The sequence below is a fragment of the Athene noctua genome, chromosome 1, assembly GCF_965140245.1.
Source record: "Athene noctua chromosome 1, bAthNoc1.hap1.1, whole genome shotgun sequence".
Classification (NCBI taxonomy): domain Eukaryota; kingdom Metazoa; phylum Chordata; class Aves; order Strigiformes; family Strigidae; genus Athene; species Athene noctua.
Genome location: NC_134037.1, coordinates 253,214,960 through 253,342,237, shown reverse-complemented (window position 1 = coordinate 253,342,237; position 127,278 = coordinate 253,214,960). Strand labels below are relative to the sequence as shown.

At 42.5% G+C, this 127,278-nt stretch overlaps 6 protein-coding genes across 10 annotated transcripts; 4 read left to right on the top strand and 2 right to left on the bottom strand.

The window, feature by feature from the left end:
• Positions 1–3,093: 3,093 nt before the first annotated feature.
• PANX1 (pannexin 1) lies at positions 3,094–31,133 on the top strand. The gene is made up of 5 exons (XM_074932464.1): positions 3,094–3,332; positions 13,910–14,049; positions 24,883–25,106; positions 26,118–26,788; positions 28,785–31,133. Exons 1-5 carry the CDS (start codon positions 3,152–3,154, stop codon positions 28,868–28,870), a joined length of 1,302 nt encoding a protein of 433 aa, XP_074788565.1. The 5' UTR covers positions 3,094–3,151; the 3' UTR covers positions 28,871–31,133.
• A 22,880-nt stretch (positions 31,134–54,013) lies between these two features.
• GPR83 (G protein-coupled receptor 83) lies at positions 54,014–57,850 on the bottom strand. Its single transcript, XM_074932451.1, has 4 exons — positions 57,464–57,850; positions 56,596–56,721; positions 55,440–55,573; positions 54,014–54,638 (listed from the first exon to the last, which is right to left on the bottom strand). The coding sequence occupies exons 1-4, from the start codon at positions 57,848–57,850 to the stop codon at positions 54,014–54,016; spliced, it is 1,272 nt and encodes a 423-aa protein (XP_074788552.1).
• A 3,808-nt stretch (positions 57,851–61,658) lies between these two features.
• Positions 61,659–88,187, bottom strand: MRE11 (MRE11 homolog, double strand break repair nuclease). 4 transcript variants are annotated; one of them, XM_074917123.1, is made up of 20 exons: positions 88,127–88,187; positions 87,480–87,594; positions 86,840–86,972; positions 84,435–84,595; positions 83,712–83,799; positions 82,650–82,791; positions 80,259–80,373; positions 79,054–79,239; positions 78,435–78,606; positions 77,621–77,701; positions 76,933–77,059; positions 74,941–75,044; positions 72,183–72,356; positions 70,903–70,965; positions 68,383–68,599; positions 67,376–67,459; positions 66,239–66,294; positions 65,698–65,762; positions 65,225–65,303; positions 61,659–64,123 (listed from the first exon to the last, which is right to left on the bottom strand). In XM_074917123.1, the coding sequence occupies exons 2-20, from the start codon at positions 87,497–87,499 to the stop codon at positions 64,073–64,075; spliced, it is 2,118 nt and encodes a 705-aa protein (XP_074773224.1). In that variant the 5' UTR covers positions 87,500–87,594; positions 88,127–88,187; the 3' UTR covers positions 61,659–64,072. The 4 variants fall into 4 exon arrangements, with proteins under 4 accessions (XP_074773224.1, XP_074773234.1, XP_074773243.1 ...); XM_074917133.1 differs by having other exon boundaries at positions 88,033–88,159; XM_074917142.1 differs by lacking the exon at positions 88,127–88,187 and adding an exon at positions 87,694–87,806.
• A 189-nt stretch (positions 88,188–88,376) lies between these two features.
• ANKRD49 (ankyrin repeat domain 49) lies at positions 88,377–91,092 on the top strand. 2 transcript variants are annotated; one of them, XM_074917163.1, is made up of 3 exons: positions 88,377–88,474; positions 89,067–89,337; positions 90,145–91,092. In XM_074917163.1, the coding sequence occupies exons 2-3, from the start codon at positions 89,080–89,082 to the stop codon at positions 90,601–90,603; spliced, it is 717 nt and encodes a 238-aa protein (XP_074773264.1). In that variant the 5' UTR covers positions 88,377–88,474; positions 89,067–89,079; the 3' UTR covers positions 90,604–91,092. The 2 variants fall into 2 exon arrangements, with proteins under 2 accessions (XP_074773264.1, XP_074773273.1); XM_074917172.1 differs by lacking the exon at positions 88,377–88,474 and adding an exon at positions 88,496–88,609.
• Positions 91,093–93,722: 2,630 nt separating this feature from the next.
• C1H11orf97 (chromosome 1 C11orf97 homolog) lies at positions 93,723–98,593 on the top strand. The gene is made up of 4 exons (XM_074901521.1): positions 93,723–93,818; positions 94,797–94,901; positions 97,809–97,934; positions 98,547–98,593. The coding sequence occupies exons 1-4, from the start codon at positions 93,728–93,730 to the stop codon at positions 98,591–98,593; spliced, it is 369 nt and encodes a 122-aa protein (XP_074757622.1). The 5' UTR covers positions 93,723–93,727.
• A 10,995-nt stretch (positions 98,594–109,588) lies between these two features.
• Positions 109,589–114,008, top strand: FUT4 (fucosyltransferase 4). Its single transcript, XM_074932436.1, has 2 exons — positions 109,589–111,142; positions 113,070–114,008. Exon 1 carries the CDS (start codon positions 109,604–109,606, stop codon positions 110,696–110,698), a length of 1,095 nt encoding a protein of 364 aa, XP_074788537.1. The 5' UTR covers positions 109,589–109,603; the 3' UTR covers positions 110,699–111,142; positions 113,070–114,008.
• The last annotated feature ends 13,270 nt before the right edge of the window (positions 114,009–127,278 follow it).

The window sequence follows — 127,278 nt, the reverse complement described above, 5'->3', positions numbered from 1 at the left end:
CTACCAATATATTTTAACACCTGAAGGAGTTCAGCAGTGCTCCTGCTGTTAGTTTCTAACAGCTTTTGTTAATCCCTTTAAAAATCTAGCCCTGAGCAACCTCCAAGAAAGTGAGTTGACTTCGTAATTGCTGCTCACTGTGGTCCTGATTCTGTACCTCTTCCTTGCACTGAGTAGCACCTCACTGCCTACCTGTAATGAAGCCATCAGGTGGCTGATCTTCGTGCTCTGCAAGGAAGACAGGCAGAATCAGGCCTTGTTTAATGATACTTGAATGTTTATAACTAATTTTTAATTAGATAGTGCTTATTCTTGCCTGCTTATGTCAGCTACAGCTCTTGCAGAGGAACTCCAGAATAAACATGTCTGTGAAACTGCTTATCCAAATTTGATTTTGAATGTAAATTCAAGTTTCTGGAGGGTTTTTTGTTGGGGTTTTTTTCCACTTCTGTATTTTGAAGTATGTTCAAATGTAAGAAACTTTACTGCCCATCACTCTTGTTTGTAGCTTGATGGTGTCCTGGATTGATCTCTAGTTAACCAATATGTTGAAGTTTCTTGGATGTTTCTCAGTTATTTCTTGATTCTTTGTTTTCTTCAGTCATTTTAGGAGCACACACATGAGGCAGAACTGCAGGTCTGAGCCCAAATAGGAGTTACACCATAGCAATAAACACTTCCAGACTCCTTCTCTAAATCTTCCCTTTGAGCTGGCAAAAACAGATACTCTAAGCCTTTCATCTTTTTGTTTTGTAAACAATAAAATTGAGGTCTCCTGTTCTGTGCAAATCACTGTCTGTGAAGAACATTTGCTCTCTTTATACCTAAAAAATTAAAGCCTTTCAATTAAACATACACTTAACAAAGGAAATTATTTGTACTTTCCTTTTAGAGTAGCTAATGCATTTGACTTTTAGAAACAGAATCATAAATACCTTTTGATGATGGAAACTAGCCAAAGGGATTACAATGATAATAAAAATCCAGGTATGAACCTTCTGGCACAGTTCATTCCATCTGGGACTCTTCTCAGCTGGATGATGGCTGTGAAACAACAACAAAGCCTCTGAAGGTCTCCAGGGCCTTGGGACATCACTGCTGCTTGCTCAGGCGACACAGCCTGCCACAGAGAGCATAAAGCATTGAGCATACCACTGCCTGCCTGGCGCAGCCAGCCCCATGGCCAGCCATGCCCCAACACCCATGTTGATGGACAGCAAGGTGTTGGGCTGAAGCACTGGCATAAAGCAACGAAACGGACAAGAGAACAAAATGAACAAGTAAGCAGGGCAGGTATGTTCTCCACAGAGTACTACAGGCCCTCAAGTATGAAAAATCTGGATTATGAACTTGGGTAGCAGTTAGAAATTGTTCTAGCACCAAAAGCTTGAAAGGTGACAAATGCGAAATAAACCTTTAAATATTTTCCAGAGGAATAAGCAGCTCCAACACCCACACAAAGTAAGTTGTCTGACACTGTTCTAAAACAACCCAGAAAAATGGCCAAAGGAGCAAAATATCATGGTAGAATAGATATTTTCTTTTCCTGAAAAAAAATTGTGCTTCAGCGAGGTTTCTAATAGATTCAATGTATAGATGAGAGACCTGATGAATATAGCCTGCTTACATTTCCATAAGACATTTGAGAAGGTTCTTAGTTAAAGCTTCTTAAGGAAATGAAATCACCATGGGATGAGAGGATGGATCCATGGAGGTTAAGTAACTGGTTAAAGACAGGAAAAAGTGGCCAGATTTCACGTTGAAAGTCACTCATGGGGTGCTGGAAGGACCCTTGCTCTTCACTATCTTCTGTAATTGGTATAAAGAAGGGTGACCAAGATGAGTGACGATCATAAGTATGTGTAGCATGCAAATGAGTGATAAAAAGATAAAATTTTGTAGTCATTCATGGTAGTACTTGTGGAAAAAAACAGTCCTAGCCGTATGTGCATCATACTGCTTAAGCATCTCAGAAATGGGATCTTATTTGTGATAGTTTAATGACAACATTAGCTCCAGTGCTCTTTAGTGGGCAAAAAGGCAACTGAATATCAGGAATCAGTAGGAATGAGAAACAGAGCAAACCAGAAAATAACTTAGGACCATTATATAAATGTTTGGGGCACCTGCATCTTGAATGCAGCATGAGTCACATCCCCAGGGCCCATCTAGGACAAGATGCACAAGAACAGCACAGAAAAAAACAAGAAAGGGAATCAGTGTTGTGGAACAGTTTCCATATGAGGAATGATTTCCTTGGATTATGGCTTGGAAAAATAGAAAGGACAATTGAAAGCAGATAGGATAGTGCTTTATAGAGGGAGAGTTGAGTGAAGAAGGGAACAGTTTGTCCTTTTGGGGCAGAAGTAGTATGAGCTAGGGGAGCGCTACATGCCAAGCACAGCCCAGGAGTGGCTCTTTCGGGGGGGGGGGGGGGGGGGGGGGGGGCAGCCACCTCTGTAACTCCTGGTCTGAGGGGCTGAGGATGCCCCGAGTTTACAGAGGTTCAGAAAGCAACTGGAAAAATGTAAGGGGGGAAGTGCATTAAGCGTGAATTAAGGGGGTAAATGAATTAACCCCACTGACTTCCACAAGAAGCAACTTGAGATGTGGTGGTGGTGACCAGACGCTTTGGGTGGGGAAAATGCCACAGCACATGGTGCTGGGTAGATTAAAGGCTTGGAGGATTTGGACGGGGGTGGGGGGGCTGTGCTGAGAGCTGGGACTGCTCAGCCGGGAGAAGGGGTGCCTCGGGGGGATCCCAACACCCTGCGCGAACGGCAGTGTCGAGCAGAGCGAGCCGGGCTCTCCCCAGCGGTGCCCCGGAGCGGACCGCAGGCGGCGGGCGCCAACCGCACTACAAGAAGTTTCCATCCTCGGGGCACGCCGCGGCGCCCGGCACGGCCCGGAGCCGCCTGCTCCGAGCGGGGGGGCTGCACGACCGCTCCTCCTGCCGCCCCCCGCCCCGCAGGCCGCTCCCGGGCACTCCCCAACGCCGGGCGGGGCGGGGCCGAGCCGCGCCGGGCGGAGCCCAGCCGAGCCCGGCCCAGCCGAGCCCAGCCCAGCCCAGCCGAGCCCAGCCCAGCCCAGCCGCGGCGGGCCGGGCCGTGCATGGCCGGGTCGCGCCGGGCCGAGCCGTGCCGAGCCCGCCATGGCCATCGCGCACATCGCCACCGAGTACGTCTTCTCCGACTTCTTGCTGAAGGAGCCGCCGGAGACGCGCTACAAGGGGCTGCGCCTGGAGCTGGCGCTGGACAAAATCGTCACCTGCATCGCCGTGGGGCTGCCGCTGCTCCTCATCTCCCTCGCCTTTGCCCAGGAGGTCTCCATCGGTAACCGGCCTCCCCGACCGGCCCCCCACGGCCCCCGGCGCCTCCCGCGGCGGACAAAGGGCTCGGCGGGGCGGGGGGCGGCGGAGCGGTGCGGAGCTCCGGGCCGGGGGGGTGCGGGGGGTGCGGGCGGGACGCGCTCCGTGGGGCTCAGTGCCAGCTGCCGTGGGGTTTCCGCTGGGGGTAGGGCAGAAGGCGCCTTGGGCCGCGGGGAGGGAGAGCGGCTCTCCCGGAGAGCATCCCTAGCAGCGGGCGGTGCCGCCGCGCAACCTTGTCCGGGAATGCCGGGCATCCCGGGTGGCCTTTCCCGCCCTTCCCCGCGCCCTCCTCCTCCTTGGGGCATTCCCTAACCGCTGCCGTTCTCTAACAGCTCCTGAGCCAGAGCCCTGTCAGCTCAGCTGCGGCATCTCCTCCTGTGGGTGTGATGTACGGAGAGCCGTGGTGCCAGGCTGCTCTTTGTTTCCCAACGCTGCGGCCGAGCTGTGCCTTCAGAACCGCCCGTGTGCCGCGGCCCCCGGTCCTTGGAGTATCTTGCAGTGAGCTCTCGCTGTCGTTGAGCAGCTGTCGGGGATAGGTGCCAAGGGAAAGGGGTCTCGAAGCCCTGCGTTGGCACTGCGGGTGGCGCAGTTGGCTATTGAGGCCGCTCACCTGCTCCTCGGAGGTGAGGCAGGATGGGCAGTGGAAGCGCTCTCCAAAGCTGTCCCCTGCTCTGCTGCGCTTCTGCAAGTGTTCCAGCTGAATTTCTGGTGTGACTCGGTAGCTAAAGCTATGCTTTACAAAAAGGCCCGTTTCCCTAGTTATGCCACCTTTTGTTTTTACCATCCCCAAGTTGCTGCTTGTGCAGCAGCCTAGTAGCCAGCCCTTTTCAGAGTCTGAAATGAGGAGGAGACTTTTAAATCCAAATGACAAGGGCTTGTAACTTGGGGGATCACTTACAAAATCTATTTGCTTATAAGAATTGCTCTGCATTTAAATAGCACTATATGAATGAAGATTTCAAAGGTGAATAAGCAGTACTGTCCATTATAAGACAGGGATGAATCACAGGACTTCCACCCTTTCAGAAATGGTTTGATTTACTGTATGTACCTGTTTATTGGCATACAGTGTTGTGTACCTGAGATACATCATGTATAGTTTTGAGACAAGTGCATGTCAAGAGAGTGGAAGCTGGAATGGAACTGTGAATTAGTGGTGAACCCGTGCAAAACCATCATGAATAGCATTAATCAAATAGCAGATTGCTTAAGAGAGAAGATGCGCCAGACTGCTGTATTTACACCTAGCTACATACCTATTGCCATAGGTGTGGTTTGACCCAAAGCATCCCGGCCTACAATAACTGTGCAGAGAAGTCAAGGACAACCAGGCTGGGAATGCCAAGACCATATTCAAGCCCTGTGGCATCTCTGGTCATTCAGAGACTGGATGGATACAGCAGGATTTCTGTAATCTAACCAGCTGCTTTTAGTTTTAGATCTGCTACTGACGTGCACATTTCTTCTTAAAGCAATGAAAAAGTGGGCTTGCGTTCCTATATACTAGCTCGTATTTGGGCCCCTTAGTTATTCTTCCTTCTGCTTCTGTAAAAGCGCTGGATCCATTTTGAAACAATGCCTGTGTATCAAGGTCTCTTTTATGAGCTCTACAGCAGTATTTCTTTCATTTTCCTTCCTTATGTAAAGCTCCAACATGCAGTTGAATTGCAGAGCTTGGTAAAGTGTGCCTTTTGGGTTAGTCGAGTCCTCATCTTCACTAATGAAACATTTGGGCCTCAGTGCATGCTATATATAACATATTTCCGTATTAAACTAATTCACATTGAATCTGTGACTGCAGTAGATTCATAAAGCAAGAATTAAAGTGCATGCTACATCTTGTATGTGCTTTATTTTGCTTATAATCCTGAGAACCTGTTAGAAGAAAACATGGGGTTTAAAACTGAGCTCTTCTATTTGAAAAATAAATATGAAAATAAAAATGAGAAATATGCAAGGCCTCCGGCACGAATGAAACTACACCACGTGGTTTCCATACAGAAAGTGATACTGTAGAGCCATGCTGCTATTACAGCTGTTGCCGGTTTCCTTCATGGTCCTTGTGCCTTAGCAGGCTGGCTGCTTAGGGGAGGTGCCTAAGCTGTTTCCATTAAGTCTTTTTGGCTCAGAGAGAGGCTTTGGGGCTGGATATGCCTGGTTCTGCGCGCACTAGTGTTCAGCCAGTGATAAAATAGAAAGCAAAGATTGGTTTCAAACACTTCCTGGTGTAACTGTGCTTTGACAAAGCTCAGGAGTGCTAAACCGAGGGAAAATGGTAGGGTTCATTTTAGGTCTGAAGGAGAGCAAGTCAGAATCAGAAACAATTATGAAAGCGGTATGTGAGTCACAGCATGGAAATATCTCTGATTCTGGGTACAAAAATTGAACACCCTTTCCAAAAATGAGTTCTCAGCTCCTATTTCTGTTGGGATAATTACATTCTTCCCATCTAAGATTCTCTTGGCACCTTGAGCTGCCGCCTTCCCTTCCTGCTCTGCTTTCCTCTTTTGTTGCAGTGCAGTGTCAGACAAATTTTCTTCCTACATGCAGTTGCTGTTAATTGTGCAAAATTATTAAAATGTTTACAAAGGCTGCAGAGGTTTTCTGAACCCACCAAGTAACTTTTAGTTTTGATGCAAGTTTTAGGAAATAAATGAGATTCCAGTTGGGCATCACAGAGGATTTCTCTGCCAGAGGCACGGAAAACCCAGCAGCCATGGTCAGCCAGTGAGCACTGCCTAAACTCCTGGGGTGTTTTGCCACTTGACAGCGTCAACAGAAAGGACACAAACACCGAGTTAAAAAGATAAGCTTATTTTACTTTAAAGCAGAAAAAATGATAAACAAGGTAATGCGCGTGATCATTACTACATAAAGCTAGCTATAGTGGTTAAGAAAGATACATCACCAATTTCTCTAACACTTTACCATCATCCTGATCCGTGCTTCAGCTGGGGAGCCCCGTCACAGCGAAGGATCGGAGAACCGCTCCCGGCAATGGGGAAATCCCACGCAGTGCATTCTCTCGTAGGAGAAGTCTCCATCTTTGCTGTGAGAGGGTCCTGCTTTTATACAGTTTAGCAAACAAATCATATAAAAAAAGGGCATGAAAACATCTGGTAGATTGGCTTCACTTCACTTGGGTGCATGTCTGAGGAGTTCCTGTCTTCTAGGAAACAGCTGGCTTAGGGTCCAAAAATATATATTCTTTTCTGTATTTTTCAGAGGATGTTACCATGGTCATATTTCATGCTGATACGATGCTGGTCGGGAGGTTCACTCAGAAGTCTGTTCCTAGGTTCACTCGGAAGTCAGCTCTGGTTCAAGGCCTATGGTTTAGGCCTTTTTATGTCATGGGTTTAGTGACTGCACCACGTTTTGGTGTCCTTCAGGGCAGGAGGAGAACTAATCTAAGTTTAGTCTTGGTTATATTTTAGAACTCCATGGTCACCTGCAGGTTTTTGATGATTTTGATCTGGTTCTGGTAGTGCTTAGCTGTGATTGAGCTGTTTTCTTCCAGCCCTGGGAAGCTTTGCTGCTTGAAATCCTGCACTAGTTATCTCTTTACAGCTAGACTTTGTTTTATACAATTGTATATAATTTTATGAAGTTTATATAGTTTTATACTGGGAACTCAGAAATGGAAATAACAATAGGATTGTGAGGATAGTGTTGTGTATGTTTATATTTCTTATATTATGGACTGATATTATTTCCTTATATTATTTGACAGTTCTTAGGGTAAACATACTACAAGTGATCAGGTAGTATGGTGACAGAAACCATAGAAATATAGCTAAATTGCCCATCCCTCTTATAAAGAAAAAAAAAAGATAGGAGCACCCTCAGCAATATATGACCCACAAATTAATAGAATTTTATCTGTGTCATTTTTCCATGACCGTGGTTTTGATAAGAATAGCTTTGAGCCAGGATTGAGATTTCAGTTTTTAAACTGTGTGTGTATATGATGAGATATGCTTTCTTACTGTAAACAATTTAGCTGAAACCATGCATATTTATTACCAAGCCACTGCTTGTAGCAGGATACCGCAGCCCTAAGCAGGTACAGTGAGCTGAGCAGAGAGGAAATCGAAACAAAGCTGCTTAATTTTGGCTGAGGCTTGTTTCCAAGTTAGTTCTGGGAAAGCTGTCAATGGCTGGCTTGGGTTGAAGCTGAGAGAAAAGCAGACTGAGAGCTGTCCACTCGACATCAAATATTTGCATCTTTTCCCATAGGAAAGGAATTGGGGATTGCTCATACGTGCTTAAGCCCAGTGGCTTGTCAAATGATGTCGTTTGACCTTGTGTATACAGCAGCTTTCGGGCACCTCTGTGCAGCAGGCGGTGTGTGCTGGCTGCGTTTGCCGTGGCTTCACGTGAGGGGTGATGGCTGGGAAGGGAGATGAGGAGAGAGGGAGAGAGCTGGAGAGGGGAGAAGGAAATCTTGTGGTGGCCACCAGCAGTCCTTATGACATGTTCACTTTGGGTGTTGGCTGTGCGTGGCTCATACATAGCCAGTATGTATTAATCCTCTTGTTTTAGCAGCTCTGTTTGTTTTATAATATAAGAAAACACCTTGGAAACCTTCCCAGCACAGAGAAACTGTCACATTGTTGAAACTTGGGTATAATCAGCATGAAGGCCTGGGGAGCACTACTGGCTTGTCAGTTGTAGTATGATGCTGGGTTAGGAAGTGCCTGGCCATGAACCACCCCACAGCATCTGCTTAAACCTGACAAAATGAAGATTTGCTGTGCTAAAAAAGTCTTAGTTCCCTCTGATGCTTTCTGATGCTGGAGGGTGCTCAGAGGTGCAAAAATGGAGCCTTGCCCTATGCTCTACGCACCATGGGGTAGTGTCCCTATTGACCACTTTGGGCTTTCCCAGTGGTGACAATTCTTGCTTGCCCTGCTCAATTTCCAACTAATTTCTGGGAAGGTTTTTCTTCCCAATTTGTTCGTTTTAGTTCCCATCCCCCCACTTGGCTGCCTGTGGGATTTGAGGTGTTTTGGCCAGCAGAAAGCACAGGGTGAAGGGTGTTAGTGGGGAACTCTGGGTGCGACATCCCAACAATTTTTGTGGTTGCCTCGGGCTCAGCCATGCCCATCCTTTACGGGATGCATAATAATAATAATAATGCATGCCTTATTTCATGTTCAGCTGAGTTTGTATCTCTCTATACAGGTTAATCATGTTTCTCGAACAGTCATGAGTATCAAATGTATAGAAAGGAAAAAAGAAATTGTGAGACTAAATCACAACAAATATACCAAAAAAATAGTCTTAATTCTTGAATTATGCTCCTTTCCTCTCCTGCTACTCCCTTGCTGGCCCTCCCTGCTGATGTCTTTCTCTCTTCATATTCACAAGTTGCTGGGGAGGCTTTTAGGAAATAATCCTATCTTGTGACTTCCGTAAGAACTGGAGGGCTAAAGTTAAGTTGGGTGTAACTAGAACAAAGACTATTACTAGGCAGCTGTTGGCCGAGAGCTTGAAAAACATCTCTTAAGTGCTGCCGAAGCAGGCTGTATGCTAATAGTTGATGTTTGCATACCTTGCATTTAGTTTAGCAGGATGCTCTGAAACCCAGGGCATTAATGACAGGACTGAGTCAACAAGTGTTTGGAGCAGCCAAACTGTGAACTTCAAAGCATCTTTCGTTAGAGGTGCAGACCCCAGAAAACAGCAGCATATGCTGTGCTGCTCTTTGGCATATAAGGAGTGCTCAGTAAAGAGCAGAAGTTACCAGCATCAGGAACAGGCCTGCCTGGGGAGCCAGGACAAAATTGTAAAAACATTTACTTTAATATGGTCTAAATTGTCTTTGGGTGAACATCTTCAGCTCTTGGCGAGGAGATTTTTTTCTACAGAGCCAGGTTTATATTTCCTACAAAAATGATGATAAGGTGCCAGAATTTATTTTAAAAGCATCACGGTCTTCTGGTGTTGCCTGAGGTTTGAGGTACCACCAGTGTTGGCAGTGGAGCCAGATGGTCATTGCCACTGTTTTGAGATGCTTCTCCTTCAGATGAAGGGAAACTTTTTTGTTCCTTAAATCTCACTGGTGGAAATATCATTCACAAGTTTTTTCCTGTGAATCAAATAAACTATCATTCTGAAGGCAATGCTTGATAAATACCCAGCTCTTTTCTCACTGCATGATTTTGAGACTTTCCTGGGGGCTAACTGGCAGCCCCATGGAGAGGGAAAGGTACTTGCTGTCTCCTCTGACCCACTCCACTTAAACATTGCATCACCTGAGCTTTACATTCTGCTACTATGCCATTGCCAAAGTAAACCTCAGGGAACAGGTTCTTTTCTCCAGTGCCCCCATTTGTGCCTCTCCATACTTCCTTCTTAAACATAGTGTTTATTCTGTTTCACCCAACCTACCACTTTGGTCCAGGAGAAGCATCTATAAATCTAACAAAATAATTCCTTCTGGTCCACTCTTAATGCATGTGTGTGCACCCACACATACAGTTGCTGCTTCTTTGGCATGCATTGGGACATATTTTTTTCATGTTTTAAGATATTTTTTAATGTCGAGGTGAAGGATGTGCATGGCATGGTGCCTGGCAGTCTGTACATTGTTTATGTGTGCCCTGATCTTCTTGTTTGTGGGTTTTCCTTTAGTGGCTGCTGATGTGGATGATTCTTGCTAGATAAAATGTTTGGGTATCATGGCTAGTTCATTTTGCCTGGTGGAAAATTATAATAGTAATTAATGGCTAGGTTTTCATCCAAGCTTATGCAAATCTTTTTCCAGCGATTGCAGTGCATTAGAAACCAAATAATTACTTACTGAAGGTTTAATCCTGTCAGCTACTGTATCACCTGATCCTGGTTCAGGAAAATAGTTCAGCATATGATTAACATTGGTTCTTGGAAGTACTCTCTGTTAGTTATAGTTTCTTAATTAGATGTTTAGAGTCAGAGAGGTGTGTTGCTCCAGTGGGAAGAAAACCAGTGCAGTTTGCTGGGTTAATCTCTCTCTAGTAAAGGATGCAGCCAGAGGATGCTGAGTCCTCTGCTTGTCTCTCCTTGCACCCCAGCAGAGCAGCTCAGTGCTGAATAGGGACTCTGTCCTTCAGATTTGGGATTTTCCTTGGGATTCTTGGAGTTTCTTTTTGTAGGTAGGTTTCTTTTTTGGAAAACATCTACAGGGGCATTAAGATGGGAAACAGAGAAGTGACTTGTATCCTACTCATTTAGCATCAATGCCAAAATTTCCACTTCTGTTTGGGCAAAAGGAGCCATAGTAGGCCCACTGCTTGTATCTCAACTTGGAGAAGTCCCAGCTAGGATTTTTTCAACACCTAATAACGGGTCCTTTCCAAATTAGGTTGCAAGACTTAGGTAAAGTGGATGAAAAGCTGTTACCAGGGCACAGGCTCTCCACCTGTAGGCAGTCCCCAAGCCAGTTTTTACAGTGCTGTATAGGAGCTGCAGAGGAACCAGTTGCAGAGGAAAAGGATTCTCCTTGTACAGAAATGAAGGAGATAGCTGAGGCTTGTTGGCAGAGCACACATGAAGACATGCTGCAGCTGGGTGGGGTGACAGCTCAGCCTTGCAGCTCGCTGGCTGCAGTGACTCAGACTTGTACTCTGCACTCAGTTGCATGACTGCAAGTAATTCCTGCCATCAGCAACCAGCTCCATCTGATAATCTTAGTGCACTTGTAAAAGTGAGTGTTTATCATACGTGGCTGCACAGCTGTTGCTGCCCTGAGTTTATGCAGCACTTTTGGGTGGTCTTTGTTCAGGGCAACCATAGTAAGTCGCATTTTTTTATCCTTATCTGTTTGCAGAAGTGTAAGTGAAATCCCCATCACTCACTCTCCAAAGTTGATTTTATACCAGGGAATGATTAAAAAAAAAAAAACAAACCCCACGTTGCCAAGTGTAATGATAACTTGGCCAAAGACTGTTGTGACAACTGCTTAATGAATGCAGTCACTTATTGTTCCTCATCCTTTCACTGTGTATTTTATCTCCCTGTTGTTATGGGCTTGGCTGCTGCTTTTCTTTCTCCCTTTCTGTTACTTGTGGAGGAAAGGACGGGGAACAGCTTCATGTCACCAAGCCAGGCTGTTCCTTTGATAGCAGAGGACTGTTAACCTTTCAGAAAATAGCTCCGTGCATGCATGTGTGCACAGAGGGTCTGTGGAAGGCGTTTGGCCCTTTGCCTAATTTCTCCTCTAATAAAAACTACAGATTTTCACTTCATTCAGAATAAACGAACATAAAATAAATTATCTGTACATATTTATGATATTACTCCTTTGGAGGGGAGAAGAAAGGATAAAAAGATGGGAAATTGTGACCGTTTTTAGATGCATTTAATAATCTGTGTTCTGTGTAGGTAATGTACAAAACCAGCCTCTCTGTTTAAGCCTGAACATTTCCACGGTTAATGCGAAGTTACAAGTGCTACAACCAAGACTGCAATAAGTTAATTAAAAAACAGTGCAATAACTGGAGTGTCCCCAGCTGCTTCTTGTTGTCGAGCTCTATCTGCTTGGCTCCCAAGTTACCAAAGGTTTGCAATGTCCCTGCTGAAACCCCAGGGAGTAGAAGAGTGAGGTTCACTGCTCTGCTGCACCACTGGCATTGCTGTAGCTCTTCCGGTGTGAAGTTGTGCACATAACTCTTTGGATAAGGAGGCTAGCTGCCTTTTTTCTCACCAATTTAAACACTCCCATCACTTTCAGTGGTTTCCCAATCATTAATGAGAATGAACACATGGAATGTGTTACTTGTTGCAGATACACAGATATGAATAGAACAAAGCATCTTTCTGAACAATCCTATTGCTCACCCCTTGAAAGGGTCACTTGTCTGCTGCTTCACACAGGGCACCGACAGCATCTGGAGGTTTGTTAAGTGATGAAAGCAGAGCATAAATGGTCTCTATCCAGCAGAAAGCAGACATTCTGATTGCCTGCTATTTTATTTTATTTTTTTTTTCCCCTGCAGTGTATTATTTCTTGAGCTTCCACAGCTAATGGAAATTGTCTGGAAAGCAGAAACTCCCAAAGCTTTGGGAGAGTGCAAGTGCTTGTCTGGTGCCAACTTTGCTAAATCACATGAGCTCTGGTCTGATAAACAGTAATTTGTTTTCCATAAGGGAGGCTTGTGACAGATCAAACCATGTCCTTATTATACTACAGCCTTAGAAATAATTATAATAGTGACTCATAAGGAAGGGCTTTTATTTGTAATGCTCCTTGACTATGCTACATTGTAAAAAGGGTATACAAGTTACAAGGCAAACATGGTTGGCTTCTGTTACAAAAGAAGTTCTTATTCTCTAAAAGCTAAACCAGAAAGAAGGCAAGAATGATACAATCTTACACAAAATACTTTTCCCTTATAAAGCACACAGTGATGCCATTAGCACTAATTTTGATTAATATATAAAGGGAAAAAAAGTAGCACTATTTCCCCCTTCTTGCACTTTTGATATTAGTGTTGCGTTGGAGGAAGCCTTGAGGTTGCTCATGGAAAAGCCATCTCCGCTTTGTGTAATTGTTCAGTGAAAGAGCTATCCTGTTTCAACATTTAGGAAAGCCTGCTGAAAACACATCTTTTATTTTGCTTTCACTGCCAAAGTCTCAGAAAGAAAATCAAAACTCCTCATCCTCTCTCATCTGAGGAGCCACTGATACTCCACATCCAATAGCCACTCTTCCTTGTGAGGTATGTGCAATAAGACTCAACTGCTGCCTGTAGCTAGCCAGAATAGAATTTGACCCTAAGGCTGAGGCTGGCTAAATAGCTGCTCTTGCTGTTAATTAGTGCCCTGGTCTTATTTTGAAGCTCCTGAGCTTCTGGAGAGGTGCTGGAAGTGAGTGGTGATGATAGTGGTACACCTGATCCTGGGCACAGCATGTCACTGTGCTGGTGAGGAGAGGTCTGGCACCCTTTAGAGGTATCTGTGGGCCACGATTGCTCTGCCAGAAGTTGTATGAGGAAATCCTTGTTTTCATGTGTGTGACTTGAACCCCTCAAAACTCATGTGCAGTCTCAGGGGCAGAAGAAGTGGCAGCACCCTGGGCCAGACTTGCCCTTGCATCACTGCAAGGGCTGATGAGCCACGGGAGTGTTATCTGAGGTTTGTTTCAATAACTGTGTAAGCAGTAGGTTGCGCATTTGGGAAACGCAGTGGCATGATGGTATGTGGTGGTATCTGCTGGTTCCTCAGTGGCCAACCTAAGTCAAGTGCAAGTGAGAGAGAAGGTCTTGGAGGTCCTGTTCCCCCTAAAACTTAAGAAAATAGGCCTAAAAGACAGGTACTTCTAACAGATTGTCTCAACCCTTAGAAGTCATCAGAGAGTCCCCCGTGGGAGTTTAACCCTTTGAGTGCAGTGGGAATTCTGTGACTCTCCTCCCTTCAGAGCTGCTGTGTTTCATTCGGTCACTTAACCTAATAGCTTTGGATGCCAAGTGTGAGTTTTTCTTCCTAAACTTGATTTCTTTTTTTTTTTTTTTTTTTAAATCTTCTGAGGACATGATAACTTTTGCTTTGTTTTCCCAGGTGCTCAGATAAGCTGTTTTGCACCCAGCTCCTTCTCCTGGCGACAGGCTGCTTATGTAGACTCTTACTGCTGGGCAGCTGTGCAGCAGAAGCAACCATCCCAGAACAACTTGGAAAACATTCCCCTGTGGCTGCATAAAGTATGTACAGATCATCTTCTCGAAAAATTGTCCCCACTTAGAATCCTGCCTTTATCTCACTTTTCTTGCTCCTCTTCTCTGTTATAGTCCTTGGGTTTGAGTTAACTCTCTATTTTTAGAGAACATGTTTTCTTTCCCTTATTTCCAAAGAGGGTAGTGCTAGAGAAGGTATTTTCTGCTTTTAAATAAAGAGTCTGTCATGCTATAATAACAAATATCACCACTTATCTGACACAAGAGTAATGTAAATGTTTCTGTGTTGCCCTGGAGCTGAGTGCCTCACCTGGCTTTAGCCAGGAGCTATTTTAAAATCAGGATACAAGACAACAACTGCCCCAATGCTTGTAACAAAAGCTTACTTTAGGAAAACAGCATAGTAAAAACATTTTGTATTTTTATTGTGTTACACTTGGCCAGTTTTGCATGGAGTTTTGCATGGCAGATAGGCATTTTGGGAGAGATGAAATTCATCACTGGTACCAACAGGTTTAAACCCTGTCTTCAGTGTGCTTTTCCGAGCTTTCACAGGCTGTTCCTTTGCAAACTGTGAGCTGGCTTTTACTGCTCCAGGTAAAGCATCATCATACTGAATTCACAGCGAGAAACTTTATGGGTAAAAAGTGCAGTAGGCACTCAGATACTTGAGCTGGCTCAAAGTGGTTAGCTGAACTTTGGCAGGAGTTACAAACTCTGAGTAAATGCCATGCCAATGCCTGGAGCTGACTCAGCTCAAGAGGCAGTATTGCCCTGCTTGGGCAGTGCTTGTGCCAAGGTGAGAAATGGTGTTGGAGCTCTGCAAATTTGGGGCGTTTTGTGCTGCCTTCCCCAGCCCTCTTATTGCTTGCCCCAGCAAATTACCCTTCTGGCACCTGGAAATGGAGGAGAATGTGTTGTTAGGGAGCTCGGGTCTGGGACCTGTAGCACCTGTATTTCTGGGTTTTGTTTATGTATCTGGTACCTCAGCTTTTATTGTCCAGTCAGCTGGTGGTATCTCCTCTGAAAGACTATTCAGGCTCTCTCTGATTTGTTTGCTGACTCAGATCACTAACTATAAGGATTTACTACTGCCTTATCCAGTTTGTTCCACTCATAACCTTGACCCAATGGTCTTGCATTTCATCAATATTAAAGACAGACTTGGTGATTTCTAGCCTGAACTATTCCTTACTCAGTTAGTGCTCCACTTCACTTCAGCCAGACCTACAGAGGCCAGACAAAGTTGCTGGGACATTTTGCAATGCAGGCAATGTGTGGGTGGAAACTCCACCTGAAAACCTGGGTATGTTGCTGTCTCTTCTCTTGAGGGAATGAGTTCTTGTTACCCCATTTCTTTATGTTGAGTTTTATACCAGTCATCTACTCATAGCTGTAAGCCTCCTAGTTTGCCAGCCATGACTAATAGTTAAGTAGTCATACTTTTATGATGCAATCCATGTTAATTTGCTGACTGGTGCTGTCGTCTCAGGAATTGATGCAGGGCCCTTCTTCCCACAGTTCCTCCATGAGAGCTTAATGGTATGTGATGTTTCCTTGCAAATACCCTGCAGACTGGCTGCAAGAAGTACATCTGAATGGCTGAGTCAGGGCTTCTAGTAGAGGCTGCGTGCCTCATCTGAACCTCCTAAATCCATGCTTAGTCACCTGTCCTTCCACTGAGCCAGGCACTGGCAGCTGCAGATGCTGTTTGGAGGCCAGTATTAATTAATATCTTTATACTGGTTGTTCATCAACTTCCATGCTTAACAAGTTTCCAAGGAAGGAGTGGTGTTGCAGCTATTAACACTGACCTTTGGTTCCCATTGTGGTGGGAACACTTGAAGGTGTTTAGCTGTTGTTTGCATCCAGGGCCAGCACCTGCTGGCTGCACTGCAGGGTGGCTTGCCATGGGGGCTGATCACTTCTGCAGGAAAGCAGGGCTTGGGTTGTCTCCTGCTGCAGGCTGTGCACTGCAAGGTATGTACAGCCTCATTGCTCTGCAGATTTTGGCTAGATAACCATGTTTAAAATGGGGAGAGCAAAGCCTTTGGGAGCACAGTGATGTTAATGAGACAAGGGAGCCTTCCTAAGCTCAGGTGAGAGATTTGACTCTGCAGTGGAAGGGCAGAAGTGCGTGTAGAGGGACATCAGAGATAGGCCCAATTTTTCCTAAGACAACACTTGAGACTTTTTTTTTTTCTGCTTTCTGGGCAGCAGTGCATTTATTTGAAAGGATTTGAGGTTCTTTCTAATATTCTGACTCACTTAGCATTTCACTATATTGGTGTGCTAGGAGGCTCCATAAGAAACGCTTAAGGAGGCACTAGGTTACGGTTTTGGAGGATTGAAGTTGTAGGCCCTAATTCTTGATTGAAATGGATGGATTTCCTTATGGCATGCTCCCTGTGCTCTGTCAGAAATGTTGTCAGAGGTTTGCATCCTAGGACACTGCTCATCAAGGTATGGAGTGGAAGTAGAACTGTGTAGCTCTTGATGAAGAAACCAGATTTCAGTGACTTGCTCTGCATTTGTTATATGCATCTGGTTGCTCTGAAGGATTATCAAAACCAGGTTGCATTGCAGAAAAACTGAAACCTTCCCATTTCCCTCCTATTTCAGAGTACAGGTTTGCACTGGGATTTTTGATCAGTAAAATGTATGTTTCAATTTTGAGCAATCCCCGAAGCTTGGGCACCTTTAACTGCTGTCCTTTCTGCTCGGGGAGATAGCTCCCAACACTTGAATTTATCAGTCTGGAAACTTGTTTTGGAGTGGAGAGGAGGAGGGTGCTGCAACTTTCTGGGTTCCCTGCCTCTCTAGTGATCTGTGCACTCTCAGAGGGTGCCCAGGGCCTCTTTCCTTGGAGAACAGGATTTTTAAAATTTCCAGTGATCTGGAATAACTCTTCTCACTGGATAACCTTAGTGGAATGCTGTATTGGGTCTGGCTGAACTGGAATTGGTTTTCCCCTATCGCAGCCCTCACGGTGCTGTGTTTATGTCGGGAGCTGGCAGGGTGTTGGCAGCACCCTGGGGCTGTGGCTGCTGCTGAGCAGCACTTACACAGCACCAAGGCTCTTCCCGACATTTCCCCCAGTGGGACGGGGTGGGCAAGATCTTGGGAGGGGACACAGCCAGGACAGCTGACCCGAACCGACCCACGGGGTATTCCGTACCACATGGCGTCTGCTCACTATAAAGCCGGGGAAAGGAGGAAGGGGCTGGGGTCACCCTTGGTCCTCCGAGGCAACCACTGCGGTATGGGAGCCCCGCTCCTGAGAAGGCCCCACAGCGCCTCTTCATGGCAAGGAGAGAATAAATCTCTTTGCTTTTGCTTCCGTGCGCGGACCTTTGCTTCATTTTGCTTATATTAAAATTGCTTTTGTTTTACCCACAAGGGTTGGTTTATCTTCTTTCCCTTCTTTGCCCTGTTGAGAAAACAAGGGGAAAAAGGCGGCGGGGGGGGGGAGTGATAGAGCGACTTGGTGGATACCTGGCATTTAGCCAAAGTCAAACCATCACAGTAAGTGTGTACTCAAATGCACAATTCAAGAAACAAATTATCTGCAGGTAGATGAATGGAAAGAAGAGACTGCAGTATGTCCTGCCTGTATACTTAGCTTAATGCTAAGATTTCCTTCTCCTTATCAGTGAAAAAGCTGACAAAATGACAACATGGTTGAGTGGTCTGACAAGACTCATCTTCAGGTTTGTCATTGATGAATCTTAGTCTGGTCGGGCTTCGCTCTTCTGTTGTCTCTCTTTTCTTCTGGGGTTTTCCATTCAGACTTCATTTTCTCAGGAGGTTTCTTGTGTACATCTGAAGTGTCAGAGCAGAGATACTGGTTTCTAAAGATGAGTGTTAAAGAGAGACAGTGGTGATATGGGATGGAAAAGTTATGTATTTGCTCTCTCTGTGCAGATAGTTTGTTTTTTGCCTGTAAAAGATGAATGCTCCACCTGACAATTTATTTTGATAAAACTTAGCTTGATCCTTAACTGAAATAAAAACAAGCTTTGGCCATTGTGAGTGGGCAGTCCTTGCAGTCTAGCAGAGGAGGAGACTGTACTGCAAACCCTATTTAATTCTTAGTGCACAGAGAAATTTATACAAACACATTCAGGAGAACAGTGAGCATCATCTTACTGGCTCTTCATAGCCACCAGACATGATAGCCTCCAAGCAAGCTGAGGAGCAGTTGGACATGGAGTGATGACCTCTCTCTAGCCCTGAAATCTGGATTGCTAGGATGGAGGTGGCTATGATCAAGGGACTTCTAGGGATTTTTTAAATTATTGTATTTTCTAGTCTATTATTAATTGGAGAGAATCAAGGAGGAAGATAAAGGTAAATATAAAGATAAGCAAAGCAGAGGTAAAGGGAGTAGATGGTTCTTCAGAAGGAGGGAATTCAACCAGTGTGAAATGCAGGCAAACAGCTAATCTAATTGACAGCGGAAAGAAGAGGTCTTCACACATGGCACAGACAGAAGAGGTCGGTTGTGAGGCGCGGATCTTTGTAAAAGTGCAGGGCGAGTGCTCTGGGACCTGCTCAAAGCATTGCATACAAAGAGTGGGTCTGAAGTCTTTGTATGAAGTGAAACTTACCTTGTTGAAAATACTCACTTTTCCTAACAGAAGTAAAATTTACCGTGGACCTGTGGATTGTTCTTTGAATTGCTTGTCTGTAAATACACCAAAAAATCCTCTGAGGTTCTTCATTATGTTGTTGGTATGATTATAATCATGATTGTTATCTGGTTCGTGTTACTCACTGTTTCTACAAGTTCTTAGTTGACTGAGGACTCCTCATGTTTCACCTATAAAGCCCCACCCAGAGGGATTAAGGGCTGTCAGAGCAAGGAAACCTGGACATAGATGCATTTATAAACCATTCTTTGAGAGTGTAGTGTTAGAGCTACTTCAGTCACATTCGTCTTACTAACTGAAACTGGAAAAATACAATTTTTAAGCTGTATCAAAACAGAAAATAAGTAACAGGTTGGGTAATAAAGGTCATGTATGGTTTGAGATTCACTTTCAAGTCTGGAGGCAAGACAGTATCTCAGCTAGAATGATGAGTCACTTGTAGATCATGTTTCTGCCTTGAACACCAGTGAAACATCTCCCATCGACTCAAACAGGAATAAGGTCGTATCCAGAGAGAGCTTAATACCTTTGCTTCTGGAAACATGTCATTGCTGTCATTAGCCTGCTTGGGGACCGGTGCCTTTGCTTAGCGTCTTCCCAGTGGCAAATGGAAATTTGGAACTGAAGAAGCAGACACTTCACCATGATCTTATATTTTAATGAGAAATATTTTCGTCTCGGGTGAGTGAAGACACTTTAGTGCTTCCTTCTTTGTTGAGTACTGTATGCTAATGTATTTTCTCAAGGCTGTAGTTCAGACCTGTGCAGCCTAACAGTTCTGTGTTCTTAAAGTTACTATGTGACCACTATTAGATATGGTAGCAGTCAGAATGCTTGCAGTCTAATCTAATGACTTTATTTTCTAGTCTATTATTAGTTGGGGAGAATCAAGGAGGAAAATAAAGGTAAGCCAAGTAGAGGTAAAGGGAGTATATGGTTCTTCTCTATTTGTAGTATCTAGTATTGATTTAAAATTGCTCAACCTGTTTATGGTCAGTGATGTAAGAGAACAGCACACATCTATAAAGTGCAGGCATTTTGATGTGCATAAAATTTGCTTTGATGATAACCTTTATAGCTGCTTTTGCAAGAGTTGAACACAAGACTGGAAACAATGTGTTGTGCAGAGATGGGGGCTCGGGGCTCTGCATCATAACACTATCGGACATCCTATTTCTTAAGCTCTTGCTGTCCAGAAGGATCATGCTTTCTATATTGCAGGGCTTGGTCGAGTATTGTGCCACAGGCTACCAAACAGCCAGTGTCAGATCTGATCCTGTTTTCATCTTTGACTGACCTGTAGGATGTGTTACTCTCAGAGTACAGCTGTGAGATAGAGAGGCACGAATTCTGCAGTTCCCATTTCAGTTACTTGTTGCAGAACAGTGATGCTGAGCATACACATCTTTAGCCTGGAGGGAGGAATCCTTCTCTGCACAGATTTCTGCTCAGATAAGGTTTGTATTTCAGTGCCTCATCAGTACCTGTTAACATAGGCTTCGGCAGTTTCTGATGTTGAGTTGTCAGACATAGCCTGCTCAGGTATTAGGTACTCTTGGCTTTCAGAAGGAGTGAGGGTATAGCCTGTAATGTATGCAGAGCTCAGAGGTTTGTCAAGTGAAATGTACAGCAGTGGTACAGCATGAGGGGCAGCTGACCTCTTGGCTTTCTAGTGCTCAGCTTCCTCGAGAGCTCGCTGTCCCACCCAGCGTGCCATCAGACGAAGGGACAAGCAAGGCAGGTGAACCTGCTTCCATCAGCTTTAGCTTTAAGGAGCTCAGCAACACTTAGTAGAAAACGGGGGACTCTAGTTTGAGTCCCTGGTGCATGCGCTAATAGGTTTGTCTGTCTCATGCTGAATATTAATCACACAGTACCTATGCTGAGTACCTTCCAGAAACTTGGATTAGCCTAGCTGAAGCTCTGCTATGGTATTTTTGAGTGCCAAACTCGATGGGCTTTTGCCTGTTCTTTTCTCCTTGCAGCTGGATGGAAGTGAAGACTCAGGGCATCCAGGTTGAAGCACTGTGTGGTAGCCCTCAGTGCACTTTCACCAAGGAAGTTCAGAAAGGAGCATTTTGAATGATAGGCTATTGTATCTACTCCAATGTATCTGTTCTAATCTGCTTTTAGAGGACCTTTCTTTAATCACGCAGTCTCATACCATCTTACATCCAGCATTGTGAACTTGCCATTGGAAAGGGCATTAATAACTAGACAACAAAGGAAAAACTGAGTTTTACTTTTAGGCCGATATCTTTCTCTGGCATATCTTTGACCATACAGTTCTTGAGGTCCATGACACTTCCCATTCAACTTAAATACCTTGAACTGTCCAAGACTGAAGTAGCATTTCTACCTTGTGTATTTGGTGCCTTGGAAGTAAATATATAAACGATAAAAGAATGGTGTATGGCACATGATCATCTATATATGAATATCACAGAATCCTCTTCTTAAAATGGGAAGTCACTATGTGTGACTGTAAAATGTAGTCAGATGAGCTGGATAATCTGAGTCTGTTGCTCTGAAACCTAGGACTCGTGCCAGATGACTTTGCATTTTCACTTCTGCCTGTGGGTTCAAGGCCTTAAATTTTAATGATTCAAAACAATTTGCTGGTTATCTAAGCCTACTGGTAACAAATAGAACAAGCGTATCTTTCATTTTTAAAAAAGCCAGAATCCGAGAAGGATGGAGTCGTGCATCAAGTGCTGTGGAAGGGCTGACAAATACAGGCTTTTGTTTCCAAACAAAAAGAGCTGGTCTAATGGTCACGCTGCTGCTCTGGTTTTGAGACCATTCAGAAAAGAGCTGCATAGTGTTTTCTCATGCTGCCATAAGCTACAGCTTTGGGAGTGATGAGAGCCTGGTGAGAGGAAGCCCAGTAACCATGTGGCAAATGTGCCTTTGCCCCACTGGTGTGATACTTCTAGGTGAAGAGGCAGTGGTGAAGGAGTTGGGGAGAGGAGGAGGTGCAAGGGAAGGTGGCAGAAGCTGGTTTTCTTAAGACAACAGTCTGTAATGAGGCAGGGGAGATGGGAGGGATTGGAGGAGGTCTGGGACAGAGCAGTAGGGCTGATGCCAAGGTGCTACTCAAGTGCAGAATGTGCCCACAGAGTCTTTTTCTAGGTATAAAGGAAGAGATGGGGACTGGGATAATGGAGGTTTTGGGTGATGACTTCAGGGTGTCAACTGTCATGCCTCTTGCTGCATGTCTTGTAGGCCTCAGGATAAAGTGATCTCAAGGATTAATTGGATACTGCTGGTGGCATTTGCGGTTTTGGGGGTCAGACAGGGAATTCATAAATCCTCTGACGCCTGTAAAATTTCAAATGAGTGAGTAGTAAAGCCAAGCGGTATAAACCAGTATAAGCGGCTTTGGTTACTCCTTACTAAATCGGATTTTTCTTTGTTGTTTCTTTCTCTGCCTGGCACCAATAGAAGGGTGCTAAGAGGTGTATGACAGTAAGTGAAGGCAAACAGGCTTTGCAGCAGTCCTTTGTTAAGGCTATGGAAAGGGTGTTGCAGCAGTTTAGAGGAGTTTAGATATGTTTAAGCTGTGTTCATAGATAGATCATTTCTATTTCGACATAATACAGAATTCAGAGGACTGAAAGAGCCTGGACATGAAACCATAAAGCTCTGGGTAGACCAAGGCATCCAGGACTTAGACCTGTGAGACCTGGCGGCACTGTGATAAATATGTGATAAGTACGAAGGGCAGATTCTTGAGCTGGTGGGTTTGAGTTGAAGAGATGTCTACAAAACCACGCTGAGCATGCCAGCGCTTTACATCTCAGTTGGAAAGGATAGACTGGAAAAAAGCAGATGATCTGAGGTTATCTGCTGTCTGCAAAGAGGAAAGAGAGGCAGTAGTGAGGGCAGGGCTCTATGCAGTCTCTAGGGGGCTGCTGGGGATAGGGGAAGGATCTTGTCAAGGGTATAGCAGAGTTGAGAGGTGACAGCCAGTAAGGATGTGATTTTGAAAGAATGAGCTTGCTCAGTTTGGGCAAAAGCAGTTAGCAGTTCAAAAAGAAGAGCAGCACCCACACCCAAGGGCTGTCCTGGCTGCTGGTGTAGGTCAGAGCTTTGAAGGGAAGAAATTCCTGGTGGTGACTACAGACAATCCATTCAGTGAGCGTGGTTTAGCGGTGCAGAAGGTAGTATGGATTCAGTGGGAGTACTGGTAGGATTAGTAGTCCCCAGCAATTCCAGGATGTCAGAAGGAATCCCCTAGGTCCCTCTGGCCTGTGAGGTCAATCCCCTGCGGTGGAGAGGGGACAGACCACAGCTCTGGTATAGCAGTACAGGGTTGATGCTTGTTCCTTACTGGTGAGGAAGAGCTACCTCTAGTGGGATGTGCGGTATAATTACAGTCAACTCTGCCTTGCTATCTTAACTAGGTTTTTGAAACAATCTTGTTACTTGGTTAGCCCATCCCTGCAGGATTTCCATTTCAGTTTTAAAGGTGAGCCTTTCTTGAAGTTTGCTTTCTCAAGAGATTACCTAGAGAATGAAGTAGCAATTTTGGCCAAGTTCAATTATGTTGCTACTGAGCAGAAACAGTTAAAAGTATGAATTTATAAGAAGGGTTGCAAGAGAAAGCTGACCTTTAAATATAGCATCCTCAGTTTTCCGGGGCTATTTCCTGCTTTTCCTGGCTTTGTCTTACAGTGTTTCACAAATTTCCAATCTGACTACTATGTAGAGAACAAGCACATCCAGAATGATGGTTTGTATTATGGTCTCCAGTTGCTGATACAGTTCCTTTAAGAAGTCAGTTTTTATTTATGTGCTAATATGTCGTATGCATTGCTAGTATTAATAATAACATGGGATTTTGCTTTAATGGTAGGTGATATTAAAAGTAGCTTTCCTGGGTAAAATGTTGAATAACATCAAATTATTTATTTTGTGCATAGAAAAGTTTAATCTCTCTTAATGCAAACACAAGTTAACAGATTAATATTAGGTCCAGATTATCATTTTGTTACGTATCTACAAATGTAAATAGAGCTGTTCCACTTGCACCGATTAATTACTTCAGTCCAATTTCTCTCTAAAACTCTCTATTGGCTTTTCCAATGAGTGTGTATGTGTGCATGGTTGTAACATTTAAGATACCTCAAATCTGTTTCAAATTTTCTCACCACAACTAATTTAAAATTCCTTAGGAACTGACACTAGATTTAAGTGTGCTTGCTGTCAAAAGTTGAATGTAACGAATTAGAGATTAATCAAGTTTGCAGTACATTTTGTTAACTCACTGCTTGTCTGACTAGATCTTTCATTGTGTCTCTGTAAGGGTAATGTTATGTATGAATGTACGCCTTGAATGTCACAGTAGATAGAAAATACCATCTTTTCAGCAGCTGGAAGGAATTAGAGATTAAATCTCATGGTGAAAAATTCCTGCTTGTCAGTGACTGGAAGAAAGATGAAAAGACTCAAGCTCTTATATTTTATACCTGCTTCAGCCCTTTCCCTAAGCAGTGGGGACTGTGTAAGGGCTGACTTTTCAGTGCTATATTAACACCAGACCATTCTGATGCCTTGTGTTGGTTTTCATTTAGGAGTTATCTAAAAATATTTAAATACCCATAAATATTACAACCACACATCCTTTAGAGTCACTGTATGTCATGCACTCTGAACAGACGTGTGTGTTTGCAGGCGGTTACAGCATTATAAAGGGTCTATTCATTAACCTCCTGACAGCTAATAGAGAGCAGAAGAGATTTTGCTGGTGTTTGAAGCATTTTAGTTGCTATGAACGGTGGTGACACATCTGGGAAGGAGAGTTATGTGACATAATCATCTTCTTCCAGTCAGCGTCTCTGATAGCTGCTTTGCTTGCCTTTGCTATCTGTTGTTCTCAAGGTTAATGCTGCCTCTCTCCATTTCAGCTCCAGCAGTGCAGTTCTGAATATGCAATGAAAATGTTATTGGGATCATGCTAACTTTATTCTGGCTTTTTTTTTTTTTCTTTTGGCAAAGCTTTAAGCAGCAGCAAGGTTACTGGACCTGTCTGAAAAGAGATTTTGCTTCCCTGCATATCCCAAATAACAACAAAAATTGGTTTTACTAGAAGCATTTAAATAAAATTATAGGGAATTTAATAGACTTATAGGGAATGATGGTGACTGGATGACTTACTCATTTTATATACAGGTGGAACCTAATCTGACTTTTTTTCTCCCTTCAGTTCTTTCCATACATCCTTCTCCTCGTTGCTATCCTGCTGTATCTACCATGTTTGTTCTGGCGCTTCACTGCAGCACCTCACCTTTCTTCAGACCTGAAATTTATTATGGAAGAACTTGACAAAGCCTATAACAGGGCAATCAAAGCTGCTAATAGCATCCGCAGTGGAGACCCCAGGGACCCTACTGATTTGGTTCCAGCTGTTAATGAGAACTTGACACAGAGGTAAGATGCTGGGGCTTGGCTTTCTTTGCTGTTTTCCTTAAGCTCCTAACAGATGACACCTGTGCTCTCTTAGAAATTTATTGCAAAAGTGAATGGTGGCCTGACACACTTGAAAAGTTGTTTTAAAAAGAAGAAGAAATCTGAAATCATTACTGTGAGCACTTGAAGCTGGAATTTATAACTTTCTTTTTTCAAAGAAAACATTTGATGAACTCTTCAAATTACTAATTACCTGAGATATCCTGAGTTCTTTAGTTGTAGTAGGTGTTAATTAGTTTTACCCACTACAGCATAAGAAAATAGGGATGGCTGAAGTCTTCAGTTCTCAATGTTCTTGACAGTTGCTTGCATGCTGTGAGCAAAGTCTTGTCATCTCCTGTCCTTTCAGATCTAGGTCTTCAAAGCTTCTGTTTAAAGAAGAAAAAAAAAAGCCAAGCAAAGACTAAACACCAAAACCAACAAAAGCAAACACCCCCTCTCTGATCAAACCGGTGCACTATTCTACCCAGATCCAGTTTCTGCCTCATCCTAGATGAGGGTAGTTGTTTCTCTTTGCGCGTGGGGGTACAAGCAATGCAGTGGGGGTGTAGGTTTGCTCCTTAGAGTGTGGAGTTACATCTTGACAAGTAAAAAGCTTTCCAGTGTGCTATTATTGAACAAGTGATTGGGAAGTCTGCTTTTCCTCAAGGGTTTGTTGAATATACCTGTTTTGTATTGGAAAAGAACAAAAGCACTTTTTTGCTGTGAGGTCAATGCTTTTTTTCCTTTTTCCAGTGTCTGAGCTCTTCTGTCTCTTAATTGGCTTTTCTGTATTAGAATGTCAATATTCTTTATTTATCTGCTATTCCGTTGTTTTTCTATTGACTTCACTAAAACTACCATTGATTTACCTCAGTAAGAGGGATTCCAATCTTGTGTCTGTTTTAGAGTACTAGGTTTCTTTGAAATTTGAGGGAGGTGAATGCTGCAGCATCTGATCTATGTGATCTGTTTTTTTTCTCTCTCTTTCAGTTTGTGGGAAATATCTGAAAGCCACTTTAAATACCCAATTGTGGAGCAGTACCTGAAGACAAAGAAGAATTCCAAATGCTTAATAATTAAGTACATTATCTGCCGTTTACTCATGCTAGTAATTATTTTCATTGCATGCCTCTACCTGGGCTACTACATTAGCCTCTCCTCTTTGAGTGATGAGTTTCTCTGCACTATCAAAACTGGGATCTTAAAGAATGACACAACTGTTCCAGAAGTGGTTCAGTGCAAGCTTATTGCTGTTGGTGTCTTCAAGGTCCTCAGCTATATTAACCTGCTAGTCTATCTTCTGGTGATGCCGCTGGTAGTGTATGCAATGTTTGTTCCATGGAGGTGGAATTCGGGTATTCTCAAAGTGTATGAAATCTTGCCAACTTTTGACGTTCTAAAACTTAAGTCAAAGTGTTTTGATGACTTAAGCCTTTACCTCCTCTTTCTTGAGGAAAATGTGAGTGAACTTAAATCATTTAAATGCCTCAAAGTGCTGGAGAACATTGCAGTTTCTGAGAAGTTTGATGTCATGCAACTTTTGGTAAACCTTGGTACTATTAAGACAGATACCGTAGATGGGAAGCCAGGAACAACTGCGTTGGAAAAGCCTGAGGAAACAATTACGGAAGAGCTGGAAAAAAATGCAACAGAGCTACAAGGTAAGGTGATCTGCTCTTTCCTTAAAAAGAAAGATCAAGTAAATTAAAACCACAAAAAAAACACATCCAAGCCATAGAGAGATAAGGAATTCATTAAACCAGAAATTCATTCATGCAAAACAAAGCAGTTGTCATAGAGATGTATATTCCTACAAAACCCAATATATTTTACAAGAAAATGGACCTGCTTAGACTTTGCTATGTTGTCTGCAGTATAACGGCTCTAACTTCACGTGTGTGCCAGACGATTGTGGTGTTGCAAGTCAGTGGCACAGGCTAAACACTGAAGTGTCTGTTAAGTTGGTGGTCCCTGCTGACATCTCTGCTCTAGCAGTAAGAGGCTTCAGCTGTCTGAACTTGAACTCCTTAAGACACCTGCACAGTAGAAGAGAACTAGACTGTCTAGAGTAGGCTGCTCTTGAAAGGAGAAGGCTGGTAGTTTCAGGACGTTTATTTTTCGGAGATTAGCTCAAAAGAATAGTAACTGCTGCTTCTGCTTTTCATTCAGGCTTTGACAGAAGTCTTAGATGAATGTAAAAATAAGTCTGTGCTCAGAAATGCCTCTGGCAGAGGAACAGAAAATGACAAAAGAAGGGAAGTGGGACTGGGAGCAGTGAACATGCTCCTGCTCCTCTTACGCAGGAAGAAAGGAAGATTGAGTGTAAAGTGATTTTTTTTGATGGTCTGAGTCAATCTGGATTGATGCAGCTGTTCTCTGAATATTCCCACCAGTTCCCAGACATGATCAGCCCTGAGTAATCACTCTTATATGTAGACTTAACGATTCTGTGCTAAAACATGTGACATATTTTAAGTGTGATTCCAGTTCCCTCCTCAAATGCTGAATTAGAGAAGCCACATATCCAGGGAGAGGCATAAAGGAATGGAAGAGCTTTCTTCCCATTTGATGTGAGCATGACCTCTGTTGTAGCTGTCCCCACAGCAGCAGGATGACACCAGTGCCTACTTCCCTGAAAGAAGTAGTTCAGAATCTGTGGGCTGACTCTTCAGTGTCAGAAGGGAAGATACTTTAAAATGTTTAGCAGCTGACCTGAGTAGGCAAGCACAATGCTGAGGGCAAGTTAAAGAACTGTTTCAAAGGTGAGAAAAGATTAGATCTATTTTCTCTTCAGAGAGCTATGCCCTGTGCTTAATAAAAAAGAAGCAGCAGCACCCAGAGGGTAACTGTTCCTCTGTACTTTCGTCAAGAAGTTCTGGTAGGCTGAGGTTTGGAGGAGTCAATTTATACAACAGAGGAATTCAGAACAAACAAGCAGAATTATTTTCAAACTAGTAGGACCTGTGGCAGCCAGCTCTAGTACAGCAGTTTGGAGGAATTCTGACAGAAAATAGTTTTCCTCTTAAATATGTCCCTTTTTGAAATGACAGGTGGGTGGGTTTTGGTAGGAGAATTTAAGAGCCCAAGGTGGAGATCTACTCAAGGAGCTGAAAAAGCTAATAGAAAATATGACTCATTTTTATCTGAAAGCAGAATTTTTGAGACTGTTTTCATCTCACAAAAACAGTTCAAAGACTTGTTTTCTTCCAGAGTGGAACAAAGTCATGCTTGAAGCTCTGTTAAAATGCACTGCAGAAAGAAGCTGCCATTTCATGACCAGCTCTGGCTGGTGCAGCCTCTCCTTCTGCCTGGGTGCAGCTGCAGACTCCACCACCCATCAGCAAAGCTTTTCCAGTGGCTCATCATCTTTCCTTCTGCCACTAGTGGCATCAACATGTCTTAATCAGTAACCGTGTTAACAAACCAGTAGTAGGTGCTGCCTCTGGACTGTAAGGGTGGGAGAGGCTGCAGGGCATCCTGCTGCTAGGTGCCACATCTGGACTGCACAGGGGCAGCTGGAGGCTGCTCAGCAGCTCCAGCACAGCACAGGGCAGCAGGCAGCCTTGCAGCGCTTCTTGGTGGCAGTTCCTTTGTAAACAAGAATGTGTCAAGTGGTTTGATGGCCCTTCCCCTTCTAAAGGTTTACTTTCTCTTTAGTTTTGACAGACCATGATGCAAGTGGCAACATGAGTCCGAGAGAAGATAAAAAACTTCGCCAAAGGCTTATAGACTCTTCATGCTGATGCTTCTCTGCCACAGCAGGAAGGAGCTTCATACTGCAGGAGGGCTTCTCCTCTGCCTTCACTGTGCTCAACACAAGGTGCTGCTCTTTGAATGCAACCATCTTGATAGCCTGACAATTCCTCAGTGGTCAAGCTGGTTTACAGACTACATGTTGTATAATAATCAGCAATCATGTACCTGAAAATGCATGTTGTAGCCTTTCATTATTTATTAAAAAAACAAACACACAAGGAACAACAAGGACAAAAAATCTCTATCATGAGTAGCAAGTGACACGCCTTGAATGCAACTGAAGCTGGCAGCAGGAAAGAACTAGCACTATGCTGTACAGGGATAGGAAACATAATCCTGTAGGTAAAAAGAGATGGCCAGGTTGCATTCTGAAGTGTTGCTCTGCTGAGAGCAACCATCTCAGTTCTGGGATTTAAGTGAGGCGTCTTGGGGCTCTCAGCCCTGGAATTTTTTTTTTTGTAGTTGTTTTTTAAATGAGTCTGGTTACTCTGTACCAGATGGTGGCTGGCCACTGATATTGGCTGTGTATTCACAGGAAAAATAGAGGTTGCTCTGTTCAGCCTGAGATGTTTTGATTAGCCATCTCAACACTGATGTCTCAGATTAATTACTTGGCACTGATGGAAAAGAAACTACAAACAGGCTTATTATAAAGGGGTACTGTAAATGTTAGGGATTTTGAATTTTCTATGTATTAATAAATTAATAATGTCTTAAAACTTTTTTTTACCAAATGTAATGATACGTAAGCTAAATGTTAGTTTAATTTCTATTTCTCAGTTGTTTTGGTCTTAGTAACTAACAAATCCGCCTTGGAGTTTGGACTGAAGATCAGTGAAGTTGGATCCATTTTTATAATGGCTTGTAGAAGCTGTTTTGTAATGTTTGTATGTGTGGAATTTGTTTTGACATGTTTGTAGTATCAAACACAGTATTAATTGTGCTGGTTTTCAAACCCCACTTGAGAATAGTGTTATTTCTATTACAGTAGCATCTGAGTGCCTCAGCAGAGCCAAGCACCTGATAGCCAAAGTGAGGTAGATGTAAATGCAATGAAAGGTTGCTCTCCCCACACACCCTGTGACTTAAATTTTAATTAACAATAAGATACTGAAGTGTATTGGAGCAGACAAAAGGGGGAGTGTTTGTAAATTGGGAAACTGTCCTGGTTTGTTACTGGACTGTTTTGGGAGAGTAGCATTCAGCTTTAATGTCATCCCCTCTGCCCAGGACCTCTACCTTCAATAAACATTAAAATTGCCTTTGTCTTGAATTTTAGATATAAGGTGAGGTGGGTGGGGGTTTAAGCACCAGTGTGCTTATGGCAGTGTGTATCTTTCACAAATGTTATATTTGTTTTTCTATATTGTCCATGTAACTGAAATATTTTGCCAGTCACCTCTTCCAGGTTGTCTTTTTAGACAAAGTAGGACCTGTTTTATAGCTAGGCAGGACTTCCATTTTCCAGTTCACGAGTGTTACCTGCTGTTGTATTCTTGACTGTCAGCATTCTCCATATGGCTGAGGATGAGGGGGAAAAAGAAGTAATTGGTGTTACCACCTTTGCCCAGAACCATTTATGATGTGCTGCAGCAGATTTCAAAGAGATAGTGCACCTACTTGGATTTGGCAGCTGTTATTAAACAAATGAATCCCAAAGTGCTGCCATACTATACTTTGGGCTAGTATTATAAGAACTCTTCAGTTGTTATATGGCTTTCAGCTCAGACAAGCCTTATTTAAAAGAAAGTCTTTAAAGCCATAGTATTATGCTACCTCTGCATAGGACAGTAGCACAGCTGCAGTCCTAATGTCTGTTGCATTGCCAGCGAGAAACAGGGCTTGTGTTGGATACTGGTCCTCCAAACGCCTCAGTTTTACTGCCCTACTTCTACAGCCTACAACCCCTCTGACCTTTTCTAGATTGTTTCTGTCTGACTGTGCTGATGGTCCTTTATATGTGGATAATGCAGATGCACATTGTGCGTTTTGAACAAGGAGCTATAGTGCAATAGAAAGATTTTGTGATACAGATGTGTTTGAACCCTTTGATGTAAGTAGAGTTCTCAGTCTTTAAAACTCGAAGCTCCTGAAAGCAAAATGTTTGTGTTTCATGTTGGACATGAACCTAACTTTTTGCTGATTTCCCTTTTGTATTTTAAAGTATGACTTGCAGCAGTGAATCTCTCATTGTCTTCTAAAGTACTCGATAAAATATGTATCAATTCTTGGTTAATTAAATAAAATCAGTTTTGTGAACTACAGCGGCATTAGTGACTGAATGTTTCAGGAACAGTTGCATGTCACCATCTGAAAACCCTTAGTGCAATAGATGTGGTCTGATGCTAAACCCTCAGCAAACTTTTTGGAGAGTAGTTATGATTGTATTATTTTAATTTTTGTTCTCGTAAAATTGTCAGAGCAACATGAATTGGTTCAAGATCTATTTAACCTTTAAAAACTGTTGAGAAAACATCAGCACATGATAAATAGCCTATCTATTATGTGAGTTACTATCTAAAAATTGGCCACAGTCTCAGCACGTTTGAGCTTTTCAGCTGTATCTTGCTGTTTAAAGATGTGTTTCTGCAACCGCCCAGCTCAGTTCTACTTGTTTTAGTGGCACTGCTCCTGCTGTATTCTGCTGTTTTCAAAAGGTGGGTTAAATTCCAATTTCCGTCTTAAGGAAAAGAGACCATCTTCAGCCTCTTCATCACTGCACTCTAGAAACAGCTCCATCCATCTGTCTTTTTTTAAATACTCCAGAAAGTAAAATGGCAAAGTGGAGATTCAGGTTTGGTCCATACCATCTTTTGTCTGGCCCATCTCTTTCCATCACTAGGATATTGATAGTCCTCCCTGTGCAGGAGAGTTGCAGCTAGCTCCTCTGCATGCTTTTTGCCTTGTAACACCATTCAGTAGCTCTTAGCCACGTTGTGAGATTTAAAACTTGTGAGACAAACTGCATTACACAGGGAGTAAAAATGTTTATTCCAGTAGAAGATGATGTGCCTCTAAAAGCAGCTGTACCCTGCTGCTTTTCTTCCTCTCTGTGTTGTCAATAACTTTCAGAATAAAGAGAATATTTTAGGTCCATGTTTTGCTTCTCTTATTAGGAGCACTGGGTGGTTTTTTAGTAGGAGTTTTGATGACAAGTTTAGGGCCCAAGCCTAGAGCCTCATTTAATAATCCTATGAGCAAAGCATATGCTGGATGCCCTTTGTGAACATGAAGATAGCAATCAGGGCATGAGGGAAGATGGGGATGGTAAGAGGGATTCAACTCCCACATCCACCACCACCACCACTCTGCTGTCTGTGGTGGCTTCTGTCTGTCTGAGTTAAGATTTTCTAAGAAGGAAGCCACCTGGTGTAAATCTTTATTTTTCAATAATGAGTATCATGTTGCTGATACGAATAATTAAAATTTTGCTGTTGTGCCCTATGGACTAATTAGTTATCTAACCGTACCATATCTGTATCAACCAGATTTCCTCAACAGTGCCCAAGCCACAGGAAGCTCATTGTTCATTATTCTTCTCCAATGAGTTCCCATTAAGAAATATAAGCTGATTTTATAATGCTGGGTACTGGCTTGATTTTTAGAGCACCTGAATGGAAAATGTTATCGAACCATCGAACAGCTAACCGCTCCAGAAGGGACAGCTGTAAAGCCAGGAGTGGTGTAGCTCAGCACCACCACCTTGGTGCTGGGTGTGGACGGGGGCACCAGCAGAAGCATGGAGATGTGTGTAGTGTGCAGGTAGGCTGTGCTGTGTGGGCACGGGTGGATACTGAGCTGGATCACCAGTCTCTATTGAGCTTCGTGCCTCCATCCCAAGAAAGTGAATGCACCATGTTAATACCTCCTCAGAAATGTGGAACTGGCCTTTTAGGTGACTATGTAAGCTGGCTGTGTGGCTCAAAATTGTGGGAGGGGACTAAGGAAAGACCTGGAGAAAACTTGTGCAGATGCTTTATCCCATGCTGACTGCTCTCAACTCACATTGTGTACAACTCTTGAACTTTCAAAGTGATATGATTGCTTCCCTGCCCAACTTACATCAAACTCCTCAGGCATCAAAATCTGAATTGTCTACATTGTTGTAAAGGATTTTATTAATTATAAGTTACCTTGATCTTAAAGGAGCTGTATATCATATATTCCTCTAATAATGATGTTAAAGAAATCTCTATGCACTGTGCATAAAAAGAGATGTCTCCACTGAATGGCTTCTGCTGTCATGGAAATGCATTACATTCTAATGTACTGAAGGAAATTAGAAATAGTTTGGACATTACATACACTGAAAGGATTTTGTCTACCCGCCTTTCGGGGTTTTTTCTGCTCCTAGTCTTGTACTGTAGACTTGCTTTCAAAGCTCACAGGAACAGTCTTGTTTCTAATCTGTAGATCAAAGCAATTATTGTATTTTAAAAAGTAGGTGAAGTATTATGTTTGTCATATGGAAGTTCAGACTATATTCACCTCAGTAAATGGCTGTCATCACTACACAGTTTTTTTTCATGCTGCTGTGACATTGCTGTTGCAAACAGAGCAAGAGTAGATGAAACAACTCAACAGTAAGCACTCCCAATGTCTGTGTTGTGTTTAAGACTATCTTGGCCCACTAAGGCTCTTATCGAGTTTACTCCTGGAATAAGAGTTAAACAACATGCTAGGAGAAGCACAAGATAACACTCACACTTTATGAAATGAGCCAAAGAATTAGATTCTTGTTCAGGAATACTATTTATACTTGTAGGTTTGAAAAAGTCTAGGGTTTGGGTTTTTTTTCTGGTGGTAACAAGAAGATGAGGAAACAAGACTGCATAGCTTCCTGCTAAGTACCAAGAAACATTACGGAAGGGATGTGCTAGATGAACCCACCATAACCACTTCATGGCTTGTGAAAGAATTTTAGAAAATGATCTGTCTGAAGATTTTACGTAGCCTGTTCAGTCAGTGGCCAGCTCAGAAGACTTCTTGCCTCAGGGGGTGATGGGGTAGGGTCATCTAAGTGATGAAGAAGGCAAAATCATGGTGGAAATCAGAAGGGTGACAGCTGGGGCAACAGAAGGAAGGACAACACTGGGGGAAGAGAAGACAGAGCTTTTGTGGTGGCAGTATGTCCTAGAAGTGCACAATTAGCAAAAGCCCTGGTCTATCAAATAGCCTAATACAGAATAAAAAGTGAAGATGCTCTTATTCAGAAGTGCAATCAGCAGGAAGCAAATATCTGCATTAAAATCAAGGCCAACAACACTCCCATGGCGCCTCTCATTCACCACTGAAGACCCTTTCTACCGTGGGCCCAGCACAGTATTGCAGAGCCACATGCCCATTTCCAGATGCAATGGGACCCTCAGCCAGAAACTACTTCCAGAGGAGTCTCACATAAGCACTTTTACCAATCACTTTTCTTACAGTCCATGTTCCAGCAAACAGGCCTTACAGAAGACATCATCGTAAGGACAGTCAGGATGAAAATCCATCTATTATCTGTCCTGGTATCCTGCCTTTCAGAGTGGTCAACAGTACCTACCTAGGGGACAATAGTAGGTGTAGGTCAAGCAGTAGTAGCTAATGGCCAAACATACAGCTGTGCTTTCCCAGAACAGTGTCACCACTAAGGGCTTCCTGAATTGGAGGCTGGTATTAAACCTTATTTATGGTAATTGCTGGTAGATTTTACTTCTAGAAATTTCTCCAGCTGCTTTTGGAACCCACTTAAACTTTCAACACCCATAATTTCTCGGAGCTCCATAGCTTGATTAAATGTCACGTGAAGAATTATCTCATTTGGTGTTTTCAGACTATCAGTTAACACCTTGGTGGCCTGAACAAAAAGTATTCAACTCCAATTTCTACCAATTTAAATCACCAAGATTTAAACACCAAGAAAATCAGCTGAGGTAACCTTTCCTCATGCATTAGTGTCCCAGAACATGCTACTCAAATACCTGCAGATACTTTCCACAAACAAGAGTCTTTTACCCCCTTACTAAGCCCAACCAAGACTGATACACTAGTTCAGATGTTCCCAGCTGAAAAATGGACCAGGTTATTTCTTTTTGGAGGTGTAATGTTAACTCACTGGTAGAACTCCCTCAGTAGAAATTTCTAAGAATTCAAAGTCAGTATTCCTGCAGTAGGGTTACTAAACATTTTAACCTAATTCTATGGAAAATTTGCCTGTTCCCAAAGACTGTTAAATTAAAAAAACAAGGATTTGTAGATCATTCTAGCCAGCAGGAAAATACAGTCAGAAGTCAGAGCCTTTCAGTGACTTTAAGCTTGTAAGCTTGAAGTCCTGTGAATGCTCATTTTGTAACATCAGCCTTCTGTGAAAACAGACAGTGTGCATTTCATTATTAATTGGAAAGGGACTTTGTTTCACTAGCAGTTTTTTCGTCATTTGTTAACTCTTTAGGGCTCCTCAAAGGACACACTGTTTGTGTACAAACATACCAGATACCAAAGAGCACAGCCATACATGTTTAAAGTTGAATGTGAACCAACAGAAATTTAGGATTTAGACACAGAAAAGCATTTAAACGTTTAGCATTTTTAGGGTTTTTTTCCAAACCTTTGCAGTCCTCAGATCTCACAGAAAAAAAAATTCTTATGGAAAAAGCAGTTCATTACAGAGAATACAGGTTACTTGGTGTCAGCAACAGTACTGGGGAAGTAGCAGCTTGTGTCCAAGTGTGGTGGGGTTTGAAGGCAGTTCAGACTATTTGACTGGCTGAGTCACGAGCTTGTACTAACCACTAAATACCCAAATCACAGGCTTGTTAAACCTAAATCTTTTATTTTTGTTTCATTACTAGTATTTTGTGGGGATGATTCTGTAGTCAAATTTGCTGCCACACTTTTGAAGAGAGAGAACTGTGGGTAGCAATAATTCCTGTGTGTTAGAGAGTTTAAAAAGGAGGGAAATTAAGGAATTGTGTGACTTTTCAGATTTAACAGACAGTGTTTCGTTAGTATGCAGCAGTCACAGGCAGAGGACTAAAGGAAGAACTCACCTCTTTAGAAAATGATCTAATCTAAATAAAATCAGTGGGCAGAGAGACACAGAAACATATGCAGCACGTATTGCCAAACACAGCCGTCGAAAGTGCTTCCCACAAGTGTTAAGTCTTTTCAGATCAGATTACTTCTTTTTATGTGTATCTGTTAAGCTCTTGTCTGCCTCTCACAGCAGTTATGCAATGCTTGTTCTTTCAGGATTTTAAGGTACTTTCCAAATGCTACCCAAGCAACATGATCCTCTGTTTTCTTGATGGAGGAAGAAGAGTTGAAGTGACTGGCCTATAGGAGTGAATTTATCTAAGAGAAAAGTCGGGTCTCTGCGTGTCTATTCCTGGGTTCTGCAATGTTTTTATTACAGTACTCTGATTAACTAAGGAAATACAGTCAAAGCTAAAGAAAGCTCCTGTGTTTTATTTCAGGGGAGGGGAAAATGCCATTACTCCTGCTTACTTGATCTTTCTGTATGCTAAAAGAAAGGCCACATTTTTAAGACACTTTTCGGTGATTCTTTGATCAATTGATCCTCGCTGCTGCTTATGAATCTGGCTCATCTTGAGGACTGGACCATTCAAAAGTTCACGGTGCACTGATGTACCCTTGCAACGCTTATGTGAATCCAGACAATTTCCACCTTTCAGAAGACACTAGGTGAGGAAATTACAAGTTCCACAGGAAAATTGTCATGGGATTTGATTAATACGCTGATGTAATCAGTCCTTTATCACCCTTTTGCAACACGTGCATAACGCGTCCAACAGCTCATGGAGCAGCACAGCACATAGCCTGGCACACTGGTTTTCTGCATACCTACACTTGCAAACCAGTCCCTGATCCACAGAAAGAAGTGGAGCTACTGGCTGAATAAAATAATGCTCAAAGGCAAATGACAGATTCTGTCCTAGTGGCCAAGTCATTGGGCCAGTTCAGTAAAGGCAGAGATGAGCCTGTGTCATGGAAAGGAGGGCAGAATCAGAGCTGTCTATGGAGTAAACTTTTCGAGAAATCTTTTGTTTGGGCACCACTTTGTACAGCTCAGCTTAAAGTGGCACAAAAGAAAATCTAGCTGTCTGTTAGGGACAATTTGCATTTTGTGGGTTTTGTCCTGTGGGCTGCAAGGCTGGAAGCTCTGGAAGAGCGTTGCAAAAGAACAGAGACCTCCTATCTTACACTTCAAGGTGTTCCCAAAAGTTGAATTCAATTTCTTTGGACTGCCCATTCTGACCCTGCCCTTTTATGAGGATTGACACACAGCAGGATTTGCCAGTTCAAAAAACCAGCCCTTGTAGTACTTGGCGAGTAATGACAAGTAGCCTGCTGAATAGAGACTTGGATGATGAAAGTGCATAGCTCCAAACTAATGTATCCTGTTCCTGGCTCACTCCCAGGTCCAATGCCTCTAAGCCCTTCCCAGGTCCTATATCTGTCCCCTCAGACTCATACCATGCTCTCTATGTGGATGGGGATGCTCAAGGAGGAGCATCTAAGAGACAATGGTCATTCCAGTAAGTCTTTCCTTCAGCATGGCTGGGGCTCCTTGTCCTCATATCTCCAGGCTGGGCAAGGGAGCAGGTTTTAGACAGTACAGAGCAGGACTCCCATTCAAACACCTCTCAATTGTTTTATAATAAAAAGAGCAGGGACTTCTTTCCCTCCACATTTCTTTCTCAGGCTTTTCTTAGTCAAGCCCCACTCTGAAGCTTGGACAGGATAAAAAACATAGCCAGAGCACCAGAAGCGGCCTGAGGCTAGCGTTGCAGACTTCAGAAAGCTAATCTTTTTTTTTGCCAGAAAACAAAATTCACAGACTGAAGTTCCTTTTTCAGCATCCTCTAGACAAGTTCCTGAAGAGAGAGACTTCCCTCCTTCCTCTGGAGGAAAGGTCTTTCTCTAGGGGCGACAGAATATCTCCTTGCTTTCATAGTCTGAGACTGAGCTGCATCTCAGCATGAATTTCCTGGGCCTCGCTTGGGCTCATGAGAGGGATGAAAAACTGGAATCCAGGAACAATCTCTACCAACCCACAGGATTTTGATACTCCCATGGCATCAGCAACAGTTTTCCAGCTTTAGATACTTCCTTAGATAAACTGCTTCCTACTAAAGTATGTCTCCTCACATTTCATTACTACATACAAAGACAGATGAGCTCGGACACTTCAGAGCTGCTGCCAAAGGCCCACAACATCAGCAGTTCTCACCTCTTCCTCTTCACAGATCCAACAAAAACAAAACTTGGCACCCCTCATTCGAGGCAAGGAACATTGTTCCCACAGTCTGAATGAAATATTTATGTGTTTGGAACTGCATCAAAACATGGAGGGGGGGGGGGGGCAGTAATGTAAATTGTATATGCCAGGGAGGCAATCTGGCATTAACAAATGTAGTTGTCCTGAGCTACAGCACTATGCTCCTAAGGGTTTAATCATGGATCAGTTTTGAATTCAAGGATAAGGTATGAAAAGCCCTGAAATACCTTTGTTGAAATACCAAGCTGTTTCTTTCCTCCTCCTCTTTCTCCCCACTACACCTTCTCCCCCTCCAAGACTTGTCGCAGGAGGCTGAGTGGCAGATGGCCACTATGTTCTTCCAGATCACGGCAGCCTCCCAAGGTTCAGACATTGTCTCTATGTTGTCAAGACTGTTCAGAGCGTTGAATGATGTCATAGCCCTTTGATTCAGCACCGAGCACCTCAGGGGGAAGGGAAGAGTACCTTCTCCTGGGTCTCAGAGTGTAACAGCAAAGCAAGAGGTGGAGGTTGCTGGACCATTGCTGATTGCAAGTTTTCTGAGAGTAATAAAGACAAACTCCTCAGAGATTTCCTCTGGGGGTTTCATATGACCTTGCAGCTCAGAAATAGCATATTGGAAGTGACAGTGGGCCAGAGACACTAGGATGTCACTACAAGCTCATTTATTTTTTTCACTACAACCTGAAAAGAACCATGAAAGAAAACAATAAACAGGAGGAAGCCTGACGCATCGGGTCAGGTTGAACTAGCCATCAGTGACTGCTTGATATCAGCTTTTCATCTCCATCTCTGAGTAACAGTGAGACAAGTCTCATCTCTCCTGAGAGACCTACTAGTTACAAATATTCCCTGAGCTGTTTAGCTGTCACAGTTTTGAACCTTCAATGAAGGTAAACAGTTCAGTAGTCATTAAATTGCCAGTTAATTTGCCCCATTTGTGGTTCTGTGATATTCTCTTCCAAAAATGTGTCAACCAACAAGCCTTCTCTAGAGGAGAGGTCCACTGGGACATTTGGTGCAGCAGGGAAGGGACTGATAGTTTACAGGCAGGTAAAAAAAAAAAAAAAGGAATGTAATGAAATTGTCCAACATTTAGGAACAACTAAAATTCCTTCCCCCTGCATGGGCCTTGAGTTCCCTTCAAGAAGGACTTGTTCATTGCAGGAAACATTGAGCCTGCTTGTCCCTGTTGCAGTAGAAGTCTTAGGCACATTCTCCACATGCTCAAGCACAGTGTAGGATACAGCCTGTTCTTTAAGGATGACTCTTCCACTGAGGAATAGTTACAGAAGGATCTGGGAGCCACTATCAGCTAGAGAGAAACCTCTGAAGACATTTTGTACTTTGCAAAAAAATCTCACCCCGATTCAAAGGTCACCTGGGCTGTTCTCATGCCCCCTGGGGTTAATGTTATTAAACTACTGATATAAGCAAACTCTGCAGGAACATGACAACCATTTGGAGAGCAATAAAGGAGGCCTGGGAGATATTCTGGCGCATTTATGTTTGAAAAGCTCAAATTGCTGTCCCCATTACTTTGAAGATGAAATTCGGTATAGACTCAGGAATGGGCTTTGTGCAAGGGCTGTGTTTTTAAGCCTTTTAAAAAGATTTTACTTTTCTTCTGTACAGGAAAGTCGGGGAAGCAGACAAAGAAATTCTATGGGGTAAAAATAGACTTTGCTGCTTTAGGGTGAAATGACTGCAATAAAGTCAGAGGAATGGAGAGCCAAAACCTGGGAGAAGACAACGCTTGCAAGTGAAGAATATGGAAAAGCTGTGACCCCTTCCAAGTACTGGGAGAGTCCTAAGTCTCGTTATTTCTCTACTACCAGACATTCAAATCCATAGGCAAAACATCCCATTGTTGACCTGTTTGTTAACTACATATGAAGGACCTCATCCTTCTACTGTTGTCAGACACGTGTATTAGAAGAGATGATTGTAACCAATCCAGACTTTCTGAGAATATGTCCAATAAAATGACATACAAAAGAATTTTTACTTGTTTCTGTGCATGTTTTTGAACCACATTGTTCTCAGGCTCTTAGTTCCAGGCATCCTGAATACAAGAGGCATTTGCTCTTCTCTCTCCTGTCTCAGTTCTTGTTTTATAAAATAGGGGTGATAACACCACTTCATCAAATGGAGGCTTTCTAAAAAAATGTTAAATGTCAGAAAATGTGAATATTTCTTCAGTGTCATTGAGTGCTACAAAGAGCACTGTGAAGAAATTAATTCCCTATTCAGAGCAAGGTTTGACAAGGATACCTACCCATAGTCAATAGAGAGCAGAAAGAAAATATTAAATAACTGCTTTTGAACACTGTCCTCCTGCAAACAAGATAAAGCAGGGCATCATGAAAAGCTAACATGTAATCCTGAAACTGAAAGTTGCATCATTCATGTACACACAGGAATCAAAAGTGAGAGTAAAATGGTAGTTTCACTTTGTAATATTACTGTTCTTTTAAAAGCTGTTTTATTATAATATTAGACAACACTGACTTTTCATCAGTATCGGAGAAATGTTGACTCCAGAGAAACATAATGAGAGAAATTTTTTCTAACCTTGTGTTAAAGTAATGGGGAACTGTAAGAGAGCATGAGGTTTCAAGCAGGCTACAGTTGCCCAAAACATATTTGAATTTTTAGCTGAGATATAAATCCCTGTATGGAAATTTACCAAAAGTTTTAATCCATCAGCGAAATACATCAGCACTGTTATAAACCCAGCCAGTTTTGGTATATGTTTCATAAATGAATTTTTAAACCCCTCGGTTTTAAAAGTCCACATATTTAAGTAGCTAAGACATTTTTTCAACCAGATAAAAAAACAAAAGGTGAAAGGTGAATTTTTCTTTATATGATATTCTTCTGAAACAAGTCCAGAGAGCTCTAAGGCCAACTAGTCTGGAGGAACATGATCATTTTTTGAGGAATATCCTATTTCCTTATTTTACTCTGTAGGTAACAGAAGATCAACCAGGCAGCATGGGCTATGACATGCTGCAGACACAGGCACAGATGCACAGAAAAGCAGATAAACCAGTTATGAATTCAGTAAGACTAACATTTTACTGATTTTATTTCCACTATTTTTTGTGCTACCCACATCTCCTTTCTCCAGCTTGTCAATTTGGGGAATAATCAACATATTGTGAAGAGTTAAGACATTCCTACCATCTGCACAACACAAGGCTGTGGGTCCAGAGGAGGCAGGGCACTGGGGATGTGCTAGGGGTGGTGAGTGGGTCCCTTCCCACACTGCCTGGCTCTCCTGCAGGACAGCGGCCCTGGAGGTCATGGTGCTGAGGCCCCGAAGGGGAGAAACTCTGGAAGGAAAGAAGAGGGCTGAGTGCAGACCATTCAAAAGAATACCTCAGCCCTTCAGATTTGCTTTTCTTTCTGCAGCTGAATGCTTCTGAGGACCATCGGTCTGCTCTAAGGGCGAATGTTGCTTAATGTGGTGAAACCTGAAATTTGATCTCTGGTTCCTTCAGGAACATCTGCATCATCACGGTTTTCACATGGCAGGTAAAATCCTGGCATGTTTATTATTTCCTAAGGGATTTCTTGAAGTGGTTTTGAGGATTGTTACCCTTGTGCACAAGTTGTTTCCTTGTTGTTTTATCACTGCCCTGTGAAGTGACTAACAATCACCTCTCAGGAGGTTAACTGGTTTGGCAAGTGTGCAGCCCATAGAGTTATTTCATCTTGCTAGCACCACAATGAGATACCATCTCATAACACCTGGAAATGCAATTGCTAGTGGTAAAGCTTCCCAAAAGTTATTTCTTTCAGATTTCCTCAGAGGGAGATGCTTTTCGAGAAAGAACTGAGTTTAAGGGTGAGGAAGAATTGGGGAAAAAAAGCATGCTCTTTCGAGGGACATAGTAGTGACGATGATATTACTTAACTTGAGGATGCAAAGATCTTCTGGATATCATTGCAATTATAAGGCAATCACATCACAGCCAGCTGGGTGACTGAGAGAGAAGTTATCAAAGCATTAGATTGGAATTTGGCTGGTTTTTCCTCATCGTGGAATATTCAACCAACTGTACTAAATTACTAGTACAATTAAAAAAAGTAATTTATTAAACACTAGAAAGTGTATTTCTGAAGTGACACAATATAATGAAAAGAATAAATCTATTATGGCTTTGTATCATTAAATATTCACACATTCATCATCTTCAAAACATTTTCATGTTATCAACACCCCCTGAAGGACTGTGACACAAAACTCACATTATAACGCTTGATTAATTTTTTTTTTAGATAGTAAGATTTACATCCTCTCTTTTGTTTCTTCAGATTTTTTTCTGTGAGTTGCCTCACCTGTCTACAAACTCTTTATATCATTGAGATTAACCAATCATAACCAATCACCTTCATGTAAATGAAATTCTTTGCCTATAAACAAACTCCCACCCAACTCAGGTACCTGCTGAATTAGCCCTCTGAGGTAAGAGCCTTGCTTCACTACATAGTCCAAGGAAAGTGGTAGGTGTCTTTGAAGGCATTTGAATGGGTAACCAGTCCGGGGAAAAAATAGCCTGGGCTCACTGTGTTTGTAATACATTTTAATTGCTTTATCTCTTGCACGCTTAACAACTTCATGTACCTAAAGAAACAGAAGTGAAATCTCTCAACTAGAAACAAAAGAACTGTGCTTTTTGTTTGTTTTTTCCCTCTTATTTGGGATGAGAGAATTACATGATGCTGCACAGTTCAGAACAAGGCCTCTGTGATGGCAGTCTGAGCTGCAGGATGAGAAACAGGCCTGAGGGCTACCTGTCTGTCTGACATCTAGGAATGTGTTTGCACTGCTGAACGAGTGCCAGGGACCCAGCTGAAGTCAGTCCCTGGAGTCCTCATTGTTCAAATGTTAGCTCATACATGAGCCCTGTCAGGCTTTCTCCAAGACAAATTCTGGGCAAGCATCTGGGAACAGTTCACTTCAAGAGCAGCTCCCAGAAGGCAGCAGGGATGAGACCATACCAGCCTGGTTCCTACCACCCTACCTGTCCCTCCAACATACCCCATTGAGTTTTGCACCTTCAGAGACTCTTATGGCATGTTTCTAGGACATCCATGTCTTTAAATTCATATGATTAAAAATGATTCTGGTGGTCTCTGGCAAACTTGGTCACATTATAGTACTTCAACTGAAAAACACTTTTTAAAAATGTAATTATGTCTTAACATCCCCATATCCCTGTGACCCTAGAGGCTCAGAGTCAAGGACTGTGTATCATGACATAACTGGTCTGCTCTAGATAGACCTAGCACTACACACTGTGGAAACAAGTGAGTTGACACCGTAGATGTTTGGTTGGATAGGCACACCTCTCTCATCCTAAAAAGCCCTGCCTGCCAGATACAGCCTGCAGAGAAAAGGTACACCTAAGATGTGGCTGAGATACTGCTCTGAATGAGGTGGAAATCTCCATGAATTTGTTTTGTAGGTAAAGGAAATTTTTCTTCTGGTCATTGTGGTGATGATTGGATTCTCTGCCTCTCTATCATTAAAAGTCTTTGAGACTGAGACAAAGAGGTGGAAGGTTTGACCCCACTATGACCCACAGTGGCTCACAGGAATCCCTTCAAGACTGCAAACCAGAGGACAAGCTGTGGGGGACATGATTCCCAGAAGAAGAAAAGATGGGCCAAAGAATTTCCCTGTTTCTGTTTCTCTAATGCCAGCCCAAATCTGCAACCCAGCCTACCGTGTTGTCCCCAAGAAGGAGCAGGGGCTGCCCTTCTGCTGAGCTCTGCAGGATGGGGAAAGCAGGGGAATATTCCATCCTCACCCACCTTCAGTGGTGTAAGATCAGGAAATAAGAGAGCATGCTACGCAGTCATGATGTACCAGACACAGAGGCTGTGGGAAGGTCCGAGCTCTCTCAGCCAAGCCTCCGAGAGCTGTTATAACATGTAGGTGGTACCGCAGGTGCAGACTGTCACAGCCTGGTGGCTTCAAGGCAAGGCTGGCAGACTGCGTCAGCAGCAAGGCTGGCTACACTCTCTCACAGGCACTCAAGAGATTTATGAATAAGGCAATCGTGAATAATAGTTATTCTCAGTTTCCTGGGAAACCTGTTATTCTAAAACTCTGTGTCCACATGGAGTTTCTAGGTCAGACTATTCAGAGGGATATGACATCCCTAAAGCTCTTGAAACACTTTTCCACTACCTAATACTTTATAGTAGCTGTCCATTGCTTTTTAAAAAGTCCATTAAAATCTAATTTCACTGGGAATACCTGCCCATGCAGCACACAAGTACAGAAAACAGGCTAAAACTCACTTGGTAAGTCCATGCATGGGTCATTGGCTTAGTGCTGTGCAGATGTTTCTATCTAATCATGCCCAAAAGCTGTATAGCTTCATCCAACTGTTGCTGAGATCAGCATAAGCTCCCAACTCAGTAGCTTCACTGCACAAATGTAGCCTCCATCTTGGAGCCAGCTGGGGAGTCTCTGCTTTCCCAGAGCAGACAAGTCCGTAGCTGGCAAAGATGTTAGTTAGGGTATCGCACTCCGGTCCGTTAATGACTGCTATGCAGGACATAGTCAGACTGTTTTAATCACGACTTACCCAAAATACATCAAAAACCATCTTGAAGTTTCACATTCAATATGCAAATGTTTAATATCCAGTAATGTAACAATGGGGGTGAGGAACTGCTCTCTCTTTGTGGTACCAAAATGTAGACAATAGTATCAACCTTTGTTACGTACTTTGAGATCCAGAGACAAAAATCATGTTTGTATTAGCTAGTGGTGCCTAGTAAAATACATCCATCAAGGAAATTAGGAGGAGGTTTATACTTATCAGAAAACTGTGATTCTGAAATCTCTGGAACCTCCCAGTATTTTTTCCATAAGAAGAGTGGAAATAAAGTTTGGAGATGCTGCATGATACCCTTGGAAAATACCTGTGAGACACTGGCACTAACATTCCTGAAGTTTCAGGAAATTACCATATATTTAGCAGTCCATCAACTGAGAGAACATATTCATCCCATGCTGACAAGAGAAGGGGTGGGTTGCCGTGCAGTCAGAGACAATGTCAACCAAAGCTGAGGTTCATTATTTTTTGTGCAGGAGAAATCATTTCCTTGAGTGTTGATCTCAGCATGATTCAAGGAGTCTTGGCTTTCTTTTCCATATTACATCAAGAGGCTTTGACTGTGCTATGCGCTGTTGGTTTTGCCTCTACTCTATGAAACATCCCTTTAATGGATGCAGGTACAATGCTTTAGCTATTTGTTGCTTTCCTTTGGATGACACAGTCTCTGACTTGGCTTACCACTAGTTATGGCAGGCATAGCAAAGCATGTGTGAAGAAAAAAACCCTCCATTTATCTCCACTAAGGAGCTGGCTCTTGCCAGAAATCATAGCAACTAACTCCTCGCCTTTGCACTTTTTAGCTACTGTTCTACTATAATACCTTTTTTACGAGAGATTTTTCCCTATGTGCTAAGAATCTGTGTGTGAAGTGCTGGTTTAAAAATCACGGCCCCAGATGCATTTTCACTGAACCAAGTTTTAGAGGAAGGCTGCCTGAGAAGAAGCTCTGATGTTCAACCTGTTGTAGGAGCTGCTTCTGTGGAGGAGAACGCTCCCTTGGCAGGAGCTTCGCAGGAGCACACCTAGATATCTGCACCCAGTAAGTCCACACCTACTGAGCCACATGCTAAATCAACTACCCAAATCAGAAATGCCTGTGCATCACTATCACCACAGTCACAGCCCAGCTGACATCCAGGAAGCTGCTTCTGCTCCATTTACTACTTCACTACACCATGTTATACCTTCTGTACCAAACAGTCATTTTTATGTCAGGGCTGAGACTTCCCTCCTTTCCATTCGCACATCAAGATTTATCAGCTATTCAGGCTCCCTAGGCTAGTGTGCTTCACATCTGTGACCCATGGTTTGCAATGGGTCACAGATGCTGTGGCCTCTGCTGCTGCCCTGCCAAGGCTGGCTCACGGCCAAGCTCCAACACGGAGGTCATTGCCCTACACGCCCATGCCTTCCAAACCGTGCAGCTGCAGGTGACATGGTTGGATCCCAACATGGGGTATAATAGAGAAGGCATAAATGCTAGGTACCCAGTGAATAGAATGTTATAGAGATAAAAATTAATTGTTACAGAAATAAATAATAATAAATTATATATTATTCTCAGTAATAAATATTTTCCAGTTGTCTTGTCCTGTCTCTACAGTCTCAGTTACTGTGTCTACACTCCAGGAAGGTTGTCTTCAAGGAGATGAACTGGGTTTTTTTCTGGCCCAAGAAAGCCAAAGGCCCCAGACACTCGTGGTGCATGCAGCAAAACCTAGCAAAAGGGTAACACGTGGCTAATCCAGTAGCTGCACCAGCATCAAGGGCTTCTCAGACAAACCCAACCATTCCTCGGTTTGGTGAGCCATTGCCCCCTTCCTCCCCTCAGGCCAGACATAGAGCTAGGGGTAGTGGGGCTGCAGGGAACAGGCTTGTAGTTCTCTCATCCATCTTGCATTTACATCTGTGGATAACTCCAGCATTTCAGCTAGAAAAGTTATAGATCTCTTCTACAGGAGTCACACTTTGTACTTTCAGTCTCCATCATGACTAGATATGCTTTTATATCTGGGAAATGATACTTAAGAGGCCAGCACTGAATGACCACTGAGTGCTTGGCATTGGCATCAACTGGTGCCCCCTGGGATTCATAGGAAAGAGTGGTGTCAGCAAGAAATTCCATTTCCTTCCCATCCCTCCCTGGCCTGTTTTTTCAGGGGAATCCTAAATGAAACTTATATTTCATCAGTCAAAACCAAAGTAGGAGCAACAGATCTACAGGCAATTTAGTGACTTTTCATAACAATTGAGCTTAGAAGGTTTAGATGCTTAGAAAATAGAACCTGCAAGGGAGAGTTGGAAGAGCTCTGATTTTTGTGGAAGAGAGTGGGGACAAGTAAGAAAAGTCTTCTCAAAAGAAAAAATAGTGAGACAGCTTTTCACAAAGGGCATGAAAAAGAAGCCACCAAATTTATTTGAAAAAGTGATGATTTAGTTTAAATGCTTAGAAAAGTCTTAACCTGCAAAGCTACAAAGCTCTGGACTGAGGCTACATTTTATCTTTGCAGCACTGATGCTAGAAAGTGTCATAGTACCAGCAGTGGTGCCATGGACCACAGGTCTGAGGCAGGGAGGGAGGGAGGAAAAGAGGGAGGGAGAGAAAGAGGGAAGGAATGAAAGCTGATAGCTAAAAACCTCATCTGACATCAACAAGTGCACAAAAAGTTTCAAGAAATTGTTTTCCCCTGAGTGCTGTTCACAATAGCACAAGCTGCCAAATACAGCCTGGCATTCTCTTTGTTCCCTTTCAAGTTCTCTGCGTAATTCTAAATGGAGAAAATGAATAAAACATTATTAGAAACAGAGTATTAACATTCATGAATTCATAGAACTTGTAACTTAATTTTCATAGACCTTTTATGATATTTTTCAAGAAAATAGAAAAATAAAAAACCAGTATTGTCAATACAAATTATTTCGGTTTTGAACAGAAAAAACACAGCACACTTTAAATCATGAAAGTTGCAGAGCCAGCCTCACGGTTTTGGAGATGTCAGCATTAACTTTACTTATTCGTATGCCAGATGGTGCATTCTCTAAATGCAATTCTTTTTTCCATATAACTCCTGTGCTCAGGCTGTGTGGGTCTCCTGCAAGGAGCAGCTGTTCAGTGCCTTGAGTATTCCTTGTTACCCAGTAGACACCACTGTACTGTACTCACAGTCTGCTCCAGAGGCATGTGTGTAAAAGCTCCAGAGGAAACAACCGAGCCAGGTTTAAAAGAATGACCTACACTGATAATCAAGAACATGACTGATAGCAGTCAAACTGGTGAACTTTGAGGAACACAATACCCCAGGGCCAGAGTGCTACACTCTGGTAAAGCTGTGAGCAGAGTACCTGTGGTGTGATGACAGGAGGATGGCCACAAGGTCACAGCACATCACCTGTACCATTGCTCTTCCTGCTCCCAACAGGAGGACAGTCTGTATAAAGACACTGAAAAGGATGGAAAAAAACAGTAGGCCTTGCCTAAGATTTATGGAATCAGAAGCAGGCAAGATTTTGAGGGAAACAAATAACAGTGATAATCATTGACTCTTGAAGAGTATAAAACATACATCCAAAATCTAATTCCTTGCTGTCAGCAAAAAGGAACCCAAAAGACATAACAAGGAGTCAGTAGCCAGCATCTCTTGAGCTCTGTGTCACACAGGAGTCAGCCTGGCCAGGCCACCCAGACGCACACACAGAGGTCTTGGTGCTTCTGACGACGTGTGTATGAGGGTGGGAGCGGGGACAGTTGCCTTGCTTAGAAAGTCAGACAAAACAAAATGGCCTTCCCTTTCCATAATGCCTCATGTTTAGCTCTGATTCATTATATTCCCAGGCAGGAAAGAAAAGCACGATCCTTACCATGCTCCAGAGCAGTCAGTCCCTTCTCACATCAAGGTTCCCCACAGGCTTGTTCTTGCAGGTCTGTTTTCCTAAGGCTAGCTACTAAACCACCTGTTTCAAAGCACTGCACAAGACCAAAATTCAAAAGGTAGCAAAAAGTCCAGCTGCAGCAGGCAAACACACACTAAAGGGAAAATGGCAGAAGACAATCTCCACCCTGCACACGTATCTCATTTTTTCATCACTCAGACCATTCTTTCACACTCACTGAGGTGGCATCTGAATGCAGTTTATGCACCAATGGCTGTATTCACATTTTAAAAGAAGCCTCTTGTCTGCAACAGAGCTGGGGTAGAATGAAAAAATGCCCATGAAGCCTGATTGCCCAAATTAAATTGCCCAGGTCATAATGTTTTGGGAATAGTTAACATCATACTGCATTTTGTGTGCTCAGAGCACAGCCCCCACTGATTTCAGCAGCACCGGTATGCAAAAGCATGCAAAAGTATGCAAAATGTTTCTCCAGATTCCCAAATCATATATGAAGAAAATGAAAAATAGCTGATTAGGAAATTCTCGTCAGAAATTGCCCAGTACCACATTAAGTACATTGTAGCACAGTGTATTATGTACAGTTTTCAAGGGCATCATTTCTAGTGCTTTAACCATGTTATTCTCTTGCATGCTTCTGTCCTAGTTTCTCTAAAACCTGTAGCTCTGCTGTCCATTGGACACTAGTTCATTCGTGGACAGGCTGTTAAGGCTCACTGACAAATCTGCCTCTTCTTTGCTTTTTGCCGGGTCCATCCCTCCTGTTCTCTGTAATTAAATCAAACAGCTTCAGCACTTCTTACAACCCCTCTTGTGCTCAGATCCAGGACTGGGCAGAGACCGGAGGAGAAAGGTTTTCCACCCAGTGCAGGGGTGCAGGATCCAGAGCTGTAACTGCAGGATCCCTGCTCAGACCTACCTGGACCGGGCATTTAAGGATTTTGTCTAACTTAGCTGTTCAAAGGATGGTAACTGCACCCAAAGATGGTGAATCTTAAGATGCTACCTTCAGCTTTAGAAAGAATGTCTTACTGAGTTCAGACCACAAGCCCCTGGTGCCAGACAAAGCTAAATACAAGGATCTAGCTGCAGGATCCATTATAACATATGTATGTGTTTGAAAACAACTGTAATGCATTCATTGAAAGAAAGACTTCTGATGTAAAATATGGCTCAGTCCAAGTGGTTCTGGCTTGACTAAGCTGTATGAAAAGCATTGGGTAGGCAGTGCCTCGCCTCATCAGAGGCTCTGCCAGTCTGTCCATCAGCTCCAATCAACCATTAACCTGCAACCTTTCTCACACCAAAAACTGCCTCACATGGAGCTCCCAGTACATCCAGCCAGGCCAGTAGGACCAAAGTCCGTACACCAGTCAGTCATAGTGATTTCCCAGGAGTTCCCAGAATGACGGGATGACAGCTGATGCGAGAGCTGTCATGACAGCATGCCCTTCTCTGTCCTGGAAACTGAAAGACTTTTTGTCCTTCAAATTTTAGGCCCTTTGGTGTCTGATCAGTCTTGTGCCTAGGGGATGGATGCACAAAGTGTAAACTCCTCCCTGTGTTTGATGATGATGAGTATCACAAATCAAAGACACCATTCAAAATTGTGAAAACACTCTGAAAGCAATGTTTTATGGGCAAGAAAGAAACTTTGGACATCTAACTCAACTGACTCATCATCATACAACAAACAGAATAATCACAACTGAAGTAAGTATATGTGCTTGAGTCTTTCAAGCTACAGACTCACTGGAAAAAAGAAAAAAAAAAAAAAAAAAAAAAAAAAAGAAAAGATGTGACAGAAAAAACCAAAGCATTAAAGTATAAAAAGATTAATCCAAAACACAAAAGAAGATTTTTTTTTCCTCTCCTCTTTGATAAGACTGACAAGTGCAGAATCACCCCTTGCTTTAGTTTTCTAAGGAAAGTTACCCAGCCCTGTGCTCTCACAGCTCTCCCCAGCGGGCAGCTGATGTTGACAGGACAGGGCCATGGTAGTGTTGGCAGAAGTGACAAGAGGCATGTGGCCCTGCACAGAAGTGGAGATGCTTTGATGGATCAGAGTGGGAGTTCAAGCTACTAGTAGAATCTAATTTCCAGAAGATTTCCAGTCAGACTTCCTCTCTCAAGTCATTTATGACCAAAGGAAGAATCCTGCAAAAGATTGGATACTATATGAAGATTTGAAACATTTCATCTCCCTAAGGGCAGACTCTTAAAAAAAAAAAAAAATCAACCAACCCATAAGTAGATGTTTTCTATTCCTGAAGCCAGATGACTCTACAGGTAAACCCAACGGTAACCTTGACCATTTCTTTCCCTGAGTGAAGAAAGGATGCTTTTGGGAAGGGTGTCTTGATCTGCTCTCTCCTTCTTTTGCCCCAGACAGGGAAGCTTTCATTATTATTATTTATTATAAACTTAAGCTGAGTAAAGCCATGCCAGAAATCCAGGTAAAGAAAGAGGTTTTTTAATGAATACAAAATTACAAATGTGTAGCCTTCAAAATGATTTTGTTCAACATTTACAAAACCAGTGACAAAGTTAAGGTGGGAAGAAGATGGCATTGGCTCCCTGTATCTCCTTTCCTCACACCATCCCCTTCCCTGGTGTCCTGACTCTTAGTCTCTTCTTCCTCCTGCTGCCATCACATGCTCCCTCTTCCTCCTCTCTGCTCCTTTCTGTCCTCTTTGCTACCAGTGAGTGAACACTTGCTGCTAGAAGCTGCATGTAAACACAGACCATTTTTCTTTTGACCAAGGGAACCAAATGCAGTATCTAATTTGTTGCTTTATCTCTTGCCCACATGTGCATGCACACATTTTTCTCTCCTGGGGAAATATTTTAGTATCTGGGAGAAATGTTTAAATAGTTAAAAAGTGATAAGGATGACTGCAAGGGGTTATGAGGGACTCAGAAATTAAATTGGAGCTGCATAATTGCAAGGAAGGAAGAGGCAAAGGGGAAAATGAAAGCATAATGTCCACTGAAAGGACTTTGGAAGGGATGGACTAACTTCCCAAACTCTCATGAAGAGGATTTTCCAGTGCTATCACACCTCTCTCTCTTGTAGATCAGAAATGGGCGGAGGTCCTTGCTTCTCTCACATGCTTTGGCATGTTAATTTAAATCTTCTTGTACTGAACATACAGTTCAGATCTTGTGCAACTGAAATCAGGGAATGGGTCTGATTTACAGCAGTTCAGTGCAGGTCCAAGGTTACTGTGGTTCTAAAAATACTCCATCACCACTTTCCTCTTTTAAATGCATAATATTAGATTTTTAGGTATACAGCATTCCCAAAGGCTTATTTGCTGGTAAAGGGTTGGGATCTACTGGGCTGGGGAGCGTGGTTCACAGGCTCTGCAGATTTGGGATCTCCAGTAGAATGGAATATAATGAATAGAATAGAATAGAATAGAATAGAATAGAATAGAATAGAATAGAATAGAATAGAATAGTTCAGTTGGAAGGGTCCTGCAATGATCATCTAGTCCAACTGCCTGACCACTTCAGGGCTGATATGGTGCAAAAGGGAGAAAATGGAGCTTGGCTTAAGGGATCAAAGCAGGCAGGAGGAAAGGTTTGGTTCTGCATATCAGTGATACAAAGTATGTGACTCATGGGGCCTTGATAAAAGGTAGTAAAACAGCAGTGAATTGAAAGTGTGGGACTGAGAACACCTTGTGAAAGGACACTCCTAGTGCAAGGAGTGGTAGGCATTTCAGTCTCTTTAATACTTAGGTGAGAAAGACCTGCACAAAGCTTCAAATTATTTCAGAAATGTAAGTTTATTACAGGACATAGGGAAAAACAGTTTCTCGCTTTTTTCTTTTTTTTTTTTTTTTTCTTCCCATTTATAGTAATTTATAAAAAGATTTTTCTCACTTCACTGCTGGCTGCTGCAAATTGAATGTGGAATGAGGCACCCTGGTGTGACATTCAAGATAATTTCCACAGCACAGGGAGAGCTTTGCTTTCCTGTGCAATACAAGGTACCGCTTTTGGAATGTCCATATTTTTCATTATTCATAATCAGATTTTCTTCTGCTAAGAACATTAAGTTCTGCGAACTACTCCAGACAGCTGCAGCCATACGAATTTTCTTAGCTACCCCAAGAAGAACATACCTCACTCATCTTTAAATGCATCAGGATTGTGCAATCACTAGAGGATATCTTGCAGAGAAATGTTCCACTTTTATTACTTGCTGTCAGAGATATCATTTCTTCTCTCAAAGCAGTTAATTTATGAACTAATTCCGGAGAGGTAACATCTTCGTTGGAATGAAATGTCCCAAATGTCTGATCTGAGATATACCCAGGTGCTTTACAGAATAAGAGAGTAACATTCAAAAGCAAATTAAAAACTCAAACTGTGGGATCCTTTAGCTGCCACTCGACAATAATGCAAAGATTCTCTGATGAAAAGATCCTAGTCCAAACTCAGAGTAGTGTTTAATTACCCATTCTCCAGATGTGGACGGTATGTCCAACATTCTCCAAATTAGCTTTTTGGGGTTTAGTTCTCTATTTGAAGAAAAGCTTTCTGAATGTTCACTACTTTATCTTAGGAAAGAAAAATTCTGTGTGATTCAGCACTGGCAGCAGATGCTGAGCTGACAGGTTAGTGTTTGCCATCTACTTATGCAAAGAATAGGCATCCATTTTTCTTCAACTCTACCTTAGAAAAAGTGCCTGTGATGTAAGAGATTCCTCTGTTTATCAATGTCCATCTTCCCCTCTACTCCTCTGAGGGTATTTACACACACACACAAAAAGGATTGTGACATATATCTGTTCATTCATTTTGAACCGATCTTGACTTTCAAACCCCAGTTCAGAAGGGATGCCTTCCTACCCAGTTGCACTGGATCTAAGCCAGCAACCTAAAGGTTAAAGACTTAGAAAAGGGGAGGCAGGTCTGATGTGATTAGACTGCTGCTTTAGTGTTTAAGTACCAGTAAAACACACACACAGCCCCAGCAGTAAAAAGGCTTAGTCATGCAGATAACAGCAACATACATGCAGAGAATCCTGTCCTGCAAGGCGATCCAAAGCCAACTTGACAAAGACAAAGAAATCCTTCCTGGCAAGAGTTTGCCTTCTCCCCTTTAGGGGCTCCAGGCCATTATCATCAGCCTGCACCAAAGATGAATCTCTTGCACACCACCTCCTCCAGAACCTCCCTCTTGGTATTATCACATGTGGTTACACAGTCCCTGGGTAGGCCAGGGCTCCACACCTTCCCACCATTTTAGCTGTATCCAAATCTATGTGCAGTCCTTATAGATTTTCCAGGACCATCATTTAGCTCACAGCTACTATTGGCTCAACTGCAGAGATGTCTGTCTTTCCTGTCTGGATGTTGGAGGCTGATGGAAGGACATGGGAGGCCTGCAACCTCTTGAGGTTACCATTTTCTGGCCAAGCCAGGCGGTAGGATGGGACTGTGGAGGGAAGCCTCTGTTCTGCAGGCCCAGGAGGTTTTCTGCACATGTTGAGCAAAGCCTTCAGTTCTGATCGGAAGTTGTCATTGAGCCAACAGTAGATGAAGGGGTTGTAGCAAGTGCTGCTCATTGCAAACCAGTGAAAGGCAAAGTACAGGGCATTGTTGGTGTGGATGGTCTGGCTGGAGAGGAGGACAACGTAGCAATTCAAGGGGAACCAGCAGACTGCGAAGAGGATGACAACAAGCATCAGCATCTTTATGGTCTTCTTATTCTTTTTGCGGAGGGCAAAGTACTGCTCAGTGGTGACGTCCCCGATGACATTGCGCAGCCAGAGTTTCTTGGCTACTGTCGTGTAGGCAGCAGAGATGATCAGAAGGGGCAGAACGTAGAGCAGAATGAAGGTTGTTAAGTCGAGGTACTTCCAAAAGAGGTCAGCAGGCTCAGGGAAATCTGGCAGACACAGGCATCGGGTAACCTCTTCACTGCAAGTGGAGATACCGGACAGAGAGTGAGAGCGCACGTGGCCAGGTACCACGGGAGAAGTACATCAGACACAAAGAGGTAGGTGGGAGAGGGCTCCTGCCATACAGCCTGGAGGCAGAACCTTCATTTATGCACATAAGTCACAGTTAAGCGGAGCTCTGCTGACCAAGGGTTTGAGCCATGGATCAGCCTGTGAGCAATGTGGTAATAATTTCTCGTGGGCATTCATGACCTTATAATAATTTTATGAATTTCATCAATTACAAAATTTCCAGCTGCGCTGAAGCAGGTTTTTATTCTCTGTCCTTTGGCAAACAGAAACACAGTCTCTGCACATATTAAGGACATTTCCCTCATTAAAGCACTTTCCAAATATCAAGGCTCATAACAGCATTTTATGGAACAAGAAGCCGAGGCAGATCTTTTCACTTTCCCAGGGCTAAAGAGTAGATTAAAATCTGTTTGGTTTTAGGTTTTTCCCCATTTCTGGTCTGCCCAAACAGATCAGATTGGTACATCATGCAAAATGCCAGTGTACAGAGATAGAGGGTCCAAGTCAGATCCTCTAACTTAGCCTATTTCATGTGATTAGTGTGACAGAATAAATCTAAAATAATTAAAAATAGAAACAAGAACAGGATACCAGCCATTGCAAAAGGAATCTGATGAAAATTACAGACTAGATCCATATTTGGCTGACTCAATACAATCTTAGGGCTTTCAGTAGAAGATCCCAGAGTATGGCCACTGAGAGTTTGGCCTCCAAGGAGATTGTGGAGGAAAGCAAAACACATCCTTACCTGTATTCAAAGGTAAAGAGTTTTTGGTAGATAGCATGTGGTAGGGAAAAACAAGTTGCCATGATCCAAATTACAGAAATGTAGATAACACCTTTTGCAGTAGATATGCGAGGTTTCAGAGGGTGCATTATAACCTGTGCAAAATAAACCAATATTCAGGCTTATGACATTTCAGGAAATAATGATATCATTTTTTCATATTATCTTCCAGCCTCAGATCTACTACTTAACATGGAAATTCAACATACAAGCAGTACAGTCTTCACCCAGCTCCCATTCCTGTAAGCTGTATATGAAAGCCTGAATTTTTCCTCCATGGAAATGGGTAAAGTCAGATCCCAGTCCTACCCTCACATTCCAGTATTTGCATCTAGGTGTGAAAAACTGGGTACCTGGGGGTCTTGCACACATGTTCATTTACAGGTTCTATTTAATTAATAACCAAAAAAAAGAGAGAAAATAGTCCCAGACTCTTCAGTATCGGTGACCCAAAGAACCAGAAGTTTGTGAGTTAACTGGACCTCCCCTGGGGATGCTTTGACAGCCAGTGTATTTTCTGGAAATGAGAAGCTTTCTAGCAGAAAACATCAACTGTCAACTGTTTCATATGGGTTTTGGGGGACTCCAGACCAATAATGCCCTACTGTTCCCAGTTTTGAGCCCATCATCAACAGCAAGCCACAGCTCTGTTTGTGACAAACACCAGTGTGCTACAGTCAGGTCTCCAGTACTGGGGGTAACAAGGGAGTGAGAGATCCCAGAGTAAAGGGAGACAGAGCTGTGGAAGCTAACTGGGGTGTCCCTACATCCATGGTGCTGGACAAACCACCCCAGAGGAGAGCTGTCCGTGTGAATTCCTACCAGGATCTTGGACTTTCTCCCCATTTGAGAGCTGCTGGATTATCTACCACAGAAAACCTCCCATTCCCCGGCTTGAAGTGATTGCAAGGCACTGGATATCTCCCATCTCCCACCTTGTTGCAGACTTGAAACTATTATTTCCATCTGACAGCAAGAACTGCTTCCATACCCTTTCAGCTCCTCATGCATCTTACATTAACCAGGGAGCTGAGAAAAATAGGACAAGGGATCATCCTTACTCATTTTAATTATGCCCTCCCAAGCTTTCTGTCTGTCTGCTTCAGAGAGCTCTCACCTGGTGCCTGTCCACGGCAATGGCTGTGAGAGTCAAGGCAGAGACGTGGAGTGAGCAGTACTGTGCAAACCTACTGACATGGCACATCCCCTTCCCGAATATCCAGGTACTGTTCACAAAACGAGCCTAAAACAAGAATACCTTTTTTTTTTTTTGCACACACACCCCCACCTCCCCATGATTATGAGATACCTCTGGCACATAATTCCTTGTGTTATGTAAAAGTTATTTTTAAAATAGAGGGTTCTTTGTGTAGTCGCATAATCTTCTGGCTTCTGAACCTGGCAGAGGTAGGTTAGTGCGGCTCAGCGGCCTAACAATATTCTTCAGGACAATATAGCAGCACAGTATGAAAGATGTCTGTTCTGTTTTATTCATAGTGTGTCCTTCTGCAGTCTAACTATTGAGTAAATACATATTCCATTAAACCCCCTTCACAGGATAGAGCTGACCTATACACCTTATCTTACTTCAAAGCAAACTACAGCTTTACAACACAGCTTGTAAAATGATTATGAGCATTAATCCTTCTTTTGCGAAGTTCATAGTATTACCTTGGAAATACTTCAGAGAAGGGAAGGAAAAAAAAAAGACCAGATACTACAAAGTACTAAGTAATCACTGCAGGGTTATTATGGTTCAAGTACTATCAGGGCCACTTTCAGAAAATGGATAATTTCAGATCTTCAACTAGATAACAGGAATTTGAGAAGGAAAAGACGTGGAGTCCCCAAGGTAACTCCAATCACTGTAATTTGGACTGGACAGGTGTCTGCAGAACACCCATGCACTGCCTATAGCAACGTAAAGAAGAAAAGGCCACTGAAGTAACTGCAATGCCTTTATGGCATCTCTGCCCCAGTCTTACCAGTGTAAAAGGTGTGTTGAGGACCGTGATCATGATATCAGCTACAGCCAGGTTCACAATGAACAAGCTGGTGGCGGACTGCATGCGCTTGGTCTTGATGACAACGTGACAGACCAGGATGTTGCCGAAGAGGGAGAAGACAATGATGAAGGAGTATGCTGCGACGAGCAGGGCTTTCACCGTGATGCTCTGTGACTCCGCTCCGTACCGGCTCCTGCCCACAAAGCTCTGCCAGTCAGCCAGGCTGTCGTTATCCCAAGAAAAGAAACCCGAGATGTTCGGGATTACAAAAGTCTTCTCCACGCTTCCATTCAGGGGCAACTTTCCTGAGGTCACAAAGGCGTTAACCAAGTTGGGGAGGAAGAGCCAGACAAAACAGGAAAACATCTTTGAAATGCCACTCTGCTCCTCTAATTTGGAAATAGCTCATTTGTGAGAGGAGAGCTCACGCTGTGTTCTGGGAGCGCCGTCCTCCCCTCGCTCAGCCCGGGCGCGCTCGGGGGCTGCAAACACAGCGTGCAAGCCGCAGGAGCGGGTGGATGCTCCTGCTTCCCGCTGCGTGCTCCCCTCCTGCTCAGCTCACCGCTACTTCTGCTCCTTCAGCCGGCTTTATCCCTCCAGGTGAGCTCCGAGCCGGGATCTTCTGCAGCCATTGGGCTGCATGACATTATTTCTGCTCTGACGTGCTACTTTCCCACCCTGTCACGCTCCCCTGGGCATTAGTCCAAGACAAGCACATCTGTGAGAAAGGCAGATCAATCTCTCCAGTCATCAGCATCCTTTTTCTCTACAAGCAGCCTAGCTCATGCAAATTCTGTGCTGTTTATAAACCAGCAGTGTGTGTGGCAGCTCGGCTCTCTTCCAGGACACAGTTCAAATTTAGGTTTATTTTTAAAGGTCTGGCAGTCAAGTTTCACCCTATTTCACAGCATGACACTTGCTCACTAGCATAGAATAGGGAGGTAACAGATGAACTGTGAATAACAAGCCAGCTTACCGTACTTAAGGTATTTTTCCAAAGACCTTTTTTCCCTCAGAGAGACAAATACTTAAGTTTCCCTTGGCAGGGATTTCCTCTTGGCCAAGGGAATAAAAAGTTTGATGTGCAACTGTGCTTTCTAGGGTTTGTAGAAATACAGAGGTGGTTACAAAAAGAGTATTGTATGGGACAGAGGATGGGAAGGGATGTCACAACCCAGTGAGACCAGTATCCAAAGCAACAGGCAGCCATACACTGGGTCCAAGCACTGACAACTTGGCAGTGTTTATGTTTCCCCAAAACCACAGTAAGAAATGTAAAATCAGTATCAGGAGACCAAGAGACACAAATCCTACACAGCCCAGAGAGACCTGCCCCTCCACAAGTGCACATGTAAGGTGCTGCCGTGCTGCCCCTCTGCTGGGATAGATCTGCTTGGGTGGTGCTAACTAACCCCACCCAGAGCAGGTTGGGTACAGAGAAGGCCTTATTTAACCATCAATTAAAAGACCATTATCTGAAAAGCTTGTATTATAAGCTGGTCACTCAGTGATGAAAATAACACTTCCAAAAGATGCTTGTGACACTCCCAGTGAACCACCTGGGCTGTTTTCTCCTCACCACTGCTCAGGAGTTGAACACAGCAGGACAGGCAGCATGGCCAGCCCACAGCAATCCTCTGCAAACTGCTGTCAGCATCTATTTCTTCTACAGAATTGTCCAACTTGAGGTCTTTCAGTAGCTTGCCTGTCTCAGAGGAAGCTTTCCAGCAAACCTGCTGGAGCTGTTAAGGTGGAGGTCACCTGTGACCGTTCAGGGAGAAGAAAGAAATCTGTGTCCACCTCAGAAGCACTTGGCCAGCAGGGATGCCCACAGTCTGATGCTGCCAGGAAAATACCATCTCACAATGTAACATAAAGGCCCAGGGAAATTGTGGAAAGCAGGACAGGGCAGCGTTCTGGTGTGGGTTTGGGATGGGATCAGAGCTGTCGGTGGCATATGTCCCCCTTCTCGCTTGGCTGCTCCAGCAGCTCCCAAGTCCCCTTCACTTTCAGTGCTGCTGGCCAGTGCATAAGGGTATTCTGTGTTGTGGCACTCAAACTCCAGCTCTTCTTTTCCATATCTATCAGATCCTGCTCCCCTGTACTATAATCCGTATTTCAGCACAAATGATTACTTTTGTCTATATACTCCCCTTGATCTAATTCTTCATTTCTAGCAGGGTAGCCTTGCAGGTGTAGCCAGAGCCGCCATTGCCTTTGATCATCGGGTGCTTCCAGGAGAGCAGGAGGCCTTCTCACCTCTGCAGCCAGGCTGCTGGGGGAGGGTGGGAATCAACTCCCACGCAGCCCAAGCCCACCCTCCTCCCAGCTGGACTCAGCATCTTGTGCTCCAGAGGAGATGGTCCCACCACACACCAGAAAGGCTGACCCGAAATACCCACAGAGGGTCACGGAAGAAGCCCAGTAGAAGCTCCCTGGGTCACATCTCTCCCATGTCGCTTGTGTGCCCTTCTCTGACTCACATCAACATTCTAGTTTGGTTTGTATTTAAACATACCCCAGTATGAACTGTCTAAACAGTTCACCAATGTGTGGTGGTTACTAAAGAACAGGTTGCTAAAGCTTTGTCAGCTTGGTACCTGCTCCTGCTGACTTCACCCTTTCATCACCATCCCCGGCACCCACTGACAGCAAAGGAAGCAGCTGCACAGGAATGTCAGGGTTTGGTACGCTGCATCTGTTTTTTGTAAAAGGCATTTGTGAAATTATGTAATTTATAAGGTGAAAAGTATTTAGAAAATGTTTGAAATAAAGCTATATATCTCATGAATTCAGGTAACCAAAAAAAGTCATCATCAAATCAACTGTGCAATAGCATTTTTAACAAAATTATAATAAATTAGAAAACACACCTGGTGAAAAAAAGGGTTATAAGAGGAATATTAAAAAAAAATCACACACACACACACACACAAATTCAATTTGGAAGCATTCAAAAAAAGGAATAATGCATCTTTTTCTTTTTAAATACACAGCAGAGGGTGCATCTCCCTGTCATTTCCCTGGGAACAATCTTTCTTTCAATACCATGGCTTTTTTAAATTTTTGAGCTTTCCTGGGGCAGGTGGATTGGAAGTCACATGAGTAAGAACTGACTTTTCAAAAACTATCCAGTGTGGTCTTTGAGAAATTATGTTAAATTTTCTGAGCACCTTACCCTTGTGTATAACAAATCACAATAATGATTAGGATAAATATCTGTTTATAGTACAGTCTTTCCATATCAGGCTATAATTTTCCTCTGAAGTGAAGGATGGCATCTTTATCTTCTATACAAAACAATTTGAGAACTGCTGCAGTTTAACACTATAAACAAAGCTGCTGTGAATTTGACAGCTGACTGAAAAAAAAATGTGAAAAATGTAGGAAGAACCTTTGATGTGATTCCTATTAATCCTATATACACTTCACTAAAATCTTTGCTTAGGATGTGCCTGCAACAGTAAAAGATGGAGTCCTCTTAAGACCTTAGTGAAACAATAATCTAGGCAATTTAAGTCTTTATCAGAAACCAGGTTTAATTTAGTGTGACAGATTGACCCTGGGTGTTGCCAGGTGCTCACCAATCCACTCTCCATCCTTAGCAGGATGGGGAGAAAATTAGATTAAAAACTCATGGATTGAGATAAAGGTGGTTTAATGGAAAGAAGCAAAGGTTGTGCATGACAGCAAAGCATGAAAAGATTTATTCTTTGTCACATCAGCAGGTGACATCCAGCCACCTCAGTATGTCCAGCAGCTGCTTGGGAAGACAAATACCTTAATAACAAATATAGTCTTTCCCTCCTCCTTTCCTTCAGCTTTTATTGCAGAGCACAATACCATGTGGTATGGAATCTCCCTGTGGCCAGCTGCGTCCTGGCTGTGTCCCCTCCCACCCTCTCGGCACCCCCAGGCTGCTGGCCTTTGTGGGGCGTTGGAGAGAGCCTTGATGCTGTGGAGCACTGCTCTGCAGCCACCAAAGCACTGGTGTGGTGGCATCAACACCACTACAAATGCAGCGCACGGCCCTGCACGGGCTGCTGCGGGGAAAGCTGCCTTCACCCCAGCCAGACCCAAAACATGCAGATAGTGACATAAAGCACAAAGCGTTTCAAATACATCAATCCCTCACTCAATGTAGTCCATAAAACCGACTCATGATTTACTTAACAGAAATAGTTTATTAAAAAAAAAAAAAATATCTAAACCCTCATCTTGAAGGGTATTTACAGCAGCTTTTTAATTGCATAGGTAATATTATAGCTTTGACAGCACATAATGAAAGAGCCAGACTACCAAATTATTTGCTGATACCTTAAGCGGTCACACTGCTTTATAAGTTGCTAAGCTCTACACAAGAAATTTGCAAGTCTTGACCGTTTTTATGGAAGTCTTCAGGAAGCTCAAGGCTCATTGAGGTTTCCTGCTACAGCATACATGCAGACAAAAGTAACAACAGACATGTTCAGTGAGAGCCAGAGAAACACAACTGCCCAATCCCACCTCTCTGAAGGAGAAAGTAAAGATACAAAGGCATGGCTGCAGCAACTCAACATATTTAGTGCTTCTCTGACATGCTGGGGTGTTAGCTTCTGGCCTTTTCCTTGATTAGCTGTAATGGCCACAGCTTTAGAACTGCACTTTTTGGGGAGTAGGGTGTACAGAGGTGGAAGGAGAAAGGAGTATATGTCTAGGTCTTGACTCCCTCAAGAGGAGGAGTGGTTCCCTCACTGCGAATACTGTATTTTAAAAGTCTCATTTGTAGAATATTTAGAAAATAGCGATGACATTTTAGGAGGGTTATTGAAGCAGTGGGCTGAGGAAACAGACACCTGAAAAAATATTGTATTAGGTTTGCGTGGCAAGGTTTTGTTAGTGGTGGAGGCTACAGGGATGGCTTCTGTGAGAAGCTGCTGGAAGCTTCCCCCATATCTGACAGAGCCCATGCCAGCCGGCTCCAAGATGGAGCCACCACTGGCCAAGGCTGAGCCCATCCAGGGACAGTGGGAGCACCTCTGGGATAACATATTTAAGAAGGGGGAAAAAAGAACCTGCTGTGTAACAGCAGGCAGAAGAGTGAGAATATGTGAAAGGAACAACCCTGCAGCCCCCCAGGTCAGTGCAGGAGGAGGGGCAGGAGGTGCTCCAGGCCCAGAGCAGAGGTTCCCCTGCAGGCCGTGGGGCAGCCCATGGGGAGGCAGCTGTGCCCGGCACCCATGGAGCTCCACGGGGGAGCAGAGACCCACCTGCAGCCCGGGGAGGAGCCCACACCGGAGCAGGCGGGTGCCCGAAGGAGGCTGTGAGCTTGTAAGAAGCCCATGCTGGAGTAGGCTCCTGGCAGGACCTGTGACCTTGGGGGAACCACGCTGGAGCAGTTTGTGAAGAGCTGCGGCCCGTGGAAAGGACTGATGTTGAAGGAATTTGTGGAGGACTGTCTCCTGTGGGAGGAAGCCCATGCTGGAGCAGGGGAAGAGTGTGAGGAGTCCTCTCCCTGAGGACCACAACCCCCATTCCCTGTCCTGCTGCACTGCTGAGTGGGAACATCTTGAGAGTATCAGGAGTGAAGTTAAGCCTGGAAAGAAGGGAGGGGTGGGGGAATGGTGTTTTAGGATTTAGTTTTTATTTCTCATTATTATCAACCAAATCAGAGTAGGATAAGGTAAATTAATTTTCCCCAAGTCAAGCCTGTGTTGTGTATGATGGTAATTGGCAAGTGATCTCTCCCTGTCCTTATCTTCACCCTTGAGCCTTTTGTCATATTTTCTCTTCCCTGTCGAGCTGAGGAAGGGACTGACAGAGCAGCTTTAGTGGGCACCTGGCACCCAGCCAGAGTCAACCCACCACAAATATCAACTAAGAAAAAGGTAAGAGGCAATGTCCTGACTGTTACTGGCTCAATTGCTTTATTCTTCAAGCAGCATTCCTTGTGAAGCTGTAAGGCTCAAGCCCTTACAACTAATTTACAGGGTAAAAGCTGACAATGCAATTCAATCTGAAATCTTTGGCACTTCTTGAATTACAGAGCAGAATTCATTCCCATATACTATGACATTCAGTAACAGTGTAATAGTGGGTTTAGTTCTTCTAAAAGAGTTGAAAAATATTAGAACACTTTCCAGCTTCAGTAGTGAAAACTGTATTTTTTGGTCAAACTCTTACTCTTCAGAGTTTTCAATGGTATCTGTAGAAAATTGCAAATATGTACAAGTTTCATTACACTGACCGAGTCCATATCCATATCTGTACTTGCATACTACTATAAATTTACCCCTCTGCAAAATTCAAGCCCAAGAGATGGAGTTTTCTATAAAAGATATGACTGTTATTTACATTATCATCCCAGAAAGAAAACAGGCTTTTAGAAAGAACTTGCTGTTTCAGGCAGTACTTCAGAATATTAGATGCTCTAGTCTAATGCACCAAATTTGGTGCCACTTAAAAAAACCCAAACCAAAAACATATCATAGAAGTGGAAATTGAAGGCAAGCTATCATTTACAGAGATATGTCATAGAGAATGTCTTGCAAACTGTTTTCCCTTTTCTTCACTAACTGTCATGGTCTCTCTTGTACAGCAAGCCAGAAATCACTTAGTTCTTCTTGACATTGCAGTGCTTTTGAATGGATCAAATTCATCCTGCAATTTGCAAACAGATACAGATTACTAGAACAGGCATGTATTCTGAGTCATGAAAAGTAAAGACACCTTTAGATTAAGTCAGAAAGCCTGGTCACATTGTTCCATGTTTTCTGACTTTTTCTGGTTTTGTTATAAGAGTCCAGACCACAAATGTGCAGAGAACAAACTGAGTTTACATCAGTATCATCAGAACAGGTACTCTGACAAGAGAACAATCTGCGTTTCAGGTGTCACCCAGGAAAATGTTATCATTATGAGCAGCACATACCTCAATGAAGTTATGTCCATATACATACCACACATCATAAATACTGGGTTTTTTTGCGTGTTCAAGCAAACATGCAGTTTTGTATTTCAAGTACAAGAAGAAGAAGAGATAGCATAGTGGAGGGAAAACACAAGAATGTAACTTTTTCTCTAAAGTGGCAAACACATGACATTGTTAAGGCTAGGATCCTGACCACACGTGACAGTCTGCTAGTCTCTGAAAACAAACTGCAGAGTGCTTGACAGTATAATGTGTATTCCAGTGCAAAATGGTGAATCAAGTTCTACTTGTTTAAATATGGAAGAAACCATTTCTTAGCAGTTCAAATACATACTGCAAGAACAGAAATCTTATCTTGAAGACAATGTTTTAATTCTTTTTAAAGTGTATTTACATAATTTGCAATGATTAAAAAAAAAAAAAACGAAGTGCCCTGGAAAACAACCATTTTAAAATGCAAAAAAATAAAATTCTTCCTTTTTACAAGAAAAAAAATACATAAACAAATGAAAAGACATAGCCAAGCACTAGAAGAGATTATGATTACTTTCTTCCCCAGGCAGAAGAACCTATTCCAAACATTTCAGAAATGATAATTAACTGATTAAGAATTGAAAGGAAAAAGGACTGGATATTTTCCCAAGGTCCTTTCTAGCCTTATTTTTGTTGATTGCGAATATACTCTAATTAAAGCTGGTTGCAATACTCTAGCCCTGTTAGTGGGAAAAAAAAAATTCAATTTTACTCTGAAATATTTTCTTCAAATAGCCATAAAGCAGTAAGCTTTAGAAACTTACACAAAAGAAAAAAAAGACCACTAGATACCATACCTCATCTGACTCAAAATCTACTCCTCTAGACGTTTGGCTTTCTGAACGTCTTCTACTAAGTGAAGATGTAGTTGACAACCTTGACACATACAAAGAGAAAAAAAGCCATCAACATGTTCTCAAGTACCAGACATTCCAGTATCTTTCCCTTCAACTTAGATTTGAACCACCAATACTATTCATTAAGAATGAACAGAAATAACAATAAGTAAGATGATTCAAATTCTCAAACTAACTTATTAATTCTAAAGCTCTGACTATCTTAACTCAACCAGTAGACCAATTTATTGTTATAGAAAGATCATCCACATTAATAGGTAAGAAATCATATAAATTTTCTAAGTAGTGTTATAAATTCCTTAAAAAAAAAAAAAAATTGTTTTTTCAGGTAGTGGATCAGATCCCTGGACTCTGCCGATTGCCAATCAGAAATAAGGCAGTCATGGTAGCATTCATTAAATAAACATACCAACCTCTGATTTGCTTTGGAAGAAGGAACAATAGAAATGTCTTCTAGATCGGAGTCATCTATAATATCCTGGAAAAATGATATAATTTATAAAGCTTTTTCACAGAATTTATTCCTACAGAGATATAGTGCATAATACTACAGTACTATAGCACAGAACCTTTGGGGTTTTTCCAGCTATATACTTAGTTATAATACACACTTGACAGAGCTCTATGAGAGAGCTGTACAATGTGCAAATACAGCACAAGTCTTGCTCTTCAGATCTTTGATCTTGCAGAAACCCCCCCAAAACACTTATGTATATACACTCTGTATCTTAGACTATGGTCACAAATAAAACACTGGTCTTCTTTTTTCTCAGACAAACACCATACCAAAAAAGGGTACAAAAGGTCTGCCAATTACATGCAGAAACTTACTGCTGGAACTGATAGCCTGGGAGTATCTGCTGGTTTAGGCTAATGATCTGACCTTGTATTTATTTTTCAGATCAGAAGACAGCAAAAGGCAGTGCAACTTCATTCGTGCAAGATGCTTCTTACCTCAGAGTAAGATTTAGATGAATTCAAGTAGGGGTCTGGTTTCAAAGACCTAAAGGCTAGAATAAAACAAATGCAGTATTTTTAAAGTGCTCACACAATAAAATACAAACAATGTTATATCATTCTTTTTATTTAAGACCTCCTGAGCATGCATTTCCTCCCCAAAATACCCTGTAAAACAAATAAGCGAAACCCCCCAAACCCAAACCAAAACATAAATTAGGCCTTTGCTAGAGTCTGAAAACCCTCTGTGCAGCAGCAGGTACTTCCCAGTCTGGCTGAAAAACCTTCAGTAACTTTGGTTAAGAAGAGAAAAATACTACTATAATTGATATTCCCGTATATCTAACAGCTTAGACATCAACACATCTGCTAAAATTGACTTCTCTACAGTATTTTAGGTCATTTTCTGACCAATTTAAAATTAAGGTAATTTGCTGATTAATTTAAAACTCACTCTACCTGTGGGTATTTTGCATAGGATTCATGTATAGATTTGTGAGCAGTATTTTTTTCTTTAATAGTCAGATTACCTATGCTGTTTCCTCAGAGCCTGTGTTCTGTAGCAAGGAAGGGACACTCTCACATATGCAGCTTAAATCACAGGTAAGTTTTTTTTCCCCCTAGTAAAAACTGGCATTTCTAAAACTTGCTACAATGTGTAAGACTAAATGGATTTGCATTAAAGCTTACTAATTTGTAAACATCAGTCAAGTTTAAACTTTTTATCCACTGAGGAATATTCTGCATTAAATGGATGCTATTAAGTCACATTCTTTCTATGCTTATTCCTTAAGGAAATGCATACAGTAAGATGTTCTCTATTTTCAGTTCTAATCAGAAGTTCCTGACACAGAATCACAGAACTGTCTAGGTTGGAAAAGACCTTGAAGATCATCTAGTTCAACCATTAACCTAACATCGCACTTTACCCCATGACAGCAGGATACCGCTTTTTTTTTTTCCTCTCCATTTTTTTTTCTCTCACTGTTATTCTATTTCATTAGAACCAAAAGAATCTCTCAGCTCAATTGGACTAATAGAAATAAAGGCAACTAAGGCACTTCATAACTAAACAAACACCTTCACTGCAATTTGAGAGAGCAGATTAGAGCAACGGGCAGATGGAAGGCCTACCATCCATGATAGTCTTATTCTTGGCAGGCACAGATACAGGCTTGTAGGTTCTGCTGCTGGTAGCTGACTCTTGGCTAGTGCTTCCTGTAGGGATAATAAACAACATGCAAATCTGTTCAGTGTTTGTTTCCCCACCGCCCCACCTTTAGTCTATGATTACTGAGTGGGAAGTCACTTAAAAAACCCATATTCCTCTTTACTCCTTCACTTTCTTTTTGAATGAAAGCCCTCCTTACATGCAGAAGAACTTCTCTGGGTCAAGTGTTCAAAGCTCCACAGACACATCCTCTTAACACACATGCCCCTGCTCTGAAGGGATCACAACAGTATTGGAGCACACGCTCATAGAACTAGTTTAAAGACACTAACCAAAGCAGTCCTAAGATGACTGCCTTTGTTTTAACTCATCCTGCTCTTAGACCTTTTGGGCATATTAATGAAACAACTCAAAGGAGTATAGTACTGTAAGACCTCGTCTTTTCTTGTTTTACTTATATATATATATATATTTTATATAATGGAAGTACCACTATCACTGTAAAGTACACAATCATATATACCCAAGGAGCTATTTAATTAATTTTGCTTAAGAAATACTCCCAATTTTCTCAGCCCCTAGAAACAATGAAGTCTCTTGCATTAAGATACAGAAAACCTGTACCTCCCCTCTATACTGACCAAATCCATTACCTTTAGCACTAACAAAGGTTTATCCATGCACTTCATTGCAGACCTTCTCAATAATGCATCTTTAAAAAGACTACTATGTTTCCATAGCTGGGAAGTAAAATATTTTTCTTTTAATCACCCTGTGAAAAAGTCACAACTTAAGCCTTGTAAGGCAGTCAACTGTATATAATATGACACCAAAAATATTTGTGAAGAACTTTTTTTCCGGTAAAAGTCTTTAAGCAACAAATTTCCACTTGATGGAAACATCACAAGAGAGTTGTCTTTCAAAGAAAAAGTCATCAATTGTAGTACAAAGAATGTGAAGCTCTTCTTACCTCTTCCCCTTCGAGATGAACCTCTTGCTGTTGAACTTTGCCCTCTTGCACCTCTTCCCCTACCTCTTGCCGAACCCCTTCCTCGGCTCAATGTTGCAGGAAGGCTGTCATCCGAATCACCAGTGCCTTTCATCCCCGTATCCATGAGTTCTTCATCACTGGAGGCTGCGATAAGAACTGTATCCTCAGATCTGAGGGCTCTAGCTCTGGTCATTGCCTGAAATGGAACAATAAGTGCTACAGGAAAAAGAATCTTAAATGATGAAATGCACCATTGTTAAACCCTAGTTGTGATGTATAGTTCTAAACCACCAAGGCTCAGAAGACCCAAATCCACAGTGTTATGGAATGCAAGGACATGTCTCAAAAAGCAGGGACAATATTCATCTACTTAATTTAAATGTGTACATATCACAGAATCATAGAATGGTTTGGGTTGGAAGGGACATTAAAGATCATCTATTTCCACCCCCCCTGCCATGGGCAGGGACACCTTCCACTAGCCCAGGTTGCTCAAAGCCCCGTCCAGCCTGGCCTTGAACACTGCCAGGGAGGGGACAGCCACAGCTTCTCTGGGCAACCTGTGCCAGGGCCTCACCACCCTCACAGGGAAGAATTTCTTCCTTATGTCTAATCTAAATCTACTCTCTTGAAGTTTAAAACTATTCCCCCTCCTCCCATCACTACTCTCCCTGATAAATAGCCCCTCTCCACCTTTCCTGTAGCCCCCTTTAAGTACTGGAAGGCCACTATAAGGTCTCCCTGGAGCCTTCTCTTCCCCAGGATGAACAACCCCAACTCTCTCAGCCTGTCCTCACAGGGGAGGTGCTTCAGGCCCATGATCATCTTTATGGCCTCCTCTGGACCTGCTCAAGTAGGTTCATGTCTTTCTTATGCTGGGATCTGCAGAGCTGGACACAGCACTGCAGGTGGGGTATCACGAGAGCAGAGTAGAGGGGGAGAACCCGCCCCCCTCACCCTGCTGGCCACGCTTCTCTCGATGCAGCCCAGGATATGGTTTCTGGGCTGGGAGCATACATTTATGGCTCATACTCAAGTTTTCCATCCACTAATACCCCCAAGTCCTTCTCCGCAGGGCTGCTCTCAATCCACTCATCGCCCAGCCTGTATTTGTGCTTGGGATTGCCTCGACCCACGTGCAGGACCTTGCACTTGGTCTTGTTGAACTTCATGAGGTTCTCACGGCCCCACCTCTCCAGACCCCTCTGGATGGCACATCCCTGCCCTCCAGTGTGATGACAATACCACGCACCTTGGTCAGCAAACTCACTGAGGGTGCACTCAATCTCACTGTCCATGTCACTGACAAAGATGTTAAACAGCGCTGGTCCCAATACTGACCCCTGAGGAACACCACTCATCACTGCTCTCCACTTGGGCATCAAGCCGTTGGAGGACAACTCTTTGAGTGTGACCATCCAGCCAATTCCTTATCCAGAGTGGTCCATCCGTCAAATCCATGTCTCTCCAATTTAGAGACAAGGATGTCATGCAGGACACTGTCAAATGCTTTGCGCAATTCCAGGTAGATGACGACAGTTGCTCTTCCCTTATCCACCAGCGCTGTAAGCCCATTGTAGAAGGCCACCAAATTTGTCAGGCATGATTTGCCCTTAGTAACGCCATGTTGGCTGTCACCAATCACCTCCTTATTTTCCACGTGCCCTAGCATAGTTTCTAGGAGGATCAGCTCTATGATCTTACTGGGCACAGAGGTGAGATTGACTATAGAAGTAGCAAGCTAAGCCCTGACAACAGAATGGAGTTAGTTAATATGATATTGTCAGTGGAGTTTGGTGAACTGTTCCAGTCATCCTATGTCAGCTATGTCCATCTGCTCAGAGGAAGCACCCTCTAGGCTCCATTGACTTGATCTTCACTGATGACAGCCTGTGTTTAAGACAACTAGTTTACTACATGAAGGTATCTCAGATTAGAACTGAATCTCACCCCAGGTTTCCTTTTTCTCAAAATTTCATTCCACTCCCACAAAGCTTGCAAAGACAAAGGAGTACCAATGCTGTCAATGGTTGGCAATTCCCTTTGGAAGGATATGTACAATCTAGATATGAATCTCTGGGAGATATAAGACTCTGAGATCTAAGACTGCTGATGAGGACAATAGTACCTAAAGGTTTACCAGTAATACCAGTTCCAGTAATATCACTCAGTACAGCCCACTCACATGTCCACTGACAATGGGATCACAAATAGTTTAAGCTGACAGAACTCTGAAGGTCACTCGCCTGGTCTAACCTCAGATCAAAGCAAGAACAACTGAACATTCAGATTCACAAATTTGCACAAGAAAAGAGATCTCAAAAGCCAAATCAAGCAGTAGCTTAGGCATGTATTACACCAAGGAAGATTTAAAGAAAGACTTACACGAATCTTCCCTAGGCAGACAGGCACTTTTTGTCAAGGACAGTGTTGAAGTATTGCTAAATGACTTCATTCATATGCATTCTTCAGCCTATGTTCAATATTCAAAGGAGTTACCTCACGAACTTCTTCATCCTCTTCTTCGGTATTCTTTTTTCTACTCTCCCTGAATTTTCGCACCTGAATAAAAAAAAAGAGTTCCCATCAAAATAACAGGTCGTTTCATACCGTAATCAAAACACAGTGAGAGGTCTCAATCACTGAATTTTAAAGTCAAGTTCATGTGAGAGGTGAAGAAGAGTGCAAGAATAACTGAAGTTTGTTTGGAGCCTTTTCATGCTGTCCTACAGTTTGAGAATCTCACATTCTATTAATAAATGAAGCTACATCACCAGGAAAAAAAGCTGCATATGTGAGAGTGTCCCTTCCTTGCTACAGAAGACAGGCTCTGAGGAAAATTAGGACATATGTTCCAAGAGAAGAGTATACATAATTTGACAATAAGGAACATGAAATATGAATAATCGGAAAAGAGGGTGTAGAGATAAAGAAGCAGGATAGAAAACTATGATATTGAGAAGAGACAGACATTGCAATACATGTACAACTAAGAAAGCTCAACTTGTCAAGTATGGAAAAAAGATAGGAAGGGTGAGAGGGAAAGAAGATATTAGTCCAAAATACAAACAAAAAATACACCCAAAGTGTCACAGAAAGCATACAGGCACCAATCTTTTAGTCTTTCAACTCCTCATGAATGAAAGTAATCAGTGAGAAAACAGGTAGGTGCAACCTTCCTCTCCCCACCAAATTATTCTTTACACAGTGCAGTTAAGATACAGAACAACTTGTCATACAATGCTTGAATATTACAACTGAATACATGGGCTCATATAGAAGCTCAACAAGTTGACAGAGAAGTCTATTAAGGGTTACTAAATACACATAAATCACGTTTGTCTCTGGGAGACCCTGAGCTGCAAGTAGTTAGAAGGTAGTGGAGCACCTGAAGGATAAGGTTCTATTATGCTTGCTCTGTTCTTGTATTCTGCCCTAAGCCAGTATGAAAAATCTAAGAAGAGATCATATTTACCATCTTTCTCACAGTAGACAAATATATATATATATGTAGTTCTACATATATTAGAGCAACAGGTCTTTTCTATGCGTGCATGTGCAATCAGTGAGAATCAGTGTAAGCATACCTAAACCCCACTTTCAATACAAGCTTTTCATCTGAAACTTCACCACCATATCTATTAATTCCAGAAAGTGACTAGAGGCAAGTGTTGCACATGCTCCACACAAAGGCAAATCTATGAAACCAGGTTCAAGCACTGTTTCTTCTACTCCCTTTCTTGATCTCTCTCAAGAAATTAACATTAACAGGCTATTACCTCCTCGTCTATTTTTTCTTCCTCTGCATCAGTGCGACGCTCCTTAAGAAATCTCTGTGTTTTTTCTAGTTGAAATTTCACCAACTCTTCTATGGCATCTTTCTCCTCTTTGTCCACAAACTCCTGCACTGCTTCTCCCATTCCTCTTTCAGTTAGAAGTGAAAGCTGTACTTTCTTTATAATTAGGGAAAACATTTTGTTAAGAAGTATCTGTCAAAGCGAGTAATATTCCTGCTGTTTCATATAAATATTAATTTAGTTCCAAAACAGTAACGTGCATTGAAGATTTCAAAGAAAAGCATAGCAATAAGCATACATGTTACTTGTTATAATATAGTTACAACCTTATTGCTACTAACACGTTATGCCTACTTAACAGAGTAATGTCCAGACTCGACAGAGAAAAAGGTTTCATAAGCAGTAAAGAAACTACAGTGCTAGTCATACCTAGAATAATTTGTCTGAAATGTATTGCTGAAAGAAGGTAAACTGTATTCTTTCCTAGTTCCTCTCCCTTTTTTAAACTAAAAGATCAACTTGCAGAAACATAAGAACGCTACTAAAAACAAGCCCTGAATTATTACAGATGCTAAATTACTTTTACTGTAAAATTCTAACATTAAAAAATGGCAGTTACAGATCAGGGTAAATTATTATTATTAAGCATTAAGAGCTATTAAGCAGAAGTCTATGCTATTGAAATGCAATTTTGTAAATACTAATAATGGTTCTCACATGTTCATCAAGATATACTACATTAAGATATTACTACAGACACTAATTAATAGAAGTAGTAGATGCTACTGGTGGTGTTTTGCAGCCATTCTCTTCTTTACTGTCCTTCCCAATACAGTAACAAGAGACATGAATGTCATGAGACATGAATGTCATGAGACATGAATGTCATGAGACATGAATGTCATGAGACATGAATGTCATGAGACATGAATGTCATGAGACATGAATGTCATGAGACATGAATGTCATGAGACATGAATGTCATGAGACATGAATGTCATGAGACATGAATGTCATGAGACATGAATGTCATGAGACATGAAGAGACAAGAGAATGAAACCCTCATATGAAGAATAATCTTGAAATAGCAGCCTCTTTTGTCTGTAAACTACAGCACAGATTTAAGCATTATATGTGCTTATTAATGATTTTTGATCCTTCCAGATGTCCTTTAGGAACTGTTTAGAGGGTTGCATTGGAAGCATAAAACCTTCCCTGAAACAATGCTGTGCAGAGGAATAAATTTCATAGCTATTATAAAGTTAAGTTTACAAAAAAATAAGCATCTCAAAAGCGCGACTGATTGTAATGATGCAGAACATTCATGTCGACTTTTGGCAATTAAACTTTCTTCCAAAGGAAAAAAAAATTAAAAGCTTGCTAGAGAGACAAACAGCAGTGTTTTTAATTCCCAGACATCAGTTTACCAGCGACACAGGAACTGAACAGAGTCTGTTACTTGTTAGACATTTTTGGTCTAACATGTTTTGAACATTCAACTACAGCCCTGTGCCACCTCAGGGTCCAAAGACTCTTTTGTTTCCCTTATCAGACAAGATCAGGTGTCTAGCAAATCCTGAAGCACAAGCTAGCTTAACACAATGTTTATGATTCCCATGATCATTTTCGGGCACAACATGCTTTCTTGTCCCCAACACCTCCTTCTTTCATTACCAGTGTTAACTTAAAATGTATTATCATTCTACTGCAAGCCTTCCCAGAATAGCAGTGGATTCTTTTGGGTCTTTACAGATGTAGAGCTGCTGAAGGACCTGTAACTGAGCTGTTTATAAAAGAACATACAAACAAGTTGGGAAGATGGTGTAACAGGGACAACTTTGCAGAATAAGGGAGGAAAAGAGATTAAAGGCAAAATTTATTTTTTATAGAATTATACAATGCCCTGTCTTTGACACTGCTACCCTTCCCCATTTAGCGGTGGCATACATTTGAAGAAATACTTCTGAACTAATTACCCTGGGTTCCTTATCATATTCAGAAGGCAAATAGCCCTTCCAGGGCATGATTGATACCATCCCAATACTGACACCTAACATGTGTCTAAGGTTAGGCAAGATGATATAATTTTTATGATCTTTACCTCAGGAATCCTTACTCTAATGACTTTCTACAAAACATGTTCTGAAGTAGCTTCTGAGTGTTAGGCTTGATCATCTAGATCTAGCATTTGCACATCTGACTCACTGATTATTATTTTTTACCTCTGAGACTACTGCCCCAGTGTTGGGAAAGGAAAATAAATCAGGTTTAATGAAAGGGTGGAGAGAAAGAAAACTACTGGGGGTACTGCACTATGTCTGAGGATATAAATATATTGCAAAGTAACAAGTTACTACACCAAGTCAGCTGGTAACAGTAAATGGTACAGTCTCACATTGACCCTATAGTAAAGTAAGGTAGCTTCTCACTCAGAGTATGCTGCCTCACGTTTTCCTCCTTTAAGAACACAACACATCATTTGGTACAGGGCAGACACTGCAAGTTCACATGAAGAAACCAGCATGTGTTCACATAACCTATACAACCTATATACAACGGGTACCTGTTAACCTAAGAATATACTTCACACAGGAATTCACATACAGTTCTGTAGGAAATAAATTCACTTCTTGGCAAATGTCAGTCTTTTCAGGGCACACTACTTCCATTAAGAAAGCAAAAATAGATAAAAAGATTATATTCCATTAAAAAAATAAATCATAAAAGGTAGAAAGATACCTTCTCTGCTGTCTGAAAATACTGCTTTACAAGGTCTTCCACCCTCAGTGTCATCCCCTCAGAAGCAGGTCTGCTAACCAGCTTTCCAAAATTAAGATCATTGTCTAGAAGAAAAAAGCCAAGTGGCATTGTCACCCATGCCTGCAGCTTTTAATTATTATTCCATTGAAAGTAATAGGAAAAAAGGTTAATATAGATCTCTTAAGAATTGTGGTCCCTTTTATGTATGTAAAAGTTTTTTGTTCTAACTGTAGAGTCTATCATCTCGTACCAGGTAAACATAATGGATGTAATCTTGTACAAGACAACTTCACCTCTAGCAGATACAAAGTGTTCTTCTAAATACCAAATGCCTGGAATTATAAATTGAACACGATGACCTGTGAAGGTTATTATAATTGAACTCTAGAAGATGACAAATGGAAAAAAATCAAAGGACCCATCAAAGGACAATGTTTTTTTATAAGTAACTCTGTTACTAGAGAAGAAATTTTCCTCCAAAGCATGCTGACTAATTTTCAGTAGAAAATGTTCATCACTCATTAAGGCTGCCCCCCATTCTCAGGCAGCAAGGTAGGAATGACAGAAAAATGAAAGGGATAATCAGCTGAGGTTACCACATACCATGCAAACTAACATAAAGTGACTACAGACTGCTTCCAGACATCTGCCACATGCAAGCACAAAACATTGTTTTGTTAGCCTTGTTACATAAGCAGCTATGACAAAAGAAACAATAACAACTTGTGAACTCATGAAGTCCTAACATCACTGGTACTGAACCACAGCATTGTGGGCACATGAGCTGAAAATGTTGACTGCTTTATCAGCCACCTCCCTTATATTAAAGTACGTCTAATAAAGCAATGCAAAGAACCATAGTATTCTTTTTACATTCCCTTCCTGAAGACAAGATGCATGGTAAGTAAGAAAATTAAAATGCATTGATGAAACATGGTGTCAGATATGGTAGCTATCCATATCTGCTATGTATTTGGTAGTATTCCAAAAATGTCAATGAGCTTACACAGCTATTAAAAAAACAACAAAGAAAAATAAAACAAGATCAATACAGCATAATTTAAAAATAAAAAACCCTCTCTAAAAGCAATTTTTATTCATGAAACATTATGTTTTGAACTTTATAAAAATGACAGTGTAAGTAAAAACTGTCAGTGGAACTGGAGTACTTACAGTGCACTAATGTGAAATATTAACAGTTCTTTAGCACAGTATGTTCTTGCCCAAGCTGTATCTTCATTAGTTACTATTACAAATCCAGTATTTGGGCAACATCTATTAACCATTTATTAAAAATTCTAGGCACAATTAGAAATGCTACAATAGTAACAGCTATTATTTGTTTTGCACAAACGCTTGAATAGAGACATACCTGGAACAGACTAGCCCAGAGCACACACACACATGATTAATTAGGGCAAACAAAATGCTGTCGTACATTTGGACCTTTTTTTTTTTTTTTAAATATACAAACACCTCTGAAGCCCATCCCCTCCATTACTATTTTTGGTATAAAAAAAATGAATTACTACAGCAATAAAATTAAATAATAAAGGCATAACACCCATCTCTTTTCCTGCAGTGCCCAAAACCAACCACCTCATTCTGAGAAGTCTCAGAAGTAAGATATTTAATGCCTTTCATGGTAATTATCATCGAACCATGGAGTAACGCGGTCTGGTATGGGGCTATACTACGGTATTACTAAAACAACTCAGTAAGGTTTGAGGCAAAAAAACCCAGAATTATTTATTAATAACTGCCAGAAGATGCTGTGCTGAATATCAGAATTTTAGACAAACCCAGAAATAGAACAGAAATACTTGTATGATATATACACTTAAAGGAGACTGCATCTTTACTCTTCCTATAACACATCAGATGGCAGACACCAAGTAAGTGCTGGGTAAGAAAATAAAGGAAGAATAATGAAAACCAAGGTAAGCCAATGATTCCTTCCTTTATAATTACCATTTTTCTCTTTTTGTTCACGATGCCTGAAAAAATATATAATGTCTTTTGGGTTAGCCACCCTATCCATGTACTTCTGGCTAAAACGATGGACACTGAATGGTTCAAAGCCACCTGCATAATCAACCTAAGAGAAGAAAGGAAAAATTTAAATATCAAATAAACAGAAATAGAGAAGCCACACATATCAAGATGAGTTTGTTACCCTGCAAAGGAAAACTTAAAGTAAAAAAAATCAGTCAACCTAAAATGAATGCTTCACCATACTATGAAGAATAGTTAATGGATAATAATAGCTAATAACAGCATTAATAGAATAACAGCCCAGATTAATACTTTCTTCCTAACGCTTCATTTATTAGTCTTCAGGAATGTTTCCATAAATTTGGTTAAGAACAAACACAGGATAACACGACTTAAGAAAAACCTCTTTGTAAATAACCACTTTTGATGCCCTTACTCAGACCAGCAGTGGTGGTCTGAGCACTTATGACCAGTCTCATCCTTTACCACAGAATACTAGTTATAGTGCAGGTAAACAGAGTCATGGTATGAAGGCAATTTATATTTGCCTGTACACAGTAAGAAATCTTATATGTATGTGTTTATACAAAAAGTATGACTTTGCTTTGAAACTTTTCACAGTGACCTTTCAAAACAAAGCAATCCAAACCAAACAATTCCTTACTCGTAATCTTATGAGAGGCTTCTCTGGCTGGCGTGGATTTCCCAAGCGTTCTCTTTCTGCATTGTCCAGCATCGATTCAACCTGTGAAGCAGAATTAGAAATGCGGTTGTGCTTTGTTCTCTTACAGATGCCTGAACCCTTCAAGTATAAAACTCAAAATACATCCAGCTGCAAGGGGGAGCTATAAAAATAATTACAGGATATGCTCTCATTCCTGAACACACATATGTACCAATATCCAGCCAAAAGCCATAAGAATGAATGAGAAAAAAGTCACAATGAAAGGCTTATCTTCTAGATACAGCTTAGTCGAGCAGTATCTACATCACTGATCATTCACGCCATTTTACTTTATAGCCATTATCCTTTGTTAAATTTCTAGTTCCAGGGAAAAGCAGAAATAAGACTTATACAGACCTAAGAACCAAGAACAATTAATAAACCTGATTAGTTCCTTCTGTGACCTCACGCTGCAGAACCCAGATGTGGGTTTGGGGACATGTAGTTATGCTGATTCCAAAGTGCGTATCGACCACTGCCCCACTTGCAGGCAGGGGTTTTTGTACAAAGATGATATGGACCCCCATAAAGCAGTTCCAGTCTAGTTTAATAGGTCATCCCAGTCAAGAAATCTGGAAGCAAAGACTGCAGTGATTTTCATGGAATTAGCTTCCTATGGAAACACTGCCTAAGTCAGTCTCAAGTATTACAGGGCAAGACACAAGATGTCTCATCTTCCAGTCTCCAAACCAGTTATAGATCCCATCCCCAGCCCATACAGTGTTATCCATATACTGTTAGCATTACAAGTTACCTTTTCCATGCAGAATGCTTGTATTGCCTGAGTTACTTTAGGATTGTCAGGATTAAAAAGATCTAGATGATCAGCTAGAACAATATCCTCCATATGGAAAGTTCGCACTGTCTCTAGAGCAATCTTCTGCATTTTCATTTTTTTCTCATTAACATGCAGCAAACCAATGTGTCTAGAAGGAGAAAGGTAACTTACTAGAAGATAAACTTAGTACTATGGTATAAAGATTTGTTTTAAATTCATGTTTAATTTTCAGGGAAAAAAGTTTAAAAGCTATGGGAAGTTCTTGGATCTGTACTTCACGATTGGCCCTGCCAAACTTCGGTTCTATTATATTTAGATTGTGCTTGTTCTTTACACAAGCACAGGTACACAGTTCCTTGTGTTCCAATTTATCAGGATGTAACTCTACATAGGTAAATCCCATTTCCTTTAAATGTTAGGTTTAATTCTGAGTAAAGCAAAAGCACTGATTCCATCTACTTCATTTGTTATGTCACACTATAACAAGTCCTTTCATACTTAATAGAAGTGTTTGTGTTTTTTCTTTCTCAACACAACACACAAGAGATGTAAGACACAGGATAAACAAGAACAAAAAAAAAAAAAGATTACACACTTCTTCACAGCTTCTCCAGGGGACAGAGATGTCACCACTGAACTTCCTGGCTGAGAAACATAGAAATGTTGCTGTTCGTTTTGGGACGGGGTTATTTTGCACTCATGTTCATGACCCCACACAACAAGATCAATAAAGTCATCTAAAAACTGCTCTGGAATATAGTTGGTAGCTCCATGTTTGCTCCTGTTCAAGAAAAGAGAAAAATAATTTGAATGTGTACAGTCACAGATGGGCGAGAGGGGAGTGAAGGAGGAGAAAACAGTGTGATACAGAAACTCCAGAAAAAAAAAAAAAATCTGACACATTTAATTTCAGGTACTCTTCACATTTGTTCCTTACACAATTATTTAAAACATCTGGTCAAACAAAAAGGCAAATTACCCAGCCCATTCTTTTCTGCTCTCCTCCTTTTATTTGGATCTCCCTTTTCTTCTTACTTCAGTATCTTTTCCAGATTAATGCTTTTATAGCACCTCATGGCTTTTTTTTTTTTTTTTAAGTGGTGGGGTAAAACCCAATGAATTAAACAGACATGGAACACACCTTCCCCCAATCCTTTCCAAAAGACAGGGGAGATGGAGGAGTGAGCTCCTTCAGCCTACCAGACAGAGATCAGTATACAGCATTATCTGAGCTGTATTTGTTTACCTCTGCCTCAATATTACTTGCACATGAGGACTGCACAGGGAAAATTATAAAAAAAAAATATTTGGACAAGAATTCTGCCTGTTCCTGCTAACACTGCTGGCAGAAGTGTGTAAGCAGAGAGAACACATGCTACCTATCCTACTCAGGGGAAACTATAAAGTATAGCACTGCAAGGGAAGATATGGTACTTGTCAAATTATGGTTCAAGGATAGAAAAATATATGAAGTTTAATGCTTTTTCAGCTCTAACAAGCAGACAAAACAATTATATGCATATTATACTATGAACCCTTCACTGCTCCTAGCTACAGGAGTTTGGGAAGAGATTTCCCAACATTCCTAACTCATTTATTTCAATTCTTTTATTTATGATTCTTCTGTAAGAAGAACTGTAAAACAGTGCTTTCATTTGGGAAAATCTTAAGAAACCAGGTACTCACAGGAAGCACCAACTAGCATGTGTGGTGTGGCTTTCTCACCTGTTCTTTTCAAGGCACTTTAATGAAGTAATACAGTAAGTTAAAAAGTCACCATAATTCATTCAATACTGTCACCTATTTTGATGAATCACAAACAAGTTAAACCAACTATCTTCATCTTCCTTTGGTCTCAGCATGGTTACTTGTTTATTGACAAACATACGATACAACCTCTCATCTGGAATAGCTCCTGGAGTGGACAAAACAAAACATTAAATAATTTTTATGTGGTAAACCAACTCTTTTCTTTACTTTATAGCAATTTTATTAGCAACTCTATTAAAAAGAGCATGAAGAACACAACTTTGTGGCAAGATCTTAATTTTCATGACCTAAGAAGTCTGAGGCATGATTATAGATTTGATCAAAGTATAAATTGGCTATTTTACTAGGTAGACTTCTGAAAATAAAACACTTTAGCATGAAATCTACCTTTAAACAACTGCTAAAAGCACTTTTATTAACTGCATCTGATTTGAAACATCTTGCCAGTTTTCGGTGCCAAACAACTGATTATGGGTAGAATTAAAAATATTAGGTGTTTTTTTTCTTGTTGACAGAGTAAGAAGTATATTTTTTTGTAAGATGGAGTCTAAAAACAGATACTGAGTAGAGATGAAGTTCTTAAGCAGACTTTGAAATTCCCTACTAAACAAGAAACCATGAATTCTGCAAAGTCTGTGCTTTCCCACAAAGCAAGGAAAAGTCTGCTGTAAGTCTGAACCACCTGTCACTGATTATTTCTTCGGTTTTGTGCTGGTTTTTTGCTGGGATAGAGTTAATTTTTTTTTTTTTTTTTTTTTTTTTTACAGTAGCTAGTCTGAAGCTATGTTTTGAATTTGTGCAGAAAATAGTGTTGATAATTCAGGGATGTTTTAGTTACTGCTGAGAAGTGCCTACTGCTCAGAGTCAAGGCCTTTTCTGCTCCTCATACTACCCCATCAGCAAGTAGGCTGGGGGTGCACAAGCAGTTGGGAGGGGACACAGCTGGGACAGCTGACCCCAACTGACCAGAGGGATATCCCACACCATATTCTGTCATGCCCAGCACATAAAGCCGGGGGAAGAAGTTGGAAGGGGAGGGCATTTGGAGTGATGGTGTCTGTCTTCTCAAGTAATTGTTAACGTGTGATGCAGCCCTGCTTTCCTGGAGATGGCTGAACAGCTGTCTGCTGATGTGAAGTGATGAATGAATTCCTTGTTTTGCTTTGCTTGCATGTGCAGCTTTTGCTTTATCTAGTAAACTGTCTTTATCTCAACCCATGAGTTTTCTCACATTCTACTCTTCTGATTCTCTCCCCATCCCACTGCAGGGGAGTGAGTGAGCAGCTGTGTGGTGCTGAGTTGCTGGCTGGGGTTAAACCACAACATGTTTTTAACAAGGAAACAAACCCAAACCATCCATACACATGGTTCATGATGCATTTAAATAAAATCACATATGGAGTTTACATATTTTGTATAAGAACAAGTACTCTCTAAATCAGAGAAAAGTCAAGAAGGTACATAATCCTGGCACAAGCTCAAAGAAACATCTCACAAAGATTTTCATGCAGCAACACCTGTACTTTACAAAGTTGTTGCATTTCCCAGTAATGATTTTGGGCATTAAAAATTCAGATGCTTTTTGAAAACTTTGATATTGTGGTATTAGAACCCTCACTACTAAACTTTAGAACATCTAAAAAGCTTTTAAAGTATCTCATTAAACACATGAAAACATGGCCAACTAGGACTTAACTTAGAGCTTTTATAAGTTGCTTGGAAATAAGTGTTTAAGCAGTCATGAGTGAACATAAAATAAGGAGGAAAAAGTAAGATCTTAATAGTTAACTTCTCGAGCCAGAAAGCAGTTGAACATAACCATTCTAAGAAGTGAGGTTAAAGGGGGAGGTGGAAGAGAAAATAGAAAGGGACAAACCAAAGTTGAAAACCCACCACAGAACACCTTTAAAATATGAAATGCTTCCTAAGTTTCTTTAAAGAAACTGAGGTTACCTGTGACAGATGCCACTTATGAACCATTTCACAGATGTGTCAGACATTAGGTTTCTGATCAGTTTATGTTTTTAAATATAAACAAAACAGCACCTGAACATACCATGTTTAAGTTTTACCTAAACAGGAGGAAGTAAGCTTAATACACAACAGTGAGAATTTAAGAGTCTGATTGCCCTGATTTGATATGCAGGCACTATCTATGGCTAATCCTGCTTACATTAATTTAAGACCAATAAAAGTACAGAAATAAAGTTATTGAAGGACTTCTTTTAAAATTAGAAAAAGCAAAGAAAAAAACCTGTCAGCCAGTGACAACACAGCATGAGAAGAAACCTGACACTGTTACAGAATTGATACATTTAGCATTCCTCAGACCTTCATGTTTGTTGCAGCACTATACCTTTGTTTCAACTTAATTTAGACCTCTTGAGCTTCAGTAATAAATGATCAGTCTAGCACACTTACCCAAACCATACAGAGCAATTTTTGTTCTACCCTTACGCAATAAAATGGGACTAATATCTATTTTCTCCACAGAAGCTGAACGTCCAAAGTGATTCAACAATCCCGCACAGCTTAAAATATCCAATGCACACAGTGCATCTGCCTGTAGAAAATATTGAAAAACAAGTATCAAAACTTTGAACAGAACATTTAGTCTTTAAAGTATAAGTGAAACAGTCTCAAATGGGAGGGTGAATATCTTTCCTTGATTAACTTCTGCAGTTGAAAAACTCCACCACATATATTAGCTTTTTTTTTTCTAGTATTCATGGCTACAGAATCAAATCCTTTTTCCTTACAAGTCTTGCTTCCTTTGAACAACAGGAAATTAAACATAAAATCATTCAGAAAAATAAAAACAAACCAAAGAAAGAGCCAAAGTCTCTAAACTATTACAGAAAATTATCTGGTTAAGCTAACTAATGCTTCATAGTATGTTCAAAGTTAAACTTCTGTTGTTAAAACACTCATCTCCATGATACACTGCCGTTTGATATAAATGCACAATTCTCAACACACATGCTTTCCTGCTTTCTAAATGTTCCTTTCCTGCTTTTAGTTGTTGATTTTTTTAAACTAGTATTTCACCATTATAAGGTTATCTTCCTTGAAAATGTAAGATGCATATCAATTGCATATGCACAAGTTCAAGTATCAAAATTCCCCTTTAAGAAAAAAGCTTTCGGGCTCTGCTGATAAATTTGGTAAGAAACTTTCTGAAAGGCTGACATTTCTTGGCATGAAAAGTGATTCTGTTATCAATGACAGAAATCTACATAAATTAAGAATTTAAATATAGTTCATATGGATCCCTTAACTTCTTTCCATTCTCTTTTTTTCATGTCACACTTGTTGTCACTACTTAACCGAATTCGTAAAGATACACAAAATAATTTAAGTGAAGAGTGGAGCAACTGACTAAAACTAGCCTGTTCTCCAAGAACTGTAATTCTATACAAGTATCTATTTCTAGAATATTATTTTTGTAATATAACAGTAGAATACAATTATGACAATAATTACCCCTGTGGGATCATCATGATTGCCATGAATACTAAAAATTGGAATAGAAATGTTGAGATTTCTATCCTGATAATTCACCCATGGAAACCTAAAAAAGAATAAGAAGAAAAAAGTTAAACCATACATGCAAATTTGTGGATAATTCCCAGTCTTCTCCTCAAATTAACATAATCACAAATACATCATGACAGCAGTGCAAATGAGTACTAAGTGGCTATGAATAAGCTTAAGCTGCACAATGTAAGAAGATTCTTACTCATAAACTGGAATGGCACTTCCCACTGGGAACAGGGTAGCAAAACGATCCTATTTTTTTAGAGCAAGCCTATGAAAAGAATTGTACAACATGTCGTATGGTACATGCAAGAGCAGCAGACTGGGCTGTGCTTACACACAAAGAACTGCTGATTATACCACAGCAATTCATGTAAATTAGTTTACTGGCATTGTACTTGCAGGATAGAAACTGTATGTTACACAAACGTATTAAATGTTACAACACATTCAAAAGGTTCTCAAAAAATTGTGTGTATTCCTTTACAGACTTAAGACCATAAAAGATGAGAGGTGAAGTAATCCTGTAAACTGTCCCACACAAACAGGACTAAAACTTCCAAGGTTCCAGTCATGGAGAATATACATCATTTAAAAAAAAAAAATCACAACACATTCACCTGGTGTGCAAATCAATCCTTACACCATAATTTATAGGAACATACTTACTTGCTATAATGAAAATTAACTGCCTGATCACTCAAAATTTCAAACTGAACAGGACGATCACCCATGCAGTATTTTCTTAGTGACTCCAAACAAGAGTGTACTGTTTTTCTGGAAGGTTTGTTGTCATGAAACAGGTCCCCACCTAATAAAATAAAGTCCACCTGTATGTAACAAAAAGCTCTATTATTTTAATACAACATTTTGTATTACCTTGAAAGACTTCAAAGCAAATTGTTTAAACTATTTCTTCTAAGGAGTTCCACATATCCCCTCCTGTCTGGACTTCTAGGTAAAATGAGTTGGTAGTTGCAGATACGGTATTTAATTTCCTCATGAAACAAACGTTAATGAAATTATTCATTAAAACCAAACCCCAAAAGACCCATTTATGAAGAGCTACAGGAGAAAACAACTGATACTATTGAAAAAATATACCAGTGAAGTGTTTTAATAATGGTCTCCAGATTGGCTCCTGAACATTTTCTTTGACAGGCATAAGGAGACACTATCTTTCATTGCTGTGGCACCGAGTGGGAAGAAATCAGTAGCTATTGCCACAGTACTTTGAGAAGGTGCTAGTTGCCAGCTCTTTCATAAATTTAGCTTTTGAAAAACCATTAGGAAAAAAAATTACAAATAATTTGACTAAGAAACATTAAATCCTTAAAAACATAATCATCAGATAGAATCATAGGCTCATTTAGGCTGGAAAGGACCGTTCAGGTCCTGACCATTCTCAGGCACTTCCATGGTTTCTAACACATCTATAACCCTTGCCTCTTTGCTGCTGCATGGATCTCCATCCTCTACCTCTACCAAGACAGCAGACTGAAAGACCTTGCTGGCACATTGTCCCTCAAGCATTAGCATACTCTCCCCAGACTTATCTCTAGTGAACCTGGTTTATCCCTTTTCCTTTTCAAATCTAGCTTAAAGCTCTTTCCATGAGCCCTGCTAACTCCTGTGAACATATCCTTTTCCCCCTTTGAGACAGGTGTACCCCATCTGTTGCCAGCAGGGCTGGTGTCATGTAAACTGACCCATTATCAAAAAAAACCCAAAATTCTGCCAGTGACACCAGGCTCAGAGCCAGGTATCCATTTGCTGGCTCTTCCTGTTTCTTCCCTCGTCATTCCCTGCAACTGGAAGGACAAAGGAGAACACTGCTTGTGCTCCTGATCCCTTAACCAGTTGTCCCAAGGCCCTGGGGTCTCCATTGCACTCAGACTTCTTGCTGCACCTTCATCGCTGCCCACCTGAAAAATCAATAATGGATAATAATCTGAGGGCTGTAACAGGGTAGGAAGCTTTCTCTTTGCATCTTTAACACGGGCCCCAGGGAGGCAGCAGACTTCCCTCAGAAGTGGCTCTGGTGGGCATATTGAACCTTCTGTTCCTTCAGAAGGGATCCCCTATGACAGTGACCCACCTTTTTTTCTTTACAGAAGCAGTTTTGCTGCAAGGCATAGATTGACTTAACCTCATCCTCATCACTGTTCGGTCCTACCTGCAGAGCCTCATGCCTGTTATGCCCAGACACGTGGGGAGGGGCAGGAACTCCTCGCCATTGCCCCCTGTCCCTTAAGCCCCGGTGCTCAGCCAGGCGGAGAGAGGATGGGGAATCCTCCACATCACACGTCCTGTCACCTGTTGGGCCTGTCCCGGGGAAGGCAGGCTGTGGTTCCAGCAGTCTCTCTCTATCTTTCTCGCACTCCCTGATACTCCTCAGCCTACTCAGCCCCTCCTGAGCTCTGTCACTGAGTAGAGGAGCTCCTCTCCCTGGACACACCTCCCACACCTCTGCTGGCTGCCACCGGCCCGGCCCGGCATCGGAGCAGGGCCCAGGCCGCAGCCTGGCACCGGGGTGGCAGCGTGTTCCCACCGCAGCTCTGGCTGGGCAGCTGCATCAGTCCTGGTGGGTGCAGAGCTCAGAGAGGCCACGGCTTTCTGCCGGGCCATTGCCATTGCCTCCTGGTGGTTCCCCGGCTCGGGAAACCTGCTGGGCTGGAGTGATGCAGTGCTGACTATGTCAGCATCAGAGCTGCTCGCCTCAGCGACTCAACACTTTAACAACACTTTACAAGTTTCTAACTTTTCTTCTACTTTTTGAGTGGTCTGAAGACTTTGTATGATTACTTGCACTCTCTCCATTTAATTGCCCCTCTTGCAGTGCCAAACCCTCTCTAGAAAACATCGTTAATGCAACCAGGGTCATAATTTAATAAGAACACTCTCACAAAAGAATAAGCATTCCTTTTACTAAAGCAGAAACATAACTAGTTGCAGTAGTTTAGTCATTTTGATATTACTGAAGATGGCACCAGGACTAAGCTTTATAGCTTCTGGCAGGTTGGAACGTATTTTCCACAGTCTTACCCTTTCAGTTTCCAGAAAGCAGTACTTACTTCATTTTTTTGAGCATGATCCAGAATTTCATTAAAAGTTACAAATGTATCATTTCCACGCACTGGATCTTTCTCCAAATAACCAAGATGAATATCAGTAGCAATAAGTATTTTAAAGCTATCTTCATCATCCCTGAATGAGACAGGAAAACCTGTGTTAGAGAGCAATATACTTAAGAATTTCAACACAGACTTTATTAAGGTAAGCTGTTCTGTCCAGTCATTAAATACACCAGAGATTTGTTATAAAACTCTATCAAAATATCACTCCTACAGTATTCTCAAAACATCTCACTACTTTTATTGCAAATACCACTTCACCAAACCAACCAGTTTGAAGATTTGGTTATCCCAATCAACGTACTCTAAGAAAAGGGCTGGAACCACTTCTCTCAAGTATTTAATGAAAAACTAATGAACCCTTTGTATGTTTTCTGCCTTTAAAAACACTTGTGAACAAACGTTCAATTTTTCTCTTTGCACTGGTAATCTACATATACATGAAAGCAAGTATGATGATCATAAGAACCTGCGGGAAAATACAAATGATGATCTGAGTTCTTAACTCATTCCAAAAATACAAAAGACTTGCTATCTGATATGATAGAACTGAATAGCGCTACAGACAACAGAAGCTTACTGTGAGTTGATGGTACTCATCTTCGTGCCAAGACTCCTCACAAAAAGGCTCTGGACACAGTTTAGTAAGTCAGGTCAGAAAGTCAGTTTTTACCTTCACTGATGCTATGTAAAGCCTAAGAGACAAAAATACAAACAAATTAGAATGAAGGGCACAGCGAGGTGAATTATCAGTTAACAAGTCTTTCACTGGTAATTATTGCTTGCAAAAGAACCTCAAAATTCGTAAAGACTGGTGCTTGGTTTAGGCGTTTACTATTGCACAAGACGCAAGGCAGTCCCGCCAGCCCTCTCACACCGGCCCCGGCCGCCCGCGAACGGAGCGCTGCTCCTGGCACCTCCCTCCCCAGCACAGCCACCCGGAAGCACGCAAGGGACGGGCAATTTCACGGGAACGGCCCGAAAATACGACTGGGCAGGAGGCAAGGCGGATGGGCACGGCGGCACCAGGTCCCCGGGAGGAGCACATCCGCCATCGCGTTCCGCATCGGCGCACGGTGGTGGCGGCAACCGGCCCGTCCCCCCTTAGGAGTGCAGGGGAGCAACCGTCATACGGAGCGTCACGGGGCGCTGCCCCGCTCAGAACGGGGGGAAACGCAACCCTGTGCGGGGGGCCCGCGGCCTGAGCCGGCGAGGCGCGGCCCTCACCCTGCGGCCTACCGCGGCCGCCCGCCGCCGCACGCCGTTTCCATGGCGCCCAGGGGGGCGGGGCCCGCCGCCGCGCCTCACGCACCGCTCTCGCGAGAGCCGCCGTGCTCAAAGCGCGCGTGCTCGCTCCGCCCCCGTGTGGCGGGGCCGCGGCGATTGGTCAGCCGAGGGCCGACCCCGGAAACGTCACATCCGCTGGCGGGCGCGGACCGGAAGGAGCCCGTGGTTGGGCGGGAGGGCGCCCTTCGGCGGGTGGCCCCGCCCCGCGCCGGCGGGTGGCCCCGCCCCGCGCCGGCGGGTGGCCCCGCCCCGCCCCGCCCCGTCGCGCTCCGTCGGTGGGGGCAGCAGGTGCGTTCGCCGGTGGGGCCAGTGGCGAGCGCGGGTGGGAGCCCGGCAGCCTGCAGGCAGGGCGGGGAAGCGGCGGGCTCCTGCTGGGCCATGAGGCCTTCCCGCGGTGGCGTGGTCCCCGCGGAGGCGACCGAGGCCAGTGCTGCCCTGCCGGGCCTGGGGTGGCTGGGCCCGCCCGGCCCTCGCTCGGGGCGTGAGGGGAAAGGGAGGGCAGCGGGGGGGCTGGGCGGAGCTGGCTCCGCGGGGCGGGGCAGGGGCTGCCTGGGGGTCTGGGCTTTTCTCCAGTTGTTTATAAAACGCGTGTTTCGAGTGGTCTCTACACAACACACGCTCAGTCTCGCACTGCGTGTCTGCAGGTGGCGCCGTTTCTAGATGGGGTAGCACTGGGGTTTTCTTGCGTCGGTATTAACTGGGGATCCTGGCGCAGCCGGCAAAGCCCAGTTTAGTGAAGGAACATTGAGTCTGCTCTTCAGTTTTGCTGTTTGTGATGTTGCTGATGTCTGCATCATCCATCAGATGTTTTCATTAACCATTAGTGCACGGGTAACAGTGAAAGTTATTATAAATATCGTTGTATATCTGCTACTTACAGATGCTAGCTGAAAATGAATAAAGACAAACAGATTGATGAAGAAGATGATGACAGCGAGCAGTTCGAAGACTTTACGGAGAATTTTAATCAACTTGAACTGCTGGAGACGCACAGACATTTGATTCCTGTAGGAACTCAGAGCTGTTGGTCAGGACAGTCTGATGATGACGATGATGAACAAGAAAGGAGTGAGGAATGGTATGAAATACAAGAAAAAAAAATGGAAAAAAATCCAGAGAAATTGCTACTCTGGGCAGCAGAAAACAATCGGGTAAGGCATATTCTATTCACATATATCACTGACAAGAATGTTACTTTGAGCAGATATCTACAGTTTCACCCACAAACAAAAATTTGCCTACACTTTTCTTTTTTCTTTCTCAACTATTTTGATCCAGTTTTGCAAGCCACTGCATGTAAAATCATTTCCCTTTGTAGCCCACACACACTAAAATATCTCTGGATCCATTAGCTTTCAGAACAAAAGCTTTAATTGTTCAGCGTTAAAGTAACAGCACTCTTCTAAAACTTCTGCAAACTGAAAGCATGCCAGGCTCTTTCTTCCAGACAAGTAAGACTTGGGTGGAAAGGGTGAATCTGAAATTTTATTTTCTCAAAAGCCCCATATGCAGATAATGGGTGACTGTTTTCCTATCTTTTTATGGAGAAAAAGCTTTTTATTCTTGGAAGTGAGGGAGAGATGACCAAGATTCCTATTATGTAGTTTATTACACCCTTGTGTACATTTATTTTCATTAGTTGCCTTTCTTACACACACCAGCTCCATCTGCAGTTCCGTGGAGGTATCTATGTCTTCACAGTGAATGGGGAGGTGTAAGATAAAGGTACCCTTAAGGCATTGCAACTCATGTGCATGTTACATCTCTTTAAAAACAAAACAAAAAACCCCACCAAAACCCCCCACCCCAGTAACAATAACTGGTTTCGTTTTAAAATTTCTTGTTACAGTTAAGCCTTTTTGAGACTGACAGAAATTCAGAATAAAACTACAGAACAGTATGAGCCATACATCTTGTCTGTGGAGTTTCATATTGAATTACCTGTTTTCTTTAAATAGCTGAGTACAGTGAAGAGGCTCCTTTCCGAAAAGCTGGCTCCAGTTAACGCTCGTGATGAAGATCAGTACACTCCTCTCCATCGAGCTGCCTACAGCGGGCACTTGGACATTGCACATGAATTGGTTGCCCAAGGGGCCGACGTTCACGCACAGACGGTGGATGGCTGGACACCTCTGCACAGCGCCTGCAAGTGGAACAATACAAAGGTGGCCGCCTTCTTACTTCAGCAGGGTGCAGACATCAACGCGCAGACAAATGGTTTGCTGACACCATTGCATATTGCAGCAGGAAACAAAAACAGTAGAGAAACGCTTGAGCTCTTGCTGATGAATCGCTATGTGAAACCAGACCTGAAAAACAACTTGGATGAAACGGCCCTTGACATTGCTCGGAGGACTGATATATATCACTACCTTTTTGAAATAGTAGAAGATTGCATAAATGCTGTGTCCCCTTAAAAGCTGTGGTTAAGCTTGTGAATGTGAGGTTTGCTGCCTCCTGTTTGTGTCCTGCATGCTCCTCAGTGGTGGTCTGTCCCTTTGCAACAAAGTTTTCATTTAAGATTCTTTTAGTATTCTCCTCAGGCAAAATGTCACTTCTTGCAGCTCACCTCAGTGATCTCGCTTATACTTTTGAGGCGCTACTACTGTTATTCAGAGTATTCAGAAAGTCAGTAATTTCAGCAAGTCGCCATGTGATTAGTGCAGATTTAGTGGGGCTTTTTTAATTGGTCTGTACTGTCAGAGCAGGAGGAAAAATGGAAATACTGATGTGACAGAATTCTGGCTTAGATATACAGAGTTTATTACAGCTCACTTGAAAATTATTTTTGGAGAAATTAAACTTTTTTAAAACTGCATGAAAGCTCAGAATGAATGTAACTTATTTGGGTGATACACAACATGTTTAGTGATCCTGGTGTAAGGCTTATTATAAAATAAAATATTTAACCCTAAGTATTTTGTTGTAATGTTTTTAATTGAAAGCTCAATTATCAGTGCAACTGTCTGTTCTTAAAAGGATGATAAGTAGTTTCAGTTTATTTTTTTCCTGTTACTTTTCAAGGAAATTATTTTGTATGAAGATCCTGTTTACTTTTCCCTTGTAAATTAAGTTGAGGAATAAAACTTTAATGTCATGGGTATGGCATTAGTTAAAACAAGCAAATATCAACTGTATGAGGATAAACAGCCAACATTCTGTTGGTAATTTAGGTAAGTTAGTGCAGGAAACACTCGACAGTGTTTCTCTTCCACTTCTGAATACCTGGAGGAAAATCCTCATTCCAACTCAAATATTAGGATTTAAGCGTAGTTTTAAAACTTTACTGGTATTTTTCCTTAAAATTCCTTAATTTCCAGACCATTCATTTATTTTCTTATTTAGCGCCTTTTTAATATGTGAGAGCTTGTATTACAAATCCTAGGCATTTGCATCTGAGTTGGACTTCCAAAAGTTCTGAGATTTGGCTGCTGTCATTTAACCAGACTCAAGGTGGTGGAGGTGGATGGGTTGGTTGGTTTCTTAAGATTTTTTTGAGGCCTTTGGCACACATTGGAGTGTAGCTTCTCTACATTTGTGCCACCTGTAATCTCACTGATTTTCAATAAACACTTGGGACCCTTCATCTGAGGGGCTCTTAGCAGGTCTTAGCACTGCGTACCATTTAGTTTAACTTAGCAGAAAAAATGTTAGTTAACGCTATAAATTTTCACAAGACATCACCACAGCTTCTGTTTGTCAGTTCAGCCTTCTGCTAGCAAGTGAAAAACTGACTTAGAGTTGATTTCAGAGTTTAATTTATCTATGTTACTGTTCACATCAGCCATATCAGTCTGCTTCTCTCAATCTTTCAATTTATTTTGGAGAATCAACATCTGGATTATTTAGCTATCTGAGAGTTCCAGTAGTGTGTACTTCTCATCTCTTATTTTTTTGTTCCCCCTTTTGTTCAAGTGTAAGTTTCACTACTAAATGCAAGTATTTAATGAGTGATGGTTTTCAAGTACCATTACAGTCCACATCAAAACAATTACTCTGAGCAGTTAGATCTTTTTTGATCAATAGTGGTTTAGAAGATTAGAAGATAGAACGTCAGCAATGCTGTCAGTCCAGCAGATGATCTTTATTGCAAGGGAATAAGTACACAAAAGATTTTCCCACGGTAATGTCATGCTACATGATCTTGAACTTCAGCTTTGTCACCTGTAATTCAGGAGTGGAGAAACTTGCTTCTCTGGGTTAATCAAATTGAACTGAAAACTGAACGTAAGACCTGCTGTACTGTCACTCAGTATGAGACCTGTAACAAAACACCTTGTTGAGCCATGCAGATGCCTTACTCGGTGATCCCAAGCTCCTTCCAGACACCAGTAACGGAGATGAAGCACATTTGTAGCAGCAGCAGGGTTGGCCACATCTGGTGCTCTGATCAAGGAACTGCAGAGGGCATCTTCGTCACCCACCCTTCTAGAAGCCAGGATCAGCATTTCTGTTAGAAAAGAGAGAACTGCCTCTGAACTATGAATGGTACAAGATGATTTTTAATGTTTATTATTTAAAAGTTTGGTTCCAGGATGTTTGTGCAGTATGAATACACCTCAAAATTCATCAAGTAAAAATACAGAAATGGATTATGTCATGCATTTGTGTAACTAGACTTGGTTTGTATCTTATAAATTCTCACTACTGTATGCAAAGTCTTGATTTCAAGGAACCTACCACGGGGCAAAGGAGAGCAAGACAGCTTCCCTGTGTGCCCTCTGGCAGCGTTATCTGTTGACTACTGTAAATGCCAGCTGTTCTTCTTAAAACTCTAACAGTGGCAAAACAAGGAGAGTCAAGTCTACTTCAGTCCTATGAACAGTGTCTCCAGATGCCTCATTTTATGAAATTCATTCTTAAAACCGAGCTAGTACTTTTGAGTATTAGTAGATCTACATCATCCATCCAGTTAAACTGAACTCTTTTTTCCATCAGTCTGCCATTGCCCCAGGCGAGGACAAGGCACCCTCTCATAAAGCAGGGCAGTGGTGACACCCCACGGGGGTACAAAACGTCAGTGAGGCGTGTGCCTGCTGCCGAGCATGGCAACACTGGCAGGCGCAAACACGGAGCCGTTCGTCCCTAGAGCAGATCCCTAGAGCTGTCACCCACCCGCAGCCCCAAGCAGGCATGAGGTGGCCGCGGCCTGCTGTCACCTGGGGATGGCGACAGGCCACATCCTGCCTTGGAGGATGCCCCGCTGTTATCCCTGGCCTGTGGAAGGGGTAAAACACCCGCGCTGTGCCTGGAAATGGCGGACCCGACCTGCCTCCCCCGGCGGGAGGCTGCGGGAGGCGGTGGGCTCCCTCCCTCAGGAACTCGCGGCCCAGCCGGGGCGCGGCCACACCGTGGCGGAGGGCGGGCTGGCCGCCTGCCCTGCTCTCGCCAGGGCCCGCCGGGACTCTGCTGTGCCCGCCGCTCCGCCGCCGCCGCCGCGCTCCCTCCCGCCGTTGCCGGGGCAGAGCCGGCCCGCCCCTGCCCCTGCCCCTGCGGCAACCGGCCCGCCCGGCTCCTACCTGCGCGGGCGCGGCGGCGGCCATGAGGGCAGCGAGCAGGGAGCGGCCGGCGGCGGCGGCCGACCAGGCGGGCAGCGGTGTCCGCGGCGAGGCGGCGGGAGGCGGGCAGCCCTGTGAGCGCGGCGGTGCCCCGGCGGGGCTCGCCTCACCGCCCCACGCTTGTTGCGGCCTCCATTCCCCTTGCCCCCCCGACCCCCCAGGCGTGTCCCCTCGGGGGAGCTGAGCCTTTCCCCCGCAGGTCCCCACTGATGCCCTGCGGCCACCTTGCTTGGCGGCCCCTTGCCTCCCCCGGCACCGTGCACCCCAACCCGGTAGGGGTGCAGGTAGTGCTCCGTCAGGCAGGGACTCCCCTGCCGCCATGAGGGGCCCGAATCCCTCTTCAGCTCCTTGGAGATCACCTTCAGCAAGGACATCTCCTTGGAGACCTCCTCCACGCGCGACCCTGCCTTGGGTTGTTGGCCATGGGGAGGCACTGGCCATGTCTCCTCGAGTGCCCAGGGCTGGCCTTGGCTCCTGCACGGGAGAGCCGCCCCACCGCCCTCCAGCCCACCAGCACTCCCTTCTTAGATATACGCACAGTCCTGTCGTGAGGAATCGCTCCGTGCTGGGGAGCAGACCCTGGCTGAACAATATCGTGTATTTGTAAGTGATTTGTCTTAAAGTGTGTGAAAGACGGAAGCAGAGCAGCATAAAATGACATAAAAGAGGCCTACAAGAGAGATGGAGAGAGACTTTCCACAAGGGCATGGAGTGACAGGATGAGGGGCAATGGCTTTAAACTGAAAGAAGGTAGATTTAGATTTAAGGGAGAAATTATTCACTGTGAGGGTGGTGAGACACTGGCACAGGTTTCCCAGAGCAGCTGTGGCTGCCCCCTCCCTGGCAGTGTTCAAGGCCAGGCTGGACGGGGCTTTGGGCAACCTGGGCTAGTGGAAGGTGTCCCTGCCCATGGCAGGGGGGGTGGAACTGGATGATATTTAAGGTCCCTTCCAACCCAACCATTCTATGATTCTGCATTACATTCGGCAGAGCACATTAGCATTTAAGGGTTTTAAAATAATTGGTTCTTTTGTAATATATTTTACCCACAGGGAATAAATTGGTTTATATTGAGCCATCTAGGAGAGTTAAAGAAATACTTGAAGAAGAGCTTTATTTTCGGAAAGAAGCATGCCAAATTAAACGTCCAGCTGCAGGTAATCCTCATTATCAGCAAATGGCAAGTGTTTATCAGAGCAAATGAAATATAAATTGCTTTGAAGAACTGTGGCAAAGTTATTATTTAAAAAAAACAGCCTAGAACATTTATGTAATAGGCTGGAGAACATTTAGAAACAGAATAATTGCCTGTAGTCTCTATTACCTTTTTTTGTGTGTGTGTCTGAAATTACAGGACCATAGAGAACATGGATAATTCCATATGATCTATCAGTTTAATAAAACAGAAATTAATGCCAAGCAGTAGGGAGGTTTTGTTACCTTTTTCTTTGAAATAAGTGTTGTAGTTATTAGAATACTTTGTTCCCTTCTGCTGTTCAAAACTAAAGTTGGTGTTGAAAAGAAAGAGTTGAGGTAAGAATGTTAAAGAAAAGACCAGAAAACAGTGAAAGCCATTAGAAAAACAGTCTGATTAGGCAGCTTAAAGGTTATGGAGAGACCTGGTTACAGTAGGCAAATATGGAAGTCTAAGAGGGAACAAGGTGTTCAGTCTAGCTAAACTATTAAAAGTTCTGAGAACTGGAGGCAAATATGAGATAAGATCGAGTAGAAATAATTAGCATTTTTTAACAAAAAGATAAATTAATGATGAAACAATTTAACAAAGTTCACTTAGATTCACCATTTTTAATATACATGTTAAATAATTTTGCACTTAAACTGTTAGTGCTGATACAAGCTCATTTGCTAGGCTTGGTGCAGGAATGAGCCTGAAGCCATGTGACCCATATAAGACAAAATTTACATCATGCTGGTGGTCTGCTGCAGCCATAAGTTACTCTAATTGTAGAAAATTAATTTTCTGAAGCTTGTAATGTTTAAGGATAGGTCATCTTACCTGGTTGACTACAAGGTCTTATTGCCTTTATCAATCAAGCCATTGTAGGTTATTATGTACCTCTCTGTAGAGTCCACTGAGTAAAGCTGGTTATTCCACAGCTTCCTTCAGTAGTCTAGCAGTTGGTGTATTTAAAAAAAAAAAAAAAAGCAAAAAAAAAAAATCTTGATTAATTATTCGGATATGCATGATTCAGCTCCTTGCTTTTCTTGGATATATAAAAGTGGTTTTTTCAGTATTCAGGATTTCCTTCCAGAGAAGTTATACACACACATATTGGTTTTGTCTGTTTATGTACTCTCACCAAATGTTTTGCCTCTTCTTTTAAAATGTGAATATCAAATGGGATCATGGTATTTCAGTATTTGTATCACCAGTAGCCTCAAAAGAGATAGAAAATAATCTACTTATTTTTGAGCTAACATTAGCACTAGGACCTTAAACTGTTTGTCGACTGTTACTCCTAAATCCATGATGCTTTTGCTCCACAATACATATTCTGTAGCCCTACATTCTCTTCTGCTGAGTAAAGCTATTCCTTGGTTATATTAAGCTCTATTTTGTTGAAAGAAGCTCACCATTATATATCCTAATTATTACATCCTCTACAAATGTAATAAGGGCATTTTTGTCTTTGTTTCCAAATTTGGAAAATTTTGAAAAAAGTCCAGTTTCTCTTATGTAGGATTGAGATCCATGTCTAAACTCAATCGTAATGAATTTTAAGCAGTTGGATTCACAGACAAAAAGGTACATAAATTAGGTGGGGTAATCAGTATCCTGCCAGATGTAAAGACCATTTGAACTTACAACTCTGTTACTCTGGTTAGGCTTCTTAGGCAGTTACAGCACACCCCTGCAAATGAATGACTTATGTAGGCTCTGTTATAGTAAACGGAGGGAAAAAGGCAAACACAGTTTGAAAGCACATTTCTTTTACCTTGTCCTAGATTCCTACCACTGCACCTGTCATGCTCTAAAAGGTGTCTGTTCTTTTCCCATTGACTGGTTCTGGACAAGTAGCTGCATTTCAGATGTTAACATTGGTCTGCTCAAGCTGTTCATGTGTCTAATGTTACTAAGAGCCGAACAGAACTATATTTCACTGCATCCATCTGCCAATGGATCAAAATTATCTAGAATATTTCAGTTTGATTGTATGAATGGATTCTACCAGATATGTTTTCACGATTTCCGGGGAGTCCCCCAATGAAATGCATGTTACAAAGGCTTAAAATACTAAAGACAATATAGAAACACTACAAAAATATTTGTCACAGGAATATATAATAAGGATGTATAACAAGCTCAGTGTATAAATACTATGTGTAGCATAATATGTTGTATGCATAGCATTACAATGCTGTGTATAAGAAGGTCAAATAGATACTGGTGTACAGTTTATTCAGCAAGTACCTAGTTCTTTTTTCATCTGTAAACATCTGGAGAATTAGAGATGCTCCCTAAATGGTCTGGGCTCTGAGAAACAATTGTCAGGTTGGATGGTTACTGATTTCCAGAGTTCAGATGATTAGTAAGTTTATTGTTTTAAATAAATTAGATGGTTACTAAATTGTAAACTTTCCACAAAATAAATAAGCTCTTTTGTTCTGTTTTGGTGGTGGTGGTTTTGTTTTGGCTTTTTGGCTGTTTTATTTTGGGAGAGGGGTGGTAGGTTTTTGTTCTGCTATCTTTTTATGAGGGCATTTGATATTCCAGTATGACCAATAAATAATGCTGGATGCATCGATGGTATTACTGCTGTTTCTTACACATTATCGGTCAGCTGCATCTTGCTTTAGTTAGGAGCCTAGCAGTCCTACACTGTTCTACAGAGAGTAGAGAGCGTAGTATACCTTTAGCAATATGAATTGCTCTCTGAAAATGTCAGTCTCTTTTAATTCACTATTGAGGAAGATTATAGTGTTCTGCTTAACTACTTCTAATTACTATATAGACCAAAGGGACCGTCTTAAAATGTACATTAATTCTAGAATAAGTTGAAGTAATCAGTTATAACAGTATTATTTTGAAAAACTGTTAACAGTGGCTCTGGAAGGAATTTGGAGTGTGAAAAAGAATTTCTCCACTGGAAGCCTGACACCAGTGTCACAGAACAGAAACAATTTACTTTTACAACCTCAATTCTACTCAAGGCATGCAGGAATGAAAAGTAAGAGTCAATAATAAGAAACTTTCACTTTAACACCTCACTTTAAAATGTCAGAGTAATATTATTTTATAAATCATAGACATCTCACAGGACTTCAGATCTGTTCTGTTCAGTGTAATTTTTTTCATCATATTACCTATATAGTCCTATAGTAACAACCACTGGGCATCTTTTTGCAGAGCTAACCCACCTCTTCCTTTAGTAAGCAGCAACAGACTTGAAATCTTTGCATAAGAAACCTGCCTAGGACTGCTATGTTGAGCCACCCTATTTCATATTCTGAAGCCTTTTGTAAATGTGTGGAATAATCACTTGTTTCCTACTGATGAGTCGTGAGTGTTGGTACTCGCCTTTCTTAACATCCAACACCCAACCTTAACCAGTTCAGATGTTTAGAAAAGCCCTCCTTCTAACACACCTCCTGAAAAGAGGCTGATCTAGGTATCATTTCAGGCATTTTAACATCTGCCTGCAATGTTCAGCTGCTGCTCTAGGGCAGATGTTTCTTGCTTTACAGTCAGTGGAGTGTGGCTTTTGTGGAACAGACCAGTTCCTTATGAGCTGGTGGATTTTAGCATAGTCTTCTCAATGTGCCCACCTTCTCTTTTTCAGTGAAATGTATTAACTTTGTAGTGGAAGGTGAAAGCTTCCAACCCTAAGGGAAACAGAGTTCATTCATTTTGTAAGAGGAATATTGTTAGTGCCATGAGCTTGCAGAATACATGAACTCAGCTATTTTACCATTAAATGAAGCTCCTTCCCATGTTCTCGGGGGCTAGCAGTCTAAAAAATACATCTAGCTGCATGACTAGAACCTCTTTCTTCCTATCTTTTTTGCTCTGGAGATAGTGGCATCCTAGTTACAACAGCAGCATGAATTAAGTTGTTGCTAGTGAAAGAAGTTTTTAACCAGTACAGCCTTCTGCCACACTGCTTTTGCTCTAGAGAGAGTACTTGTAGGAACATTTTGTTTATAGAGCAGGCCTAATCTATGCTAGGTATTAACTGCAGCCACTTCTGGTATGTACTTAAACCAAGAAAATTTTAGCCACACCATAGAAATTACAGCCAAGGAATACCTCAGAGTTTGGAGGTGTTGGCATAATTTTAAAACTCATGTACCTGAGTCTTCTAGTGAAAGCCTGCAGTTTTCAAAGATCCTGATGTTTCTCATTAAGATCCATGAGGGAAGAAGAGCTTTAAAACAAAGCCGTTTATTAAAATTTGTTTAGGTGCTGAAATTTGTGGACCCTGTTCCTTTTCCTTTGGGAATTTAGATGTACCTTCGCTGCCAGGGACTGCTGCTAGAGACAAGTGATGCTCTCCTCACTAGCTGTACTGCTTGTTTTACAGCAGGTATCATGACAGAAGGGGTGACAGAAAAGATACCAGACAGGATGAAAACTGGAAGCAATCTGGCTTCAGCTCCTATACTCACCAAACCATTTTGATTCACGCACCCTCTTCTCTGTAAGGATCTAAGGACAAAGTGAGGTGATAATGTACTAACTTGGTGGAATAGGTATAGGCTATGGAAATGGACAAAAAATAAGAGAGGTTTCAAGAGAGAAGTTGAGCCTACTGTGTTTAGTGCCAGAAAGAAAAGCACCACCAAAAGGAAAATGAAGAAGTACAGACAAGAGGAATGAAAGAGGAGATAGAACAGAAGGCTGGGAATTGCTGAAGGGAATTCCTGAAGTAGAACACAGTTCAGCCACACAGGGATACAAACTGAAAGAAATTAAGGAAAAATATGTAGGACAAGTAAGTAGAAGAGACAAAAAGAAAAAACACATACCCATGTTGCTGAATTTACTGAAATTAATGCATTTATTTTTGCTTCTCCCATTTACTGCCTTTCCCTAAAAGTGACTAGAGGCTTGGGGGGGTTCACTGTGTGGTGTCTCATCCATCCTTACAGCGGATCTTGTTTTTTTACAGATTGCTGAATTTCAGTGCTGTGAAGAACTGAGCCTGTTGTGATGTGTCAAATCAAACATCAAAATGACTAGCTGCCTTTAGAAATGTAGATTGGTATTTCTAAGATTTTGAAGAAAGCTCTGTGTGGATAGGGAGCTATTTCCTTTGTTGTTGTTTTAGTCATGTCCTTGTACTTCTTTTTTATCAGATGTTGTAGTAGCCAAATCTGATCCATATTTCAGCCAGTGATGAAGATGCCACAGTCTAAAGATAACAAAATGTTCTTCCTGACAAAAATGTGCTACTGTGAAACTTGACATTTTCATAGGCTTCTCTGTTGCAAAGTGATTCTAAGTTCCAGCAGAAGATTGTAATGTAATTGAAGAGATGCCTTAAAATGCCTTAGGCTGTACGTTCATTAAATTGAGCAGTTCATAAGACAAGAGTTTGTGATTCAGTATCTAGCCTGATTTAATAAAAGTTTAACATAAATAAGCCTTTCTATATGTAAGAGTTATCATAGTGTCAAACAACCACAGAGGCAGCATGGAACCTGAAATAACTGTCACTAAACTCTCACTCTTGACCATTATTACAGTGAGGTAGTACAAAATGATCATTAGTTTGTTTGGTATTATCACAGCACTTAGGAAAGGAATGTGGATCATTCTAGGTGCTGCATAAAACCAGAACAAAAGATAGGTTTGAAAGCTCATGGATGGTTGGAGTAGGTACCAGAGACAGGAGTGACATTTGCAGCTACACAATAGCTTCAGTGCAGCTTCAGTGATTCAGGCAGCAGCCGAGGGCCTGGAAGCACACTCCCACAGAGCATCTGAGCTGGCTGAGCCTGGACCACGCAGGACAAGGTGAAGAGTGATAGTAGTTGGAGATGCCTTGCTGCAGGAGATGGAAGCTCTCATTTGCTGCCCCAACATGCTGCCTGGGGAGGTTTGTTGGGGGGCTGAGATCTCAGATGATGTGGAGAGTGTGCTGAGTCTCATCTGGGCCTTAGACTTTGACTCCCTGCTGCTCTTCCACATGGACACCAGCAATACTGCCAGGGGAGACGTGGAGAGTATCAAGCATGACTACACTGGGAGAGTACACTAGGGAGAGTCAAAGACACAGGTGCCCAAGTCATTTCTCCTCAATCCTTCCGGGGACAGTGTAGGGCTGGAGGAATGGATGGATCCTGTGGGTAAACTATTGTTTGCACATCTGGTGTTGAAAAAGGGGAGTTGGCTTTTATGACTGTGGGATGTTTCCTCTGAGTACTAAGAACTGCTGGGATGAGATTCACCTCAACAAGTAGACCAAAAGCTATATTTGTACTATAACTAGAAGCATCCATGATTGTTTCCTAAATGCTGTGATAACATGAGAAACAGATAGCAGTGGACATTTGCCTAACCAACCTGGGGAGGAGAACTGTAAGCAGGACTGACAGGGGAGGGAGGTGACAACCCACGATCGAGTGAGGAGGTGGTGGACCAGCTTGGTAGGCATGATATTTCCTGTTTTCATGTTTAGCAATCTTACTTAATGGTCAGTCTTTGCCATATTTCTAGAAAAACTGTAGCACATTATTTTCCAAATTAACAATACTTAGCACTTACCAGCACTTTTCATTACCAGAATTCTTCCCAGACATCCCTCCAGAACATTTGTGGGATAAACAAGTGTTACTGTCTTTTTAAAGAAGGGAATTGTATTGTACAGTGAAAAAAATGAACTAGGACTGATGGATAATTTAAAATTAGGGTTGAAGAGATCTTTATTCCCAGTTATACCTCAGACTGGTAATTCACATGTTTCCTACGGTGTGATCCTAAGAGGTGGAGATGGGATTATTTTCTGGGGCTCTCAGATCCTAAGGAAGTATCTAAACCACACTGAATATCATTAAAAAGGAAGAGTGTCAGTGACAACTTTGTGAAGGTAGACTTTGTTTTCCTTTGTTTTTTTACAGTTATCTGTGAATGAAATGGGATGTTTGTTTTTTGATTGTCTGGAACACAACAACCCCCAGCAGCGCTACAGGCCTGGGGAGGAGTGGCTGGAGAGCTGCCAGTCAGAGAGGGACCTGGGGGTGTTGATTGACAGCCGGCTGAACAGGAGCCAGCAGTGTGCCCAGGGGGTCAAGAAGGCCAATGGCATCCTGGCTTGTGTCAGCAATAGCGTGGCCAGCAGGGACAAGGAAGGGATCTGACCCCTGTCCTTGGCACTGGTGAGGCCGCCCCTCGATTCCTGGGTTCAGTTTTGGGCCCCTCACTACAAAAAGGACATTGAATGACTCGAGCGTGTCCAGAGAAGGGCAACGGAGCTGGTGCAGGGTCTGGAGCACAGGTCGTACGGGGAGCGGCTGAGGGAACTGGGGGGGTTTAGTCTGGAGAAGAGGAGGCTGAGGGGAGACCTCATCGCCCTCTACAGCTCCCTGAAAGGAGGGTGCAGAGAGCTGGGGATGAGTCTCTTCAACCAAGTAATAAGCAATAGGAGAAGAGGTAATGGCCTCAAGTTGTGCCAGGGAAGGTTTAGACTAGATATTAAGGAGCATTTCTTTCCAGAAGGGGTTGTTAGGCGTTGGAATGGGCTGCCCAGGGCAGAGTCCCCATCCCTGGAGGTGTTTAAGAGTAGAGTTGACATAGCGCTGAGGGATCTGGTGTAGCTGGGAACTGTCAGTGTTAGGTCAATGGTTGGACTGGATGATCTTCAAGGTCTTTTCCAACCTAGACAATTCTGTGATTCTATGATTCTTCTCTGACACTAAAAGTTTGGGTTTATTTTTGTATCAGTGAGAAGGAAAAAAAACCCACTTCCTAGTTGGCTCCAAGACAACTCTTTTCAGCATTTCTGTTTGATTTCTAAATGAAAAATAATATTGGCACTGAAAATTGCACCTGAGGCACTAAAGGAGTAGATATTTTTGAAACCATTGTTCTCTCTTTTTAGATGCAAATTTGATCATGAGCCACACAATAATGTTTGAAAAACACTGAGTTTTAAGATAGAGGGTTTGATTAAGCTTGTTGCATCTCAGTTCTGCTCCTTGCTTCGTTTGTATTCTACTCCCCTCCTCCTGCTTTCTCATTCTTAGTAATTTATTTTTTTCATGATCTTGTTTTAAAATTTTGCAAATGAAAAGACTTTCTGGGTCTATCCTATATTTCTGCACTAGCTCAGTTTTGCTGCAACAAAGGCAGATTTGTGAATCTCATTTGCTCCTTTGCTCCCTCCTCCTTTTTGTGCAACCTTGTACAACAGAGAAATGTCTTTTATATCTTTTCTACTGAGTATTTGATTTCAGTTATGAGGCTTGGGTAATTCCTAGCTGGTCCGATATATTCATGTTCATGATGTGTCTCATCTTTCCTCTGAATAAAACAAAGCAATTTGTTTAAATATAACAACATTGCTTAATATTACAGTAATGTTATTGATATTAATATATTATGTTTATAGTATATTTATAATATTTCATCAAATGAGGTGTCAGGTAATTTAAATTAACTGTGCTCACATTTTATCATAGTGACTTTTTGCTGTCTAACTGTTGAGCTACCCTTTTCTTTTAGTTTTTTTGTATTACTTCATTTCCAAACTGAACATTACTGTTTTGGAAGGCAAATGTTATCGTTGCTGCCATGTATTGATAATCACGTTCAAACACTGACATCTTTCAAAGGCTATGTCTATATTATCAAGCGATGAAGCACAGTAGGAAGGGGTCAAGTTATTAAAGAAACTCATATTGAGAGCCCCATAACTAAAGTAGATGTGGCTTAGGAAATTTACTTCACACTAGAGCTAGTCTTGTCTCCTGGACTGAAATGCCACCTCAGTGCTTGAGGTTCAAAGATGTTTGAAGAAAAGCCCTACCACAGACCCTTGCCCTCTAGCCTGGGGGATGCTCACTGGGTAAAACGAGAGCGTCAGAGCTGACTGCACATCACTGGCCCTGCTGCTGTTGATGCCTAAGATGCAGTCCAGTGATCCAAAAAACCAAGGAAGATTGCAATTCATGATAACTGCTAATAAATATCCAGAGAGCCAAATTCCAGCTTGCTGGTACATGCTTGTATGAAAAGTGTCTGAGGATCATGTGGGTTTGGTAGGAGAGTTTTTTGCTCTGATTTTTGCTCTGGTCTATACTGGTGAACACAAAGATGTGTGCTGCAGTGGGAAGTCAAAGGGCGTTCTGGGGCAGGATCCTCCATCCACAGCGTACACAGCACATTTGTTCGTGCCTGTGCCTTGACCTGGAAACATCAACTTCACATAGTTTTAATCCAACCCTGCTCACAGTCACGAGGGGAACTGTAGCCGGGCAGAATATTTTACCATCATATTTGCTGCCTGTGCAATAACATGGGCTTGTCTGTCCAGAAGCTGTTCATCCAATGAGGTAATCATCAACCTTCAAATGAATCTTTTATCTCTGGTCATATTTCAGAATTTTAAACTTCCAAGCAGAAAGATCATAATCCTGATTATAAAACACTAGGTAATCAAATGATGGGCATTTAAAGTTTCCACTAAAATACAGCGTGCAATTTATACAGAACAGAACTTTTATCACTCTTTTTCATACAGGATTTTGGCTCTTACTTGGCAAAAACTTGCATTCTTGCATTAAAACCATGGAGACTATTTATGAACAAGAGATTTCAAAGTCATTCTTAGATTTCAAAGTCATTCTTAGTGTCATTTTGGTACCATATAGCATCCTGCTACACTTTGAAGCTGATCACGTTTCCTTAGGATAAAAAACTCCACAGCGTTTCCCTGGTTGACAGAATGTCTGGCTTGATAGCTGTGGCTGAAAATACAACCACATCTTGCAGTACCTTTTAAACTGTGTTTGCAAGACAGTTGACAAACAAGTTCAAAGACTTTTCTAGGCTTAAATACTTCTCAACTGTGACAAAACAGAGTGAGTCAGAGTAGAAGAGGAAGCCAGCTGGGAAACTCTAGGCAAAAACATTTACTGCTGTTAGAAACAGCAAACATTTAACCTTCAAATAAGAAAAATATTTTTCATTTTGCAACAGCTTCATTACTAATGGCTAGCCTTTTATTTGAAATTCCTGACTATCAGCAACAGTGGAACTTGCTCTGGTTTTCACAGAACAGTTAAACCACAGTTCCCCTATTTGTGGATCCAGTACCAAAAAGTCTGTGTGGTCCTCAGTCCATGGAGCTCTCTCCTGGGATGATTTACCTCCAAAGCAGATGAAACCAGGTGTGTTTCCTCTGGAAGGTATGCAGACATCTAGTAACACTATTTAACCTTCATCACGTTATACTTCCCAGTGATGTTTGTGGAGTTTTTCCCAAGTCAGAGTGAACAAAACTGCTTGACAAAACCCTGCCAACGCAGAGTGGCTAATCACAATTATGCCACTGACTTGCTGTGTCTTACGGCAGAAATAAGGCAAACTGGAGCTGATGTGGGTTACTGCCAGGTTGGTGTTACTTCCCTAGAAGAGAAATGAGACATTGGAAAGGAGGGATAAACTCCTCACCTACACACAGGTCTGAGGACACATGACCTCTAACTTTGGACCTGACAATGAGGTCACTCCCTGTATCCCTCACTCTACAGCAGCACATCAGATCTTGCTTGTAATTTTACTACACCAAAATTTCCAGGAGGCTGCTAGACTCTTAAGATGAAGGCACAGCTATCATTGCTTTCAGTAGTGACTATGATGAATATCTAACTAAAATATATTTCTGTGCCATCTCCCTGCTGTGAGCAGTTTGAAGAACACATAGTGATAGCAAAACAATTGGGTCTGTAATTTGTAAAAATTCTAAAATATGCCTTGAAAATAGGTTTCATTGTGCTGTAGATACAAATTCTATAAAGGCTTTTGAACTAGTGGACTCCTCACAATGTGTAAACGTAAGCATGTATTTAGTCTCCACAGAGGCAGGTGTAACATGAAAAGGAACTTACGGTGACAGTATTACTCATAGAAACATTTTAGGCTACCTCCCTCTCATCTAAATTGATCTAATTCTTATTTTCCATAATAAGACAAATAGGAAATGTTATAACACTGTATTTCCATGCTGTATATACGATCAGAACTTACTGTGGATTTCAGTAATAGCTTTATTCAACATGCAGTGTAGAGCTTTAGCAATCAGTGAGTTGATGAATATAGAAAGCCTTGTTTCTGATCTCATGCTAAATAATTCAACAGATTTGTTCTCATACGACAATAGTCTTAAAATGGATGCCACTGCAGTGCAGCTGAATGTCATGCTGAAGTTTCACTGTTTTTCACTGCAAAAAGTCAAAAGCAACTAGCCAACTCTTGCTACTTTCACAACGAAAGCTTTTTTTTTTTTTTTTCAAATTTGTCACTACTTGCCTTGTAAGGACTTCCATGTTGAGTTGTCCTGAAACATTTCATAAACTCTGAATTAATGCCAACATTTTTGTTGACTTTATCATTTCAGGATCAGGCCTGGCATCATCATTGTAATTGGCTAGGCTTTCAAATTGGAATGGCTTAGCATCAAACCTTCGAGCAATGGAAATGAAAACTTGACTAGACAAAGACTCCTCCAAAGTCATATATCAATGCCGAAATTTAAGTTCCTGAGGAGAATAAGAACTGTCACTTTAACGGTTGGACTAGATGATCTCCAGGGTCCTTTCCAACCTAGATGATTCTGTGTGTGATTCTTTGTGTGATTCTGTGTGCAGCTGAGTTGAACTCTCCCACTGACTTTCACGGGTCCCAAATTTCTCACATTTTCTGTAGAAATGGGTAAAATTACTAACAGTAGAGGTTTTGGACCACTTTGAATCCTTAATTAAGGCAGACTAGGGACTGTGCTTGTTTAAGGTAGTGTTCATTGTATTGGATGGGTTCTAGATTGATTCTAGGTGTAGCTCATGCTCTCAGTGGATTTGACTCCCCCTTAGCATTGTATTTCTATATTTTTGTCTGTAGCTTTCTACTGCAGTAAAATAATTTTCCCAGATTCCTATTCTGTGATTAAAATCCGTGATATTTGTCAAGATAGGTCCTATCTTTTTAGCACTAAGATTTTTTTTGCTACTATTGGCTAGCACACTATTTTGCAGACAATACTAAATTAGAAAGCAGGGTTGACATCTCGTCTTGTGCAACTTCAATTCAGAGAGGCCTTGAATGGAGTGAGCCAACAGAAACCTGGGGAAGATCAGCAAGGAGAAAGGGCAAGTTCTGCATGTGGAGCAGGAAACTCCCATGCACTGGTACAGGCTGGGAACTGGCTGGCTGATAACAATTCTGGAAAGGACCTGGGAGCTACATCACCATCATGAATGTGAGCTCTCCTTGAACATAAGCAAGCCGTGTGCTGGGCGACGTCCAGCAGGTTGGGGAAAGTAATTATCCCCCACTAGTGAAGCAGCACCTGGAATACTGTCTCCAGTTTCCAGCCTCACAGTTCAAGGTGGGTGTTGAGGACACTGTCCAGTGGAAGGCTACTAAGATGATGAGAAACCCTACAGCACACAGGCTACAAGGAGAGTTGGAGGGAGGTGATCTTGTTTAGTCATGTGAAGTGGAGATGTTGGGATGATTTAATGAGAGCCAGCAACTACCTCAAGGTAAGTTTTGAAGGTGGTGGAGCCAGGCTATCTTTGGATATCGCAAGGGACAACAGCCACAAATTACAGTTTGCGAGGTTCAGGCCTGGACTTCAGGAAAAAATTCTTCACCAAGAGGGTGGCACAGCATTGGGACAGGCGGCCAGAGGTGGTGTGGAGTGTCTGTCCTTGAATATTTTCAGCATCTTGGTGCTAGTCTAGTCAGCATCTAGGTGAACACCTTGGCTAGTGCTGGCAATGGTGCTCTTCTGAGTGAGAGGGTGGATTAGTGACCCCCAGAGATCCCTTCCAACCAATGCTTATGTTGGAGCAGAGGCAATAGGATACCGACTATAACCAGAGCTGTTGATGTTTCTTATCTTTTATGAGTGCTTACAGCGTGGACGACAGAAGTCTGCAAGCACTTTTATATACAACTACAGCGACAAACTAGTTACTAACCTAACATCAACCTCACCCACAACTTTATTTTTAGTGGTAAACAGGCTTGAATCACTTTTTTTACTAATAGAAAAATCACAGGGCTTTGACCTATCTGTTGTGTAAAAGCTATGATGCAGTCCAAATGGTCAGTGAGAATTGACACTTGGTGTAACTCGGCTTCCTTCAGTAGATCTTTATGAGAGGACTTTGGATCTGTAGCTGAAGGATATAAAAATGCGTAGTGTCAGAGCTGGAGACTCTCCAGTTCTGTAGTCTCTGAACTGTGTGAATCAATGATCTCTTAATTCACTGAAGCAAATGACTTGGGAGAAAAAAGATTTGAGCCTATCTGATACACTTTTTTGGAAAAAGTAATTTTCCAGTACCCATAAGGTTTTGTATCCTGGCAGTGTTCAAGGCCAGGTTGGACGGGGCTTTGAACAACCTGGTCTAGTGGAAGGTGTCCCTGCACATGGCAGGGTGGTGGAACTGGATGATCTTTAAGGTCCCTTCCAACCCAACCCATTCTATAATTCTATGACTGTAGTTTTTAAATACGCGAGATTGACAAATTTTAATGTAAACATATGTAGTTCCAATAAAGTTATGAAAGGACAAAAAAAAAATCTTCCTCTTTAGTTTCTTTTCTTTTAGTTTTCGAAATCATTAATCCTTTTAGAGGTGCTTGAAACTGAATTTGATGGGAGTTCAAAGCTAGCATGGCTCTTGTCAAGTCCTCTTTTTTTGCTAAATAAGTGATTTATTCATTCTCAACTTCACTCTCTAAATTGCAACTGTTTTAAAAGAAAATCTCCTGCATCTTTCAGGGTACTTCCCTGCAAGGCCACGGAATACAGCATGTGACCCATAGCGCAGCTGGTGTGAAAACACCGTTTTGCCAGAGTTTAAAACCTCTGACTCCAGTTCGGGCACGGGTGGGAAGCAGCGGACCTGTCCTGCTGTCTCCTGGGCGAGAGGGCAGGGCGAGGTGAGGCTGCGTCGGCCTTTGTGGTGTGTGTGCCTGGCAGGGCTCTCCTCTGCCCCGCGCTCCGGCCGGCGCTCACGGGGTGCGGGTGCCTCGAAGCCCTGGGAGCCGTCCCCACCGCCCCTCCTGTGCCTGCTGGGGGCTGGGCTGTGGCCACGAGGCCCTTCCTGAGCGCGGGGACACAGGCTCCCCGTGGAGCCCCGAGCTGGGGACGAGAAACTGTGTGGGCCGGAGGGCAAAGGCTGCCCTTGCCCGCGGCCACCTCGGCGACCCCCTGGGCTGCCGGTGGCCACCTCAGTGACCCCTGGGTTGCGGTTGCCCACAGGCTGCCTGCAGGCGCCTCAGCGAGCCCGGGGACCGGCACTGCCCGCACCTGCCGCACGGGGGAGGGGATGAGCCCCGGAGCCCCGCCGGCAGCCCGAGCACCGCTCTGCCCCGGGCCCAGGCGGCGGCGGCCCAGCGCGGGCGGGGCGGGGCAGGGCGGCACCCGGGGGCGGGCCGCGGCGGGCGGGCGCGGGGCCGCCGTCCGCCCGGGAAGGACGGTCCGTCATGGCCGGGAGGGGCGGCGGCAGCGGCACCTCCCCGCCGCCGGGGCAGGGGGTGGGGGCTGAGAGTCGGCGGCGGCAGCAGCCCCAGCCCCAGCCGCAGCATGCGCTGGCCGGCCCCGGCCCCGCGGCTGCCCCGCGGCGGCCGCGAAGGGCAGAGCGGCGGCAGCAGGCGGCCTGGATGGAGCCGGCCCCGCGCCGCCGCCCCGCCGGGCGGCCCGGCTGCCCGCGGCGGTGGCGCCGGCGGCTGCAGGGGCGGCGGTGGGCGCTGGCGGCCGGGCTGCTGGGCGCCGCCGCCGCCCTCGCCCTCTACGCCTGCCTGCCGGAGCCGGCGGCGGCGCCGCGGGCCGCGGGGGGAGGCCGGCGGGGCGGCGAGGTGAACGTGCTGCTGTGGTGGGAGCCCTTCGGCCGCCCGCGGCGCATGGCCGACTGCCGCCGCTACAACATCACGGGCTGCCGCCTCAGCGCCGACCGGAGCCGCTACGCCGAGGCGCAGGCGGTGCTCTTCCACCACCGCGACCTGGCGCTGCACGGCGCCGGGGGGCTGCCCCGCGGGCCCCCCCCGCGGCCCCCGCGGCAGCTCTGGGTGTGGATGAACTTCGAGTCGCCCTCGCACTCGCCCGGCCTGCGGGGGCTGGCCGGCCTCTTCAACTGGACCATGTCCTACCGCCGGGACTCGGACGTCTTCGTGCCCTACGGGTACCTGTACGCCCCGCCGGCGCCCCGGCCCTTCGTCCTGCCCCGCAAGACGCGGCTGGTGGCCTGGGTCATCAGCAACTGGAACGAGGAGCACGCCCGGGTGCGCTACTACCGCCAGCTGAAGGAGCACCTGGCCATCGACGTGTACGGGGCGCGGGGGCTGGCGCTGGCCGAGGGCGGCGTGGTGGAGACCGTCTCGGCCTACAAGTTCTACCTGGCCTTCGAGAACTCCCAGCACACCGACTACATCACGGAGAAACTCTGGAGAAACGCCTTCGCCGCCAGCGCCGTGCCCGTCGTCCTCGGTCCCCGCAGGGCCAACTACGAGCGCTTCATCCCCCCCGACTCCTTCATCCACGTCGACGATTTCCCCAGCCCCCGGCTGCTGGCCACCTACCTGAAATTCCTCGATAAAAACAAACCCATCTACAGGAGGTATTTTGCCTGGAGGACGAAGTACGAGGTCCACGTCACCGCGTTCTGGGACGAGCATTTCTGCAAGGTTTGCGAGGCTGTGAGGGCAGCCGGAAATCAAATCAAGACCGTTCGAAATCTGGCCAGCTGGTTTGAAAGCTGATGCTCCTGGCGGGCGAGGCTTGCCCGGCCGGCCCGAGCCAGCGATGGACCGCGTCAAGGCGTAGGGCAGGATGGGTCTCGCAGAGATCATCACCCGAGGTAACATGCGGAAGGCTGTCATCGGTGAGAGAAGCATACAGGTACAGGGAAACAAGCTGTGAAAACCCTGCTGAAGGAAGGCTTTTACTGAAATGCAAAATTATGAAAGTACAAAGAAACATCAGGCGAGATGATTCTTAAAGAGCAAAGTTAAATTTCCAGACATCATAGAGATCTGAAGCCTTTACAGTTGTGCATGGCTCGACATAAATACTGATGCCAAGTTCTTCAGCCGCACAGCTGAAACCAATTTTGTCGGTTATGACAGCTTCCTGGACCGTGAAACTTTCTTCTGCTTACGGGGGATACATGACCAGCGCTGGCTTTCTGTACTCCAAAGACAAAAGTGATTATTTTTAACAGTGATTATTATGTGCATGCAAGCTATTTGCAGACAGATTCTGAGCCGCAATTGTTGAACTTAAGAATGTAATGATACAGTAGCACTTTTTAGCAATGTTTGAAATTGCATCCGCCAACTAATAATGATTTGAGCCAAATAATAATTCCATTTAGGAAACAATGTGTGGAGGGGACTGGATCCCAGTGGAACATACAGCTCAGATGGTGTAGAGTATTTCTTCCGATGCCTACCAAAACCATAGGCATGTTTATCCTGTATAAAACTGGAGAAGACCTTTAAGTGCAGGAAAAGACAGTGTAGAAAAAAGTTGGAACATTTCCACCCTCCCTTTATTCAGGAATTAGAAAATGTTTACAGGAATATGAATGTTTTTCTCTGCAGAATTACTGCCATATAGGAAAAAGCAGGGAAAGGCTTGTAACTAGAAGGTTTTTATTACTGTATTGAATATGTATTACAGAAAGGCTAACTTATTTCTCTAGTATCATTAGACAGTCCTGTTGTGTTGATTTGGTTTACAGCATGCGTTTTTAAAAATTCTGCTGGGTGACACTACTCAGAATGCCACTTTGTTGTTTGTAAAATAACAATTACCACTCCCCCCCCTCCCCCAAACTCAAGTCCCAAATCACTACTGCCTTTCAAAACAAAAATTACCGTAGAGAGTAAGATCTAGGCTGTTGGGAAAATACAGCTTGTGTGAGGAAAGAATATGAAAAGGGAAATATTTATTTTTCTTTGGTTTTGAGGAGTTTTTCCAGTGTGTTTTTTTAATCAATAAATAGGTTCCTAAGATAAAACTTCCTTCTCTCAGTGCCTACTGGGAGCATTTATGGTAGTTACTGCCTTTCAGACTCTGCCCTTTTGCTGGAGTCTTCCTAGTAGCGAGTGTGTGGTTACATTTTGGTTACATGAAATCTTGTTTGGTGAAATTCGGAAAGAATCTTCAGTTGCAGTTACACATCTTCAGGAAGTTGAGCCCTCCCTGCCTTTTGCAACTATAATGTTTGGTGGCAAAAAATGATAAGCCACAAGAGTCCAGCACAAATGATTAAGGGATTCGTCCAGTTCCTATTTAAGGAGTTACCCAGAGACTTCACTGAGAATAAAATCACAGGTACAGAACAGGTAGGGAAAGAAGAAAGTTGCAAATAAAAGATGGGCATCAGAACAGGTGAGTTTACTGTCATTTGGTGAGAAAAGGATTAGATTTGACTTGAGCAGTAAGAGATGTTGGGTAGGTGCTTTTAATATTTATGAGCTGACAGCCTACAGTAATTTATTTAAAATTAGATTTTCCCCATGATTAAGTCAGCAGGAACCAAGGATTATTGAAAAAATCTAATAACAATGAAGTTCAGTAATAATTGGCAGTTTTACCAGATCAGATCTTGCTGGGTCCGATGTTTATTCCCTTCTGCTTTTGTGCAAGGAAGGATGGCTTCATGAACCTTTCTGTTGTTAATGCCAGAGATGCTGTAGAAATTTTATTGGGAAAGGACAGAATACAGTCAACGCAGCGTGGAATGTAGTAGTGATGGTCCCTAATGCCGTGTTTTCACTTGAACAGGTCTTAATTGATTGTTTGAAGCAAAAGCATGTTCTTCATGGCGTGCTTATCTGTTTCTCTAGCAGTAGTTGCTACTCCCATAAAATTGATCTTGATGATTTTAAAAATCTAAGTATAGTATTAACAGTCATAGCTAAGTCAGGATGATAGAATCTGTCTCACTTTGAACCTTTTTTTCTGTTCAGTTTTTATCACAGTTCATGTAAATGTATACAAAACCCCAATCTGAAAAATGGTGAACTAATATTTAAGATTGCATTACTTTTTATTGGCCTGATGAAACAAGTGCATTTTTTTCAGTCCTCCTAATTTTTTTTTGCATTTTCTGAAATTTTCCAGGCACAGAGTTCTTCTGTGTAATCAGGAATGCCACAGGCGGAAGATCAGACTACAGCAGCAGGAGAATTTCCAGAGATTGCAACCCATACTTTTTTCTCAGCCTCTCTAAGAAGTTGAAATCTTTGATGAACTAGAGTTTTATAAACTTTAGAAAAGAGCTATGCAATAATTAAAGCATCGTGTTTGAATAAGGTGATCACATTTGTGCTGTATTTGTAAGTTATGCATTGAGTATTGTCAAGAATTGTATAATGAAAACTGTAGTCTTGCAATAATTATTGCAGAGCATTTGTGCTGAGAGAAAAGAAGCCTTTTCTAGTTTTGTTGTTCTTGAGTGAGTGTTGCACACTTTTCCCTTTAGATTTGGGGGAAAATTCAGCCCTGGTCTACAGCTGCTGAAATCAGTAATACAGCATCCCTATAAATCTGCTTTGGTTTTCGGATCATCCACTCTACCGGCTAATATTTAGTGTACCAATGTAAGTTAAGGACTGGGTTTTGTAATTCACTTTGTAGGGCTCAAGTTTAAAGATGAATAAAATATTTGCCTGGGCAAATTGGATTGCAGATCAGGTACTAGATTCCACAAGATATTACAAGTGTTTTGTATAATCCATCTGTAAAAATTAAGCAAAGTTTAATTTTCTATTTTAAGTAGAAAAGTATTTTTGAATATATTTTGCAAAAGTGTTTTATTCCGTGCCTTAAAATATTGGGGTAGAGGGAGAGGAAGGAAGATCGTTATCTTCTGGTTTTTATAAGGATAAGAAATAATATTACTTTTTGATTATGATGTAAGCGGAATAGAGAATTATGTGATCCTTTAAGTTACATATTTTATCTCAGGGAATTTTATACTGTAAAGTCTCTTAATATTCGTCAAATGAAGTAACTTTGTATTTGTATTAATTATTTAGACTGACACTCAATAAAACTAAAGAAAGGAAGTAGCACAAAATGACCCTATTTTTAAATTTCGTTTTCTCTGTTTCGAAAGCTGTAGAAAACTGCTTTTTAAAGAGAATGAATTTCTTTTCATGTTTGTTTAATCAGTAGAAGTGGCTGATTGTTCACAAGGTAGTCAGACCGTCTGAGGTTAGGAATGAAACCTGGTTGTGCCAAGAGAAAAATATTTTCATAGGAGAGGCTGTGCTGAGTTATTTTCCATATGAAAAGGAGCATTTATTGAAGTTGGATGTGTGCTGGAAAAATATAATTTCAAACAAACCCAAAAAACAAACTTTCTCTTGACCCACAGAGAATTTGAACGTGTTGGATTTTTCCCTCCCCTTAAATTTCAAAATGAAATTGATATTGTGTTTATTTTGATATTCAGCATGTAGTGCTACAGCTACCTTTTCAGCTGCAGCTTTTTTCATGTTTTTGATAGCTGTCTTTAACTGAGCAACAAGACAAAGGGCCCAAAGCAATTTTCCCTGAGCTTTTGTTAACACTGATTGCAGCACAGGAGATGGTTTACCTCTCTCTACTCATCTTCTCTCCTGGTTGGTGTATAGTACTGAGAAATTTTGGCATTTCTGAAACTTCCTGCCTAGCCAGAATGGGTTAAGCGCTACAGTCCTCACTTTTCTCCTCCTCAGCTGGTTGATGTTTATCACCATCACATGTAACTTTTGGAAGTAGAGCTTAAACTGACTGCTTGTTTACTCATGCCTGAGAGGGGAAATGTTTTTTTGCTGGTGTTACAGATGTGATGGAACTCTATGTTGGGGAAACTGGTGGAAATACTTTTCTGCCAAACATCAGGTACCATTTGTTCAAGCTAGTTTGGTGACTCTTAAGAAGCGAGTTACGCGTGATTAAACTCACTTCCACAGCTCTCTGTCCAACAGTCGTGTAAAATGGTATTTAAGAGCGTGAACAGTCCTTTGTAGAGAGTGTAGAGCTGACTTCTAAAATCTGTTGAGAACTCAATGATTTAACATGAATTTAAGTGGTATTTAACTAAAGATAAATCAGGATCCAAGTATAAAAGCCTATTTCTAATCAGTAAAATAAAAAAGTCATTATTTGAGTAACTCAGGTGTCACTTGTAACCAACTCCATTTAACAATTATGATCTGTATACTCCTGTATTGTCTTCTTTATGGTCAGTTTAAAAACAATACTTGAGGCCAGAGCATCATAGAATCATAGAATGTTTTGGGTTGGAAGGGACATTAAAGACCGTCTAGTTCAACCCCCCTGCTATGGGCAGGGACACCTTCCACTAGCCCAGGTTGCCCAAAGCCCCGTCCAACCTGGCCTTGAACACTGCCAGGGAGGGGGCAGCCACAAATTCTCTGGGCAACCTCTGGGTGCCGGTGTCTCACCATCCTCACAGTAATTAATTTCTTCCTTATATCTGATCTAAATCTACCCTCTTTCAGTTTAAAACCATTACCCCTTGCCCTATCCCTACACTTTCTGATACAGAGTCTCTCCCCATCTTTCCCGCAGCCCCCTTTAAGTACTGGAAGGCCGCTCTAAGGTCTCCCTGGAGCCTTCTCCAGCTGAACACCCCCAACTCTCTCAGCCTGTCCATACAGGGGAGGTGCTCCAGCCCCCTGATCATCTTCATGGCCTCCTCTGGACCCACTTGAGCAGCTCCACATCCTTCTTTTGCTGGGGACCCCGGAGCTGGACACAGCACTGCAGGTGGGGTCTCGAGAGCAGAGTAGAGGGGGAGAATCCCCTCCCTTGAACTGCTGGCCACACTTCTCTTGATGCAGCCCAGGACACGGTTGGCTTTCTGGGCTGTGAGCGCACATTGCTGGTTCATGGTCAGTTTTCCACCTACTAAAGCCCCTAAGTCCTTCTCTGCAGGGCTGCTCTCAACCCACTCATCACCCAGCCTGTATTTGTGCTTGGGATTGCCTTGACCATGTGCAGGACCCTGCACTTGGCCTTGTTGAACTTCATGAGGTTTGCATGGCCCCACCTCTCCAGCCTGTCCAGGTCCTTCTGGATGGCACATCCCTGCCCTCCAGTGTGTCAGCTGCACCACACAATTATCTATGTCTACTCTACATTCTGCAGATGTTTTGCTTTATGATCTTGAGCTAATTACTTAAGCATGAATTTGGTATGGTGGCAGCTATTCCTGTGAGTCTCACCCCAAAGAATATCTGAGAGGAATAAGACAAAGGCTATTGCTCAGGAGTGCTTTGAGAGCTGCAGGGATTTGGCACTGCTGGTGGTAAGGTGCTCAGTGCGTTCAGGAAGCATCCTGAAGCTATGAGCCCTTTTAATTGGAAAATTTTCTCTAAAGGAGTAAATACTTTTCTAATGTCCTTCAAAGGTTTTAGTTCCTTGGAATTATAACTGCATGGGTTTAAATTTTGCAAGCAGAGTTAAAATTAGACTATTTCACTATCGCTCAATATTTTAATACTATTCTTCTAATAACTATCAAAAGATGGTCCAAAATTTGAAAATTGCATTTCTCTCCAGTTATTAAACCATCTTTTGAAGTTAATCAGCCCACGGGTTAGTTGTATGCATTATGGAAGACAGTTCGGCATTTGCATCCTCAAATTTACCACTGATGTAAAGACACTCCTGGTATTTTGGATGATGGGAAGCTTGGTCCGGGAGGAAACAGAGCACTAGCAATGCCCAGGTTGTGGCATACGATGGAGATCACAAGAGTGCCTATGACTGGAAATTGGCCATCTTCCTTATGAGCAGAAGGCAGAAAGGTGATTGCAAATGGAAGCATAGACTATTGGATTGTGAATGTATTTTCATGCATTCATAATGCTACCAAATAACTGTGCAGTGTTAAAGATGATTGGTATATTTGAAGCAAGAACAACAGGGCTACATGAAATATAGAAAAATAATTGTCCTAAAGGCAAAGTTGGATTTAAAATGGAAAAGTGATTCTGAAATAATAATAATTAAAAAAAAAAAAACAACAAAAAACAACAAAACAACAACAAAAAAGTCTTGCAATTGCAGGAAAGCATGGATATATATTTTATATTCTTAACTGTGAACAGAGAGAATTTTGTTGGAAATGCTGACTCTAGCCTCTATTAGAGAACATAGGTTCAGAGTTATATCTTACATCTGTTTCTGAATAGGAATGTCCTCCTGAGATTAATGCAGAGCTCTGAACGTTTCTATTTCCCTTCCAGTCCCAAACCTACATTTTGCTTGGCTTAATGCTAGTTTCTCTTCTCTGTCATTCACGCGTTGCTCATCAAATGTGCACCCCTGTGGGTCTGATGGCTTCTCACTATGAAGAGAAGAGCTTCTCAGTTTGGAGAAGCAGAGCTTAGAAGAAAAAAATTAATATATGGATGTTCGCTGAGAATTTTGGTTGGACTTTGCAGTAGTCCTGGGATAAATGCAAGTAGGCGGTAGAGGCTGAAAACAAAATAGAGGAGCATGTTTTATGGCAGTATTTTGTCTAAGACCCCAGCCTGAAGCAAAACACCTAACCAGATTTTAAAGCTGAGTCTTTATGCTGTGAGTTTCCTATGTATTGATGAAGACTATTTCATCAGGTATCCCTGAAGATTCCCACTGCTGTATTATCTCATTATCACAGAATCACAGAGATGGACCGTGAACACAAAGACTTACTTCAGTATGTCTGTGCTGTGAAAAAACGAGTTTGGTTAATTAGAGCAGAATCTGCTGGGTTCAGGCTCTGATAAAGCACCGTCAGGCATATTGATGAAAAAGCACAGATTCACTGCCCTGTCTGTTACAGTAACTGTGGTGAGGAATGTTTTCTTCACTGAATCTTTGGAGAAAAGTCAGAGCCTGCATGATGCTGAATTACTCTTCCTTGTAATTCAGAGTGGGTTCTATTCCATTGCGCTGCCATTATGTCAAACCTAGATTTTATTCTTAAATACAGATATTAAATGTATTCTACCATTTTACACTAGTGCTTCAGAATAATACCAAGAGTTAAAAAATATATTTCACTGGTGTAACTGTGAAAAGGAAGTTGTTTGTGGATTTATAGCACTGAGATAAGAACCAGGAGGGTTTTGCTGTAGAAGTTTCCTCTGTAGTTGTGGACAAGTTATTTGTGAATATAGGACTGGTCTGAAGCACTGGGTCCTATGCAGACTTCACTTTAAGTCCTCTGGGACTGATCTTCTCTTTTGCAGGAGCGCATTTGATTTCCAGAGATACTCCAGGCATACACTGCTGCAGTCAGCTGCCTGCACCGTGGGCTTTATCTGCTCGTTTCTACCTTTGCCCCCACATGACAAAAAGAGAACAAGCTCCTCTGTCTCTTCTCTTGCAATCTTCTGTCCCTTTCCCATCCTCATTCTGGATGATGCTCTTAGTGCTGAAGGAAGGTGAAGATGAAAACATCTGTGACAGCCAGCATGGGTGTGAGCTCAAGAGAGAGCCTGAGCAGGCAGCAGGTTAATGAAGGGAAAGAGAGAGAGAGATATTCCTCCTGACACTTCCCAACATATAACCTTCTTAAACCTTTGGAAGAAAGGTGTCTGAAGGCAAGGGAAGGCACAGGCTAATTTCAGCCCTTTTTCACACCTGGAGAATTGCTAGTTTATCTGAGATTGTTGTAGGAGAGGAGAGAAAATGCATCCCCTCTCCTGCCCTCTTCCCTTTCGTAGGCTGAGCTGAAGCCACCTGGATCCAGTGGCTGTCTCTGCTGAAACAACTGCCCCATGGAATATGAGCCTTCAGAATGTCACAGAAGGCACTAACCCAACTAAAATTATGGCTACTTGTTGGAAGGTAAGGTGCTTATGACTCCACTTATGTTAGTAGGAGATTCAACACTGATCTCATTGGAAACAGGGTTTCACTCAGCTTGTGTCTGCCCATAATAATGGATAAAATCAATTACTGAAAATTATGCTTCATCCAGAATGCAAAAAGTGAGCATTCTTCTGAGTTCTTTTCGAGTTATTAAGGTAACTTAATCCTCGAAGTTATGACAGTTTTCTTTATTTTTGTGCTCTGTGCTGAATATTCAATTTTCAATCAAATATCCATTATATCTTTTGAAACCTGATAGAAGGAGGGGACTAGGATGGCCATGCTCAACACAGGAAGATGCAGGTTGCATATCAGCAGCAAAGTAAAGAAGGCAATTCACATCAATAAAACCAGAAAAGGAGAGGTTAGCTTGGGCAGGGATAGCAACTGAAATGTTCACTTGGAGAGCCCAATTAATATGAAAAAAAACCCAAAGAGTCTATTCTGTTTCTTTTGTTTTATTTCCATATTAGCTGTAGAGGGAAAGATGCTTCCCGCTCATTCTAGCAGTCCCTTTGTGGGTAACCTCTCCCACAGGAGGTATCTTTCTGCTTTGGAGTTTACAAATAACTAGAAATATGAGGTCAAGATCTCAACTGATGGAAACCAGCATGCCCACCTTTACCTCCTGAGGTTCTTCTTTCATTCTTGGAATATTACGTACCAATTACTTATGTCTTCAGAAAGCTGCATTGAAGAAAGATCTATAGAACATATCATTCCTTTGGTTTTGGTATTTAGTTTTCCCTTCAGATTCTTTGCCTGAGGTTGTATGGCAGTTTGTCATTACAGTTTAGTAATTTCTGTTTCTACTCATTAGGAAGTTATTAAAGTGAAGAGTAATTCACAGGAGCTGGTGGGTTCTTAGGAAACTTTTTTTTTTTTTTCTGTGCCTACTGATACAGAGGAAGAAATCTGCCCTCCTGCTCAGAGTCAAGGAGTGAGGAAGTCCTGCATTCTTACTATAGATCTGCTTTATGTTGAGTTGCAGATGACTGAGAAGCAATAGTAGGATACCATTAACAACTGGTTTGTTAGGAATAGTCCAGTGCTATCCAATGCACATCCCAGAACTCTGTCTTATCCCATTCAAGTTGCTGACAAATCCTGCCCAGCCCTTGTAGCAAAGTTGTACAGGCTTTGGGGACATACCCTGGACCTGCTAGCTATTGGGTAGCAGAACCAGGACAGCTGAGACAGAGTGATGGGAGGATTCTGGTCCATGTTTCTGTCCACCCAGTATATGGGCAGATGCTGAAGCTTGGGGCATCTTCGGTCCATCCTGGACCACTGGTTTTTAGATGACTCTGGAGCAGCCCCCAAGGGCACAATCACTGCAGGTAGTACGAATGAGTGGCAGACCTGGGCTTGATTCCATGTGTGAGATGGAGGAGATAAACAAAAGTCACCAAAGATAATTTTTTTTTTTAAGTTGCTGAAGTATTTTGAACCCCATTGCCTAAAGAATTTGAGCAATGTTAGGAACATCACAATAAAACACAAGAAGAGAGACCCCTTTGGTCACAGGCGCAGACTTTTCCATAGCCTCAGAATGTTCACATGCCTAAAACCTGCAGAAACAATCTGGGAAAGCCCCATAAGCTTTCTCCCATGTGCAGCAACAGGAAGAGAGCAGAAAAAAAGCAAAGACATCATCAAGGCTGTAAAAGAAATGTGTTAGATGAAAAACTTGCAGGAGCCTGGAAGTCTGACTAGCAGCCCTGATGACCTGACCAGAACAGGGGCGGGGGGGTGGGGTGGGGGGGCTTTCTGATCTCACATCTGGGAGTAATTTTACTGTGAGCATACGAGCACAATACATGATCCTCTCATCCCCTAGTTTGAGTATCATCAGTAGGACCGTCAGGGCAGTGAACAAGTTCATCTTCAGTCTTTCAGAAGAAGGATGAATCTCAGTCCTCCCTTTTGTAGATCCATGAGGCACAGGGGCATAGGCCACTCTCCTTGTAATGGTTGCTCATTTGTGACATATTGTGGGAAAAATTCTCTTCCCAACGTTACCTCAAGGGCAGAGTGATTTTAGCCAACCATTTTGTATAGCCAATGGTCTTACAACTCTACAAGCTCTCAGCAACAGTCTAACCTCTCCAGACAGCTAAGCTATGGACTCTAAACAATGTCTGCTGGCTTTGGGACAGCTAAACATACTATTCAGGCATTTGGATAGACTTTTTACGGTTTTAAATATTTTCTCTCTTTCTATTGCTCTAGTGACTGATGTGTCTCCCTGTGCAGTTATCTGTTACATGTCTGCTGTGGGCCATCTTCCACATCTTCCCCTCATTGCCCTCTTAGTGAACTGATTACCAGCTCAGCCTCTTGGGCAGGTTAGTCTGGTCTGGAGGGTTGTGATAATCAATGGAAAAGTAGCATCATGAAACAATGGGTATGTAGGTGTTTTTCTATTTTGGTGGCCTTTTGGGATTGTGAATAGCCAGGCTGGGGAGTTACCAAGTAGCTGGGAAGAGAAGTTCATTGAAGAACTGAATTATGTATCTTCTGGCCTTAACCAAAGCTAATTACACCCAAAGAACAGAAGAGCTTCTAGAAGGCAAGTGTCCCTAAATGGCAAAATGAAGAAACTCTCTATATTTGCACTGTAATGTTTCACATGACAGAAATGGGGATGGAGAATTCTCCATTTCTTTTTCCTGAACACCTGTTTCCCTGCAAGTTTAGGTTTGATCATTGACTGCCTCAGAACACTCCCTCATCTTGTGCTTCTTCCCATAACTTGTTAACCTGCTTGATCCTGCTTAATTCCAAGGGGATCTGGACTATTATAACCCGTCCTTGAGGCCATCCACTTTCCTCTAGCAGATGTGTAGGGACAGTTTGCTCTGTGTGGGAGTGCGCACGGCTCAGATCCCATGCTCACATCGACCTGGGGAATGCAGAGACAGACCTGACCATACCGTTGAGGTCTGTGAGATGCCTGCTCCTCCCAGGCATCTCTACGCCCCTGCATCTTGTGGCATGTCTAAATACTTGAGCAGTCTTACCTGTAGGTGTGCTGGCCCTGCACAGACAAGCAGTGAGTACAATGGCAGGTCATATCTTGGCCCCATATCCTTAATCAAGCCCACAAGCCAAAGCCACAAATTAGCTCAGATATCTCTAGGTACAGCCTTTACAAGGTGTTGGATACCTCAGAAAGACTTTATCAAGAAGGCTGAGTGTTATGTGGCCCAAAGAGAAAGTAGTCTGCTTTTTTTCCTGATGTTTGCTCCTAGAGTATGTGCAAGCTGCCAAAAAAAAAATAAAATGTATGGCAACTTAGGCTATTGGTCAGGCACATGCTGCTTGTATTGTTCTGTCAACATACACATATCCTGTGGATTTCACAAGTGATTTTAGAGTATATAGAGTGTCGTCATCTCATGTGGAAATTCCTGCTTATTATCAGTCTTGACCATAATACAAACTAGGAAGCCAGCAATTTGAGCAAAACTTTTAAAAATAGATAAACTTTTCTATGTCATGTCCATCTCTCTTGGTCTGGATTGGGACCAGTGTTTTAACTCATGCTGGGAGAGCACAATTACTGCACTGGTGTACTGTGCTCTGATGCTTTTGCATTTCTGGCACAGTCTACCATCTTTAAGGCTGCCACAAAAACATGTGCAAATGAGCAAAGAAATAGAACAGATTTCATCAGTTCAGATGAAATTGTCGTTTTGTAACCCTTAGGTTAAAACTTAAGAATGAAGAATATAATTTGAAATGAAGAGTATAACTGAAGTTACACAAATAAAAGGCAATTTTGGAACTGGGAAGATGCTGTCTTGTGTTCAAGTGATTCTACTGTCAATTCCACTTAGAATTTAAATCTGATCCCTTCAGCCTCAAGGCAGACTGGATGAGAGCCCATGTGCTAAGACAGGGCTTGCTTGACAGAAGACAAGTGAGAAGTGGACAACTGATTTCATCACTGCCTTATGATTACCCATTACTAGTCACCACTTTTTAGGCTGGATGGCAGGTCCATCTCTGGCAAGGTGAAGGTTTTGTACTTGTAAGCTCATTTTTGCTGCTCTTCAAGGTGAAACCAGAGATCCTAACCAGTGCTTATTTATTTGCAGCTTTAATGTGTCATATGGATGCATGTGTTGATTCCCTATGGCTTATCTACAGGCTTTAATTTGAAGTTTCTTATGAAGGAGCAACATGGATATAATTTCTAGGTTTTACAAATTTACAAAACACAAATTTACAAAAATACAAATTTACAGTTTGCTGCAAGATGCTTCATCATCAAAGATCCCACAGGCAAAGCAAACTGCTATACCATTAAGACTTGGACCCAGAAGTACTTGAGCATTTCACTTGATACTGAAATTAAACATGATTTGCACATCTGTAGGAATCTGTATTTAGATTGGAAGCACCCTCTTCACGTCCTGTCTCCGTACATCCCTACTGCATTCAGCTGATCGTTCTCAGGAAGGCTGAAGTCCTCCCTTGGACTTGCTATCTAGATATACTTATGCACGTGTAAATGCTGAAGGAATATGCCCTGGGTGACTGACAGGTCCTTAACAGAACAAAAAGTATCCTGTTGCTTGTCTGGAGCCTGAATCTGGCCCAAGACCTCACCACAAGGGAACACTGGCTTTGTTCTCACTGAGGGGTCTGATGACATTGTGCCTCCTGGATTCATCTTGTTTCTCATGGTATTTACAGTACATTAAAGCCTTCTATATTGATGCTTCTAAAATGCACTGCTGGATCAAAGGAAATGTATGCATTTGTTTCAATGACATCTCACCCATCTGGTTTTACCAGAGCAGGATAAGAAACATCAGCAAGGCACTCTATTTAATTTCCAGGGCTGTCAATCATCTGATTTTACAGGTACATCTCCATTCTGTAAAAGAAAATAAGTTCAGTTACATACCAGGTTACTTGGTTTATATGATGAAAACTTAACATTAAGCTAAAAGAATGTATGGCTTTAGTGGAAGCCTAAGTCACAGAAATGTATCTTTATTTCAGCCTCTACAAAGTCTAAAACATGGGAGAGACATCTGAGGAGTTTCAAAATCCTGTGACCAGCCATGGCATCTTTCCTGTCCTTCACTCCTAGGACCATATTCTAGATATTTCAATGTTTTCTCAGAAGGCAACTTGTGCTATGTTCTTCTTGTTGGTAATAGCAGAAATTGATTTCCTTTAAGCCATGAGGGTATATGGACATGATATCTACACATAGCTGGTGCAGAAGGGGACTCCATCTTCTTGAAACTATTTAATTTGATCCTTGGACTTCTTCCAACTGCCCAATGGAATAGAAAGAGCTTCATCTGTGTCTCCTGCCCTTCCCAGTGCAACAAGGCAGATCTGCTTGCCGCTTCCCTGGGTGTGAAAGCTCCTTGGGAACTCATGGGACCCATCTGTGATTCTTTCTCTATGCCAGTTACACTTTTTTCCTGCTCTTGTTTTACGATAACAGCTCTCAAACTAGTCTCTGCAATTTATATAAGGCAATCTTTTTTTGTCCTTTTGTTCTGCTGGAGAAAGTGCTGGGAACTAGGGCTTTTGTTCAAATATCCTGATATTCTGGGATACAGATTCACCATGATTTGTATAAGAAGTGCCTCATCATTAGCCAGTAACCTAGAAATCATTCTTATCCCAAGCCAGATTGAAGTAGAATGCAAGTCAAATACCTATTAATTTAAAACATCCTTTAAGGCATTAAGGCAGCATATTTGTTCAAGTCACAAAAAGCACAGAAGTGGAAGTGTAGAAGGCAAGCTAGTTGTACAAAGTCTTTTGTAAGGAATAGTCCAGGAGGCACAAGTAGATTTCATCTTTTTCTGAAGTCTTCCGTATTTCTAACTCATTAGAAGTCATTCTTGTCTGACTTGCCTGGAGACAGCAGTGCTAGTTTCTAGGATAGACAGCTTCCCTGCACTTAACCTCCTCCTTCAGCTGGTGACCCCACATATGAATTTTCTCCACTCAGCCTTACCTGCAGATCTGTGTGCATGCTCACAACTGTCCTTCACACAAAACTGTACTCAAAATAGAGAGATGTAGCTCATGAGCAGTTCTTACCTGAGCTCAGAGGTGGTAGTAATTAATGGTGGGGGAAGTGCTGGTAGATTTGGGAGACCTGGCTCCTTCCCCCCAGGAAGGAACACCACAGTGGTGTAAGATGGGACCTGCCCAGACCATTCCTTGTTTTTATCTTCCCCTCACTTTCATCATGGTAAGCTGCAAAGAACCTCTCTGTTTTCAAATGGACCTAAATTTAGCCTTGTTTCCTAGGGGGACTGTGAGATATTTTTCCCCATTAATTAAGTACTTTGAGATCTACAAAGAAAAAGCTACCTTGGTGGTATGAAGGAACTGATGCTAGAGACTGGAGGAGTGCATGGCAGTCAAAAAAAAAAAAAAAAAAAAAAGAGAAAATAGTGCTTACTGTATTAAAGCAACCTGGATCTGTGACCTCTGCCAGGATAAGTCACATGCATCTTTGCTAAGCTGAGGCTCTGGCAGGAATTGTCACTTCTCTCCTGGCAGTGCAATGCATGCTACCACCTTCATCCTCATCCTCATACCCTGCATTTTGCCTCTGAGAGGAACCTTGTGGCACAGTGGAGATGGGAATGTATCATTTGTGCCAGCACTTCCCTGTAACCTTGACCTGGTTCAGCTAAAGTTGTCTATTCACCCAAGTCTCACCAAAGCACAAGGGAAATCTCTCCAGAAACTTTCTTGGTGTAAAACCTGATGTGTATCATGGTGTATTTGCCTGCATGGCCAAAGAAATTATCGCGGGGAACACGGCAATAGGACTGCTCCAATACTAACCAGAGCGACTGTGCTGACATGGTGTTCGTTCTGAAAGCAGCAGAAAGGGAAATAAGGTCAAACTGTTCTTTCCATGAGCACTGTTTACGTTATATTAATTGAGTAATATGTTTACATACTCCTGGTGCTTTGCATCTCTTTGATCTTTGCAATAGCTCAAGTTACGGCACAAAGAGAACAGGGTCTGCAGGAAATAGTACTGTGTTGTGTGCCTTTGTTTGCAGTGAACATGACCTTATGGATTGCATTTCAGATGGGTCTACAAGACAAGAACCTTAGCTGTGTCAAGAAGTGAGTACTGCAGAATAAAAACAGTAAAAACCACTAGCTCTGCTACTTTCTGATGGAATGTCCTACAAAGGACATGTGGCAAGGTATTTTAGGTAAACTTTGAATCAGATGAAAAACATAATCAAAGTACTTAACATAAAAACTAAAATATTGTGAGTTTCTGGGCTGTAAAATAAGCTTTGTCCTGCCTTTAAAAGGCAGCTTTTCTTCAGTGCCTCAAGCTGATTCTTAACAGGAGCAATATATATCAGCACAGGTTCTTCACAAAATTTTATGGAATTGTCCTTCAAACTAATGAAGCAAAGAAGCTCAAAGTGCCAGAGAAGCCTATAGCCCCAGAGTAGAAGCCAGGTTTCAATTCTTCACCACTTAGATACACCCTATATTAAGGTGTCAGTTGGTCAAGTCTCATTGTGTTCTGATTTTCAGGGGACACACCAAGATTTTCAAAGACCTGATGCACTACCCATCATCTGCTATGTTTCATTTGCCACCCTGGGGACACACTGTGGCAATAGAGAATGTGTTTGTGTCTGCACACAGCAAAGCATGTACCATCTTGGGGGTGTTGGATCAGAACAGCAGGCCATTGCTTCTTGGAGCAAACAGCGATGCAGTGGGCTGCTCAGTGCCAGTGGCAGCCGTTGTCACCCATCCTTGGCCAGGCTTCTACATATTTTGGGTAAAATGAAGTGATTTTCTTCATCTCTGAAGATGATGTTCCCTATTCTCTTTGAAGTTTAATAGAGAATTAATTTGCTCTTCCATGCATGGGTATCCAGAGTAAAACCTCAAAATAATGGGCTAAAGTGAACAGAAGAAACTTGATCTACAAATTAGAGAACAATTTTCCTTAATCCTCAGACCATCTTTGGAGAGAAAAGTGCCCTGAAGAGTAATACACGTACTAGCTAATGAAACTCACTGCTGGCAATGTCCCTCTCTTATAGGAAGGGTGGGCTTCTAGCTCAAAAGCTACTATCAATTTTAAGCAAGACAGCATTGAACGAGAAGAATCACAGGCTCTTTGGTAGCTCACACCAGGTCCCAAATACCATTCTGGATATTTTGAGTTAAAATCAGCATATTGGATTTTATCCATGACTTGAAATGGTCAGTATCTCCTAGAACAAAGGGGTCAAATACACAGGGGAAAATCAGTTACAGAAGTGAAATCCAATCCCATGAGGTCACCTTGGGAAAAGCTTGGAGACAACCCTAGATCTCAGTTGTCCCAGTTTTCATACTGTTGTCCTTATCTGAGAGCAGTTTTCTGGCCTGGCTGTGTATTACCTTCTGTTACTGTGATCCAGTCCTAATA

What these genes read in the sequence shown, in the direction of transcription:
- ANKRD49 (XM_074917163.1), top strand. Translation starts at nt 89,080, where the DNA reads ATGAATAAAGACAAACAGATTGATGAAGAAGATGATGACAGCGAGCAG. An exon ending in GGGCAGCAGAAAACAATCGG is followed by an intron (nt 89,338 to 90,144) that starts GTAAGGCATATT and finishes TTCTTTAAATAG; the next exon opens with CTGAGTACAGTGAAGAGGCT.
- GPR83 (XM_074932451.1), bottom strand. Translation starts at nt 57,850, where the DNA reads ATGTTTTCCTGTTTTGTCTGGCTCTTCCTCCCCAACTTGGTTAACGCC. An exon ending in TCAACACACCTTTTACACTG is followed by an intron (nt 56,722 to 57,463) that starts GTAAGACTGGGG and finishes TTCTTGTTTTAG; the next exon opens with GCTCGTTTTGTGAACAGTAC. An exon ending in TTGCCGTGGACAGGCACCAG is followed by an intron (nt 55,574 to 56,595) that starts GTGAGAGCTCTC and finishes TATTTTGCACAG; the next exon opens with GTTATAATGCACCCTCTGAA.
- PANX1 (XM_074932464.1), top strand. Translation starts at nt 3,152, where the DNA reads ATGGCCATCGCGCACATCGCCACCGAGTACGTCTTCTCCGACTTCTTG. An exon ending in TTCCCCTGTGGCTGCATAAA is followed by an intron (nt 14,050 to 24,882) that starts GTATGTACAGAT and finishes TTCTCCCTTCAG; the next exon opens with TTCTTTCCATACATCCTTCT. An exon ending in AAATGCAACAGAGCTACAAG is followed by an intron (nt 26,789 to 28,784) that starts GTAAGGTGATCT and finishes CTTTCTCTTTAG; the next exon opens with TTTTGACAGACCATGATGCA.
- FUT4 (XM_074932436.1), top strand. Translation starts at nt 109,604, where the DNA reads ATGGAGCCGGCCCCGCGCCGCCGCCCCGCCGGGCGGCCCGGCTGCCCG.
- MRE11 (XM_074917123.1), bottom strand. Translation starts at nt 87,499, where the DNA reads ATGAGTACCATCAACTCACA. An exon ending in AAGCATTCTGCATGGAAAAG is followed by an intron (nt 77,702 to 78,434) that starts GTAACTTGTAAT and finishes TCTGCTTCACAG; the next exon opens with GTTGAATCGATGCTGGACAA. An exon ending in AAGAAAAAATAGACGAGGAG is followed by an intron (nt 70,966 to 72,182) that starts GTAATAGCCTGT and finishes TTTTTTATTCAG; the next exon opens with GTGCGAAAATTCAGGGAGAG.
- C1H11orf97 (XM_074901521.1), top strand. Translation starts at nt 93,728, where the DNA reads ATGAGGGCAGCGAGCAGGGAGCGGCCGGCGGCGGCGGCCGACCAGGCG. An exon ending in GGCGGGAGGCGGGCAGCCCT is followed by an intron (nt 93,819 to 94,796) that starts GTGAGCGCGGCG and finishes TTTTACCCACAG; the next exon opens with GGAATAAATTGGTTTATATT. An exon ending in AATTAAACGTCCAGCTGCAG is followed by an intron (nt 94,902 to 97,808) that starts GTAATCCTCATT and finishes AACTGTTAACAG; the next exon opens with TGGCTCTGGAAGGAATTTGG.